Below are 137,246 nucleotides of genomic sequence, written 5' to 3' on the forward strand. Positions count from 1 at the left end.
CATTGGTTCATCGTCAATGTTGATGGAGAACACTTGTTCTCCATCCGGTCTCTCAAAGAAAATGCAGTTATTATAAAAATAAGATGCAAGTCTTTGGAGAATAAAGTTCAGACCCGTCTTACCATAAGAGGTTCCCAGCCAACATATGTGATCACCTCATGAAACCAAGCACCGTAAAGTAGTGCTTTGGAACAAATCTTCGAAAAGACTGTTCGGTATCAATATTGGAGATGTCATCTCTAAATTACGCTTTGGAATAGCTGCGAATGATTCGGATACTACACTAAAAACTGGAAAATTTCGGTCCGAGGAGCCGTGGCGGCATTAACTTAAAAGCGCTGGCCATTCTTTGTATTTTGATTTCCAGTAACTTAGCTGGTCAGCTCGACTAGAAGAAGGCTATCGATAAAATTTTTCTGACAGAATTGTAGGAGCTAACTAGGCCAAGCCGGTGGCGCCTCGAAGATCGAAAGAAATGCGAAAATGAAGTAAAGCGCGGGAATCGCGGGTTTGAAGGGTGAGTGATGGAGTTTAGGTGTAGTGTGAGTTGTGAGGATAGATTGTATCAAGTTTATATAGGCTTAAAGTTGCTCGAATGGATCGGAAAGTTGCCAAAACTAATTTCGGCAGTTTCCGGAAATCCTAAAATTTCCAAACTCGAAAACGGAAACAACTCATATCCTGGATTCTAATTCAAACCCAGTATCTTTTATTTGGATTTATGACTGAATATACCTATTTAATCTAGATTTCATCCTACAATGATTCTCAATCACAAATATGCCTAAACTACCATATTTTCACATTACTCCGCAGTAAATTCTAACACTAGGGTTTTTTTATAAAAAATACAGCTTGAAATAATCAAACCACCCCCAAACAAGTTGGGAAGGTGGGGTCAATCTGACACAAGCACACAAAATGAAAATGAACCCTTATATTAAAATTTCATTTGGAGTATCACTACAAGATTCACATTACTGAAATAAAAATTACATTACAATAAAGACAACAAAAGTAAATAAAACAACAACTACTAAAACATAAATAACTACCACTATCACTCCTCCTCCTCTCTAAACACCTCGCCACTGGTGGCGAGGGGATCTCTCGTGGTGGCTCTGAACTCGAAGGTCCGATTGCTTGATCCGCCCTTCCCGTCGACGCCATGCCTAGCAGTACTGCTTGTCCTCGAGGCAGAGATCCGTATGAGGTGGGAATCGTCTTAGCATCTACTCTTAAATCGGCTGGGCTTCCATCTCAGCCCTCGCTGCTCCCATCTCTCATCCTCCCTGCGGGTGCGGAGCTCGAAGTTGTGGTGAATGGTGGCTGTCGAGTCCGAGGTCTACGCAGAGAGAGTGTTGTTGAACGCGATGCCCCCTATGTAGCATAGTCATGCGTCAAAGATCGAACAACACCCTGGGAAGGCATCCAGGTATCAAAGCAGGTGCCATCCTCCTCATCCTCCTCCGACTCATCCTCATCTACCCTCTCGGCTTCGTCCTCCACCGGCTGTTCCCTATCCTCGGGCAATTTCCGGACTTGTTGGACACACTCCCTATAGATCGCGCGGGTTCCGTGCGGGGTAATGTAAATCCTCTCGAAGCGGAGTTGCCTTCATCTTCAACATGATCTTAGTGATAAGCACGGGAAGAGGTGCCGGCGACCGTCCGATCCTCGATTATGTTGAGCAAAACTCCGGGATACAGAAATCGACTTCCGCTCACGAGTATCCATAGGGCGTGGAGGCAGGTCGGACCGATGTCATCGACCTTGTCCTTGCCAAGGACATTCCGACCAATCCATCAACGTAGCGGTTTGGTTGGTCCTCGAGAAGCTGGCGCACACAATGGGAGTTTGGATTGTAGCTCCCATTGATGACGAATTTCGCCATCAACGGCTCAACCCTCACAAACGGGGATCCTCAGATTACGGCATCAGATTGATTCTCCCAGCGGAATGCCTAGAATCTCGACCAACAAACCCCGTAGTCAACTCCCTCCTCTTCTTCCTCACCAAAACAAAATCTTACTCCCCTCCAACTCCGGGTGTTGTAGAACCGTCGACCAAGTCTTCATGATAGAAGTCCTCGGTCGAAAGTACCGCAGACTATTCAGATCTCTTACTAGCCATTTCACACCGCGAAACGGGCGAAATGGTCGGTGTGGTGAAAATCTGCTCGGTATATCTGGCGTTGAGCCATCTAGTTTTGAAATGTCGATTGGGGTTTATATAGGATGTGGTGGTGGTGGTTTAGCTTGACCGACTTTAAGAACAATGGTGGTGGTGGTGGTGGTGGTGGCACCAAAATTTTTTAAATTTCGGTGGTTTTGATAATAGAAATCGGTGGTGGTAGTGATGGTTGGTGTTTTGAAGTCGATTTGAGGTTTGGATTTGATTTTTGGCGTGGGTTGTTTGTGTTTTCTTTTTATTTTGATTTTCTTTTAGGTTTGGAGCTTGGTAATGGCGTTAATGGAAGATGAAACGATGAACTGGTCATTGAGAATGTAAAAGCTTGGCGCGCATCTCTCCATGGGCGCGTGAGTGAAGTCAGGGCCCAAGCCCAAAATCAAAATTTTCGATTTTTTCGATTTTTTTTTTTTTTCGCGAATTTCAAATCAAAATTCCCGCTTCGTTACCGGTCCGATATTTGCGAATGAGATATGGAAATGATCAGGAGAGAATTTCCTATCCAATGATCCATAAAACACTCTATTCCGACTTCGGATGACATATGAGATAGTGGAAAACGCCTCGAAGTGCGTGCATGACGTAAGTTATGCGAACGAATGAACTCTAAATTAATAGATCATGTCAATCCGAATCGTAATACAATAAAACGGCCTAAGCAACTCTAGTGGGACATAAAACATTTAGTGCGGAAAATTACGAACCCACCCCCAAACAAATTTTTACAAGAATTTTAGAAAAATTTGTTTTAGCGATCAGGTCTTTTAAAGTCGATTCGAGACTTCCTAGATTAATATGTTTATTTTATTTTTTATTTTTTTATTTTAGTTTTTAGAAGGAAAAACAATAAGCAATAAAGACATAATTCACACCATAGAGAAACATGACTCAAAAATCCGAGAAAACATGCAAGAGTGGAAGCGTGAATTATGTGAACCGTGGACTTAGGATCCGTACTTACAGCCACACACTCCATAGGGAGGGCCGGTTACCTTAATGGTGCACTCACCAATATATTGGAACGAAAGGAAATGCACCAACACAGAAATTTGAGTCGTTTATAGTCAGATACTCAAGACTTTATCTAAAACATATGTATGAACATGCAGTTGATCATATATCAACAACCGAAATAGTTGTGGATCATTCCATAAATAAATATCAGAGGAAACATATCCAAACACAATGAAACACCAAGATTTCCTCTGACTGGCCCTAGTGGAATCCAAACGAAGTCGGATAACCCTATTGTGTAACCTATCATGCACCTTATTTTTCATTTTTGAATGAGTGGGTGTTCTAGTAAATAAGTGTGGAAAAGTGAATGGTTGTGGAGAATATGGTAGATATGGATAAGTTCTAGAAAGACAGCCTGTACACAATGAGGATTTGGTTTTAGCACTGAACTCATTCATTGTGTGTGTAGGGACTGTCTCAATTTTGAAAATGAAGGTGTCACAAAGTTTGTCCTTCTGAAGTATCTGTTTGTTAGGAGGATTTAAAAAATTATAGAGCACAGAAGAAACAACAGGATCGAGTGCAAACTTCGGGGTTCCTTTGAAAGGGTGGAAGGGGGAATCGAGGTGGATGTTGTGCTAGTTAGTTCTTGATAGGGTGAATTGTCACCTACCGAAGAAACTCATCAAATTCCTCATCTAGATTGGTCATATCCACATTACTATGGTAGTCCCTCACGTCTTTGAGAAAGTCATCTATCCCGTCCTCATCAATAACATGTGTATCCACTAGTGTAGGAATGAAAATGTTGAGTCGACTTTCCAAAGGAAAGAATATTGGGCATATGACTATCGGGGAAGCGTGTTGTTGAAATAATCTCGGGCAAAGCTCTCGATCATGCTAACCTCTCCATCCATAGGCCGAATCGAGATAAGCGTGTCCTTGTTTTAAAAACATTGACTTCAATGACAAGATGGCCAAAAGACATGGACATTGAACCATCGCGGCAATTAATGGCGCATTGGCAGTTGCCAAGAAAGGGCTAAAATGATCCGACCCAGTCGTTAGCGACTTCCCCGTATCGAGGACTACAAAATCACCCGGATAGTAGAAATCACGAACTTTTACCAACACATTTTTCGACTACACCCTTAGGATACTTAATAGACCCGATCGACTAATTGCAAGCGTCATTTTAGTGGGTTGCATTTTGTCTAGACCTATTTGTCTATACAAATAAAATGGGAGTAAAGTTAACACTAGCCCCGGGTCTAATAACGATCGTGGTATAGGAATCTCCTAAGGTGCATTATCTGATGGGGCGACCGGGTCCTTGTACTTAACAATTCCATTATGTTCAGATAAGGTTGGGAATTGTTCGTTAAAAAGTCTTTTGGTATATTTGTCTTACGCCTAGTAGTACACAATTCCTTAAGAAACTTAGCATGATGTGGTAGCTTTTTAATAGCTTCGAGGAAGGGAAGGTTTATAGTTAGATTCTTAAAACATCCCTAATCTCCTCATAATTTGTATCCTTAGTTAACATGGCTAATTTTTGGAAGCGGTGGTTTACGTCTATATTTAGCAATGGTATCACTGGATGTTTAACCGTGGCTTTTAGTTTCTTAGGTTGTGTTATGCTTTGGGACCTCTACGGTGGTAGGCTCTTGGTTTCTATTTGATATCTAGTAATATAGCGGTGTAGGGGCTCTTGGTGGGGGTAACTATAGGCATAGTTACTTTGTTATCAACCACTCTGCGGAGAGGCAGTGGTGATTGCATTATCCTTTACATTTTTCATATTCATTCTTACTAGTATTATCCGTTACCTCAAAGGCTGTGTTTGTTGTTTTAGGATTAGGTATTGCGTTACCTGGAAACACACCTTTGGTTTTGGGCTTTTATCTTGAGCCAACTGTTGGGTTAAATTAGTTACAGTTGTAGAAGGCACATTGGTTGGATTGAGCCATGTTTGATAGGTAGTAGATCTGAATAGTCTTCGGTAATTCGACCGAGGACTTCTATCATGAAGACTTGGTCGGTTCGCCTACCACCCTTTAGTCGGAGGGAGTAAGATTTTGTTTTGGCAGGAGCGAAGTTATATTGCGGAGTGAATTAATGGGTTTGTTGTCGGTGATTCTGCGATTCCGCTTAATCATCGATGTCGTAGCGACCCGCCTTACTGGTCGAGCCGCCGGATAAGGCATCGCCATCAATGGAGCTACAATCCAAACTCCCATCAGGCCGCAGCTCGAAAGACCAACCAATAACCGCTACGTTCCCTGGATTGGTCTAATGTCCTGGTGCGACAAGGTCGATATCGGTCCGACTTCCACGCCCTATGGATACCCGTGAGCTGAAGCACGATTTGTATCCCGGAGAGTTTGCTCAACATAATCGATCGATCGCCGCCAAACCTCTTCCCCGCTATCACTAAGATCATGTCAAGATGAAGGCAACTCCGGCTCGAGAGATTTACATTACCCCGCACCGAACCCGCCGATCTATAGGAGGTGTCCAACAAGTCCTGAAATTGCCCGAGGATAGGGAACAGCCGAGAGGACGAAAGGGTGAGATGAGGATTTAGTCGAAAGAGATTTGAGGATGGCACCCTTTGATACGGATGCCTTCCGTGAGGTGTTGGTTCGATGTCAATCCATTTACCGCCATCACCTTCGCGTAAATCTCCCACTGACTCACAGCCACCATTCACCACAACTCGAGTCCGCACCCGCAGGGAGGATGAGACGGGAGCAGCTTGGTAATGATGAAGCCCAATGGAGATGAAGACGATTCCCACTCATACACTTCCTGAGGACACAAATGCTAGGTACTGAGCCGCCGCCGACGTTTATGATTCCATCACACCGGACCTTCGAGTTCAGAGCCACCACTCGAGATCGACTCCGCCACCGCGCAGGTGTTTGTGAGAGGAGGAGGAGTGATAGGTAGTTATTTATGTTTTAAGAGTTGTTGTTTTATTTACTTTTGTTTTCTTTATTGTAATGTAATTTTTATTTCTAATGTGAATCTTGTAGTGATACCAAAATGAAATTTTAATATAATGGTTCATTTTCATTTTGTGCCAGGTCAACCCTTCACCTTCCCAACTTGTTTGGGGTGGTTTGATTATTTCAAGTCGTATTTTTATAAAACCCTGTTAGGAATTTCATCATGAGTAATGTGAAAATATGCGCTTGAAAGGCATATTTGTGATTGAGAATCATTGTAGGATTTAAATCTAGATTAAAATAGGTATATTCATATAAATCCAAATAAAAGATATTCGCTCAAATTAGAATCCGTGATACGAAGAGCCCGCTGAAGTTCGAAATTTTGAGGGATTTCCGAACCCAAATTAGTTTCAGCAACTTTCCGATCCATTCGAAAGCAACTTTAAGCCTTTATAAACTTGATACAATCTATCCTCACAACTCATTAATTACACCTAAACTCCATCATCACCCTTCAAAACCCGCTGACTCCCACGCTTCGACTTCATTTTCGCGATTTAGTTCCCTGGAATACGCTTCTCATGCCCTATAGCCGAACTCTACAATTCTACAATTCGGCCGTAGTGGGCTTTGGTCGAAAGATACCGCTAGTCGAGAGGTAATTCGCTTAAGTTATCGAAATCAAAATACAAAATGATCACGCTTTGCAAGTTGAGATGCTCGACTCGACCAGAAAATTTTCCAAATTTGTAGTATCCTAATCATTCGCCAAGAGCCTATTCCAAAGCCGCGAATTTAGAGATGACATCTCCAATATCGATACCGAACAGCTCTTCGAAGATTTGTTCCAAAGCACTACTTACTTGCTTGGTTTCGAGGTGATCACATATGTCTATCGGGAACCTCTATGGTAAGACCGGGTCAACCTTTATTCTCCAAAGACTTCGTGATCTTATTTTATAATAACTGCATTTTCTTTGAGAGACCGGATGGAGAACAAGTTGTTCTCCATCAACATCGACATGAACCAATGGAGATTACCAGTTCTTGCTAGCCTTTTGTTCTTGACTTGCCATGCCCAATGAAATACAAGACCCAAGGATGCTATTGGGTAGATAATATGCATGTCCTGGAGTGGAGGTAAGTTTAGTTCCGTTAGTGTCCGTATGTCTCAAGCAATTTCATTACTGCTTAACCCCATAATGGGTGGAACTCTTTATAGAGTTCTTTGTCGGTTTAATTTCTATATTAGTATGTTCTAATCTTATTTTGCAGATGTTCACAATTTAGCGTTTCCATGGTATTTTCCTACCCTCTTTATTTAAATGCTTGAGGACAAAGCACGCTTTTGTTTGGGGGCATAGAAACACGTGTAATTAAGACATCCTGCTAGGATATAAATATATAATATGCATTTGTTTTTCTAGTGAAAATTTTCAAAAATTTAAAAATATAAATAAATAAGTTATGCCATACACTTAGGAATATTGGTATTGTTTATTTCTCCATGCTTTTAACAATCTAGAAGTCTCACATAGTTTGTTGCATCGTATAATTGTTAGAAACGTGGGTTAATAATGCAGGTAATAATCTTTGCATCTATCTATAAATATATTACATGAGTATCTATGATTGTTAGCGGGTAAGTTTCTGAAATCTAGGCTAGAGTACTTATTCTACAAATCCTCGTGGAGAATATAGCCTAAAGCCTTATATGAGCTAAACATTTGAGAAATGACACAAAGGGAGAAGTAAAATCGGATAGAGAAATCACACGCCCACTTGCTTGATCACTAAACCATATCCTAAGTGAGAATTTAGGCGCTCTTTGGATCGATATAGCCGTGAATTCAAACCTATATGAATTATTTTCCTGCTAGTCGCCACTCTGAGCCTCTTCTTTAAATTTCCATACACCACAATTCCTTTACCCCGTTACCAAAACAAAACAAAATAAAAAAGAGAATAAATCAACCTACCCAATTTAAGAATAAAGTCCCAGAATAGAATGAGTGAAGAAAGAAGAAGAGAAAACCCGTGGTAAACAAAAATTGTTAGTTGCTTCCGAAAATAAAGAAAAGAAGTTTCCATCCAAAGAAAAAGAAAAATAGAAATAAAATAAAAACTCCAAAAATGTAATAATAAAGGAGTCAAAAGCCAAAGAAAAGAAAGAAAAATGAGCTAAGGGATGGAAACAAAGTATAGAAAGAAAATAACAAGGTTTTCTAAAAGTTACATAATACTAAGACTCTATTATCCTCAGGACTTGTCCCCCTGAATATCCATTTCCTTCATAACTAAACCATCTCCTAATCCCCTGTAATAATCTAATAAAGACCTCTAGCCCAATTAGGAATAGGTTAGGAATGATAGTAAGGGCGGCGATGTTTGATTGACCCCCGCTTCCTTGTCATTGAGATTGTAAGGTAAAAGTGTGCCCAACCGTACACTGGAGTAGATGTGAAACTTGAGTGCAAAAATCGAGTGTTGTTTCTTGACTATTATTGTGAGAACCCTATTTAAGGATCGCTTATTCGAAGTTCTGAAACAAACCCACTAAACATTTGATAATTACTACTAGTTTGTATATATGTTTATTGTAGATGATTGATTATTATGCATATATTAACTTAGGGTTTTGACTGGTATTCTTATGTAATTGCTAGAGAGATGTATAGATAGTTGAAAGCATGAATAAGGAAACAATAGTTTTATTTTCTTAGTGGATTTGTAGAAGATAGATGAAGTTTGTGAAGACCTTCATCGAAAAACTCTCACGAGGGGCTATAACTTCGTCACTAGGGAATTCCTAGTGGTTTAAGGCCTTGTTGCATATAGTCAATGCAATCGCACTCAAACGAACGAGTAGTTAGAACTCCATTTTTGGTCACTTATTCTAATTTTCTCATATTTGCTTGAGACAAAGCAAAATCTTTCATTTTAGGGGTTTGATAAGAGCCCAAAACTGTAGTTTTAACCCCTTTTAATAATCATCTTGTTAGACCAATTATGTGAATAATAAGTAAGAGTTAACACCGATTCATTGCTTTTTATGCATTTCGTGGGTTTCAAAGTCCATTATGTCTTAAATGTACCACTTTAGCGAGATAAAAGGAGCAAAAGTCGCCAGAACTTCCAAAGCCGTATCTTTGGACTCAGACCTCGAATTGGGCATACCTATGTCAAAAAACCAAGCCTCGAAAGAGCTTTGCAATGGTCCAAGCCTTGACCCAATCAGAGGGAGCAGAAGGACGAAAAGTCTGTGGAAGTCAACTGCAGCTGAAGAGGCCTTTTGGATCGAAGTGGGTTTTGGGCCGATTCTCCGCCCAAAACCCTCGCCCAAGCCCATGCACGAATTTTGGATCTGGATGTATAAGAACAAAAGCTTAAGTCTTTGTTAATGGTAGATTAATTAGTAGAGAATTAGGGTTCATAGCTTAAATAGAAAGTAGCCATTAAAATAGCTTCTAGATCTAGATTTAATTGTTTTTCTTTAATTAGTTTCAAATCCCTTTATTAGATTAAACCTTGAATCTTGTTCTTCATTTGATTAGATCAATAAAGTAGTATTCTTTATCCATTTCGATTTTTGTCAATTCCAATTCTAGATCTAATTTCAATTTATGTCCTTAGTTCAATTTAGTCATTAAATTAGATTTCATTATTGTTTAATTAAATAAATTTCAATGCTTTATATTATGTTTAGTTTTAATATAAATGGAAATGATTGGGGAATGATTCAAGGCTAAACCTCCATTGAGAATTGTGAGCCCTTGATGAAAGCTTGATTCACATGCTAGTTAAATGATTTTCTATTCCACTCTAGAAATGATTAGTTCACCATTTAATGGGTTTAATTGTTCACATGCTAGTTATGAATTGGTAGAAATGCCATGTATAATTGGGGATTACAGAATAACCAATTAAATGCTAAGCAAGTTCAGATTACGACGATTAAAATGCGTTAGTGGATTAAAGAAAGGCGTGGAATCAATCCCCTCTAACTCCTTATCATAGAATCAACGTAGCATTCCTTAGTATTCCGATAACCCATTAGTTGCATCTTGTGGGTAGTTAGACTTCGAGTATAATTCCGCCCGTGAAACTCTCATAGACTTAAAAATTGGAGTTAGATTAGAAAACATCCATCTTTAGAAGACTAGAGTTGAACGAACTCTATCTACTCCCCTATATCTCAATTGGTTGAGAGTAGAATAATTCTTTGATAATCAACCACATAAAAGTTTAAGTTTAGTTTACTTACGTTTTGGATTCATCGTTCATTTCAGAGGGGTAAACTATTCATTTTACACTTATCATAGGTATAAATGAGTATAACACACCTTCAAAGCTCTCATTGACTTAAAGACTGATCAATTAGACTAGAAAACAATTCCATGCTAGAGCACTAGAGTGGAACTTAACTTCTTACTCCACTATAGTGGAACGAACTTCTTACTCCACTATATCTCAAGGGATTGAGAGTAGAAACTTTGATAAATATAGACTCATAAAATTAGTTTTAGTTTACTTACGTTTTGAGATTCAACGTTCATTTCATAGGTAAACTATCAAATTTTATCTTTATCACCACCCCACGGGAGTTCTTCTGATGATACAGCTGTGAGGCACGAGCGTCGTCGCCGAAAGACGCAGGGAAATGACCCATCGGGAGCTCAGGAGCCACCTCTTGAGCATGTGCCCCCTCTACCGAAGGCGGCGTATTTTAGGGATTCTATATATTGATATTTGATGTTGTTATTTATTATTGTTGTTATTTATTTTTAATGTAAGTTTTAAATTTCGTAGATTTGAATTTTGTAGTAAAATGTACTTTGAATGAAAAAATTAATATAATGTGGTTATTTTCATTGTGTGTGGTTGTTTCATATTGATCCCACCTTCCCAAATTGTTTGGGGGTGGTATTATTTATTCCAAAGATTTTTTATATGACCCTCATTTCTAGAAGTTATTTCGAGTTAGGGTGAGAATATTGCCGATATGGGCATATCTATGAATAAATATGGGGTAGGATGAAATCTCGATAAGTTAGGTAGTTTTATCCTAAATTCAACCTAAAAGATAATACTAGGGTTGTTTTAGAATCAAGAATATGAGTTGTTTCCGTTTCGGGTTTGAAAATTTTAGGTATTTCCGAAATTACGTAAAAGCTTTTTGGCAACTTCCCATTCGTTTTAGCAAATTAAAACCAATAAAACTTCATTCATTCTACACTCACAACCCACACTACACCTAACTTCCATCTCTCACCTTTCACTCCCACGTTTCCGTTGTTCTTCACCATTTTCACAAATCAAGCACCTCGAGCACTTTCGCTTCAAAACAATCGTAGAATCCAAAACACCCGAAATTGCCTCGCCTGTCCCTCAAATAGACCATAAATTTCCAGTTTTTCTGCGGGTTGTTCCCAGATCAGTTGCAGCTGTTCCTAGGGTCGTTTTGAGATGACATCTCCTACAATAATACCGAACAGTCTTTTTCGAAGATTTGTTCTAAAGCACTACTTATGGTGCTTGGTTTCATGAGGTGATCACATAATTAGGCTGGGAACCGCTTTTGGTAAGACCGATGAACTTTATTCTCCGACTTGCATCTTATTTTTATGATAATTGTATTTTCTTTGAGAGACGGATGGAGAACAAGTGTTCTCCATCAACATTAATAATGAACCAATGGAAATTACGGGTTCTTGCTAGCATTTGTTCTTGGACTTGCTATGCCCATTGAAATACAAGACCCATGGTGTTATTGGGTAGATAATATGCATGTCTACACTTATGAGTTTTTGCATGAGTCGAATGGGGCATTTTCCGTCGATCGAGGACCAAGGGGAATATAACGTCGCCTTTGGTAGCATGTCCATGAACATAGGAACTTATTATATTTTGGATCATGTTAAACATTTTAGGGGAATGACGTTTTTCTTACGTGAATGATGCTACTTGCAGCGTCTTCCTTGCTTTTAGCCCGAGGGCGATATGTGCCATGACCTCCCGTCCCGAACCTTGATGTCTAGTTTAGCACGAGCCTATAGCATGAGGCATAAAGTACCTTCTTATGCCTTTCTAATTTCCCGTATTATGCTATATTTCTTTTCCTATTTTTGTACACGCGTTTCCAAGGATTGGATTACGGTCGACTAATCGTGCGACCCACCAATAGTATTATTCGATCTTTCGGTGCAATGACTTGGCAAGGGTGGAGGATACAACCTCATCCGGTTGCACCCTACACTCAAATCAAACCGTGGCTTAATAGGTTAGCAATAATAGATGATAAATGGCGGAAGCCTAGCAAATTATCATTGCATGGCGGGGTGACGAAAGGAACCTTACTTCTTTATAGAGGAAGAGGATGAGGAGGATGAAGAATAAAAGCGGAGATAAAGTCAGTTTTAATTCCAAATAGTGTCCGCCTTATGTCCCAAACAATTTTATTTAACCCCATAATGGGTGGAACTCTTATAGAGTTGCATCGGTTTTTTATTTTCTATATTAGTATGTTCTAACCTTGTTTTGCAGATGTTCTAAAATTTCCCACGCTTTCCATGGGTACTTTTCTTACCCTCTTTTTTATTTAAATGCTTTGAAGACAAAGCACGCTTCTTGTTTGGGGGGCATAGAAACACGGTAATTAAGGCATCCTGTTAGGATATAGATATGTATAATATGCATTTGTTTTCAAGTTAAAAATTTCAAAATATAAATAAATAAGTTTATGTTATACACTTAGGAATATTGGTATTGTTTTCTTTCTCTATGCTCTTTAACAATCTAGAAGTCTCACGTAGCTTTTCGCATCGAATAATTGTTAGAAACTTAGGTTAATATGTAGGTAATAATCTTTGCATCTATCTATAAATATATTACATGAGTATCTATGATTGTTAGCGGTAAGTTTCTGAAATCTAGGCTAGAGTACTTATTCTACAAAATCCTTAGAATATAGCCTAAAACCTTATATGAAGCGAAACATTTGAGAAAGGACACAAGGGAGAAGTAAAATCGGATAGAGAAATCACACGTCCACTTGCTTGATCACTATGCCATATCCTAAGCGAGAATTTAGGCCCTCTTTGGATTGATATAGCCGTAAATTCAAACCTATGCATTATTTTCCGCTAGCCCCTCTCGAGCCTTTCTTTAGCCTTCTATAAACCCACAATTCCTTTACCCTTACAAAACAAAACAAATAAAAATTCAACTTACCCAATCTAGAATAAGTTTGAGAATAGAATGAGTGAAGAAAGAAGAAGAGAAAAACCTGTGTAAACAAAAATTAGTTAGTTGCTTCAGAAAAAGAAAAGAAGTTTCCATCCAAGGAAAAGAAAAAGAAAAATATAAATAAATAAAAACTCCAAAAATAGAATAAAAGGGGAGTCAAAAGCCAAAAGAAAGAAAAAGAAAAATATGGCTAAGGATGGAAACAAAGTATAGAAGCAAAAGAAAATAACAAGGTTTTCTCTAAGTTACATAATATGAAGGCTCTATTATCTCAGACTTGTCCTTTTGAATATCCATTTCCTTCCTTCTTAAACCATCTCCTAATCCCCGTAACACCTAATAAAGACCTCTAGCTCAATTAGGAATAGGTTAGTGTGATAGTAAGTGGCAGATGTGTTTGATCGACTCCGGCTTCCTTGTTTGTCATTGAGATTGTAAGGTAAAGTGTGCCCACTGCGCATTGGAGTAGCGAAACTTGAGTGGAAAAATCAGAGTGTTGTATCTTGACTATTATTGTGAGAACCTACTTAAGGACGTTATTCCGATTTTCAGAAACGGACCTGTTAATGCATTTCATAGTATTACTCATTGTATATATGTTTATTAAGTATAATCGATTATTAGGCATATATTAACTTAGGTTTCGACTTGATATTTCAGTATCGTTACTAGTGAGATGTATAGATAATTGGGAGCATGAATAAGGAAACAATAGTTTTATTTCTTAGTCGCTTGTAGTATAGATGAAGTTTGTGAGTACCTTCAATCGGAAAACTCTCACAAGGCTAGAACTTCGTCCCACTAGGGAATTCCTAGTGGTTTAAGGCCTTATTGCATATGGGTAAATGCAATCGCTTTTTCCATTGAAACTAGAGTAGTTAGAACTCCATTTTTTTGGTCACTTATTCTAATTTCTCATATTTGCTTCGAGGACAAGCAAAATGCTGTTTGGGGTGGTTTGATAAGAGCTCAAATCTATAGTTTTAACCCCTTAACAATCATACTTTTAGACCATTATGTGAGTAATAATTAAGAGTTAATCACGATTCACGTGTTTTTATGCGTTTGAGGCTTCAAAGTCACTTATGTACGCAAATGTGCCACCTTGATGAGATAAAGGAGCAATGGTTGGTTGCTAAGGAGTTCCAGTGATTAAAGGCCAAGATTCGAGAAGACAAAGCCTTTGTAAAGCCTACTCGGACCTTGAAAAGTCAAAGTCCATGCGAAATAATGGCACAAAGTCAGTAAACTTCCGAATCACCGTATCTTTGGACTCGGACCTTGAATCGGGCCTACCTTATGTCAAAACGACTGGCTCGGGAAGAGCTTTCCAATGGTCAAGCTTTTGGCCCAATCAGAGGAGCTGAAGTGGACCGAATCCAGCTGAAGAGCCCTTTTTAGACTGAAGAAATTAGGTTTTGGTCCCGATTTTCCGGCCCAAAACATGGCTCCAAGCCCATGCACGATTTTTGGATCTGATTTCCTCCTTATCAAGAAGGAGGACTTAACTCTGAAGATATCTAGGAGCTTAGGATAGAAAGTAGCCATTAGAATAGCTTCTAGATCTAGTTTTAATGGTTTTTAATTAAGTTTAGTTTCATTTCATTCCTTGTTTTAGATTAAACCTTTAAAATATTGTTATTCATTTGATTAGATTAATAAAATAGTTTATTATTATTCAATTCGTTTTTTTTGTCATTACATTTATAGATCTAGTTTAAATTCTTGTTGATATCATTTCTTAATTATTAATTAGATTTCAATTATTGTTTGTTAAATTAGTAAAGTTGGAATCTTGATATTATGTTTAGTTTAGATTCATATGGAAATGATTCATGGAATGATTCTCGGCTAAACCTCCATTAGAGGGGTTGAGAAGCCTTGATGAAAGCTTGATTCGATTATCGTAGAAGTCGTCGTAATTTCTATTCCACTCTAGAAACGATTAATTCACTATGAGAATGGGTTTAATCGCTCACATGCTAGTTATGAATTGGTAGAAGTGTCATGTGTAATTAGGGATTAGGAAGAACCAATTGTTACTGTAGCAGCATTCAATTGGATTACGACGATTCATCGTTAGTAAGTTAAGTTGAGTTAAGGTGGAATCAATCCCCTAATTCCTTATCATAAAATCAACGCAAAGATTTCAGTAGTTAATTAGTCGTATTCTTGTGGTAGTTGCATCGTAGTTTATAATTAAGTAAATCTCTCATTAGACTTTAGTTAAGATTGATTAGACTTAGAAAACATTACATGTGAAAGAACTAGGAGTGGAACGAATCATCTACTCCACTATATCTCAATAGGATTGAGAGTAGAAATCTTTGATAAATCTAGTAACAAATCAGTTTTAGTTTTACTTTCGTTTAGAGTTTCATCGCTTTATTCATTAGTAAAACTATTTATTTTACGTATTATCACATATGATCTACTAACTATAAAGAACATCTCTACAAAAATGCAACTCGTTTGATATCCTCTAACTTAGATAAAATTGTTTTCCACTTTTGAATATATATATATATATATATATATATATATATATATAAAGGTCCAGAAATGTTTAGTTTTTGCATTCATCTTTTCACAGTGTTAAAAATTGTCAAACAAGTTGAATTTTTGTAGAGATGTTCTTTATAGTTAGTAGATCATATGCACAAAATATTAGGGTTTAAATCATTTTGTAGGTGGTTGTGGGTGTTTTAGATTTGGTACTTATTTAAGGTCCTTATTTAAAGTCCTTTTAGGAGCGGGCCGGATATATATATATATATATATATATATATATATATATATATATATATATATATATATATATATATATATATATATATATATATATATAATAAATTTGTTTGTCAACCACGTGCATCTTGCTAGTTTATATAAAGATCAAAGTTTCGTTACAAAAAAAACACACACACATAAAATTTTGGCTTTAAGTCAATAGATTCGGTTTTAAACCAAACCGAACTGATTTTACATTTCGGTTAGAACCTGGTTTTCTTCTAGCTACGGTTCGATTACGGTTTGGAAAATTAGAAACCAACCCTTGTGATTCGGTCTATATATTTAGACTAAACTGACCCGAACCGAACCTTGGACAGCCCTCCATAAAATTGGGCAAGCAACATTTTTGCAACTTAACATTTGAGTGATCTTTCAAAGATCTCAGCCGGGTTTTGAGGAACCCCTCCTCACTATCGAGTAGGCTAATTTAGATCTCCTTTCTTTTATTATTTAGCCTTTCCTCCTTTATGATTTTAAAATTTATAAAACAACTATAAAATATTTACATATACCCCCCTAATAATATCTTTCTAGTTCAACCGCGCCTCTCTTACTCTTTCTCAATTAGAAATTGCAAACACCTACATTTCCTTCTCTAATAATGTCTTCTAAATTGAATTAACTTTCCACATCAATTTATTTGTATATCTGACGAACAACAATCTATTTTTTTAAAGGTACTTCACTTTATCTCTTTTTATTAATCTCGATTTTAAGTAAATTGTTGTTGTTACTTGATTGATCTCAAGTAATTGATAGTCTTTGGTTTTCAATGAAAGATCTTCCCCGACCTCAAAAGCTTTTCGGCCCATTGGGCTATGAAGGCCAGGTCAGGCTTTGGGCTTATAGATCACCAGACACCAGATAAAAGAAACAAAGGGCATAAAAGTCAATCCACAACAAAAGACCAACATTTCCTCGAGTCCAACAAAACAAACAAGATGAACGGCTATAATCAAGTGGGAGCATTTTTTTCTCTCTTCTTCCCTCGCTTTGAGGTTTCCATCAAAATTCAGATTGCAGTGACTGCAAAAGAGGCCACACCAAAAAATTCATGGTTAGATGAAATGGGCATCTTCAAAAAGATTCAAACTTTACACTATAATGGTGGTAAGAAGTTACAAACATTCACTCTTTTGTATACTTTGTTCCATTTCATTCTCAAAACCCATCTTTAGATCTTTCAATACTAACTCTATCAATACAAAGTGTATTGCAAATGCCCCTTCTAATATAATTGTAAGTTTCAGCTCAAATTCACATTTTACAAGAATGAAAGAAATGAGACCAATGCTCAGTTAGTAAAACTTTTAGCAAATAGTGTGAAATCACCTTTTTTAGAATCTGTTTATAGAATAAGTAATACCCTTTTTAAGTATAAACATTGGTGTGATTCTTTGGAAATGGAGTTGGAGGGGTTGGATGTAATGTGGACTAGCTACATTGTTAATCAGGTGTTGAAGAGAGTGCCTGATTCTGTTTTGGGGTTTTGTTTTTATAATTGGGTGGAGTTGAGATTGGGTTTTGTGCACGATTACTATACGTATAAGTCTATGATATGTTTATTGATTAGAGATTGTAGGTTCGAGGATTTGTCGGAATTTTTGCGTAGGATCAAGGACGGCGGGTTTTATATTCATCGGTCTATTTATCGGATTTTGATATCGGGGTATGTTAGAGCTGGTTTGATTGATTTAGCTATTTGGACATTTGATGAAATGATTGAGTCTAATTGTAGAGTGTTTAGTGTAGATTATAATCGATTTATTGGAGTATTAATTCAAGAAGGTCGGTTTGATTTAGCTGAAAGGTATTATTGTGAAATGATCCCACAGGGTTTTTCGTTGAGCTCATTTACTTATTCAAGGCTCATTTCCGGTCTTTGTAAGGTGAGAAACCTGGGTTTGATTGAGAGACTTTTACATGACATGGATAAACTTGCGTTGGTCCCTGATATTTGGGCTTATAATATATATCTGAATGTCTTGTGCAAGGAGGAAAGATTGGATACTGCAATTGAGGTTCTGAAGACAATGTATTGTAAGGGAAGTGAGCCTGATGTTGTTACCTATACCACAATAATAGATGGTTTTTGTAAATTTGGACGATACGAGTCTGCAGTTGAGATTTGGCATGAAATGGTAGGAAGAGGGTTTAGTCCAGATGTTGTAGCTTGTGGAGCTCTGGTTTTTGGCCTTTGTGAGCGAGGGAAGGTTGATTTGGCTTATGAGCTTACCCTGGGAATGATGAAGCACCAAGTTGAGTTTAGCATTTCAGTCTATAATGCTCTTATTAGTGGGTTTTGTCAAGCCGGACGGGTAGACAAAGCCCAAGTTATAAAGGCATTCATGCGGAGAAATGGATGTGAGCCAGATTTGGTGACTTACAACATACTCTTAAATTATTGTTGTGATGAGCTTATGTTAGAGGATGCAGAGAAGTTGATGGATAAGATGGAGAGGAGTGGGTTAAAACCAGATAGTTACAGTTACAACCAACTTCTAAGGGCTGTGCAAAGCCAGGCGTTTAAAACAAAGCCTACCTTTTGATGGTGGGTAAGATGGAGATGAGAAGTCTATGCGATGTTGTATCATTTAACACTCTTATCGCAGCACTTTGCAAAAGCTAGTCACAATCTAAAAGGGCCTATGAATTATTTGAGGAGATGAGTGGAAAGGGATAGTTGCTGATACTGTGACCTACACTGTTCTCATAAATACTTTCTTTGGAGAAGGTCGCAGATTTAGCTGAGGATCTTTTTGATCAAATGCTGAGCATGAATTTGATTCCTGATCGAGTTGTATACACTACAATGGTTGATCACCTATGCAAGACTGGGAGAATAGAGCTGGCTCGGAACTTTTTTCTGGACATGATTGAGAAGGGAATTGCCCCTGACGTAGTTGCTTACAATTCCCTTATAAATGGGCTTTGCAAGGCTTTCATGGTAGACGAAGCAATGCATCTTTATGAGGATATGTGTTGTAGTAGGGCTCATCCCGATGAGGTGACCTATAAGTTGATAATTGAAGGGCTCATTCGGGAAGAAAAGCTCTCAATGGCTTGTAGATTCTGGGACCAGATGATGGAGAACGGATTTACGCTTGATAGAGCAGTTTCAGAGACACTGGTTAATGCCATCAAAGTGAAGGATGTTGCCAATGTTAGAAGAGGTAAGTCAACAGAATTTAAATAATAAGTTACTTCATTTTAGTTGCATAGAGTGGCATGCTTGCGTATTGATTTTATTCGAAGGCATTTTCAGAAGGTTAAAATAAAAATAAATCCTAAAGTTTCTTAGCATGTCTAGAATTGGTGTCCCATCTCTACATGCAACTGTCCACGACAATGGGGCTATATAATCATAACTTGATAAAGTTGCGGCCTAGAACTTGAACTAAATAAATTCACCCTATTTATCTAATATTTTTGAAAGTAAAAAATAGCTTAATAAAACAAAATAATCTTTAAAATAGGTGCTCTATCAGAACCGATCTAGATTGTTTAGCATATTTAGCAGTAGCATTTAAAGATGAGAAACTGGTGATGAGATGCTGCTTCTGCATATTTGGTGTTTTACTAAATTAAAGAAGTAAAAAAAAAATTATGGTCTCCCTTTATACTAAAGTCACTTTTATGAATGATTTTTTTTCAGGTTTGAAAAATAGGTAGAAAGGATTGATTCCTTTTTTTACCTTTTGAACTCCTACTGAGGGCAGAGCGATTGGACAAGGCCGGACAGAGTGATATTGCTTTGAGATAATATAATCTCTTTTTGTACCTTGCGGCCATTCTTGGCAGAGGACATTCCAGGTTTGAGTTTTGGACTTATCTATTGTGCTACCAAATATTTTTTTAAATTACACTGCCATCCTTAGACAAAGATCGATGTGGGTGTGGCAGGGTTGCCTCCGATGGAGTCAGTTATGGTCTAGACATCACACTTATGGGGAAACATAGTTTATTGCATCTCTATGATTTGGGGGAAAATGTTTGTGTCTTATCAATAATGAGTTTTGGGCAGTGTTCCATTTAATGATACTCCCATAAGTTAGAAAACTCTAATATATATGTGAGATTATGAGGTGAAATTTGGGCAGTGTTCTGTTACATCAGTTGCTTTCATTGTTTCTTTCTCCAGGTTGGTGAGCTCCCCTTCTAAGGGTGTGATCTGCTGTAGGCCTGGACCAAAAATACTTAGGTGTTGCTCCCCTTCTAAGGGTGTGATCTGCTGTAGGTCTGGACCAAAAATACTTAGGCGTTGCCAACAGATCAGATCCTTGATTCATTTGTGTTATTCAAAGTGAACACTCTTGCTGGAGGGTTTACAATGGTACGAGGGTCCGAGAACTTTATCAGGTTACAAACTATTGCATTTTGAAAAACAATACTTCTTGATGCATAGTGCTTCACAATCAAATGTTTTTGTCTAGTTTGTAACCTTAAATGTTTTTTGAATGTAGAGTGCTCGCTCAGAAAAGGCCCACATACTTTTTTTTAAAGAAGTAAATACATAAAAAATCCATGTCTAGTAATGGTGTTGGTGGAGAAGCACAGAAGGCTTCAAGTTCTTAATCAGCTTAATGGTTTGATGCTCAAAGAAGCGACAAAGTTCTGGTGGAGACTAACAGGTTAGTTGGCTACCCTTCATTCTACTGTTGTAGGCTTCTGAAACTCAAATGTGGCAGCTGGCACCTCCATGGCTATACCTTCTTCTATATTTATCTCTATATTTATCTTGAGTGTATTACAATCAATATTTTCCATTCTGAAGGGAGAATCTTTTAAATGGATTGGAACTCAGAGAACAAAATTAAAACTTAGAATGTAATACCGTATTTGTGCAGACTGCAGATATATACAAGATCAACCTCTTAATATGATAAACATTTTCAAAGTGTACTTGGACTTCAATCGAGATTGGTATCAAAAGTTAAGCAAAATAGTGTACTCAGACTAAATTCTTGAGGCACGAACTGAGTTATTTTTAATTAGTTTCTCGCTTATGTGCTTGTTCTGTCTCTCCAGTTTAAGTTTGAGAAGCATCATAGCTTCTAGTGTAGAGTTTTTTGTGTTTTTTTTTCCAAGTTGCTCAAATAAGTCACTGGAATAAATTCATTTGGCTAAATTCAGTTGTAACCCTCAGTAAGAAATGCATTTTTGGTGATTAAATTTAGCAGAATTAATTGCGGACAAACAATTTTCCACAGACCTGATACATTGGATGCTGCTGATACATCGTGGACGCTCAAGATTCCACAGGTGACCGAACTGTGAAGACATAATTGAGCTTCTTGCTCGCCTCTTCCCAAATTTCACCAGTAAGTTCTCGAAAGGAAAAATCCTATTGTGTCTTTAACTGACCATCATTGTATCTCATATTGGTCAGCTAAAATTAGTTATTTAATTGCTGATTAGATGAGCTGCTTTACCAAATTCTGAGCATCTATTCTCGGATGACAAATTTTAAGGCAACAACTTTACATCATTTACCTCTGCATACCTGGTGATGAAGTCACTTTCTTAATGAGCGCATACTACATACAACAAATTATGTTTGCCAATTGCAACGAGTCATTCTCTATTTTTTACAGCATGCCTGGATGATGTTTGCCCATGACTCTCATTCTAATGTTGGACTGTTGCTATTAATTTGGTTTCCCATCAAAAGCTGAGGAAGTCTTCACCTGCGTTAGCATCTTTTTTTTTAATCCAAAACAAATTCTCGCAATTGTACATGAACGTGGATTAACATGTAATTTTCCTTCATTTGGTTTACTGGTTAAACTAAAGACTACTGTGAATTATATATGCAGGAGATAAGGGGCATGTGCAATGAAGCTGGAATAATTTGCAATTGGTGTACGCACCAGGAAACTCAACTAAGAAAGTTTTTCTTGCTGGGGTAGTAAAATGCGGCCACGAAAGCTAAAGTCTGATTCTAAGTACACCGTCTGCAGCTTGTAATGTGTAGTGCGTACTGGGAGGGGGAGGGAGCGTACATTTGGCCCTTCTGTTTGTCTATTCCGTCTATACTACTACTACTATTATAAAGGAGCTGCTTTCTCTACACTTTCAAACAGAACACTTCATTCCAAATTTGTAATCTATGAGAATGGAATAAGGTCGTCTTTTTAGCAACATAAAAAGGAAATCTGATTTGTTCCCGTCTGTCTCCCCATGAAGTAAGCTTTTATCTTTCAATCCTTCTCTCCCCTTTCTCCTACCCAACCAAAAACAACATCTCCATTGAACTAGAAAAACAAAATATCAGTAATAACCAAGCGACCTTCAGCCATATAAAAAAATTGCTGCATAAACTGCAATTCATCTAGCATCAATGTTCCAAGCTTCTTCTTTCATTATAGAAGGGGATAACAGAAGGGCAGGGAGCCTCTTATTAGATCTGTTAAGTCTATGATTAGTAAGATTAGAGTAATGAGTTCTGCTCATTTTCTTTAGTTAAGTAGGAGTTTAAATGGGGAGGCCCGTGAGCTGGCAAGGTGGGCAATTAAAAGTCTAGACTTTGTATTGTTAAACTCAATTGTGGTTTGACGCAAGTTTAAGTAAGAGAAGGGGGTGATTAGCGGAAAAAAAAAAGAAAAAAAAAACTGTGACCACCAAACTTTTTGTACTGAGGCAACACGTTCACACTAGTGTAGGAAGTTTTGCTGTGTTAGGCAGCTGAATTTTCTTCCCAGTTGCCGTGTACTATGCAGTTGACTTCAAATTTCATGGACCCAACCCAATTTCCAGCCCTCGAATCAGCTGACATTTTCTTCCAAGTCTAGAAGTTCTTCCGCAACCTATTTTGTGTCATTTGTATGATCATTGGGAAATTTAACACATTCAATGAAAATAAGAGCAATCACATGTTCACACCTAAGATAACACTATGTACATAAGCCTGATAATGATTAGAAAAATGTTACACAAAATAAACTCCATAAACATCATAACAGGTTTCTCTCCAAGAAGACAAAAAACGGAAAAGAAGAAGGAAATTTAAAAATTACATTTAAGATAGCAAGTGATTAGAAATCAAAACCACCACCACCATCAAATCCACCATCATATCCACCATCATACCCACCAGCAGCAGCATCAGACACCATATCCCCAATCAACAGCCCACCAAGCGCACCTCCAAGTAGCCCAGCTCCCAAGCCCATACCAAACTTACTCTTCTTAGGCGGTTGCTGCGGTGGATACCCACCCTGCTGTGGATACCCATAACCCCCAGGTGGAGGATAGCCATACCCAGCCTGAGGCGGTGGATAACCCTGTGGAGGGTACCCACTAGAACTCTGAGGTGGTGGATATCCACCAGGTTGTGGGTAAGCAGAACTTGCCCCCGCAGCAGGTGGTGGGTATGCAGGATAAGCCGTAACAGGCTCATCCTCTTTTCCCGGCTTATAAGCCTGTGGCGGCGGATAAACTTGCTGATCTGACATTTTCGCCTCACCGAAGACCTTTTCACCAAACTTATAGGAAAAACTCAGCTCCCCTTTAGCTTTTCCATCAGGCTTTCTAACTTGATAACTAACAAACTGTGAAGATTTCCCATCACCAAGATTATCAAGAAGCTCTTTAATCGGCACATGGACTTCCCCAATATCGCGATCGCCAAGACTCCTTTCACAACGAAGTTGAAAAACAAGAATCAAACGATTCTGCTTTGCCAAATTCTCATCTATGGTAAACTTCATATTAAAGTTCCAGCTTGGGTTTTTCCCACCATCGCGATCCACGGGCGTTTTTTGTTGCGTTCTTCGATCACCAGAGATTGTAACGAGGGCATAAACGTCCATCTTGGAAAAAAGATTCACGTCTTTTATATCTTTAGCTGAAATAACTGTTATTTCTAACGGTCTATATTCCATGATGAAATTAACGGTTGATTTTTTTGTGTAGAGATTGAAAGTTCAGAGTTGGTAATGAAAGAAGAGAAACGAGGAAGGGGAAATATATATAGTGGTGGTTTGAGGAGGTTATGAAGAAAGGTGGAAGTTTCGGTTTTAAGGGAAACGGATTCCAACGCGTTCTTATCTATTTATTAATTTGTTTTTTAATCTAATAAAAATATATTTTTGTGTGAGAGAAGACTTGGGTTTCGAGGAAACTACTTAAATTGCCATTGTGTTTTTTGCTTAGGCGCGTAGAGAACGTGTGGGTTAAACGGTAATGTTCCTAGAATAATCTTATTCGGTGAGAATCTACATATATCCAGAAGAAATAGGAATTTTAGCAGAAAATGTTAATATCTTTAGGGCCCATATCTTTAACATAGCAGTTCTAGAGTACACCCTCTTCTGGGTGCGCTGGTACAACCTACCTATGATTAAAGACTTGCCATGTAATACACTCTCATTCTTTGCCTGATGGAATTTGGAAGGTCCAAATGTAACAGCGCAGGTACAATCTGCCTACTCTAGAATTAGGTTTTTAATAAATAGAAAAAAATGAGGAGTGATTGGTATGGGCTTAGGGGTATTTTGGTAATTTTATAAAAAAAATTTGTTTTTTCTATTTTTTAGGGACAAAATTATATTTTCACAATTGTCAGATATATAGGCTTGGTGGGCCCCACAGCTAGAAAAATGATTGTACATAGGGGTAAAATAGTAATTCACTTCTACCATAAATTTAAGAGTTTGGTCTTCAGTCTTGCAAGGAAATGTATCGCTTAGCCTTAGTAATGTGGGCCTTTGGATTCAGCGGTGCAATACACACGCACCCCTGGTATGAGTGGCCCAGAATTCACAGCGCACCATACGACCTGCGCAGGGTAGATTTAGCCTAAATTTAAAATTAGAAAGAAAAATAATAGTGGGACTTGAAATTGTTCCACGTGCACGAGGCTAGTGACTATATGTGAGACAGGTCAAATAGGAATAGGAATTTGTCTTAATTGGAAGTATAATGTATAATCTTTCAATTATTTCAAGACTACCAAATATATGCAACTGATTTGCTTTTGAGCCTTTGATGTACATGTAGTTCGTTGTGTATTCCTTTTCAAGTGTTGATTGCTGATTCTAGTTGCCGATCAGGAGGTTTTTGCATAAATTGTTGAGCTGTGTACGTGCTGGATCATTTTTCTCTTAATGCTGAATGAAACGAAAAAATTTCGTTCAGCACTCACATTTTTTATGTCGTTCACCCTCTCATTCAATCACTGTTTTACAAAAATTAACAAAGACAATAATAATAATGTGGACGTTTGGTTCTAAATATTATAAAAAAAATAAAGTTAGTGTGTGCAGGAAAAAGAGTAGTGTATAGAATCTGGGCCACTTTTATCAACAAATGGTACTAGTGTATTGCTCCACAAAATACTGTCCAACTGTCAGAAATCCAACTTACCTGTACACCTGCACTCTAGAATTTAGAAATTTGCATAAAATTGAATCCATATAGCTCTTGTTCTAACAATTCTTACGTCTTCACTTGCCCTACAATATCCCTCTCGTCCATTATGTTTTTCCATTTGAAAGATCAATTCTCTTTGTTCTTGTCTGTGAAGTCAATAATGACGTGCCCCCCACAAATAAAAACAAGCACGGTGCAGCACTCTTGTGCGCACATAAAAGGATGATGTACCATGGTATTCCTTTAACTTTGCAACTTGTGGAATATTCGCCCTACTTCTGCGGCCGAGGAAATTCTTCAAGCCTCCAGTGACTAATCGTGCAACATACATTACATTCAAATTGACTCGTGAATATAAGAATCGTTATATAACAAAGTATCATAGTGATGTATACAACTTTAAAAGAAAGCGACTAGTAACTTGAAAGTACCTTGAAAGAAATAACTATCAAAAAAAAAAAAACTAGTAACTTGAAAGCAGGGAAGAAAAAAAAACAGACGGTTAAAAAGCAGGGAAGAAACTTTTAACATTAATCCGGTCATCCGGATAATATGTATACGTACTCCTAACTCCTTTGAAAAACCCCTTCCAGTAAGAAATGACGCAATTGTTTTATGACCTTCCCTGAAACTCCGCATAGCGGAGTAGTTGTCCTAATGGCTCCTACTGATGTCTACATGTATTGAGAAGCATAGAATTGTTCTAACCCCTTTTTCTATATTGGTTATCAGAGATTCAGAGTACCCAGTATAATGAACTCGGTTGTTGTGTAAGAGCTGTGGATACGTTATCAAGGTTGCTAGAGCATTTTCAATGGTCACAACTCTTGAATACCAAATACCAAATTCTTGAAAATTTGGTAAAAACATCTTTAGTGGTGAGACCAAATAAAAAAAAACACCAAACCAAACACCAAATCAACTTCCATTTGGTGTTTGGTTTGATGTTATATCAAACATACGACGCGATGTTCAACAAGCCACATGGTTTTTTAGAAAGCAACGGTTGTATCAAACATACGGCGCGACGTTCAATAAGCCGCATGGTTTTTCAGAAAGCAACAGCGGCTTCAAAACAACATGGGTTTTGGGCTAAACTATACGGTGTTTTAAAAGCCGTGTGAGCTTTAGGCTAAAATGTGGGTTTGCTGGTACAGTGTTTCGAAAGCTGCTTTGGCTATTCTAGTACAGTTTATCCAAAACAGCGTAGTTTGGTGTCGAATCTTTGATGTTTGGGCTGAAGATGTTTTGTTTGATATTTTGTTTGGTCCAAAATTTTAGTGTTTTTGAAGTCTCACCATTAAAGATGCTCTTAGGGCATCAAATTTTATCAGACCAAGTATGATCCAAGTCAATTGCAAAAATTAATCTCCTTCATCCTCGACCAAAATCTGACCAATCAAATAGAGCATGACGTTGCTCAAATTGATTTGATCTAAACCAATAAAATGGATGTTCTCATTCAAATATAATAGGGGATGGTTATATGAACTCCACTTAAAGTGGCTCCAAAGTTACTCCACTGCTAAATACAATGCATTAGAAGTCGGTTTTTGGTGGAGATGTTCTCCACACAATAGAGATCATTCTCACAAAAAATAAATTCATTTAAAGATGTACAACCTTGTCAAATATTGTTTAGAAGGTTGCGAAATTATCTAACGATACAAATTTTTTTAATTTCATAACAACTTTTGGCAAGGTTACACATGTTCAATTAAGTTATTTTTTTGTGGGGGTGTTATCCATCATGTGATATATATCTTCACAAAAAATTAGCTCTCAATTCATATTGTAAGTCCACTTTTAGGAGTGGAGAACTTTGGAATCACTATAAAATGGAAATAGCCCTCAACTAGAGCCATAGATTGAATAATAACCAGCTCTTAGTTTAGTCGTTTCCCTGCGTCCAAACTCCAAAGTTCACAATTTGTTACACGAGGATATGGACGTCTCTTATTTGAGCCAAGTACAAGCGCATAACTGAAAACATAAGCAAACAAGCAGTAGTTAAGCTTCATAAAGAATTGACAGCGCACAGCAGTTGTAAATGAACTAGATTGGATTTCCACCCCTCACAAAAGCAGTCCAACACTTCCACGGTATATACGATGTTGGCAAACACCAACAACAGAGTAAATTTGGCGTTATCAAAATAGCCCATAGTTTTCGTTTACTGAAAGTCGGCTAGTGATGCGAATGTAACTACTACAGATTATCGAAAAAATAGAAAAATGTAACCACTACAGGTTCCATGGGAAGTAGGTGTTATCATACTTGCAAAATATCAAACAGTTGGTGGCCAAAAGATTTCATACTTTGGATTGCTTGCTAAATAGTTATTGAAATTGAAACTCAATCGAAGGTCGCAAAGCATCTTTAATATTAAGTTAACCACATATATTATCCTACTTAAATAAAAGTTAAAAGTAACACAACAACTATAACAAAATGTCATGTGGGTATGCACAACGTTCATTCCCACCAACAAAGGCAAAGGCAAAGCCAAATTGAGAGTAAAGACATCAAAAAAGATGCAAGTACTATCGTTACATTTCATTCTTCTTGAGATCTTGAAACTACATATGTCTACGGTCACATCTCGGTCTCGGTCCCGACTGAAAACTCATCCTCTCCTCCTTCAGCACGTACACAATAAGACCAAGGTCCCTTCAGCACGTACACAATTAGACCAAAGTCCTTGATACAGCCTCAAAGAAGCTATAAACAGTTTTTTCCCACTTTTAATCCAAATTCCATCATCATGGCACCTCAAAATCCATGGCCCATCACATTCAGATAACATGATAATTTGGCCAGCCAAGTACACGTCCCCATCAGAGAGAATGGTAAGGTAAATAGCCCAACGAAGACTTAACATCAGTTACTATGTCATTACACCTCATCAGAAGGCTCAGCAGCTGATGAGCGATGTCAATTTTCTTGTTATTGCTGCTTGTTGTGGGGGGCATAGTTGGGACAGCGGGAATGTTGGCAAAATGACTTTTGAAATTAATTGGCTCAGCTTCACTATAATATGCATGGGAGACATTAACCTGGTGACCAGTTGCACGAGTCTCATGCATATCCTGCGCACGAGGTGGAAAAGGAAGAATAGGAGGCAAAGTTTTAGGTATAACCTTTTGCAAGTTCTTACTATTAACATCCATTGCAAAAGAAGATGCACCACCATCAGCACTAGTACTATTGTTGTTTGGGCCTTTGCTACTACTAACCAACTGCTCTCCCCTATTACTATCTTCCCCAACCAACAAGAACTTTACACGCGGGACCTCTCTTGGGACACTAACAGAAGACACTACTTCATCACCTGATGGCTTTTTCAGACACGACTTTAGCTGAACATTTCGTTGCTGAGTCCGTTGCATAAGGGTCGTTGGTCTTGGCCCTAGAATAGAATCACCAGCAGCCATCGGCCTGAACTGTGGGGTCTCATCTGAAGCCATTGACTTGCCATTTCACCGGTTCAGATTCTACCGCAACTGGACCTCCTCCTACATCCCATAAAATGTAATTCACCTTCACATGACCAAAAAGAGAACCGTTTCTGATTGCATGGTTGTAAGCCGCCTGCGCATGGGCCTTGTTTCTATAGACAACCCTACAAGTATTAGTCTTCCAGAACACACGCATTAAATCATGGTCCAGAGGCCCAAAGCGCCCGAATCTCGCCTTAAGCTCATTAGAAGATGGCACACTTGTCGTCTGAGGAAATTTTAAAACCAGCATACCTGGTTCTACCACCTTCGCAGGTGAGTCTTGCTTCTTCCCCACATCATGTTTAGTCGGCTTAGGCTTAGGCTTAGGCTTAGACTGTACAGTGGTGTTTGTATCTTTCCGTTCTGGTTGAACTTCAGGAATCTTCTGCCTATCAGCCTTTCTCTGTGTTATTGACTTCAGCTGATCTAGTTTCTTAAGTCTCTTGGCAGCCTTTTTCTTCCTGGCGATCAGAGAGGCTACGCTTTTACCAGATTTTGTGGGATCATCAGGTCTAGCCACATGTTTTGGGCGTTTCGGATGTGGGCCTCTCCCATCCTCACGGGAAGAATCTCAGAAACACCAGTGCGGGATGGGGGTTTACTGTCCAAAGATTCCAAAATTTCAGCTTCACTTGCCGGGGAGAGGTCCAAACTCTTTTGATACACAAGGGACCGGAAACGGAGTAAGACCTGGCGTACAACTTCAAACCGATCCCGTTCAATTTCATAAAATGGATCAAGAGCAAGGTCCAACATGTCAGTTACTACTTGTGGAAGGTCAACCACCATACTGGCAAGGTCGACTGTTTGTTCAGACAATGAAGAATCAGTTGAGAGAAGTGTACTGCTGGAACCATCGTTTTTCTGCTGTGAATCCAACTTCGACTTCTCTGAGGTTGCTAAAGAAATCCCAATGGACTTTCCAGCAGATTTCCTCGGTATGCCTTCCTCTTTCGAAGTTTTCAGGCTTGGGGCAGGCTCAGAGCTAGTTCAGATTGTGATTCTTTTTTTCTTTTTCCTCTTTTTTTCTCAGATTTATCAGAAGTAATGTCTACTGCAGAGCTCTTAACACCTTTAACTTTCTTTACCAATCCAACATCACTAGTCTGAGGAACCACACCAGGAGATTGGGAACTGATAGGTAATTGAGGTGCAGCCTCAGGCTCCAAAATCTCTCTTTTCCAGGCTCCTTCCAACCCTTGATCTGAATCTTCAGATCTTACAGGAAGTTTCGACTGCTCAACCTTTGAGTCAACCATAGGTCTATTCTCCGGCATTAACTTCTTACTGGAATTTTCTACAACTCCAGTCATGTCAGATTTTCCACTTAATGCATCCAGACCTACACTTGTAGAGACAGCAGCTCCACCTGATACCCTTCCTCCACTGAAATCATGCAAGACCATCTCCTTGTGGGAATGCAGCCTTCCATCTTCAATAGGAACTTGTGTTACAGAAGCTCTACTAATTGCAACTGACTCAATCACTGGAGAGCCAACTGGAAGAACACTAACACGAGACAAAGTCTCCTGTGCATCTACAAAATTCGTGCCTACAGAGTCAGCTGCTTCCACAGGTACCGCTCTATTAATATTAACACCTTTGCCAGTTGTTCCAACTCTATCCTGATTTACTGCAACCTCAGTTCTTGACAAAGGAACTGGGGTTCTCTTCTGGAACACATAATCCTCAGGCGCCACTGTTGTCACTCCTTCCTTGCGAGCTGATGTACCAGGGATGCCTTCACGGCCTTGGACAACATTATTGGATCTAGGCTCACTTGCTTCTTCTCTCCGTTTGAACAGATACTTATCCTTCTTTGGTTGTTCCTTGATTTTAGACTTTGAGGTGCTCTTCTTCTTTTCACCCAATGCTTCGGCAATGACCATAGGACCACTCAAAGGAGCTGGAGAAAACGGTAACAATTGAACAAATGTAATAGAGAAAAGACGAGAAAATAAAGAAAATACAATTATTTTTTTAAGATGGGGCAAAAGATGGGAATGAAGTTTAAAGAAGGCAAGAAGTAAATAGCATTTAAGGTTATATATAATATGATCAGCATCTCTATGAAGAGGGGCATAAACTAGGACTAAAACACACCGACCTGACAACCAATGATAACATTCATTGTTGAGAATGAGATTGTTACTACTTCTAAGAAATCACACTGGTACAGGGATTATAACAAACGAGAACTGAATTAAATTGCAAAACACATATATATTGTTAATAGTATATAGTAAATCATACTAAGCTATGTGGACTGCTCTATCCCCCCTTGAATCCATCAATAAAAAAAATTTACAATACTGTCAAATACTGACAGAAAGGACAACATGTTTGACCAAGCTATTTGCTCCTATCAGATTATTAACTCACGTGGGTGATTTAATACCAAATTACAGTTAATCATGGAAAAGCAGTCCAATGTTCAACATAACACAATTACAAACTTCTAATATGAAGCTATTTAGTAGGGTGCTTGAAGTGCACATAATGACTTGAGGGTTTAGTTTAATAAAATTCCTGTCAAGAGTATTGGCAGACACCAAAAGTGGACAAACAAAGGAAAATTTGTGTTTATTAATCAACAATCATTAGAGGGAAATTATAAATTCAATTTTATCTCGTGCAGAATTCCTTGCTGTTTCAGCTATATGGTGTCGAGTCTGAAGTAATGTTAGTGGAGCCAAGCCACACAGAGCTGAAGGAAGAGTAAAAGAGTACTAACTAATAAGCAGTAAATGGGGTATGGAAGGTATGCATAATGATTTGAAAGGCATAGTCAACTAACATTTTTCAAAAAGTGACATATTTAAGTGCCAAAATATACATATATGTGTGCATAGTGTATCCTTATACCTAACAAGAGCTGGAAAATATATGTGTATAGTGTATCCATATACCTAACAAGAGCTTGAAAATAAAATATTAATACCTCGAACTGGTATTTTAGCTATCTGATCCAACATAGTTTTCTCATCATTTTTAGGCCGTTCAGGCTGCAATCCAAATGCCTCGGCATAAGTCTCATCAAACTCCTCAAACGCTGCATTCCGAAAAGCAAAAACTAAAGCTTTATTCCTGATGGAATCAACATTCTGCCGATCAAAACCCATTGGCATTAATGCCAACTGCTGTATGAAGCCAAGTACATCTCTCGGCTGAAACCTTTCCCTTGCCTTCTTAATTTGCATCACAGAGTAAACAGCCCCAGGTTCATAACCACCCACATCAACAGCAAAGTGACTACGAACATTCATAGGCCGAAAATTAAACGGATTCCTACACCGGCAAGTCAAACCCAAAGCGGCTCTCCTGCTAGCCTCATCAATAGCCTCATCACAAGCTCTCAAAAAGTTTTTATTACTCGTCTGCTTTGATTTCTCAGCATAATTTATATCAAACGGAATAAGCTCAGCCGGATCAAACCAACCATAACTACTATCCCCAAAAAACGCAACCAAAACATGCCCCACTCTCTTTGTTTTCCTAACAGACAAACTCGCAAAAGCTTCACTCAAAACATGCCCAGGCCACCAAGGATGAGACTTCACTTTCCCCCATACCATATCCCCTGGTTCAAACCCATAACTCATCGCCTTCTCCGCTTCCGATCCAAACGCATCCGACATCCTATCCGCCGCCCTTTCATCCACCATCGCATACTCCGAATCAAACTCCGATACAAATGGTCTATTAAAAATCACTTCTTTCTTCTCATCTAAACCTTCCCCTTCATTATCCTTCACACCCACTTCCTCCATATCAATTTCCCAATCAGAAACCCTAAAAACCTCTTCCATTTTCTCATCTTTCAACTCAACCTTACCTTCCTTTACTTCTCCATTCATTTTAACCTCATCAACAACAACCCCTTCATTCATATCACTAACTTCAGATGTTTTATTCATCACTGATAACATAACTACCATGAAATCAATAACGAAACATGAAAAACAGTATTAAATATTACGAATTTAAATTCGAACCTGGTTAACACAGTGCATGGAGTGAAGCATTTGTTCTGCAAAATGAAATTTTGGTTTTTGAGGGGTACGCTCTCGCGTGATAGGGTTTTTATCAGTTTTGTGAAAAAAATTGGAAAAATGAGGAAGGCGATTTTTTTTTTTTTTTTTTTTTTAAGTTTGGTTAGAATAGTCGGTACGTATGTGTGTCGTCGTGTTGTGGTATATACGTGTGGGATCGAAATAAGTGGTGAGTGGAACTGAGGTGAGTCGGGGTTAGTGGGTAAGGAAATTACTATTTGAGATACGGATTTTTTTTTTGTGATATTTATGGATTTTAAGGAAAGGGATTTATGAATATTTGGTATGGATTGAAGCTTTTTAAAATATCTGATTTTGGAATTTTGATATTTTTTTTTTTTGTTATGTGGATATTTTTTAGGGGCAACAACTTTGTGTCTCTATAAAAGGGTTGTTATTGTACGACTTTTTGTTTAGAGTTTAGTGGATACATAAACGGATGGATTGAGAAAGTATCCATATTTTGAGAGTGAATCGGTGTGTGGTGATAATTCTAAATATATAGACATTTCCAGAAGTATAACAATGCTTGGGAGAGTTGTGAACAGAGTTTGCAATTGATGTACTAGAGAAATCGAGGGGTCGACATGTTATTGGCATATTTCTTGTACTAAAGTCAAGTTGGTGATAAAAATCGAGGCGTAAACCTATTATTTGGCATAGTTCACCAAATTTGGGTTAGTCGCCTACAAAACTTCAATAATGTAAAAAGAGTGTTTGGGTCTGTACAGACACAAATCTTTTGGAATGTCCACATGTATTTTGAAGATTTAGTTAGAAAAAAATTGTATGCTCTCTGTTAGCTTATGTTATAGCATATCACCACAACTTGTTTGATACGTGAGGTGATGCTCACTGAGGGCAAGATATCTGGTGCCAATTTAAGAGCAGCATGAACATGGTAGCTTATTGTTATTTTTGAAAAAAAGCTAAATAGTAAAAATAACTTTATTTTATTATACAAATAAACATCAGACAACAAGCAAAAACTTTGTCATAACATATGTGATAATTTGTGTTATCCATGTATAATTTGTGAAATGTTTAGAAAATGAATAACCAATTATAATTTGTCATAACAGATTTTTTTGACCAAAGTTGTGTGTTGGTGGCTGTTGTAACAACCCTACCACATGTAGATACGTTTTTACTTTCCAAAACATACATATCTATGGTTTTGTGGTTTTAACTAAAACGCCCATATTATTAGCAAGCTGTGGTCGATCCAATATAACGCAGTTAAAATATCTATCTTCCTACGTGATGTGAGACTAAATCCAGTACAGAATATCACAAATATCCTCTTAGAGCAAGTCTAATGGGGAGCTGCTAAATGGAGATGCTAAAAGGGTGTCATCTAAGCTTTTTAGAAGTTTTAGCATGCAAGTCAAATTTGACTTGCCGAAAACTTTGAAAATGTTCCAATGGGGTTTCAATTTTTGATGTACTAAATTGATACGGACGACATAATTTTTGCTATTCGTCGAAATTGAACATATAGACGGTAGAAATTGTGTCATCTGTCTTTCAAAACTTAATTATGGCAGCTGCTAGCTCATGCTACAAATTTGGTTGAGTTTATCACGCCATCCAAATTTAAAACCCTCCTAACAGTCCCATTGGAAATGTTATTTGGTGTTTGTTAGCAGTCCATATAGCATTGCCCATTAGACATGCTCATGCTTTTAACTTTCCTTACTATCTGCTTGTTTATCTTTACTATTTTTTTGTTTAGGTTAATTTAACGTAGGCGTGAAGAGTTCTTTAGAGCATCATCAACGCGTTGTTATATCCCATTTTCTAATGCGACAGATGAAAATAATTTTGACAATTTCGACCCCCAACGCGCTGCCAAAACACCATTTGTATTCTAACAATTGTCAAATTCCAAACCAAATTCGTGAGAAAAATATAAATGAGCCGCACGGGACAAATTGTCCCATCCCAATGTGGGACATGACAAGTTTGTCGTCCAGAATATTTTTTCTTGTTGTAATTTAAAAATTAAAACAACTCGATTTTGGATGTGGGGCCCAAAAAATTGAAACCGGTCAAGTTTTTCTTTGTCCATAACTTTTTAATTTTAAAATAAACAAATTAAAAGGAGCCGGATTTTTTTGGCCTAACTAATATATTTAAATTGAAACGAAACAACTATTCCCGCTCCCTCGAATAGAAACCCACAAAAACAGAATTGGGCTCTAGACACTTTTTTAGTGTCTTTTTGTCTAGAGAAAGACCAATATTATCTTTTGATTCTACTCCAATTTTAACAACATGTCACTTTTTGGGTGTATTAACTGCTTTTAAAACTTCTTATTTTTCCTTTTACCCTTTCATTTGTAACTGCCAATTTCTTCCACAAATAAATATCTGAAAATCTAATGTGCGCAACCTTGTAGGTAGGTGTGTGTGTCAATCGAGGCCACTCATCGTGCAAGGGTGCGTGTATTGCTCCAAGATGTCGCAATCAAATAATACAATTGTCTTTATAAAAAAAAACCATTTGTCCTTTTCGCACAATTTCATTAATTTGAATTACATCAAACAAAGTTTTAAACATGATATTCAAAATTATCGAGATGCATTTTAAATTGTTAAAGCCGTATTGAAATTAGTTGTAATCAACATACATTTTTTCCGCTTTTGAAGTTGATGTTTTCCACATTGTTTTGGTCTCTCAGAAATTCATCTCACTTTTTATTGGAAATTTGTAGATTTTGGATGAATTTTAGTTATTTTGATTAACCGACTACTCTTTTGGAATCGATTTAGTTAAGTAGTTTTTTTTGTTGGTAGTTGGCTTCTTTAGTTGGGACTAATAAAAGAGGTCAAAATTGTAAAAGTCAAATCAATTTGAGACGGATGTCAAATTTCGCTTTTATGGAGGAAAAACAAAAAAAAAGTTTGCTATTTCCTCTGAACATAAGAAATTTGCGTCTGTGTACCTATACCCAATTTTCTGCAAAAAAAACGCTGATACGTGACAAAACTTTTTAGGGCAGCCCGCGTTGACGATGGTCTTATTATTTTCCAGTTTTCCACATAACATTACCGACGATGTCTCGATAAAAGACAAACAATATTCATCGAGACTTTCGATATACACATATATATCGCATACATTTCCCGATATATTGAAAACTTTCTCCGACCATGTCTTTTTGAGGTCTCTCCACTCCCTAAAAAAAAAGTAGTCTTGAATTCCATTGACAAAAAAAAAAAAAAAAAAAAAAAGGCCATTCTTTTATTTTTAACTCCATTACCCGCACTCACTTCCCCACCTTACCCAACACCCTTCATTCTTTGACCACTTCTCAATAGCCGCCAAAAAATATCTCTCACCAACCCATGGCGGCTTTTCTATTTCTTTCATTCTTCCTTCATGTCAGGTAACATTTTATTTTTACCAGATTTTATGGTTTGTTATAACATGATTATATGTTTTAGTAGTATTTTATACTGATTTGTGGTGTTGTGTGTCTGTCTTATATTTGGGTAATAAGGCTGTTAGATTAATTTGAGGTGATGGAAGAGCCGGGGCAGCTAAAACGCGCGTTTATGGACGCTGCTGCTGGCGCTATCGCTGGTGGGATTTCTCGTACTGTTACGTCCCCACTTGATGTTATCAAGATTAGATTTCAGGTCAGTTCTGGATTATTGTATTTGATGTTTGTTTGCATGTCATGTTGTAATACCATTGAACTTTGGTATTAACTTAGAAATGGGATTTATGTTGAGAGTATGAGGTCGTTTATGAGTTTATATATTGAGATTTAATTGTCTAATGTTTGCTGGGTACTAGTTTTAAGGAGACTTCTTTTACTCTTTCAGACTATGACCGTATGTATTTTCACTGAGGTATAGTTGCTTTTAGTGTATGAGTATCATTTGCAGTAATGTTTATATATATTAGGAATAGGTGGTTCAGCTGTTACTGCTCTTTTGTCAGCATTGGACCACGGAAGCTGACACATTTATTTTGTTTGTAAATTGATCAATGTTACATCAACACGTGAACAGAACCGATCAAATGAAAATTACAGTATCAGGAAGGACCTGATTCTATTACAGATAACTCCAAGATGGGAGTGACGGTTCCATACCAAATTGTGGATCGGCATGTCCATTGCTAATTCCTCCAACAGAAGAGATATAAGCATAGACATTATGATTTCGCAGATTAAAAGAGAAAGGGCCATTCATTTGGTTAATAATAGTCTAGTTACTTTGGTTACTTTGATGATAGTTATTTCATCTGCGTATTCTATGAGTTATGTGGACGTTTAAAGTTCTATCCTCAATAGGCATTGCATAGTCTTAGTTTTGCATTTATTGTAACAGGTTCAACTAGAGCCCACTTCTTCATGGCATTTACTTCGTAAAGATGTATATGGACCATCAAAGTATACTGGGATGGGGCAAGCAACTAAAGACATTTTCCGGGAGGAAGGTTTAAAGGTATTGAATATGTTGTTCTATAAATATAAGTGATTTGTTCTGCCTCAACATATTGTTCTATGTATGTTAGCGATTTTTTTTGCTTTGTTTCATCTACACTAGGCTCTTTTTTTCTTCTAGTATCTATTTGCTACTTTTATAGAGCATGCCATTTTATGACCTGTACTTCTACAAAAAATATAACTTTTTACAAATTTTTAATAGTAGAACATGATTGCTGCCATTATTGAGTGATAATCAGCTAACGTGTTTTATATGTAAGCAGGCTTATAAGTTTTTTGTATCTATTACATCTTCCCCTCAATAAGTGGCCATGTTTATAGTTCTCTTCTTTTATATGAGGGTGATAGTTTCTGTGTTTCGTATCTGCCTTTGAGCATGGTGGATCTGGTGTGATTTCCCTACCTGCTACAGTTTCCACGTACATCTATGTGTTGTGCTGTTTTGTATTGCTCACTTTTCTTGTTGGTGTGTGTTCTTTTCGATTGCCCACATCTAAGGGAAGTGGGGTGGGGTTCCAGAGACACTCTCATTGGTTGGAAAACGTGTGCGGAATGCCATTAGAGATACATTTGTTTGTGTGTTTGGTTTGAGAGACATAATATACTATTTTGAGGATTTGTATAATGTGATCACAACTCATTATATTTGGTTATCAAACTTTAGGGGATTTAAATGTTGTATAGTATTTTACTGGAGTTGTTCTTTGCTAGAATCTCACACTTTCTTGTACGGGATGTTCTTCCTTTAATAATATAATTTTTATTCAGTAATCAAAAAAATATCATGTCTGTAGAAGATCCTCTCTCTCCCAGACATAATTTATTTTCTTCTATTTTTAATAAAGTTCCTTCTTACAGGGTTTTTGGCGAGGCAATGTTCCAGCACTTCTCATGGTCATGCCTTATGGTGCCATACAATTTTCTGTGCTGCACAAACTGAAAGCCTTTGCATCAGGTTCATCCAAGTCAGGTATGCTCCCTTTTTAACATGAAATACTAGTATACAGAGAGGCAGTGAGGACTGATTTCTTCTGGAGGCGGCGAACAGTGAAGGGAGAAGAAAGGCTGCGTGAAGGAGGAGTGGATTGGCGGCTGCATATGGTGAAGGGCAAAGAAGAAGGTTGTGTTAAGGAGGAGGTTGGCAGAGGCGGCGAACGCTGCAGGGCCAAGACGGAGGCTGTGTCAAGGAGGAGAAAATGAAGGGAGCAGAAGAAGGGTGGAGGTTTATAGGGCCGCATACGATTACTTTGGTGAATGTTGAACTGTTGGAGTTTTATGTGACTCTAGGAATCTTGTCTAGGACCGTGCTTGATATGCCAATACATATGCAATGACTTTTACTTCCTTGATGAAAGAAAGATTGAGTCATTGAGGAAGGTGATCTCTGGGTACGTGGGGATAGATCACCACTGCGTATAACCTCCCTATTTGTTACAGAAAGAACTAGATACTCAGAGATTGTTTTTTTACTCGGTAAAGGTGTATATATTAAAATTAAAATAAAAAAGGATGAGATATCTTTATGCATACAAACAAGAATGGTGAAAAGAACCAAAGGGGAAAGAAACCAGAGAAAAAGAAACAAAATGAAAAACCTCTATGGGAGTCCTCATAGCATAATGGACTCCCATCTACAGACATAACTCTCAAAAGGTATCGTCCGGAACTCATCATAAATGCGCAGCCAGAAGCAAAGTAGAGCCTTGATGGTCAACACCACCTTCTCCCTAGGCAAAGACACCCCCTCAAAAGATACTCAGAGATTGTTAGGCAGGGCTTGATGAGTTTAATTAGGGAGTTCAGAATTTTGCATTGCAATTCATCTCAATCTATCACGGCCTAACTATGCTGTTATTATGATGCAGAGGATCATATTCACTTAAGTCCGTATCTATCTTACTTAAGTGGAGCATTAGCTGGATGTGCAGCAACTGTTGGATCATATCCATTTGATCTCCTGCGAACCTTATTAGCATCACAGGGTGAGCCCAAGGTATTCTTTTCAAATGCATAAAGTGACATCATATACTCCTCCCATAACTTTCCGTATTTATTGTTGTGATTAAAAAATAGGAAGTAAGAAACATTTGATGTTTTTTTTTTTGATAAGTGATGTTTATTATTATTATTGTATATACCACAAACACCTAGAATATACTCTTGCTAGATCATAAATAATCTGTGGTTATCGATAAAGAGAAATAATAAATATGTGGCCCGAGATAACCTGATAACTGATATTGAAGTTGATGGAAAGTATGGCTTCCAAACTTTTAATAAGATTAGTTCACAATGTGGATTGCCATATTAGGCCTCTTCTCATAGGAGATGACACTAAAGAGAGACATATTTACCTTTTGAAGAGTTGGAAGAGGATGTGCTTGTGTAAACAAGTAGGTGGTCTTGGTTGAGGGAACATGCATGAGTTTAATCTTACGATATTGGGTAAGTGGTTATCGAGGTTGGAGAGAGGAGACAGAGAGCCTGTAGCGGAAGATAGTTAGTTACCAATGAAGAAAAAGAGAGCAGAAGTACAGAATGTAGTTATTTGACTTAGTTTTAGGTTTGGCTAGCCATATGGGGTGGGTTAGAGGGTCTCATCCCTTGCCATATGGTTGTGGTGTTGGGAAAGGGATTTACAAATCTTTGGAGGCTTTGCAAAGATACTAGAATTATTATACAGCAACTATATGGCGATAAAATATTGTGATATGCAATGTAGTGGCTTATATGACATGCTTCTGGACTTTCGATAGACTTTTGTTCAATCAGATGTTGTTGTTGGCTGACAAGGGCTTAGCTTAAGTTCCCGGTCATGTACGTGTGGCATCTATTGTTATGATATATGAATTAACAATTTTTCATTAGTTTGGTCTGCTCTGATATGTGTTATCACCATTATACAACTCACAAGTTACCATCTGTATACAATTGCTTCGTATGACTGTGAGGACAATAATTAGTGTCTTAATTATTCACAGGTGTATTCTACAATGAGGGCTGCATTTCTTGATATAGTCAAAGCACGTGGCATTCCAGGATTATACGCTGGATTGACGCCCACACTGGTTGAGATAATTCCATATGCTGGTTTGCAGTTTGGGACCTATGACACATTCAAGCGTTGGACCATGGTAATGTTCTATCGTTGTATTATACTATTATTATGTACTTCGATTTTTTAATCAATTTTAGTACAATTGGTAAGAAGTGCTACTACCTCATGAATAGTTCATCTTTTTTGGCGGTGGCAGCTTAACCAACTTTATATTTCTTGAAGCATTTAACCCAACTTAATTAAAGCTATCTGAGGCACCCTTGTCTAGATCCATAAGCATGGGCATCCATTGATATAACATATTACAGGTTGAGCTACTCATACATTAGAATTTAATGTACGGCTAATTGTCAAACGTCCTGTTTAAACATTTAGTCCAGTCAATTATTATTTGATAACATTCACCGAGTATTAATGTAGACTCAAGTTCACATTCATTGGTCATGAAACAAAATAATTTGAGGAGGCATGGTTAAGTACTGCATGCTCCACAAAGTTATGTCCAACATATATGTACCTCAGCACTAAGGTTTGCCACCCATTATTCTTTTGTGCCTTTTAGAAGCAATTTGTTCATGGTGCTTGTAAGGGGGATTTCCTGTCATTGATTAGATGACACGTGGATGGGAAATGACCTAGGACTATGGATACCTGGAATAAGACGAGAACCATCGAATTAGTTCTGGGATTAAGTTATCTCGTGTTTATCATGAGTGTGTAAAGTAAGCATGTGATGGTCACGCGTGATCAGCATTACGAATATACCATTCTCAAGTCGTTAGGGCCGATAAAGATCTAATCAGAATCAGAATGACATATCTTTAAGAATTACCTTTTAGATCTAATCTTCCCATATACGATGGGATATTATGACCAATAAGAAAACCTACCTCTAATAAGATATGATCTAGATTCAGACTTCCATAAGGAGAGGATTCCTAATAGGAAGGCAGAGTCCAAAGATGGAAGGGAATTCACAAGCGGTGAGGTTAACCCTAACCCTAGGACTCTCAAGGCTCTTCCTATATAAACAATAGGAATTCGCTCTTAGGAACTACGCAAAATAGGGTTTCATTATTCTAAATAAACAAGAAGATACGTAGGTAGCCGCCAGACGATTCAACCCTGAACACTAAATCATCGCATCCCTTCTCTATCAAGAAAAAATTCTGAATCACAAGGCACAAGGAGGATCGGGGATACTCGGAAAATCCCCTACAGTGCCTATGTAGAAGTTAGTTCAAGAATGTCCCTCAAGATGACTTAAAATATATTCAACTATTTTAGGCTCTATGTATTATTAATTTCATTGTTCTTCAAGCTGATGTGGTGCCATCTGCATTTTTGGTATGATGTATTTTCCTCCTTATTTGTGTAGGGCTTGCGCCCACACCTCTCTTTATATAAGTACATAGGATAGGACCAATGAATCCATACGGAAAGCCCAAAGGGAAAGATAAAAAAGATGATACTGTTTTGCTCTCAATATTTATCACTTCACTGTCACTTTCTAATAAATTCAATATAGTGTGGTATTCTTTTGATAAATTCAATATTGTGGTATTCTTTTGAACTAGTTGAACTGGAATACAACAGAACAGATAATGGCACATGGTACAACAAAAAAACTTAGGATACATGGCGACCATGTAGTTTTTTCATGATCCAAAAGTTTCGCTTATGTATAGTCCGTCTGTTGTTTTGGGGCAGGACATTCACACTTAGACATTCTCCTTTTGCACTTAATAGGATATGTTTTGGTGCCTAATACCAGCGCGTTTAAATTCTTCTTTAAGAAACGGTGCATGTTTCAACATATTGCCAAGATATAATGCATTACTGAATGAATAATCCCTGATAGCACTATATATGTTACTTGTAGGGATGGAACAAGTTCAGACATTCTAATCTTAGTACAGATCAGTCAGATGATAGTCTCTCGAGTTTCCAGCTCTTCCTATGTGGCTTAGCTGCTGGAACATGCACAAAAGCTGTATGTCATCCACTCGATGTAGTCAAGAAGAGGTTCCAGGTAAATCTCCATTCTCCAACATATGCGTAGTGAATATTGGCCAATTAATACCCCACTAATAGTATTCTACAGCCCCAAGAAACAACATTGAAAATTTTATCCTTGTGATATTTCATGTCATGTTTTGTTGTGTGGTAAACTGCTAATCATGAACACGTGTTTGATTTTCCACGATCTGTATTTAATCGAATACTGGTGAGCTGATGTGCTTGCTAACATGGTCAATACACCATTACGAGGACCCTATCTTTTGTGTGTCTGTGTGTGTGTGGTTCAACAATTAAGTGCAGAGTTTTGTTCTTGGCGATAACATTGAAACTCCATATTTAAAAAGAAATCCGTATACCGACACACTGGCATATTAAATGTTATATGCCTCAACTTTTGGCATTTCATTGTGTTGGATGCTTTATTGAAATGTTTTTGACTGTTGCATAGGTCCCAAAAAAGAAAAACCATCCTGCTCTTTGGAATCTGCAACCTTACCAATCGGATTAGGATTGTTAGTTGTTTACGGCTGTACGCTGCACATGGCTAAACTTTCTCAAGGAACTATGAATTAGTATGTATACTTAGAAGGGACTACCCATGAACTTCTCTGGATGTACGCATTCTTATTCGATTCATTGCCACTCATTCATTTTTCTCCCCCCACTCATTCATATATGAACAGTTATTCTCGTGGTTGCCCTACATTTTGCTCTATGGAGCATGTGTCTGTGCTTTAAAACTAACATGAGTTCTTCTTTTGGATGGATAATTACTAATCTTTTGTTCTTTTGCACTCTTCTGCGGGGAGAGTATGTTTTTAAGTTATCTCGCTCTCCTTGTGGCTGCAGATTGAAGGTCTACAGAGACACCCAAAGTACGGTGCTCGAGTGGAGCACCGTGCGTACAGAGGCATGCACGATGCTTTACGTAGAATCTTGCAGGCTGAGGGTTGGGCTGGCCTTTACAAGGGCATTGTCCCTTCAATTATCAAAGCTGCACCTGCTGGTGCAGTGACATTTGTAGCATATGAATTCACATCAGATTGGTTGGAATCCATATTGACTTGAAGTTGACATGACAGAGTTACACATCCTTATTCTTTTTGTTGTACGTTCAGAGTCTATCAAAAGCATGTTCATTATTTTTGGTTTGATATAGTCTGATCACAATTGCCAGTTTTAAATCTCTTTACTGTTACATAGAAATCCGAGGAAGTATGTATACGGGAAAAGTAATTTTTTTCTTTTCTACCTGAAATGTGTGTTTACATGATTCTTTATAATGTATCAGGTTCCAATTTTAAATCTCTTTACTGTTACATCGGGAAAAATAATTTTTTTTCTTTTCTACCTGAAACGTGTGTTTACATGATTCTTTATAATGTACCAGGTTCCAATTGACTCTGACTATTTTGGTGTGAAATCAGCCGCCATGTATGGCTTGTAAATTTTTATGATTTGCTAATAGATGTGCGCATCTCTCTCACAGTGAAGGATGCAATGACTTAGCTTGAAACTTGAAACTTGAAACTTGAAACGCCTAATGTGTCTCATTCTCTCCTTAGTTTCTGATTCTTCAGGTTGGGTTTTTTCTGCAGTAAACCAGAGGTTGTTTTTGATAGCCTGAGGTTCCGATTTTGTGAAGTTTGGGTGGTGGGTTTTCTAGTATCTAGTAGAAAAATGGTGTCCTTGTTCTAACAAGAAATTTCAAAAGACGCAAAATGAAAATCTTAACGAAGGTAATGTGAGCGATATTGCTAGGAGAATTTGTCAAAATACTGACGACAATCGTGATTTGATCAAGTACATGGTTGTGCCACTAGCAGGGGCTTTGGGGATATCATCGGAAATGGGAAGATTAGGTCTTAGACTTTTTTTTGAGGGAAATACATGGAAATAACAGCAAGAAGTGTGGGATTGAGCATAATGTGGGGATTGATTTGGACACTGACTAGTCTATTAGGGGAGGATGATGAAAATGATCATGTAGACTAACTGTATTTATCCCCCCTGATCTAACGTTTGCTAGCGTATGGGTAGTCAATTGGGAGCTTGTATTTGGGTTGCCATGGGGGCCTAAGTGTTTAAACTTTAAAAGGAGGTCTTTAGAACGGGGTTTGATGTAGTGGTCTTTCACTATATACCTCGGGGCACACCACTAGTGAGATCCTCTGATTCCTCACTCACATTTGTACTCTTTTTTCTCTTTCTTATATATCCTAATCAATAAATTTTAATTATAGCATTCCCAATGCAAGTCAAGTCACTATGAGGGAAAATTGAGAGTTTTTACCTTTGTGGACCAGAAAACACTTGTCCAATGCAAGGGTGACAATGACGGTGACTTGTAACTAAGTCACAACGAGGGTAGTAGTTACTACCGAGATTGTCATTGAGTTGTCAGTTTCGGACTGAACTTTTTATTCTGTCTCGTGTTTTTTTTTTGGACAGAATGTTTTCATCCTGTCCCACGTTTTTTTTTTTTTAGGACGTGATGTTTCATTCTTACTGGCCGTTTTTTTTTTTTTACATTCAGATGGAATCAAACATTCCGTCTGAGGTTTAAAGTCACCTCTGCATTGGGCAACATTTTCTTGTTTTTCATCACAAAGGTAGCAAAGAAGGAAATAGTCCTACGTGGAGGTGAAAAAAAATGACTTGCATTGGGATTGGGAATGCTCTTACAAAAAATAAAATAAAACAAGAAATTTAAAAAAAAAACCAATTTCGGGTTAAGAACACTACACCCGGTTTCAAAATCACTAAAAAAAAACACTTTTCAAATGCAAATAACCCAAAACGGCACATACATTAAATATCCCGGATTTGAAATAGTTAAATAATTATTTATTTATGATTTTACCTTTATGTCGTTTTGGTATATGCATATTGTTTGTGCTTACCTATTACCAAATAAGTTTGGTCATTTTAGTTGAGGGGCGGCTGTTTTTTTAGGATTTAAAAAAAAAAAATAAGTGTGGGTTATGGCAGACCCTAACCTGTATTATTTAAGATAACCTTGAGTACATTTTTCCATTTTTGTCCTCTTCTATAATCTTGGACAGGCAGTCATCAAAGGGTGGAAAAAAAATACATGTATCTTTTTGGTGCAGTGCTAGGGAGGGAGTGTCATAGTGAGGCTAGGTGATCTGCTGCCCTGTTTGTCTCACGATAGACATGGTGGAAAGTTATCAGCCGAAACTTTGTCTTTAGCTCCCTTATCTCCATAGTAATGTTGAGACAGTTCCAAGGTGGTTGTACTGCCTGGTTCAATATCTGGATGGCATTGAGTGAATCGGATGCTACCATGATCTTGGTAATGGAGAGATGTAGACTCCCAAGGAGTCCATATTTTATACCTTGAAGCTCTTGAAACAGGACTGAGCGAGGCCCATTGCTTCCTGTATATGCCATTCTTACTTCTCCATTACTATCTCATAGCGTTCCTCCAAATCCAGTATTGTCATTTGTTACTGACCCATCCGAGTTTAGCTTTAGAACATCTCCATCAGGTTTCATCCAGGTGTAGTTGGTGAGGGTTCTCCCTTTCATACTTGCTGTCACTCCAATTCTTTGCAAGAATTCTCGAGTTTGCGCTGTATCGGCCACTTCCTTGAGTTCAGCTTGCAAATACAGCCTGGTAGCTCTAATGACATTTAGAGCAACTTCATGAGCTTATGTCTGAAGATGTTCAAATCTTTCCGAATTTCGGCCGCCCATTTCCACCTTTTTAGTTAATGATAAAGGCCTTCACAATTTCAGCTTTTGTGCAGTTTATGAACTCGCCACAAGATCTTGGACCATTATCTATTCGTGTTCCTTGCATCTGTTAACAACCCCATGAAGTTTTTAACATCATTCCAGACTTGTTTTGAATATGGGCATTCAAAGAAGAGGTGCTTGGAGTTTTCCTGCTTTGTTTTGCCTGGAATATGCATTGTGAAAAAGTGAGCACTTTCTTATGCATTAGTTTGTCCTGAGTTTGGATTGAGCCCGAGAAGAGGGACCATGAACAGAAGGAGTTTCTTGGATGCACGAAGTTTCCATCTTACCCTATGGCTCTCTTCTTGATTACTTCATATGCCGATTTTGTAGTGAAAGCACCTGTGTGAGAGGGGGTCCAGACTACAAGATCCTGTTGCATTGCCGTGTTAATGTCAATGGAGAGAATCTTAGTTCGCAGCTCTAGGTCTTGTATGAGATTAGCGAGGGAGTTCCGCACGCAATTAGAGATTAGAGCTTGCACTTTAGTATCAAGAGGAAATAGAGTTCCCCATCTTTGTGAGGGGCTTGCCGGTTCCAGAGGAGGAGAGGTTCACTTGTATACCACAAGTCATGCCAAAGGTATGTAGTGGTACCATCTGCTATCCTAGTTTAGATGAAGTTTCCAGCTAGTTTTCTTGTATGCAGATATGCCTCCATGCCCATGAACAGTCTTGTGGAATTGGCATTGTCCAAAAGTGCTTCTTCTTGATGTGTTGTTCATAGGTCCATTGAACCCACACAGATTCTTGCTTTGATGCAATTCTATTGACTAGTCCACAATTTGCAGCTTTATTCCATTTGTGTAGGACCATGATATTAAGGCCTCCTTCCTCCTTTGCCAGACATATAGTGTGCTAGCTTACTTGATGCATTTTCCTTGTCATTGAGGGTCCACTCCATAGGAATTTAGCACATATGCTAGTAATCTGGTTAAGAACTGCCTGAGGCATGATGAAAGTTTTGGACCAGTAGACTTGAAACGAGGTGAGGACAGACCTTATGAGCTCAACTCTACCTGCATGAGAGAGTAGCCTCGCTTTCCAGTCTGTTATTCTAGATGTGACCTTTTTAATCAAAGGCTGACAGTCCTTAATAATGCTCAAGTGAGATGATACCAATGGGATTCCAAGATAAGTGATGGGAGGTTTAATCACTTGAATTGTTAATTAGAAGATTTGCAAGACTTGAGGCCTCTTCATCATTTAGTCCTCCAACTAGAATTGTAGTTTTTGAAGTGTTCATAGATAGGCCTGTGGCTAGCTGTTGCAAAAGATTTCCAAAATGTCCCTGATAGCAATGACTGATTGAGAGTCTCCTTTGCAAAAAAATCATGACATCATCAGCAAAACGTAAGTGAGTTAGCTTGATCCTTTTACACTTAGGATGCAACTTAAAGGAGTTCAGAATTATGCCTTGAGTGAGTAGACAACCCAAGATCTCCATGACAATTACAAACAAGTAAGGTGAGAGTGGACCCCCCCTGCCTTAAACCCCGCTTTCCTTGAAAGAAACCTTCAACAAAGTCATTTATGAGAAGAGAGAAGTGGGGGTTCATGATGTATAGCTCTATCCAACTTATCATTCTTGGAGGAAAGTTAAGTTTTACCAGCATGTAATGTATAGTATCCCAATTCACCATGTCAAAAGCTTTTTGAATGTCAAGCTTGATGGTGCATCTAGGTGACAGCCTTTTCCTTTCATAGCTTCTGATAAGCTCATGAGAGAGTAATAAGTTGTCCTGAATACTCCTTCCAGGGATAAAGGCAGTTTGATTGGAAGAGACTAGATCAGAGATGACAGGCTTCAGTCTATTGGTAATGACTTTTGTGATGCATCTATAAAGAATAGTGCAACATGCTATGGGTCTGAAATGTGTCACAGAGAGTGGCTGTGCTTGCTTTCTTTGGAATGAGACATAGGAGTGTTGAGTTTACTCCTCTTGGCATCTTCCCTACATTGAAGACATTTATTATCGCATTTGTGAAGTCATGCCCAACAATACTCAAGCAAAATTTGTAGAAGAAGGAATTGAAGCCATTAGGCCCGGGAGCCTTAGTGTCATCCATCGAGAATAGTGCTTGCTTGATTTCTTCAGGACTGATGTCTACATCTAGGATGTGATCATTGATGAGTGAATCCTTGACTGTAAGATTGTGGAAGAAGTCAGGGTGTACATCTATGCTGGCATTGGTGACTATCATGTCTTTGTAGAAATCAGTGAAAGCATTTATGATTTGCGGCTGGGTGTTGACAATGTTGCCTTCCTTATCAGTTATGGACCAGATAGCTCTCTTGTGTTTCTTTTCTTTCAAGCAGTTATGAAAGTAAGAAGTTCCCTTGTCACCCTGTACGAACCAATCATGTGATGTTTTTAGTTTAATTTCCAGTTCTGCTGCTCTTGCAAGTTCCCCATAGAGTTCCATGACTTTTTTCTCCTTTCTTGCAAGATTGTGATCTAGTGGATTCAACTGTAGTAGCCTCTGTATACGGTGGATCTCTTCCTTTGTAGCTTCTACTCTGGCATGCAGGCTGGAGAAATGAAGCTTGGTCCAGCTTTTGAGCCTAAGTTTAAGAACTAGCTTTGAGCTTTTGAAGAAAAATGTACATTAGGTTTGCATCAACTCTTATTTCCCATGTTTCCTTTAAAATCTCCATAAATTCAGGATGATAGACTCAGCCATTAAAGAAATGAAAGGGACTTGGTCTTTTTCACAAAGCTATGCCATCTGACTAAGGCTAGAGTGTGATCAGAGGTTGTATGAGAGATGAAGTCTGCTTCAGTGTCAGCATGAGTACCAAGCCAATAAGAGTTTACCATGCATCAGTTAATCTTAGTCATGATTCTGTTCTCTCCTTCTTGCGTTTTTGACCAAGTGTAAAAGTGACCAACAAACTTGAGATCAGAGAGTCCAGTTGCTTGAAAAAAGTCAATGATATTCTCAGTCTCGCGAGGATCTACTAGGGCTCCCCCTATTCTCTCCTCAGACTTCGTAACGTTGTTAAAGTCACCCATCAAGCACCAAGATTGTGCATTTGGGTTTAGGCAAGTAATGTCATTCCAAAGCTCCTTCCTGTGATTACTATAATTTCTTGCATAGATAATAGTAAATTAAAAGGAAACATTTGAATGTAAAGTTACCTTGACATGAATGTACTGGTCAATTGCTTTAAGTTTTTGAACTTGAACTTCAAAAGGATTCCAAGCAACCCATATTCCGCCATTTGGGTCATGCTCACAATTGTTGATTACTTCCCAGTCAGGGCAGCAGACTTGACTGGTGGAATCAAATTTATCATTTTTCACCTTTGTTTCTATGAGACCAAGAATCGTCAAGTTATTTTAGGTTGTGCGAGGGTAAACTTACCTTTTACTATCCCGGTTCTTTTCAGTGATTTTGGAATAAGGTTGGTTTTAAACTTATTGAAGGCTAGATTTGTCCTTACAACTTTTTCTCTATTGGGCTCTTTGGAAAAGAATTTTCTTTGTCTTTGACTAGTATTTGCCCGTCAGACAAAGATATATATGTGCCCTTCCCCGGCCACGCCAAGATCCGCTCCGTAAACACATATATGCATCGCCGGCGCCCCAACGCCAGATCCAAATAGAAGCCTGATGAAAAAAACCCAACTGCCCACAAAAAATCTAGCTAATTGTGCAGTACCATGTCAAATTTGGAGGCCCAACAATTTAAAAGCCCAGCCGCAATTGTTGACTTTTGGGTGATTTTTGAATAGGTTCTTTAGTATTGATTTAGTTTAACAAATTGTACAAACCCTTACAAAACTTGGATTAGCCATGTCACAAACAGCATGAAATGTTGAGAAGGTGTTTGAACCATAAGATGGAGGCCCTACGGCCCCACACCACCCTTCTTTGTTATATAAAATTTGGAAACTTCAATATTAAGCGTCCCCTCCGTCTGTTTGCAACGTTACAAAATTAGCGTAGCTAGAATTCGGGCATACCCTTAGGACTAACCAATCACTTCCGTATTTCATCTTTAGTATGTAAGATCCTGCAAATGGAAGACTACTGAACAGTAAACACTCGTTGAAGCATATCTCCAATTCTGAATTCTCCCTAATGAAACTGCTGGAACCATCAGCACCATGTATGAGTATATTGGTGGTTGCACTACTTAACATCGCACAACTAATTAACACCTTCATGTCTCTTATCATGAAGTCTTAAACTCTTAATTAATTACTTAATTTGTCACGACGATACAGGGCCCTTCAATGACAAGTCCTCCCATCTACTAGCTTGAGCACAACTGTTTGTCTACTTAATAGGATTTGTAGCTCTTACACAGTCTTCAATGGTCAATGCTTAGTTCTCTAAAATTATGAATGGATCTGATATCTTAGGGCATCTCCAATGGGGGGTGTAAACCGTATAGAGTGTAAATTTTACACCTCAAATATCAAAAAATTCTCTCCAATGGGGGTGCTAAACCGTAGGTAATAGTCTATTAGCTAATAGAGAGGGTGAGGAATTCCCCCTCTCGCTATTAGTTAATAAAAAGTCCGGACGTCACTTAAAATAACGTCTGTTTAACTTAAAAACTCGGACGTCACTTCAACACACGTTTGAAGCTTTATTTTTTAACTCGGACGTCACTCCAAGTGACGTCCGAGTTTAAAATCTATTTTTTTTACACTCTTCCATTGGAGAGTATAGAGTGTGGATATTTATGAGTTATACAATACTATACAATTAAAGGTGTAAAATCCTAATGGCACCTACGTGGAGCCTAGGTGGAGGTGTAATTTTACACCCCCCATTGGAGATGCCCTTAGTGATGAACTATTAGGGACAATAGCACGCCAAATAGGATTGCGATTCACACATTTCGAAAGAGTATATAAAGAGTGATTGTCTGATATCATACGTACGTATTAGCCACACGTTCTCAAAACCAAAAATCAGTTTATGATTTAAAACCAAAAAGTATATCTGGAGTCATAGTACAAAATATCCCGATATATCGATATTTAAGAATATCTATCCAGATTTCAAAGAAAGATATATAAATATCACGATATGTTCAGAGATATATACGACTGCAAATATTGGCAATATTTTGACGATATTTGTGATATTTGGAGATATTTAGAGATATTTAGCGATATTTTATATATATAACAGTTTTATATAATATTTACCATTATATTTCAAATAAATATAAATAATGTATTATGATATATCAAGAAGTATCCACAATATTTACGATATTTGTTGATATTTTAGATATATCAATGATATTTGCATGTGAAACAATATCAAATATCTCCAAAGAGAAGAATATATCCACGATACATATCCAGAAATTGAATATTGATAAATACTCATATCCTGATATTTTATACTATGTATGGAGTCATGTTCTGGAGGGAGCTTTTAAAGTTTTCACATTTTCCTTCGTATTGTTTCGTAGAGTTACAAGAATGCCTGCCATAAAAATATACTCTAGCTAGGCCTCTTGCTCTAACATACCAAGCTTCACATATTTTCTAGTGAATGAACCTGGCGCGCAATGCTTTGCCTAAACGTAAATGAGGAAGCGTTGACTATATTTTCGTCGTCACAACCCAATAAACAATTGCTAAACTTTTGGCTACTATAATGCCATGGTAAATTTTTGACAACACCAATTATCTCTCAGCCTTCCAGACAAACCATTAGTGATTCAAACTGTTTTAAGTACTGATAATGTTATATGGTGAGGTTCTTCGTTAACTTTGTCACACAAGTACTCATTAGTTAATCTATATGGAAACACAGTCTAATTTAAATAAGTTATCAGAAATGTTATCTTCATAACAAATCTCAATTACGAATTTAATTAAGTCAATATTCATTGATCTCAGAACCTGCATATATATATATAGAAAGTCAACTGTCGCAATTGCGATTGTATGTCATGATCCCCCAGTTGTGGTCTTAGTGCCTCTAGACTATAGGCCGGTCACCCTTTTTATCAACAATAATGCCAACAAGTTTCTCTATAAATACTGGCCATTTGAAGCCAATATAACTCCATTTTCTCTCATACATTTTGAATTTTGCAAACTCGATCTGGTACGGAAAAGACTTCGGTCCTCAGCGGCTTAGTCCAAAGCGGATGAGAACCACACATTTGGTATTTTTTGTTTTTAAAATTTTTTTTTTTTTAAAGATCTTTTGTGTGAAAATGCTGATGTGGATACCAAATGTGTGGTCCTCAGCTGCTTTGGACACACTTCGGTCCTAAGCGATGAGGACCGAAGCGGGTACAGCCTATGCCATATATATTTGGTTCAGTTAAAATAATTGTATGTCAATTCAAATACATAACTATAATTCTATAATTTTGCTTATAGGGTTGGTACTTGTTTCTTTGTTTTTTGCTTACAGTTTTATCATGAAGTCCTTACGCCTGGCAACCATTGCATTCATGATCTTTGTAGGCTTTGCAGCTGTACAGGCAGCTGATGGAAAAACTGAGGCTACTTCCCAGTTAACTTTGAAAAAGCTAGGTTACATGACTGCACGTAAATTTCAATATCCTAGAGGTACCAATGATGTAAAGGCAAATGATCCTTCCGAAAAAATGGGTGTTGCCGGCGCAAAATTTGCAGTTGGCAATTTACCAATAGAAGTTGGAAACTTACCAGTAGAAGAAAGCAAGAGTGAAAATACTGCGAGCAGAATCAATATCAACAAAGATGATGACACCAACTTTGAGACTTCAAGTAATTATGACGATACTGATCCTTCCGTATCACATACAGATAGAACAGGTACCCATACAGTTAGGACAGGTACCCACCATGATAACTATAAACGACCAGGTGGACTCCCTTTTACTAAAGGCAATTAGGAGAAGAAGATGATGTGACATAGTGTGCTTCTTTAAAATAATGTGGAACCTGGTAGTCCATCATATAAGTCGTTGGTTTCACCCGGTCGAAGTTGTTTCTTGCTTGTGGTGTGGTGTACAGAGAGCTTTGTGTGTACTGTGTAGTGTGTACCAAGCTTTGTGTGTGAACAGAGAGCCAGTATGCTCTTCATGTTGAATGTGAAAATGAAAATAAATAACTAAACATCATATGGCATATTGGCATCTAAATTATTCTATCCTCACTAAATAACCTGGACTCTTAAATTCATTGGGCTTTTTTCCTATCATTAAATATCTACAAAATTAGGCCCAAACATAGAAATTGACTAGTAATTACGGCTCCGAGGAGTACTGGGTGAACAATAATTATGGTTTTAGAACAAAATGGGCTGACATCAGCATTAATCATTAATAATTTCGTATAAAAAGACATTTTTGAGCTGATGTAAGTAAATTATTTTTTATTAATACCAATTATGACTTTTTCTATCTACCAAAAAAAACTTCAACTAGTAAAATCTGAGATCTAATTATTTCTATCTTTGAGCTAAATGATTTGTGTATTGAGATTAGTGATTTAAGATATGAGAAAACATCTTATTCTCTCATAACAAATATTCTTCTTACTTTGTATTATACTTTTTCACTTTCTAATTATAAGTTATTGTTAATTAAAGAATAATTAGGTCAATTTCGACACCGATTCGACAAGCAAGCAATTGAACAACAATTTAATTTCCTTTTCAAAATCTCGAATCTTATGTTAATCAATCGTGTAATTTATCTCGATTTCGATATTGTTGTCGTCGATGATATTTTTTAAGTTAGGACTTGAGAGTAGCAATCCGATTGTCAGTACCCTTCACTCTCAACCACTCGTGTGGCCATACGACCTAAGGTCAGGTCGTCCAAACGACCTAGGAAATGTAACCGCTGCAAGCTAGTCAACAACATCATTAATAAGAGATCATTACTTTGTAACGGAAGGAGTAAAAATAATCATCAAGACAGTGCAAAAGGGGGATCTGTGCCTATAAAAGGAGGCGTCTTCTCCATTGTCAAGGGAGGCCAATACTCCATATTCTCGATCATCTATCTCCATCTCCCATCCAATCAACTAATCAAAAGCTTGAACTACATCCGACTTGATTTGAGTTCACTAAAGAACTCGATACGTAGGCAGCTCAACATAATCGAGTTCAGTCGAACAAATACTACATCTACACCGATATATATATAAACACTACTATGCATGTATGATATGCACTGCATGTGTATACCAATATGTACACACCATTATGTATGTGTATAATACACATGTAAACACTACTATATATGTGCATAACACATATGCAAACACTACTATGCATGTGTATACCACATATGCACACACTATTATGCATGTGTACACTCTCCACAACATTGCTCGATCGCTTATTTACTGTTTTAGATACACAAACCTGATACTTGAATGGTAAAACGTTGAATTTATTAATCCATTATATTGCTTATGTCGCCCAATACATATATAGTTCGAATTTTGTAAAATATTACACTAAAACACGTTATATATTAATTTCCAAGAATAAACAATGGTGTATTACGTATTGCAAAATTTTCCAGCATCTATTGTTTTCCTTTAGTTTTGTGAAATTGAATAACCAACACTGGGATCGATAAAATATTTTGTTGTATGTGTTAAAATCATTCGGTATATATATAATCGAAACACCATCATGTTCTTGTCTAAATAAAAGTTATACAAGAGAGAAAAAAAAAGAAGAAGAGAAAAAACCTGATGCAAAAAGCAAGACTACAATAACGAGGAGACTGGACTTGAGAAAAGACATTATATTTTCATTTAATTATGGTTTGTTGTTTGCTACAACTATAATTGTTTGTGTTGTGGAGAAGGACGATGTGAGGTTATTTATAAATAGAAAGAAGCTTGGATTGGTAGACTATTTAAAGCTTAAAGATCTTTCTACAATCTTGTCTTAATTATATTGCATTTTCTATGTTATTTCAAAATGTCTTTGTAATTTAATTTGTTTATGTCTTGGGTGTATCTATTATTCTAATTCCCTCCCTATAATAATAAAAAAAACATCTGTTATCTCTTTTATAATTTTGTTTCCCTGTGCATTTTTTTTTTCTAAGTGCCAAGATTTAGAGAGAATATATCCTCTCCCAATGCATAATGTGAGCGAAAACTATAATGTATTTTGTTGCAAAATTTTGTTTTATGTAGCCCGGGCTATATATATCAGTAATTGTGACAGTTGAAATGATCTACTTGAGTTCCGTCCTATACAAATTTGGCAAAGGAGGCTACCTTCCTTTAGCCTTCACATCAATCCTTGTGATCATAATGCATGTGTGGAATTATGTGTATTGAAAGACGTACACATATGAAAAGGAGAACAAAATTAATGTCTTCCCTACAAATCAGTATTTGCCTTGAGTTTTTGGTGGCCCAAAGCCAAATCTTACATTGTGAACCTACATATACTAATTTTTCTTTTTATTTTTGAGTTATAAACATAAAAGAAGAAAATTGAATACCCAATCAAACATGAAAGTTAAACAGCATGTTAAGAGTAATTTAGCACAGTTCTACCTGTTAATCAAATTCCAAAATAGAAAGGAAACTACCAGACGATAACACATTATGGAATGTGTGTTTGAAGGTCAAAGAATCCCACCGTAAACCGCATAACGTATTACAACAACAGTTTAAAGTTCAATCTACTTAACAACAACAAATACAATTGAAATCTAAACTCGGTAAACCCTAACAACCCTCTCAACTATTACATGGCAAAAAGGGCATGCGGTGCCATGAGTGACATCCTCGAGACACCAGAGACAACCTCCGAAATGGCCACAGGGATGATCACCGCTTTCCTTTCGTTCTCCATGCAGATCGTGCATACGTTGGAAGATGTATGCGACACTTCACTACCAACATTGGTCTCGGCCTCGAGATCTTCATCCATCAAATCTTCATGTGGGAAAACTTGAATGGCCTGCGCCCAAATACATAATTGAGGTGGTTCAATAGAAAATATAAAAGTAGCCTAACCCAAAACTACTAGTATACTACATTGCAGTGGGGGTGTAAGCGGAGGAGTGGAGAAAAGAGAGACATGGGTATTGGTGAGAAAGAAGAGAGAGGGAGAGATGGGTTTTGCCGACAATTTAAGAGAAGAAGATAATCCAAAGCATAAACAACAACACTCTATTAGACCTTCTACAAAATTGTCCATGACGAAGGAACTTCACTCAGTGCCCGTAAGAGAAGATTCCATTACGTGCAAGATTCTGTTTTCCTCAACCCCACGTAATTCTCAAGACTCAAAATGAACAAATCCTAATAAATTAGCCTTTCATTGCCACACTAGAATGAATGTTTTTATCACCTTAGAAAATTAATTAATTTTGCATTGTTTTGTTTAGTCCAACCATTTTAAGTATACTTTCAACAAAACCAAACAATGAAAGCTGACACCAACACCTCATCAAATCAAATCAATATCTTCTCAAATTCAATAACACATCATACCAATACCAATAACTTTTCGAGCTAAAAAACTATAATAAAGATATAAAGATACTTGGGCAAAATTAAACAAAATAAACTCGCCTTGCCTGCTGAGGGAGGGAAGATTTTGGCAATTGACAAGTACTAATTCCTCTAAACGAAAATCCTATACGATTAAGTGAAAAATTTAAAAAGAAATCATAATAATAAATCAGAGATATAAAGAGTTAGAGATTGACTTTGAAAGGAGGAAAGGTTATAGAGTGCCGGAACAAGATGGTTCAAGCGTTTGGTGAGTTGTGCTACTACATGAACAAGATGATGGATTCTATGCCGCTACTGATTGCATCTCTCATCTTTCTTCTCTCTATCAAACTATTTTAGTCTCTCCACAAAAATAGTTTTGTTTATGAAAGAAAATTCTGCAGCGAATTAAGCAGCTAATCGTCAACCAAGCAAATGGGTCGCTAGAATATGTTATGGTTTTGTCTTATTTTTCACACCCTCGGCGTGAACGGGGGAGTAGTGGGCGGGGGAGAGGTCGGCTTGGGAGAGAGAGAGAGAGAGGAGTTATGAAGAAGAAGAAGAAGAATAGAGGGGGGGGGGGGGGGGGTGGTGGGTGGGAGGGCACAAACAGACAGTAGACAAACAACATTTTGCCAAACTTTCCAAACCTAACTCAAAAACGTTCGCTACCGCTCACTTGAAAATTAAAATAGTGTTGAATTGTACCGAGTCCATTCCACTGAAAGAGGGAATCCTATCTGAGCCATAACACAACTTGATGTAGTCATGGTCCCCTAACTCCAAAGCTCTACCCACAATTAATTCAAAATATCAATATTATTTCAGTCAAAATATCGAAATACTCTTAATTGTTTTGTAAATTTGTACCTTTCAATGGTTGCTGGCCTTGAACGAGGATGGGCCATAAAGAAAATTGGAATCAACCTCAAGCTTGGAGTCATCTTCAAAAGTCTTATGACTGGCAACACAGCGTCGTATAAGAAATAATGATGCTGTTGAAACCTTTCCTTGCTGCTTCAGCTTTCATAAGGGTATTATAGGCTTCGTCAGCATCATGTGCGTGGACGACTGCATTTTGTAAAATTAACAATCAAACAAGTAAAAACAAAATGTGGTCATTTCATGATACTATTTCTTTTGCACAAGTGTTTTACCTGGAATCAAAGCTAGGTCAAGCCTATCTTTTATCTGTATGCCCCTAACAATATTTTTGTCAAGCAATAGAAGAGGAGTCCTGTATTGGGCGCCACTACAATTAGATTGGGCAGCCTCCAGCCCAAGCCCAAACAAACGCCCAGTACCCCCACTAAATCGCAAAACCGAGAAAACCTACCCTAACCGGTCATCTCTCTCATGGAAACCCTTCGAAACCCTAACGAAAAAACCCCAAATTTGAGTTTCAATTCGAGTTTTAATAAACCTACCAAAGATCGTTTTAATTCGAGTTTCTCTTCGAGTGCAAACCCTTCGAGTGCCCGATTGAATTACCACAAATAAAAAATCTAATTAAAACCATTCGAGTTTGTCCAAAAATTCGAGTTTCTAACCGTTTTAATTCCTGTTTGGACAAACCAATCTAACCACATTGTTGTTAAATCATCACATTCGAGCTTTAGCAAAATTGCAAGTTGGGAGAGCAGTGAAAGCTTGAAATTTGCGAGTTCTTCAATTGAAATTCAGGTTGGTTCTTCTTAATTTGCGAGTTTCTTTTATTATGTAATCATATATATGTGATATGATCATGGTTTGTTGCTTTGAAATGTTATATATGGATTATTAATATGATTCTATAACTCTGTCCAAGAAGAGGCAACAGTGTGGGTAAATTGAGTTTCCATATATCAGTGCTACTCAAGTTAATATGTGTACGCGGAAAAATGTGTACCTAGGTCTATGCAATTGATTTTAGAGTCACCACTAACTTTATTAAGGAAAAGTTGAGTAAAACCTATGTGAAGGACTAGCCCTTGAAACTAGATGATTATTGGGTTCGAGTCAAGGTACGATGTGGGAGGTGTTAGGCACTCACAATCGCCTCAGTAAAAACCAAAATACTTCTTCTATTGAGGTGTAACGTGTTAAGATAGGCAAACGAAGAAAGCTTGAAAAATAATCTACCAAGTTGGATTAAAACTAATAACTATATGCTATAATAAAACTAAAAAAAAGATAACCTAATATGCAATGCTAAAGGAAATAAAAGGAAAAGGAAAGATGTCACCTGATTTGGAATATTGCCTCATACTTGATTGTAGATTGATTGATTGATTGATGATAAACTTGATCTTGCATTGACAATTGTGATTTTTGGATTGAAACAGGTGATTTGAGGAAAAAAAAAAACTTTTGGTGAAAAGAAGTTTCTACTAAAGATCGACAAGAAGAAAAAGAAGGCTAAAATGAAGAACTAGAAAAAAAAATGAAGAACACTAAAGGAAAGAAGGCTATTAGCTCTGAATAACTAGGTCCAGATTATTAACTCCAAATTCCTAGCTCTAGCTTGCTCTAGATTGTTTTTTGTGGGTGAATGAGACCCATATTTATAGCTTTTTGGGATGGATTCAAATATGGTAATGAGTTTGATCCAATGGCTGAGTGTTGATGAAGAAAAATCCAATGGCTTGATCTCTTTCTGGTTGCACCTCCTAAATCTGGCCCTTGATTCAAGAGGTGGGATAAGGGGTGCGATCTTGGCCCTTGATCTTTGGATATTTCAGATGGATTAGGGCAAAAAAACAAGCCCTACACGTCCTCAATGAGTCCATAATCCAGGGTTTCCAAACTTGGCTCCAAAATGGCATATTCTTTAGAATATTCTTGATTTTAGGGATCACATCAAATCAAACAAAAAAGGAAGGTTCTCTAGGTTTTTGGAGGCTTGAAAATGGGCTATAAACCCTAATGAAAAGGTCCAACTCGAGCTGGATCTACAGCCCATGAGCATATGTCCAAATCCAACCAAAAAGGCCCATCTTGACCATTTTATGAACACTGCAAATTCCCTTTGACCGGGTCAAAATTAGGCAAACTCTTCTTCACAAAAATTGTTAATTAATCCATTAGGAAGGTCCATGAACTCTTAAAAATATCCTTGGGTCGAAATCTTACTCCAAAAAACGTTGCACTCAATAGTGCATAACATATTTTGAAAAACGATAGAGCAAGATTAGGGTTTCCGAAATCCAAAAATAACCTAGGCAAGCTTGTACTCATTTCGAAGGATTTTTCAAGGGGAATTCAAATATGAAATAATCTCATCCAAAGAAAGAGTGGAAAAAAAAATGATTTGGGCTCCAAAGGGTTACAGGGGCATTTTGGTCATTTTCATCTCAAAACTCAGAAAGCAACGAAACTTCAGCCATAGCTAGAACATGATGAGGAGAGTCTAAAGACGCTAAGAGAAGATGAAAAGAAAGAAGTTTGATATAGAAATGAAGACTATATAAAGCAATTCACCTTATATGATCATATTTAATTCAGGGCAAAATTGTGAATGAATTATGCCTGGAGTGCAAAAATGGGGTGTCTACAGTTGCCCCTCTTTGTCGGAGGTTACTTGCAACTGAACGGCAAAGCCATGGAGACAAACCATTTTTGTCAAGCTCCAGCCAAAAGATCTCATGCAATTTTTGAAAATTCATTTGAAAAATATTTTTGAAAGAGGGCATTTCCCTGGATATTTGAAATCCTTGATTTCTTTCAAGTTGTTTGTGAGGGCTTAAAAATGATTGAAAGTTGGTGGATGCATCGAACGGACTTATACCACGCAACATGACAACTGGATTATCTGTGGAAGCATCGGACGGACTTATACCATAAGACAAAATATCAATGCTAGCGGAAGCATCGGACGGACTTACACCGCGTAACATGATATTGGTTAATTGAAAAAAATTTCTAAAAATGATGAACAACTTTTTTTGAAATCAAGGGACAATTTTTTTTTTTGAAATCTAATATTTTCAAATTCATTTTGGAAAACTGGTGAAATTAAATGGATAGATCAATTCATTCATGATTTTGACTTAGATTAAAGATTCTCATATAGTGGTGATAACCAAACACGGACGAAATGAAAGACTCACCAGGGAGAGCAAGAAGACCCACAGGGGATGGGAGATTCTAAAGATGAAGGAAGAAGACACAGACGAACACTACTGGAGAAGATAAGAGATATGCTGGAGATGAAAGATGGATGCTGGGGATGATGATGTTCAAGTTCAATCAATCAATCAATCAATTACGTTCAAGTATACTTGGGTTGGAAAATATTGTCACTATGAGTTCAGGCTGATCCATCCGTGAGGCTGTCAGTAAAAACTGACATTGTTCTCACGAACAATTTTAATGTTGAACAAATGGAGTTACCGAAATAATATTAATGATCAAGTGGTTGCCAATAGTGCAGTGGAAAACAAAACTTGATGAATATTTTCTCATACTGGAGGGTAAGAACCCCATGGTACTAATTTCATCTTTTTTTATTTTTGAAAAGTTTTTGGATTTTTTTTTTTTTTTCAAACTTGGTCAACTGTCAAAACTGGTCAAAATCGGGTCAATTGGTGCAAACCGGGTCAAACAGTTCAAACCCGGGTCAGTCTAGACCAATCGGGTCAACCTGGGCCAACCGGATCAAACGGGTCCAAAACTGGTTGAACAGGACCGAACCTTATGCCAAAATAGGTAAGGGGTACCCGACCTTCCTTATCTGGTGCTTGCACCGAATAATTGAATTAAACAGTTTTGTTTATAGAAGGGAATCTTTGAAGAGTCAAACCGTTTTGTTTCCAAAACAAACATTACTTTTTTTGTAACCAAAAAACGAGCAGTACCTATTTTGTAAACAAAATCCGCCGCACATGCCACTTTCTAAATGACCCATCCACCATGCCTATATATACAGAGGACCCAAGGAAGAATTACAAGAAAACATACCTTCGTCCAGAGCGAAAGAGAATAGGAGAGTCGTACCTTAACCATCGTCCGGGGAGTAAATAAGCCAAAGTGCCACAGTCAGACATTCTACACCACGCCATGCCATGCCGGCGCCAGGCCAAGGTAAGCCAGCGCAATATTTTTTCTCGTGAAGCCCATACATGCGCTTGCGCTTCACTTATTTACATGTTAACTCAAATTTGCGCTTTCCTCACCAATCAATTAGGTCTGAAATCAACAAACTCACAGTACACACATACGATGAGGATGAGCCATACCTTACTCAGCCGATCAGTCCAACGGAGGAGAAGTTGGTGATGCCAAAACGTCAAGCTTACTTACCAATGACAGCTTTGCTCTCACGTACTCTTGGCATTTAGCAACTGTGAAACTTGGAGAAACTTCTTTGGCCAAGGTTAGACAATTTATTTCTCTCTACATATTACAATAGAGTGAAATATACAATGATATGCATGAACACAATGAACGCAATGCAACTATGTTAGCGTGAATTATTAGAAAGATTATGGTGTATGCATACTATGTTAGTAAAACAAGTACACGGTTTAGTTAGGAATATTGGCTTCAGAATTTTCTACGTGCTTGAAATCCTAGATTTTTCATCATAAGCCATCCAAAGCAAACCAAGTTTTTGAAAACAAATCATTTTTTTTTTTTTTTTTTTTTTTTATTTTTTGAAATTCATTTTGAAAACAATGGAAAACAAAACAATTTTTTATCCATAGAACAAGAAATACCACAAATGATTGAATAACAAATGAAGGTGGGGGAATGAATTACCGACAAGAAGATGAGCATGAAGACGACCATAGGATAGAAGTACGATCAAACTTGGCACCTATGAAGTAGATGATATTCTTGTCCCTTTGATTGCTTGACCTTCACAACGCATCGTCTTGAATCGACACCCAAAAACTTTCTTCCAAAACAGATAGAGCATAAAGCATAGGACCGATCTTCTGGAGACAACTTCCTTATATATTGCAATCACTAGTAGTGAATCCTCCAATGCTTTCCTTTTTTTTTTTTTTTTTTTTTTTTTTGAGTACTTCTTAACTAGGAGATATAGTGGACTTAGAGATCAAGAGTGGACTTTCATAGGACTATAATGTAAGCTTAGGTGATGGGCTCAGAAAGAAGGGATAGGATCAAAATATTATTTTTGGAGTAGAACTTGTCATATAAAGGGGGGAGTAATTGGAATGATAGTAGTGAGATGATGATACGGATCCCAAATCTCAAATGACGCTGCCCCTTGTTTAGGTTTTCCATTTTGGACCAGTGTCAATCATTTTGTGCAACTCTAAGCATAGCATTTTGAGCTATGATCGTTTTTTTTTTTTTTTTTTTACCCCTTGCATTAGGATTTTTTTTCAACACCTCCTTGGGATAAATAACACGGGGATAATTGTTTCGTGATCAAAGATGGATGGAATGATGCCCCGGGAATATGACAAGTTCTATAAAAATAGGTATGGGTAATCTATGGGTAGGCTAAAGATTTATTAGGCTTCCTAAAGGATATGGGCTTGTATTGTGGGAAATAAAAGAATAGGCTAAGGCTCAAATGGGCTTCTAATGGTAGCATATGACATTAGGTGGACTTATGAAGCTAAAAACAAAACGATCAAAGATGGCCTGTTCCATCGTTTCTCTACGATTTCCACTATACTCTTCGTCTTAAAATAAACAAAGTTGGGTAAAAAGTAGTACCTCTTTAATTGGTCGGCATTGGTAGGATTTTCCATGTAGAATCTTCATAGTGAATGGACATTCACTGTTAGGTTTGAACTTTCTGGTTCATTGATTCCACTCTAGTCTGGATTCGCTTGCTCAACTTTACTTCAACAATCTGTCTCCATTGGTATCTAAGTCCCTGTAGAACATCAATTCCCTCCTTCTTATATCTCAGCTCTCAAAAATTTTGATCGTAGATGAACTCCTCTTAGCATTCTGCTTGTTGATGTAGTCAGATTCGAGTCAGCTGACTTCTTTGATAGATAGCTCTCATATCTTCAATGGATGCAAATGGAGTTTGCCCTCTCCACGGTAGGGTAGTTGATCAGATGTTGTAGAGCTTTGCCCTCTCCACAAGGGTAAATGCATAATGCTGAATGCTGATGTTGGTGATCTTAGACATCTGAAAAATCTTCTCAAACATAACCGCTGAACTTTCTTCCTCCTCAATTTCTTCTTCTCGGTGAGTGATTCTCTCATCTTCGAACAATGAAAATCATGTACCACCTTAAGACAATAGATTGTCATAGGTATGATCAACACTTCTATGGATTCCTTCAATAATTTGATCAGGCTTCAACGCTCAGATGGGATTAAGGTTATACCAATCTGCACATAATGTGGTTCATCTGTGGTGCCAAGGTTGATGGTCTTTGTCTTCACAATGACTATCGTCTGCATCGATCCTCGATTTGCTCATGAGAAAAAATGGACTCAGCAGCTTCATTGTCCATTCCTTCTTCATCATCGGGGGGAGGGGATCATAATAATCTACACAAGTCATTCAATCATCTTGCACTAAGGCAAGTGGGTAAATTATATTCTGTGGGATTTTGCAAACTTTTTTATTTATTTTTTTGTATTTTTGAAAATTTTTAATTTTTTTTTTTTTTTTGAAATATCTGGATTTTTTTAGATCTTTGAAATATTTGATTTTTTTGGATTTTTTGAAATATTTGATTTTTTTGGATTTTTTGAAATATTACTATATACAAAAAGAGTTAGAAAAAGGTTTCACGGCCTTTGAGCCCTATCGGATTCATCCGGTGGCTCAACCGGAGCAATATGATGGCTGGGGATTGGATCAATAATGACTTGCGTTCCCCAATCATCATAGTCTCCATCAATGAATGGATCCTCATCAGAATCTAAGGTCTCTAAAAACCTTTCCCAAATCTCATATTGCGTTTGGGAGTCAGAAAGTGGCATGTTCCCAACATCCACTGGAGCTGGGTCAAGAATAGATTCCATATTCAACAAATCATCCAAATCAAGTATGGTCTTAGGGTCCAACTGGACATGATAAGGAGTGATAGTCTCGCTCACGGGTCGAAGATCTAACCCGGAACCGCCAAAGTAAAAGATGGAGTATAGTCCATACCGCGAGGAGGATGTCTATCCAACCTCATTTATCCAATTAAACTGTCTAGCCTCATGATCCAACCTAAGTTGGTGATATCCTGAATAGGAATTAACATTTGGCTCTGAAATAGTAATTTCTGAGTTTGGATCTGGGTCATCGCCTTCGCCCCAAAATATGTTGGAATCAATAATAGCCTCAATCTCTGCCCCTAAATCAGGTAGAGCCAATCCGAGACAATTCATCGTGGCACTAGAATTGATAAACAATTAAATGATCCTTCCACAACCTCCTCAGTATAGCCTAGCCCTTTTCGATCATCTTGACTAGGAATCTGCAGCGGTTCTAAGATGCCGTTTTGGGTTTTTCCCAATCCAAGTCTTGGAATATAGTTCTGCTCACAGAACATCTGAGTCGTCTTGGGATTTCCATTGCAAAATGGGGTAGGGAGCTTCTCCTTGTCGGGTGCTCTAAACTCCACAATCCCTAATGGTTCCTCAGTGTAGTTACACTTTCCTTCAATCATTGGTATTACCTTATGCTCTTCTGAAGAATCCAAATCATCCGAATCACCAGTAATGCAGATAATCTTCCCTTGCCATAAGAACTTAAGCTTTCTGTGAAGTGTAGAGGGAATTACGCCGGCCTGGTGTAGCCATGGTCTGCCCAAAAGGAAATTGTAATTAGCCTCGATGTCCATAGCCAAGAATGTGACTTTGAACGTGATTGGACCTATTTGGACGTCGGGTTGTAAACTTCGCCAAGGACTTCTCTTCTCGATTATCAAACCCATGAACGGCTCGGGTCAGTATCCTTAGTGAAAGTGAAGTCTTCCCATGATTCCAATGGCTTTTCGCACTTAACCGGGCGATATTTAAACCGGATCCGTTGTCAATCAATACAAATGACACCTTATAGTTGTTGCAATGCACCGTAATAGTCAATGCTTTCGTGGTGAGTTATTACGTGCAAGGGTCGGATCATCATCGAAAAATATTATGGAGTTTGTCTTCCGAGGGAAACGGCGGTGCGATGCCAAGTCGTTAAATTTGGATAGAAGCCGGAACATGAGCTTGGTTCAAGACTTGAAGAACTGCTTGCCTATGTTGGGGTGATGCCATGAGTAAACCCCATATGGAAATGTTGGACTTGGTTTTCGCAATTGTTGGATTACTTCATTACCCTCCCTCGCTTCTCGGTTCAAGATAGTCGGTAGGCGGGTCGGTCATTGGGCTAAAACCTGATCCTTCTGCAAGTGTGGTGGCTTGTATATCCTTCCTCCTCTTGTCAAACCGTGAGTCTCAACACATTCCTCTACCAAACTAGGTTCTAATTGCTTCAACTGATGTAATGAGATTGTTGAGTCATCTGTACTTTTCTCGGGCTCAATTAACTTCTTCCCTAAAACCTCCTCGGTATTGTGATTCTTGACTGGCACAAACTGGACTTTGGGGATTGTGATAGGAGTTAGGATCACCTACTGCTGAGTTAGGTTCTGGCGAATCACGGGTCCTTGAGGTTCTGACCCAACTTGTGACGCCGCGGATTGAGATGTATTCAAAGGATCTACCCATTTTGTAATGGGCCTCTGCATCATAAAGGCTTCCAGATGCTCTCTAGTCAACTTGAACGGCTTTTGAATCTGTGGAGTATGTAGAAATGGTGCTACCACCTCATTTAATTGGATACCTCTAGGCTTTGTTTGCTCCATGCATCTTCTGACTGCATCTTGAAGATTAACTGGCCTTGTGGTGCTAACATTGGACGTCTGTCTAATCGGAATGATGAATGATGCCGGATCATTCTTGACAGCTTCCAAAGTATTAACTCTTCCATTATGCATTAGTAATGGATTTGTCGATGTATTGGGAGTGCCAAGACTGGACGCATCTATCTTACCCTCATCAATTAAGTTTTGGATAAGATGTTTAAGGAGCATGCACCTCTCCGTCATGTGACCTGGAGCTTGATGGAAGTCACAATGTTTTGAAGCGTCGTACCAGAATGGCAACGGATTTGGAGGAGGCCTTGGCTGCATTAACGTAATCAAGCCCTGTTGGACTAAAGCCCTCAATACAACTTGTAATGGGAAGCCCAATTATGTGAACTGCCTCTGTTGCCTGGGAAAACCCCTGTCTTGCTGTCTTGGAGGGAAAATGACTTGATTGGCAAAATGATGAGTTGTCACCTCTGCCTGGATCTGTGTGTGTGGTTGAGGTTGTACTTGTGTGGCAACGGCATGTGTATCCTTCGGCTTATTGACAGTAACTGAAGGTGGCTTCTTCTTCTGAGCATCGTTTGAACCTAACGATACAATTGAGGTCATAGTTCCACAAGCTAAAGCATCTTCAATTTGAGTCCTTCTTGAAACCAAAGCCGGAAAAGATGGATGATAGTCGAAACTCAATCGATTTGAATATTCGAGTTCAAACTTTTTACCACCATTCGAATCTGTTCTGTCTCTGATGGCCTGTCTAGAATCTGAGCTGACTTGGTCCTCCACCTGGTTACATACTCGGTGAATGTCTCAGTTGGACCTTGCTTGAGTGCCTCCAATTGTCTTCGACCCATCTGGATGTCTGTATTGTATGAAAAATGGGTCACAAAAGCTATTGCAAGTTCAGCCCACGTTCTCATCTTCTGAGCGTCTGTGTTCATCCACCAAGTCAGTGCCGCACCCTTTAAACTCCTCTGGAATAATTGGACTAATAGTTCTGGTCCGATCCCCATAGGCTGCAAGTAGCTAGTGTACATTTTCACATGGGCTTTAGGACACCTAGTTCCGTCATATCTCTCCATCTTAGGGAATTCGAAGCCATGTGGAACCCTGATTTGTGGATATGGACAGAGACTATCCAAGTCAAACTCGTCCGCTTTGATCTTTGTCAGTGCTTCCTCAATCTTTTTCAATCTGTCTACCACTGGGCCATGGTATTGATCTTGGATGATAGGAATTTGATTTTGGGTGTTCATATAAGTGGTAGGTTGTGGTGTCTGTGTGATGTATGGAGGAGGGAACATGAATGGTGTAAAGCTCATGGGTTGGGATATATTTGGGGTGAACATGGCTGTGGATGTATATTGGTTTGGGTTGTAGCATGAATGGTGAACGGTGGGTTGTGCCATATAGGTAGGGTCGATATAAGAGATGGGTTGGCTTGGAGTCTGAGTTGGTATAGGCAGTTGTAGTTGGGTGGATTGATGTATGAAATTCCTAGTAGGCAGCTAAGCTTGTGGAGTAGGTTGGTTAAGATCAAACCTTGGTAGTGGTGGTGATGGAACAGATTGCCCTTGAGATTGTTGTCCTTGCCCCTGGTTCATAAGTTTGGATAGTACTTCTTGGACCATCCTTTCCACGGTTTGCTTTAATAAGTCTTCCGATCCGGAGGGGGTGATGTTGGACTCGACCACCTCCTTGGGTGGTTGTCCATTGCTAGACGATGATTGTTCACCTTGAGAGATAAAGCGGGGAACTAACCATTGGGTTGAGACGCTAGTAGAAAGAGACCGCTCGAGGAGAATTAACCGGTAGATTCTCCATTTCCATAAAAGCGAGTTAACGGTTGCACGAGATAATCTTAACCCTGACTTTCTATTCCAACCGGCTTCGGATAAGCCTTCTTCTTTCTATCTTAACTGAAACACCTCAAAAGAAAACGTAAAGTCCGACTCTCTAGGGATGTCCCCAAAGAGAGTCGCCAAAACCTCAGACGCAAAAATGTGTACCTAGGTCTATGCAATTGATTTTAGAGTCGCCACTAACTTTATTAAGGAAAAATTGAGTAAAACCTATGTGAAGGACTAGCCCTCGAAACTAGATGATTATTGGGTTCGAGAGTCAAGGTATGATGTGGGAAGGTGTTAGGCACCCACAATCGCTGGTAAAAACCAAATTTTACTTCTATTGAGGTGTAACGCGTGTTAAGATAGGCAAACGAAGAAAGCTTGAAAAATTAATCTACCAAGTTGGATTAAAAACTAATAACTATATGCTATAATAAAACTAAAAAAAAGATAACCTAATATGCAATGCTAAAGGAAATAAAAGGAAAAGGAAAGATGTCACCTGATTTGGAATATTGCCTCATACTTGATTGTAGATTGATTAATTGATGATAAACTTGATCTTGCATTGACAATTGTGATTTTTGGATTGAAACAGGTGATTTGAGGAAAAAACAACTTTTGGTGAAAAGAAGTTTCTACTAAAGATCGACAAGAAGAAAAAGAAGGCTAAAATGAAGAACTAGAAAAAAAAATGAAGAACACTAAAGGAAAGAAGGCTATTAGCTCTGAATAACTAGGTCCAGATTATTAACTCCGAATTCCTAGCTCTAGCTTGCTCTAGATTGTTTTTTGTGGGTGAATGAGACCCATATTTATAGCTTTTTGGGATGGATTCAAATATGGTAATGAGTTTGATCCAATGGCTGAGTGTTGATGAAGAAAAATCCAATGGCTTGATCTCTTTCTGGTTGCACCTCCTAAATCTGGCCCTTGATTCAAGAGGTGGGATAAGGGGTGCGATCTTGGCCCTTTATCTTTGGATATTTCAGATGGATTAGGGCAAAAAAACAAGCCCTACACGTCCTCAATGAGCCCATAATCCAGGGTTTCCAAACTTGGCTCCAAAATGGCATATTCTTTAGAATATTCTTGATTTTAGGGATCACATCAAATCAAACAAAAAAGGAAGGTTCTCTAGGTTTTTGGAGGCTTGAAAATGGGCTATAAACCCTAATGAAAAGGTCCAACTCGAGCTGGATCTACAGCCCATGAGCATATGTCCAAATCCAACCAAAAAGGCCCATCTTGACCATTTTATGAACACTGCAAATTCCCTTTGACCGGGTCAAAATTAGGCAAATTCTTCTTCACAAAAATTGTTAATTAATCCATTAGGAAGGTCCATGAACTCTTAAAAATATCCTTGGGTCGAAATCTTACTCCAAAAAAACGTTGCACTCAACAGTCGCATAATAACGGTCAAAAGCGGGATAGGGCAAGAAGATTAGGGTTTCAAATCCAAAAAGTAACCTAGGCAAGCTTGTACTCATTTCGAAGGATTTTTCAAGGGGAATTCAAATATGAAATAATCTCATCCAAAGAAAGAGTGGAAAAAACGAGATTTGGGCTCCAAAGGGTTATAGGGGCATTTTGGTTATTTTCATCTCAAAACTCAGAAAGCAACGAAACTTCAGCCATAGCTAGAACATGATGAGGAGAGTCTAAAGACGCTAAGAGAAGATGAAAAGAAAGAATTTTGATATAGAAATGAAGACTCTATAAAGCAAGTCACCTTATATGATCATATTTAATTCAGGGCAAAATTGTGAATGAATTATGCCTAGAGTGCAAAAATGGGGTGTCTACAATATGACAGAATTATAATAGATGATTGAAAATAGAGAATGGACAGTTGAACTTTACCTAGCTAGCAATAACAATGTCAATGGCTGAAACGATTATGCATAACATGTCCATGCTTTCCCTTGACACTCCTTATTTAATAATCATGAATCTATAACATTTGAGTACGTGCTTGATTGAAATATTAAAAGTTCTAGATGATAAAAGTTAACGAAATGAGAGGAAGGTGGAATGGTACTGAGTGTTTCAGAGTCAGTTTGTGGGACATACAATGAGTTTTACATGTTTTGCACTTTTTGGTTGTACCAATATTGGAATGCTTTTGTTATAATGCTAGGAGCACTTTTTGGTTGTTATTTTTTCTTTTTTTTTATAGGCAAGCCTTTAAAGGAGATTATACTTTTTAATGTTAATATTTAGGTCTAGCATGGTCTTTTTAATCACTATCTCATAATGAAATACTTCTTATGAAATAGGTTCAGAGGTTAGATGTTAACAAAGACATTCCTTGATATGAGTGGTTTCTTACTTTTTACTTGTATTTATGATCTTGATGGGCCAAATCTTTGAAAGGACATGATAGGAAAGGGAATGTAAGATTGGATGAGATTTGAGCACTTTCGATGTTGGTTCTTGTTGTGGTCATTTCTTTGAGAAGGAGGAACACGAATATGATAGTGTTGGCAGGGTTATTCGTTAAGGTTTTAGATTGTTTCATCTCTCGTATATTATTGACGAGTGATGCATAACTACAAATGGGAATAAATAGAATTAGAGTAAACTGAGATGGTTGTGGAGGCAACCATTGATAGGGGAAGTTTGTGTTTCAATATTTGGTGTGAACTGTAAGTATGATCAAGTAGAAAGATTTGAAAAAGAAATAAGGAGGGTGTAAGATCACTGTGAGGTCTATTGGAGCCAAACTTGAAAGATAGTTGATCAAGGTCCTGCCGTTCTAATAGCCAGACGGGGTATAAGATAGGGAGGGGTTTTTGCAAAGCCAGGAGTGCTTGATTAGACTGATAGTAGTATTGGTACCTTCTTTAAAATTTGCGGTGAAAGCTTGAAATTTGCAAGTTCTTCAATTGAAATTCAGGTTGGCTCTTTTTAATTTGCGAGTTTCTCTTATTATGTAATCATATATATGTGATATGATCATGGTTTGTTGCTTTACAAGGTCTTTGAGAGAGAAGGGGACCAAAAAACAATGTAGAGATGATGAACAGTTCATTTATTATGGTTGTTTGATTTGGCCTGTTTACATATATGTCTTCGAAACTTTTTTTTATGAAGATACACTTGATCAGTTGTTGTCGTTACCTAAGGTTGATATCATATCCACCAGAAAGTTGTATGAAGCTATTTGATTTATGTGCCAAGTGATGAATTGTTGTCTGAAGAGCTATTTGATTTTGACCAACTGGTCATGAATGTATTTATCACTTGTTTGTCTTCCTCGTTCGATTATGGTTTGAACCTTCGGATATTAATTTGTCTATTATTATTATTATGGTTTTTCTTTGTACATTGTTTCTTTAAATATGGTTTGAATGTTGGCTTCGTAATGTTGATGTTTTTTAATGTTGGTTTGTTTTGTTTGTTTGTTTGTTGGCTTGAAAACACAAAATTAGAATTCGTTTGATAAAATGCCTGGTAGAAAATTACTTGTTTGTTTGCGATTGCAGAATTGTAATAGAAGCTCTGTTTGTGATTGCAATAACTTCTATTACAATAACTAGATTACAACTCTATTACAATAACTAGATTGTAATAACTTCTATTACACTAGTATTTTACTGGAAGTGGTTGTTGGCATTCCAAAGTGTTGTTATTCTATAGGTGTAGATTTGATTAAACTTATTATAGTTACTAATACTTGTTTTATTTTTCTTTGTAGCGATGGGTCCTCGATCAAAGAATGTGAAGAATGTAGCAAAAACTACATTCAAGGGTGTGAAGAAATTGTTTGGTGGGGGTTCCTCTAGTGGTGACGCAGTTGGAAGACAAAGACAAAGGGCAGAGGGTTTAACGGCATCAGCGCGTAGAGGGGACCATTTGGAAAAAGAGATTCCTAAGGTTCCTGAGGTTCCTGAAGTTGATTCATCGAGTGAAGATAGTGTAGATATTGATAACAATATAGGTTTAGATGTAAATATGGACAAAGGGAAGAGTATAGTGGAAGAGGAGAGTGGGGAGAGTGAGGAGGATGAGGAGGAGGGTGATGAGGAGGGTGATGAGGAGGGTGAGGAGGATGAGCAGGATGATGATGTGGAAGAATATCTGGTAGAAAGCGTACCACCAGTGGAAGAAGCACCTATGGTATTGGATTTTGTGTAACGCCCGTATTTAAAATACGTATTTATTAATTAATTAATTAATTAAATTATTTATTTAAAATTCACTGGATTGGATTTGGGATATGTGGGCCTGATTTCTGGGCTCGAGTCTGTATTGGGCTTAGGTTTTGAACCCAAGTATATATTCACATTTTTCTAGAGAATAGGGTTTGGAGATAAAAATAAAATAAAAAAATGGAGGCGGAGATAAAAGCTCGTTGGCTAGAGTGTCGGAGCGCGACGATTCAGACTAAGAGGGATTCGTCGAGCTATTAATACAGGTGAGTAGTTATTTTTGCTATTTCATTGAACCTATAGTTGTTTTACGTGTATGTATACGGAGATATTTATGTCTGTTCAAGGTTCCGTTTTATTTACCTTATTCTCCCCGTTTTTAGTCGATTGTCCCTGCCCATGCGTGTTGTTAAAATTTTGTTGAAATCTGTCGTGTTGTTAAAACTCGAAACTCGGAAATCAACGTTGAACTGTCGAACCTTGTTTGGGCCCGTTAATGGCGGCTAAAGCCCCTGTGCATTATGGATTGAACTGGTATATAGTTGTGTTTATAGTTTTGAGGTTTGGTTGTTGAGGTTTGTTGGGGATGTCAAGATTGAAATAGGTGGTTGAACTGTCGGTGGTAGTGGGGAGTTTGGGTGTTGATTGAAAGCTTCAAGGACGCGACAATGGTGGTCGGATCCAGGGACGACACTGTGATACTGTACTGTGGTGGTGTTGATGTTGTAGGTTGAACGGTTATTTTGTATTGTGGGTTGATTGATGAATGGAGGTAGTGAGTGAGTGCTGGAGAGTGTTGTTGAAGCTTGGGACAAAGCTTCGATAGGTGTTAATGGCGGCGCCCAGTTTTATTTCAAACTTTGTTGTTGGTTGGTGGGTTTTGGTTGTGTATTTGAATGGATTGTTGGTGATGGGGGTCATGTAGTGTGTGTGAGGGCGGTCGAATGGGGTGCTGCTGATGTTCCGGAGGAGCGCTAATGGCGGCACGAATTCGAGATCTAGTTTGGATGAAGGGTATTGATTTAATGAGTTGGGGATTTCGCTTTTGTTGAAGTGGTTGGGGTTTTTCCCCTGATCATTTTCGAGTATGTTTGGAGGGGTGGCGATCGGAACTGATGGTGGTCGATCCGATTGTGGAGGCTGCTGGTGAGCTGATGGAGAAGACGACTTGGTTGGACTTGGGCTTGGGCTTGGGTCGGGACCAAGTGGGTCGGTTTTGTTTAGGCCCGATTCTATTTGTGTTGGTTGGGCTAGTTCTATTTTGTTTCTTTGGGCCCGGTTTTAGGTTGTTTGGTTGGGCCAAAACTCTATTTTTATGTTGGGTCGGTTCTATTTCTTGTTGGGGCCAGATCTAATTTTTGTTGTTGGGCCGGCTCACATTAGCTTTCTTTGGACTGGTTTTTCTGTTTTTGTTTTGGGCTTGGTCCATATGTTTTAAAGTGGGTCAGGTTGATTCACTAGGCCAGTTTAGACTTTTGGGGCCTGGTCCTAAGGTTTGGGTTTAGGCTTGGCTAGTTGGGTCCGAACCATTTTCTTAGTCATGAGCCCATGAGCCATGCACCTTTGCCCTTAGCCATGAACGAGGGCTATGACCCTGAACCTGTTGAACATGGAAATAACAGTTTGACTTTGACAATGACAGGTTGACTTTGACATTGACCGTTAACCGTTGACTGTTGACTGTGGAATGTTGACTTTTTTTTTCCAGATTTTCACATATTTAAGAATATGGACAAATGTAGTAATAAAATATTGTCGAAAATTATATAACTTTATTTGTCATTATCTAATTAAGATTTGACGTAAGTAGTGTGTAAAGCATATAAATATTGGCACGTAACAAGAGGGGAATTCTTATAAGGCTTAGATATATACGTTTTTATGATAATTAAACTACACATAGACTTAGATTCATGGACTTTAGTATTGATCTTTGATGGTGAATTGAGTTCACATAAATATATTGAATGAATACGTTACATGATTGATTACTATTATGAGTTGCTACTTAAATGAATTGTAGTATTTATGAAGGCTTGAGATATTTCATATGGTGTAGTGCAATATATGATTGGCACATGAAATAATAAGTTTCGAGATTTGATATAGAGATACTTGGATATCGTGCAATGAATAATATTGGCACGTGATAATGTGGATTGTATTATAACGAGAAATGTTGAGCTTCAGTACAATTAAGTATACTGGCATCAGATAGAATAAGAATTATTCTGAGATATAAATGTATTACACTTGAATAAATTACGTAACGAAAATCCTGGAACCTAGCTACCACAACTCATGTGATTGGCCCATGTGAAAGGCGTATGTGATATGATTGGCCCCTCGGGCATTTCACTGAATCTGAATGGCCCTTCTGGCGTAAGTAATGTGATTGGCCCTTATGGCGTTTCGATGAAGTTTGAATGGCCCTTCCGGCGGGCGCGAATGGTGGTGGCTTGATTATTCCGTTCACAAAATTAGAACGAGATGCGCAATATTTTATGCCGTATAATGGCAGTACTTACATAATGGCTTTCGTATGAGGGTTACCTGGTGTGCGGCATCCCGCTCAGGGTAGTTATGCACGGAGTGGTTCATTATGTGAGGGGAGGCATGTGGATGTACATGTTCGGCGTTGGGAAACGATTGTGGTAGCCAGGGAAACTAGGTAAGACATAGATACGACGTGATTTTAGGGACACGCAAAGAAAGCCTTAATTAATATAATTATGATAATATGTTGGTTAATGATATATCTTTAGATAGATATGGTATATGGTTTTGCAAAGGGGTGGGTCAACCTAATTACTTGTGTAGAGATGACTCACTCTGTAATTGAGCATGGAATGCGGTAAGTATAGAATATGTTTGGCTGGTTATTCGTTTAGTTAGAACCTAAGGTGCCTCGGGGGAGGAACTAAATGCCTTTTATTATGCGTATGGTTTGTTGTGTGGTTAGTGGGAAGTTAAGGCGCCTCAGTGGAGGAACCAACTGCCTTACATGTGGTATGTACATATCGATATGATTGTTTGTATTATTGGAAGCTAAGGCGCCTCAGTGGAGGAACTACCTGCCTTAATTATTATACTTAAGGATGTTGTATTATTCGTTGGATGTTAAGGCTCCTCGGTGGAGGAACTAATTGCCTTATTTAGTGTGTAAATATATGTATAAGTATATGTTGTATTTTAGAGCTACTCACACCACCATTTTTATAATGCTGACCCGATTTGTATGTTTGCTTATCGGGTGTGTTCATTAAATGAACATAGTTGATAAGTCTTGACAGGTTTAGTGTTGAAGAAGGTTGGTTGTTTGCTTGTGGTTTTATAAGTTAGTGTCGCATTTCAAGATAGGTTTTGTTTTCCCTTGAGGTGATATAGATTTTTAGTTGAGACAATGTTATTTGTATTTTCATTTGTAATTTTAAATAAAGAGTTATTGAAAAGAGATTTGTAACCTAATCTTATTTGTGAATTTTTGTAATGAAGATGACTTTTGTTTAATTGAAATTTTTTTATTGGTTTTTAATTATCCGCATATTTAAACTGTTTATGGGTTTTTGGGAGTTTAGAGTGCGTCACACCTTGAAGATCGAAGAGTCGGGAACAAATATTATTTTTCCGAATTCTGTTAAAATTCAGGGTGTGACATTTTGTAAGAAAATCCAATAATGATTTGGAGTTTAAAAGAGGTGAGTATGGGGGTGGCCCGTATGAGTCAGAGTTGTTGTATGACTATGCGGTGCATGTCGCTCGCGATGTTTGGGAGAGAAGGGTAATATTTTGTTTTTCTGTAGTACTTTGATTTTCTTTTACAAAATCTTTTGTTTCTGCTCATATATATCTAATGCGTGCTCGGTTGTTTTAGGAGGATCGCGGAGCGTTGAAGTGTGTTTCGCACTTAGCGAAGTTATCCCAATGGGATTTCAAGAATGAATTTCAAAGGTCTCCGAGATTTGCCCAACAATTGAGAAGGACTAGGTTGTTTGATCTCGTGGAAAGTTATCATGAGCATATGGATCCACCATTAATCTCTGCGTTTGTGGAGAGATGGCATCCGGAGACCAACACCTTCCATATGCCAGTTGGGGAGATGACTGTGACTTTGGACGATGTTGTCCAAATCTGTGAAGTCACAGTTAGAGGAAGAGCGGTGCAAGGGGACAGTGAGCTGAACTTACAAGAATCGATAAATCTCTTACATCGTGCTCTGGGTCTGGACATTGATTTAATTAAGGCGGAGATAGAAGATAGCAAGTTCACTTCAAAAGTAAGGCTAGAATTCATCCGGAAGCATTTTGCGAACAAGGTTCATGATAGCCCCATATGTGACGCTACTGGGAAGGTGGTGGAAAAGGCCTCGAGTTTCCAGGAAGTCCAACGGGCTGTCAGAGCTTTTATCCTGTTTTTCTTTGGATGTGCCGTTTTTACTAACAAGTTTGGGACTGGAGTGCCTATATGTTATCTGAGGTCGTTGTTGAAATTCAGTGAGATAGAAAAGTATGCATGGGGTGCATCAATTTTGGCGTTTTTGTATAGAGGTCTTGGAGCTGCCACATGTGCGAAGGTGAAAGGAGTTACAGGCTATATGACTCTTCTACAGGTAAAACTTGAGTATTTTAGAGTTTATTTTTTTTAATCTTAATTTTATTACTCTATCAATATGTTAACTATTTGTGTATATCTAGGCGTGGATCTATGAGTATTTTCTGGTATTCAGAGCAGTCCCAAACTTCGACTATAGCTTGTCTCAGCCGCGTGCTCATAGACACACAATAGTCGCTCCACACTATTACGATACAACGCATGCATTGCAGTATTATCGAGCGATACTTGATGATTTGAATTATTTCAATGTAAGTATTTAAGTTTGTTTATATTTTTTTTAGTAATTGATCATTGGAGTTGTTAATGACACATTTAATTTTGTTTCAGGTTGATTGACATCCCTACAAAAATGTCAGAGATACAAACCCGATCGATGACATTGCATTTTTTGAGGGATTACTATGTTTTTTCAACATTGTCGAGCTTTACGCTGTCGCAAGGGTGGTGCGTCAGCTGGGTCACATACAGCTTGTACCTGTAGATCCTCCAACACCAAATTGGAGAACAAGAACTGTGGCAGGACGTGGGTATGAGGTGAACTGGACCAATATTGGGCCACTTTCTTCGAGTCATGGCAGAATCACGTGATCCAACCCTGCAATCGAGGACCCATCTCGTCTTATCCATGGGAGTGTCATCAAAATTACATGACTTGGTATGCGAGAAATTCTCATGTAGTTTTGGTGAACCCTGAGCGTCTTCATATTCATCCCTCTCTGGAGACATTGCCTAATTGTTCACCGATTGTAAGTATTGTGATTTTTAATTGAGTTTCTTTAACTGTGATTTTTTACATTCGATTGGTAACTTATCTTGATTTCCCTTTTTTCGACATAACGACATCATCGGTGAAACTAGTCGTTTGCTAGAGCAAAGGTAGAAAGGATGGCAAAGAGGTTTTGTTTTGATGGTGGCTATTAGTGAGCGATTGTCACACTAAGTGTATTTTCGTCTTTTGACAAAAAAAAGATGGAAAAAGAAAAAACAAGAGAGAGTGAGAGCGGGAAGCCTAGAACACCAAACAGGATTCCAAATAATAATGATGATGAGGAAGCGGACAGACTACAAACTGAGTTTGAGAGGGTTAATGGGAAAGGCTCGATGGAGAGGATGTTGCAACGTAGATTAAGAAAGATACACGATGATCTTTTAGTACAGCAAGAGGAGGAGGATGAAGCAATCAGCACTGAGATACTAACAAGTGCGGGTAAGAGTCTGAGAACCACGTAACCTTAATGGTCGACCGAATAACTCAAGGAAAAGTGGAGGCACAAAACCTAAAGTCAAGAGCCGGAAATTTAGGATCTGACAAAGAGACTGCGGGAAATAATGATATCGCAAAAGGAGTTGGAACAATCCACGATACAGGAACTGCACAACAGAGAGGAGAAAGACGAAGTGCTGATGGAGATAAGATGAATAAGACAGAAAAGGAAGAACCAAAACTTGTGGAGGGGAAGATCATGGAGGCAGAAAATAAAGCAACGAAAATATCGGATCTGAAGGAAAACGATGCAGCTCTGACAGGAAGGAAAACTTTCGCAGAAGCATTAAAAACAAGCTCTTAGTCTGACATGATGGGAAGAGAGGCAGTTGGGAAAGAGAACCTGAGATACATACCACCAACAATGGTTAATGGGAAACCAGTGATACACGTCAAATCCTCTCGGTTTACGCGTATGCATAAAAATATGAGGATCTTGTGGTTGGCTACTTCATTGGAAGGAGACCTGGATATGGATGCGTTAAAGAGGTTGTGAAACGAATGTGGAGAACACAACATGGATTCGATATGAAAACTCATGGAGAGACAATGTACACGTTTAAGTTTGAGAGTCTGCAGGGATAGACGAAGCGCTGTTTTGTTTATATCGTCCATGGAAGCCGCTCATTGCATCGAAGTTGAAGAGATGAAGACACTACCAATATGGGTGGTGATGAAGAGGTTTCCAATGGAACTTTGGGATAAGGAGGGTTCAGTTTGGTAGGAAGTGCAATAGGGATTCCAATGTTCGCGGATAAACTCACGAGAAGATAAGAACGCACTACTTTACGCACGCCAGCGTATGCATAGAGATTGATGAGGACCGTAAGTATCCCGGGCATCACAAGATAGTTGTCGATGAGACGAGGGCTATTGATGTGGGGTTTGAGTACAAACCGAAACCGCCACGATGCTCGAGTGCAAAAATTTGGGCACAACGATAGCAAGCGTGTCAAAGTTCAAGCAAAAGAGAGTCACGAGAACCAATAAAGAAGGAAGTATGGCTGAAAAAAGGCGAGTAGATGAAAATCATATGGGGATTGGAAAAAGCAACAAAGATACCAAAGAGGATAAGCGTCCAAGAAGTGCATAAAGTATCGATGAAGGGGGAGTGGGAAACACCGAATAAGAAACAAACCTGCAAAACCAAGACAAGAGGAGTCAAAAAATAGAAGAAGAGATGATGTAACAGAAAAAAAGAGAGATGAGTGCTCGAGAATCGGGGAGGAAAACCACACAAAGGAAACCGAAGGAACTGAACATGGAAAGAAAGCGGCAACACGAGGCAGTAATAAGGAAGGACAAAACAGTTCAAAAAGACGGAGGGAATGAATACTGAACTTCAATACAAAGGAGCAAGCGCAACCACGGCCAGGAGGGGCAAATCACAGGATCGGGAAACTCTCAAATCCAAAGAGAGTAACACATGGTGTCATAACAAAGAAAGCTACGAGAACCCGGGAGGGTCGCGATATGGGCCATTAACAACTCAATCTAAACATTAATGGTTAGTGTAGGCTGCTGGAATATACGAGGATTGAATAAAGCTTTTAAGCAATATGAAATAAAGGAACTTATTCGGAAAAATGAGTTAGGCATTTTCGGTGTGGTAGAAACAAAGGTGAAACAGAAAAACATTCAAAGGGTGCTTAATGGGTGCTGTCAAGGCTGGAGTTTAGAGCACAATTATGAATACAATGAGAAAGGGCGGATATGGGTTTGCTGGAACCCTCAAAGCTGTACCATGAGTCTTATAACAAAAGATGAGCAGAATATAACTATGGATGTAAAGCTGGCTAATGGAAAGGAAATGGTTGTGACAATGGTGTATGGGTTGAATGACAGAGATAAAAGAAGAGAGCTATGGAGTGCAATTATCCAGTTATCATGTACAATTCAAAAACCATGGATTGTATTGGGAGATTTTAACTCAGTATTGAGTACACAAGAGAGAGTAGGAGGGACAGAAACAAAACCTCACCACTACTAGGTTTTAATGCGATTATGTAACAATGGTCGGGTAGTGGATTTGAAATACAAAGGGAATTTTCTAACGTGGAGTAACAAACAAGAAGCGAGAATGTGGAGGAAACTGGACAGAGTTATGGTTAATGCGGAATGGATAAATGATTATGGTGATACAGAGGCAATGTTTAATAACCCGGGAGCAACTTCTGACCATTCATCAATGGTGGTAAAGTCTACCACAAGTAAAGGGCGATCAAAGAAATCATTCCATTTTTTAACTATTGGATTGATGAGGAGGGGTTCGATGAGATTGTCGAGGGGGCATGGGCCATACCAAAGGGTGGGAAACCCAATGTACACGCTCATGAGGAAGCTCGAAGCGGTAAAGAATGACTTGATCAGTTGGAATAAAGACAAAGGCAGAACTATAACTAGGAAGCAAGATGCTGAGAAATAACTCGAGGAGATCCAAACATTACTACAGACAAGGCCATTGGACCAACAGCTTATCACAAAAGAAAGAATGACAACGAAAATTTATGTGAAAGCAGCAGTAGAAGAAGAGTCAGAGTGTAAACAGAAATCGAGGGAGCAAGTAGTGACACTGGGAGATAGTAACACAAAATATTTTTTTAATTCAGTAAAGATGAGAAGAATGACAAACAGAATTACATGCCTGAAAGACCAACAAGGGAGGCTGCTAGAAGAGATTTCAGAGATCGGGGAAGAGTGTGTCAAGTATTATCAAGAGTTATACAGCCCAAAGCATATGGAGGAAATAGATTTTACAATGATGAATGACATACAGGTGGAACAGCTGGATCAAAACACCCAAGATGAATTGATCAAAGAGATTACACGAGATGAAATCGTAGAGTGTTTATCCAGAATAGACAGCGACAAAGCTCCAGGGAATGATGGGTTCTCATCTTTGTTCTTCAAGGCAACTTGGAGAATTATAGGAGATGATTTTGTCGGTCGCAAAAAAAGAATTTTTTAGATCGGTATGCTTACGCAAGAGGAACTCTACATGCATAACTCTTATCCCAAAGGTACACAAGCCAAACTCTCTTGGTGATTCTGGACCCATTGCATCTTTGTAAGCGTTATATACAAGTGCATTACGAAGATTATGACATGTAGAATGAAAATGTTTATGCCCAAGGTGATATCCCTCAATCAATCTGCTTTTATCTCGGGTAGAAGCATTCATGATAATATCTTACTGTCACATGAGTTGTTGCACAATTACCACAGGGACAATGGCCCCCCCGAGATGTGCAGCAAAAATAGACCTGAGAAAGGCGTATGACTGTATCAGATAGGAGGCAGTTAAATTTGCCTTAACACGCATTGGAGTGCCCTTAGTCTTCGTGAATTGGATACAGAAATGTATAGAAACACCAAGATATAGCATCATGATCAATGGAACACCTTTTGGGTATTTTAAAGGGAAGAGAGGGATTCAACAAGGAGACCCAATGTCACCATACATGTTTGTTTTGGTCATGGAATTCTTTACCCAGATGCTGAGACAAAGAGTGGAGGAAGGAGACTATAGACTTCATTATAAATGCAGAAATCCTCCTATCATGCACTTATCTTTTGCTGATGATCTCATTGCATTTATGAATGGAGACCTAGACACAGTAAGAACTTTGAAGGATACACTCATGAAATTCAAGAGCTGCTCAGGATTGCAAGTGAATCTAGAGAAGAGTAATATGTTCTATGCGGGAATGGATGCCGCTATATGTGCAAAATGGAGAGCATAATTCAGTTTGGAAGGGCACTCTACCGTAAGATATCCGGGCCGCCACCGATAACCACAAGATTGAAAGCTACTTGATCGTATGCCTCGATAGACAAAGTTCAAACAAGATACAAGCATGGAAGGGAAGAGCATTGTCCTATGCGGGGAAGGTTACCGCTATTAAAGGCGCGTTCTAAACAATATGAGCATATCTTCGGATTTCATCATTTGTACTACCACAGCAGACAATTGATGAGATTAATCAAATGTGCCGAATTTTTATGGTCGACCGAATGCACGACTTCACATGCCCTTATCGGTTGGGAAGATTTGTGTTTCCCTTTATGACGAAGGTGGGCTCGGGATTCGAACTTAAAAACTGCTAATATAGCAGCCAATCTTAAGCACATATGGAATCGGTGAGTGGTCGAGCACTCTATGGACCAATGGATTAAAAAAATCTCATCAAGGATAGAAATTTCTGGCGGTTGAAGGTACCCAATGATTGTTCATGGGTTTGGCGGAACATTTTATGGAATAGGAAGGATGCCAAATTCATTGCACATCATCGATTGGGGATGGAAGGGACACTAAGTTCTGGTTAGACCCTTTGCATCCCATGGGTATACTCGAGAGAGTACTTCCCTATTTCACTGACTTATGATTCAACGCGGTAACTTGAACGCATCGCTGGCTTAATATGATTGAAGATGGGAGGTGGAATGCACCTTGGCGTGTGAGAGTTCATCCGCCCGACATCATAACATACATGGAAGAAGAAGTCGAGTGGGTAGGGGGTGATGACCGAAGTTGTGTGGATGTACTTTAGAAAGGAGACTTTAACCTCAAAGATACATTTCAATCGTGTTAGAGACAAAAGTTCCAATATCGTGGTATAGCATTGTTTGGTTTCAAAACAGAATACCGAGACACGCGTTTATTAAGCGTGGTTAACACTCAAAGAAGGTCTAAAGACGTTGGTGAAGTTGAAGGAGTGGAAGAAAGTGCAAGATGATACGCGGTGTTCTTTGTGGCTTTGGAAAGAAAGAGAGACGGAAGAGCATCCGTTTTATGAATGCTTGTTCTCACAGTTCATATGGCGGATTAATTCTTGTGCATCTTTGGATATAATGTACCAAGTGGAACAACTTGGCTAAGAAGAAATCTCATGGATTATTCAAACAAAGAAAAAGGCAAAGGATACAAAACGGGATGCATTGAAACTCATTTTAATGGGTTCATTTACAATATTTGTCGAGAGAAAATAGAAGAATCTTCGAACACACAAGTAAAACAAAGATAACAAAGGGTAAGCCGATCGTAAGAGATGTCGGATGCAAGCTACAATCAATTAAAGTGAAAGTGGAGGAAGGGCGAGAGAAAATAGATTCATGTAGTAACCGTGGAATATTACGGTGGATGTAAAGCACAAACAGTTGAAGCACCGCAAGTGGGTGAGTCGGGGAGCAGAAGTCCACATTTTAAACACCGATGGTACTCTTCAAGGCAACCATGGAGGTTGGGCGTGATCATCGTGGGGCGAACTTGGGACTCATCATGCGGCAGCTAATGGGAAAGCGAGCAAAAGTCGATAGACTTAATAGAACTAGAGGGGCTGGCCCATGGGCTCGAAAGTTAGCGGTTCAAAAGGCTTAAGGAGAATTAACGCACAAACGGACTCAAACACCGTGGTCGCGATACTTAAGGAGGAGAGAACATCAACCATGGCGGGCAAAGCATCTGATGGACGAAATCCTGGAGTTGATAGGGAGATTAGATGTTTTTTCAGTTTGCCATGTATATAGAGAGACAAATAGACTAGCTGATGCATTAGCAACTACTATTCCCACAGTTAGTTACATAGAGATAGTACCCAGTTCTTTTTCTGAGGATGTAAAAAAGATTATTTATGAAGATGCCACGGGCAAACAGTATGTAAGAATGTAACCAAGACATATGATTATTTCTAATAAAATAGGGGTAAGGGACCTCTCAAAAACCCTGCTTGCCTTTCAAAAAAAAAAAAAAGGTCTGCAATTGGCTGGGAATAATATTCCAGAGGAAGCAAGGTCCTCCTTCGAACGGGCGTACAACTTGACTAGGTGCAAGTACAGTGGTGGGCGTTATAGTTCATGATTTGTTTCAGTTTAGGGTTTGTAACTTTGTAATTTGTAACTTTGGAACGAATGGATGGATTATTTGATTTTGAATGAATGATGAATGTTTAGAATTTGTTGTTATTTGATTTTGAATGAATGATGGATGTTTGTGTTTGTTGTTAAATGGAATTTGTTGTTATTTGATGTTAAGTGGAATTTGATGTTAGTTTGTATGAATATGAAAGTGTTGTAAAAACGAAATGAACTTTTAAATTTTTTTTGTCCAAACGACCCAGCCACATCATTTGGTATAAAGGCCAAATGACCTCGTCAGATCATTTGTCCTTTATACCAAAAGACTGCGGTAGATCGTTTGGCTTAATGCTCAAACAACCCAGCCACATCCTTTGATATAAAGGCCATACGACCTCGTCAGATCGTTTGACTTAAAGCTTAAACGACCTAGCCACATCGTTTGGTATAAAGGTCAAATGATTTGATCATGTCGTTTCGGTCATTATTGACAACATACGAACATTATTTCCAAATCACTCGATTGCCGTCTGAATCAATTTAGTCGATCACTCGATTTCCAAATCAAATCAAATAAAAGCCCTAACATTAAAATAAAATCAAATTATACTTGTTCCAAATTACATCAAAATATCATATCGACAACATACAAACAACTTAGTCGATCACTCAATTTCCAAATCAAATCAAATAAAAGCCCTAACATTATGCGGGTATCTATTTCTTCAAATAGCAAGTCCAAACACTTGCGTGAGACAAAGCCTCTGAGTTCACAAAACAAAGGAATCTGGTGGTGGTGCTGAGTTACAATCATATTTCTCTCGAAGGTAGCTCTAATCTCAGACATCTGGATCTCTAGAATCGGGTGGATTAAGCTAAACATACTAAAAAATCATGACAATTTGCATTTCCTAGTACACGCTTCACCTGAGCATGAGACCCTTCAACTCTATTGGTCGTTGTATTCCCAAAGTGAATGTGTTGGTCAGTCCAACAACATACGAATCGATCCCTGTGAGGAAACCAAGCCTCTCGCAAATAACTAACAAAATTGGAGTACTCAACCCTGTAATATTTTTCCAAAGCATCCCATCTATGCTGGAAAATAAAATCTGTCTTCGATTTGACTACAGTGTTCCACGAGAATTGGGCTTTCTCTACAAGTTCTGTAGTTGGAAAATATCGTAACATTTTGAAAGGACGCACGTAGAGATATGCCATCTACATAGATGCTTGTGTGCGTTAGGGAAAACTTTGTCAGTGGCACTTATCAGGGCCAAGTCCCTGTCAGACACGATCACGGATGGGCTTATGTCACCAAGCAAGCCACTAAAATGACACAGGGTCCCACTCATAGTCGACTGTTGTTTCAGACTTAAGCAGCACCTGACACATGGTGAAAGACTTCCACGTTGAACTCACCTTACCAAACTGTACGAAAGGCCACCGATACCTGTTAGTTTTGTAGGTAGCGTCTAACATGAAAACTGTTGGAAAAGTCCGAGCCAACTTAACACCTTCTGGATGGGCCCATAACAACCCCGTTATCTTCTCGGTATTCTCATCCTGTCTCAACTCCTCAAAATAATGTTCTTTTGCTAACAACTCACGCAATCTCTGCAATTGTGTGAGACCGTTCATATCCAATTTCCTCACCTTCTGCCTTGCAGTGTAGACTTGGGATATACTAGATATGTTTTCATGATACCTATTCTTGATGGAATCCAAAATTTGTTTAGGCTTTATTCCACACTTACTCATCTCTGACAAGTATTTGAACTCTGGAACGGTCAGACGAGTAGCAAATGCATGTCCTTCAAGGGTCTTCGCCAATACATGGTTGTGAATACCATTTCTAACTTCTATTTTCCAACTATCGACAGTGCCGCATTGGAAAACACCTTTTAACTTAAATGGACATCCCGATTTCTTGGTTCCCGACCTTCTCTTATTAGCCCTCGCTTCGCCTTCCTTCTTGTGTGACCGATACACACCCTTGCACTCGCAAGCAAAATTTAATCTTGCTACTCGGTTTCCCTTGGCACACTCAGACTTTTCAATGACCACAACAACATTAGCTTGTTTTCCTCTAGTGGTTGCCCAACCGATTGCCTCACTACGTGTATGAAAGACCTAAACATATAAAAAAAAAAACAATTATTATTAATACACTAATAAAATTACATTTAGAAAATTTAAAAAAAAAATGAAATCAATGCCTACTTAATCATACCTCTTCCGTAGTAAAAATTTCTGTTGTATCACTTAAAATCGGTTGACAATCCACATCATGCGAGTTTGCAGAGGATTGGTTCCCGTATAGCGGCAAAGAATCCCACATATAGAAGAATAAAACAAGAGTCTCAAACAATTTGCATTTAGTTTCAAAGTCACAAAAAAAAAATGAACTTCTAACTAAATTTAGTCCAAACGACCTAGCCATGTAGTTTCATAGAGGGTTCAAACGACCCATCCATGTAGTTCTATAGTGTCCCCAAATGACCCAACCATGTAGTTCTATAGTGTCCCAAAACGACCCAGCCATGTCGTTCTATAGTGTTCCCAAACGACCAAGTCATGTCGTTCCATAGTGTCCCCAAACGACCCAGCCATGTCGTTTGTGCTCGGCTTTTGCATTTATTCAAGTGTTTTGCATTCATTCAATCAATCAAGTGTTTTGTATTCATTCTAATCAAGTGTGACCTCATTATTTAGGTTTGCACTTTGTCATCGATGATTTCTCGGCTTCTCATTTGCTCGACTAGTCGCATCTTCAAATTCTTCACCTTCACCTTCAACATTTTGTTTCACTTCTTCACTTTCAACATATCTTCTATTTTCTCCTTCTCTAATTTGTTGTTGCACCTCAAATGCTTCTTCTTCTTCTTCATCTTCATGTTCCATTTAGAAAAACTTGAGTATTCTAATATGTAGAGAAACTTGAGTATGTAGATAAACTTGAGTATTATATGTAAGGAATAAGGATTTTGATGAAAAAAAGAGAAAGGAGGAGTAAGGAGTATTCTATATATATTTGAAATTTTGATATATTTCGAATAATTGAGTGAAATACGTTTGTAAACCCTAAACCCCAAACTAGTTTATTATTCACAATTGAATAAAAAAAAAAATGGAAAATAACAAGTTTAGATATAAAACAAATTATTATTTTATATTTGGAAAATTGATTGAAATATGTTTGAAATTAAATTTTTTTTATGTCGGTACGAAATTTGTAAACCCTGAACCCTGAACCCTAAACCCAAACCCCCAAACTAGTTTATGATTCAAAATTTGAAAAAGAAAATAAAAAATAATAAGTTTAGATATAAAACAAATTATTATTTTGAATAATTAAGTAAAATATGTTGGTACGAAATTTATAAACCCTAAACCCTAAACCCCCAAACCCCCAAACTAGTTTATGTTTCACAATTTTAAAAATAAAATAAAAAATAACAAGTTTAGATATAAAACAAATTATTATTACGAATAATTAAGTTAAATATGTTGGTACGAAATTTCTAAACCCTAAACCCTGAACCCCAAACCCCAAACTAGTTTATGATTCACAATTGAAAAAATAATAATAATAACAAGTTTAGATATAAAACAAATTATTATTTTAGATTTTAACATGTTTGATTACATGTTTTAACTTGGTTATATAGATACTATGTCATAACAGATAAAGAGTACAAAGTGCATGTAATTGTGTTGTTCCTAACCCAATTTTTTAAATAGGATTTCAATTTTCCTAATTCAATTTTGCACATAATTGTTTAAATAAATTATTATACACTTATGATCGATTAATTATTTGTATTATAAGAAAAGTGTTGGTGTTTATGTATAAGAAAAGTGTAATTGGTGTTTATGTCCAAATGACTTCACCATATCGCCCCATAAAAGCCCTAAACGACCCAGCCATACCGCTTGCATGTGATACCAAATGATTAGTAAAATCTAAAATGCACACAAAAATGATGTGGTTAAGTCGTTTGAGTGTACACTCAAACGATATGTCCATGTCGTTTGAGTGAGTGTACACTCAAACGATATGTCCATGTCATTTGAGTGTACTCAAACGACGTGTCCATATCGTTTGAGTGTTACTCAAACTAACACTCAAACGACGTGACCATATCGTTTGAGTGTATACTTAAACGATATGGACAAGTCGTTTGAGTGTATACAAAAACGACGTGTCCATATCATTTTAGTGTATACTCAAACGACTTGGCCATATCGTTTGAGTGTATACCAAAATGATGTGGCCATATCGTTTGAAGTGTATAAGCAAACGACTTGGCCATATCATTTGAGTGTTACTCAAACTAACACTCAAACGACGTGACACACTCAAACGATATGGACAAGTCATTTGAGTGTATACAAAAACGACATGTCCATATCGTTTGAGTATACACTCAAACAACGTGGCCATATCGTTTGAGTGTATATAAAAACGGCCCGGAGGGTTCGTTTTGGCGAGACCGGTTGAATTGGTTGCTGGGCCTGGGCTTTGATGGCAAACTTGTAATATGGCAAACTTGTAAAATTTCTTTTTTTTAGGGGTTGCCCAATCCAGTTTGACGAGTGCCCGATGGAATCACCTAGAAGAGTTGCACCACCGTCCATGACCATGATGACCTTTCATTGACTAATTAATGCACAACGTTCATAAAATAAACAAAGTCCACGAAGTCATAATAAACAAAGTCCACAAGAGAACAAAGAATAAAAAAAAGGGTGCAAGATTAGTTACCTGAACACAGGGGCGGCTCTCAATTTCGAAGGGCCCTGTGTAGAGAAAAAATTCGCTCCTAAGCGCTTAGGAGCGAAAAGTCTCCTAAACACCAATCCACCACACATCCACTATCTTTTAAGTATTTATTAACTATAGTTAAATTAAATAATCTAACCAAATATTTATTTTACTCTCTCCAAATCATCCCATTTTGTCTTTCACATATCTCTTTCTTTCTTTGAAAAGAGAATAAAATAAATGTTTTGTTAGATTTTAATTAACCAGAGTTAATCATTATTAGTATTCTCTCTTCAAGTCATTCTTTTTTTTTCTACAAATCTTTCATTTTTTTTAGTTTTCAACAAAAAAAATCTACAGTGAAAATTTTGAAAAATTCTTGTCCGTAAAACCAAAAAAATAAAATAAAAAGAAAATACCTTGTATAATAAAATAAAAACTACTATAACATTTATGGGGAAAAAATGCTTAAATTTTATCATAATTATTAAAAAAAATGTGATTACAAATTATAACTTTATTTCAAACCAAAATACCGATGATAATAGCCAATAAAAAATAAAATTGAGAAATTCCCGTTGTAATTGAATGAAGGAGAACCCCTTGAAAAATCTACAACATAAAATTAAAAATTTATTTGTAAATATTTTTAATTTTTAATTGAAATTAATATTTTATTTTATTCTCTATTCAAATAATTCATTTTTTTTCCTCTACAAATTTTTCATTTCTTTAGTTTTCAACAAAAAAAAGTGGTTTTTTAGACATTGGTCTTACTATTACTATGGAATTAGACTTTGGTCCAGAAATGCTGAAATATTAGTTTTTGGTCCTACGAAGTTCTGCTATTTACCGTCAGTCAACTCAGTTGATTGTGGTAATTATGTTGGCTCTTTTAAAATGGCCAAAAATGCCCTTGAGCGTGCGTCACACGTGATTACAAGTAGGACTAAACTCTAATATCTAACTTACAATAAGGAATATGTCCTAACGATGACATTATTATTTGGGTCAAATACTAACTCATATCTTTAAGAGTGAGAGAGGATGATGGTTTAGACAATAATGTATCTTCCATTACTCCATTGACAAACCAAAAGCTATCATAGTCTTTCTATGCTACCAAATAGGCATTGTGAATGGAGCTTTCATGCCTATGTATAATTGGTTTTGATTATTTAAAGACACTCTATCAGCTCTCTACAAAGTACCTGATCTGAGTCGGTTTTAGAACCTTCAGTATTGTGCGTCCAAAGTCACGTATAGTAAGACTACTCTTTACTTGAGAGTTCCAATGGACCATTCAGATGTAATTTGATTCCCATATTAAGGAAAGTTTTTTTCACGTTCTATAATAAATTGCCTCAAAATTGGCTGATACGTTGCATAAACCAATTCTCTCAGTAGAAAATAAATTCAAAGCACCGCCTCTAGTGTCATCTTTTGCGACAGAAATATTAATATGTAGGATAGATAAGAAACTAAACAACATATACCCAGCATCGGACACACTGTAATTATTTTAGGATATATATGATTTTCAGTTAGAGTAAAGATTTTTCTTGTTTGTTTATTTTTAATCGTACCAAGGTTCATATTTTCACAACACAGTTTTTGATCGTTGGATGTTTTACAAGTGCATGTATTGAATCTTTATGGGTATCAAGAACGTGTATCTGACGAAAAAATTGTGGGTATAATTCCAGAAAGTAGAATTGTAATTTAATGTTCAAGTAAAAACTTAATATGTTCTATTGTTCTACCTCATAATAGACGAACATGTAAAGATTATATTAACCTTTATGTCCTTGATTTGGATAACATGTTCCAAGATCCTACTAGAAAGATGCATATTTATTTCTTTTGTGACTAGTTACTTTGTAGTGAGATAATCACGACACCATAGTGCTTCTTTTATGCATGTGTGTTCTCTAAACAATTTTTCTAGTTTTCTTCTTCTATGGATGTGTTTTCCAAATAATTTTTCTAGTTTTCTTTTGTTTTTTTGATTCTCTACAAGGCATATACTATGGAACTGGAAGAAAAACTTGCAAAATCTAGAGAGCATAATAAAGAATTGCAGAAAGATCAAAACAGAAGTATTGGAAGATACACATTGTCTAAACCATCATCCTCTCTCACTCTTAAAGATAAGTTAGTATTTGACCTAGGTAATAATGTCATCATTTAGGGCATGGTCCTTACTATAAGTTAGATATTATAGTTTAGTCCTACTTGTAAACACGTGTAACGCATGCTTAGGGGAATTTTGGCCATTTCAAAAGAGCAAACAGCTTGACCACAGTGGATGGTCAAGTAGTAGAAGTAGGACCAAAAACTAATATTTCAGTATTTCTGGACCAAAGTCTAATTACCATAGTAATAATATGACCAATGTCTAAAAACCCCTAAATAAAATAATGTACAATTACTATTATCAACAATTTTTTCATTTGATTTCGCAAAAAAGGTATGTACGTGCAAGCTAGGGTCTTATCTTTATGTAGTTGGTTTTGGTAATGCCTTTGATGGTGTGTTTGGAATCTTAAGACATCATAGGAAATATACGCCCCGCTATGTTATGAGTGGCGTAGCTAGGAAATGATGAATCATTTCTACAACATATTGAACTCCTAGAAGTGTTATTGTATACGTTACTAATAATTACTGGCTAGAAAATTACTGCAGGCCAAGGATGACGGATCTCCGTTAGAATGATTTTATGCATCACGCCTATGAAGTTTTAGTAGTGGTGGAAGTACACTTCAAAAGAGTTTAAAAGTTGAGGTTTATCCTAAATTGTTTAGAGTTTGAGTTAGGGAGATTGGAAGAAGAAAGGTAGACTCTTAAATATTAGAATGGTTCTAAGCTAATGAACTTGAAAGCTTTGATTGTTGATTAACATGACTTGAAAACTTGAAATGAAGATTGATTAAAACATTGAAATGAAACAAGCAAACAAGATGAAGATTGAAACAAAGAACAAATAACAAGTTTGATTAAAATAAAGAAAATGAAATAACAAGTTGATTGAAATAAATGAAATGAAATAACGAGAAATTAAAAACATGAATTGAAAAACAAGACAAGAAAATAAACAAACCAAATGGTTTGGATCCTAAGACAATAGATGAGTTCTCTTTCTTTTGCTTTTTGTTTATATACCCATATTTTTGCTATTTACAGATTTACCCTCATCCATTCTAAACTAGACACTTACCCTTTTCACTTTTGCTTTACTTTATGGGTGCCTTCTTAACCAAGGTAGGTTTAGGGATAAGTCTTCATAATTTGAAATAAGGGCCTCCATATTTGGTATTCTGATTTGAGTCCTTTGACTGTTGACTTTGACCGTTGACTTTGACTTTTTTTTCAAGTACTTTTCCACAGCAGCTACTGGTCTTCATAATAAGCGTGATTAAGGCTTTTTTTTTATGCTAAAATGCAGCTTTTATGATAAGTGGTCTGAAATACTCCTTAACCTGAAAAAGACAGTAAAAGCTATGAGTTGTCTTTTCGTTAAGCATAAGAGGGACTGTAATGCGGCAATATACGGGTAATAAAATGCACATTTGAGAGCTGATCAGCCTACGCCACTTATATCATGTTGGTAACTTGCCTAGAGTCTGGAGCTGCGAATGACAGGAGATATGAGGGTGTTTGAGACACAGAAGAAGAGTGGGAAACACATTGTGTGACTTTTACATGTGGCAACTCCCCACTGCTCACAACTTGTCGATATTGTCTCCACTTATGTTACCCAAGTGCCCATGTATGGCGGCAATACACGGGTGTGGGGTGTTAACTCAAAAGGCCTCAACATCAATAAGTGTGGAGCAATCTAATATATCAAGAATCCAAGAAGGCTTCCTACTAGATATGAGACTGAACTCACGCTGGGTATTTGTAGTAGCCATATTCAGGGATGTATCACATAAGTACTGGGCCAAGAGATAAGGCCCAGACCGTAGTGTGTATTGGGCCTAGAAAATGGGCCCAGGACCATACTATGCCCTATGAGTAACCCTAAAAGAGGGATATAAAAAGGGGGAGAGAGGAGAGGCATAGAAGGGTGAGGAGAGAGAGGTGAACTACGGCGGCTTGATCCCGAAATGGGTACGTAGGCAACCAAATTGGTGCAGCCGATCAAAGATAGAGCTTGAGTACTAGTAAAGTGAAAAGTCGCGGTATTAGGGTGCGACAAATGGCGCCGTCTGTGGGGAGTCGGGACTTTGGCTGAACTGATGAAAGATTTTCAAAGTCAAATACTCAGCTTGCATACATGCGTGGATGATGATGAATCCACCTGACTTTGTCTGTGAAAGCAGTGGATCCGGCTGACTTTGCTGATGAAGACAAAGAGAGAACACAGAATCAAGGATTGAACCAACCTAAAACAAATGGGTTTGGTTTCAAGTTTCAACTCTCAACAACCGATCGGTTTATGGTTTCACGCGGAAGCAGGGGAGAGCTGTTTTTTGTATAATAGCAACGGTAAAGATGGAATCTTTTGGAGTGGGAAGAACTGGTTCTGCACCATTTCGAACAAAACAGAGTCTTTTAATAAGAAATACTCATTTCAAGTATGTGTGTCTGTTTTTTGGCTTTCGCCGGTAGTTGTTCGAGCTTCTTCTTCCCCTTTCGTCTAGCACCACCAAACAGTTGGCGAGAATCACTCCATGACTTCAACCCCTAATTTTCTTTGATTTGCCTTGGTTTTGCTTCTAGTTGAAGCATTCTTCTTTCCACCTGTTGAGACAGTCGAAGAGATTATCTTGGATTTGGATTTAGATGCACCTGTCATAGAAGTTTTCGGTGATTGAACCTCTAGACCATCCGACTCTGTCAAAACACTGGAAACACCAGATTTTTCTGCTGACTCTAGGAACCTTGCATCTGATTCACAATTCCGAGCTTGGGAGGTATCCACCTCTATTGATGGGTCAATTACTTCACCAACTTCAGCTGCCTGCGCTTCTGCATCTTCTTCTCCACAGTCTTCCTTGCTCTCCATAATCCCTTCCAAGCTACTGACTTTCTGTTGGTGCACTTGAGCATTTCTAGCAGTCGCCTCTTGTTCTTTCTTCTTCTTCTTCTTAGTCCGTGGAAGCTCATAACAACAAGTTGTGTAGAGAATTGGACAGGACTGTTTATCATCATCTGATAATATCCAGAAAAGGAGGATGGTTCTGCCATCCCTGTCTCAAAAGAAACTACAGAATTCGTTACATACGGTGTGAAGCCCAACTCTTGTGGCATATTTCTCTCTCCAGTTCAGTTCAGGGTGAACAGTTGAGGCAATCAACCCTATTATATTCGATACTAATGGAACTCTTTTATAAGAGACGCTCTGTTTGGCGTCGAGGAAGATACCAAACTTCGCAGTTGGGTGTTCACTTTTCGCCTCGCATTCGCCTGCCAGAATCGTTGGGTGTGGTCGCAGTTCGACTTCGATACGGAGTCTCACCTCGGGACACCTTTTTGAGTGATGAAAGAATCAGTTCACAGATTGTCACGTAGAGGATGAAGTTTTTAACGGAGGTCTTCCTCTGGCATCCCATGAAGCAACAGCTACAACTGAAAATAATGAGCATCCTTTATCCACACCAGATGTCACGGAATGGAATTCAGAAATAGGCCTGCACACAGATATAGAAGCTGATGATGATAATGGTGAAGACTTAGTCGGTGATAGTAGACACGAAGACCTTATGACCCGGTTGAATTGTGGCACAAGATTGAGCAAGGGATCTAGTAGCAAACGGGGTGAAAATAGACAATGTTCTTTGAGGAAATAAGGGGAAGAGTCAGAAAGCTTGGTGCTACAAATGGAAGAGAAGCACAGATTTTATCCTCCTAAAAAAATAATGCACATTATCAACTTCCACCCCAAGAGCCAATCTTAATATTCTTAAGCAAATGAAAGAGAAGCCGATTTTATCCTCATGGTTGCAAATATTCTTAATCTGAGGAACACTATCTGTAGAGCCAATCTTCCTGTTTCTTAAGCCACCAGATATTACCTTAAGCTTTGGGACCACTGCAGCAGAAAAGAGTGAAAAGAGTGCCATCTTAACATGGAGTTTTCTGAATTTATTAACAGGAAAACACGATTGGGTTGGTGATGACTTAAACAATGGAGATGTGGTGATAGCCAATGAAGACGTAGTGGCCGTTGATGGTGACGTCAACGATGGAGATGTGGTGATAGCTGATGAAGACGAGGTGGTCGTTGATGACGCGGTTACCATTGATAGTGAGGACGACTCTAATAGTCCAGGAGCGCGGCAGGACAGAAAGAGAGGCACCCTGGCCTACTTTTGAGCTTCGGTTATGTCTCCATTGTTGAGTGGTCTAGTTTAAGGATTTGGATGAACAACTGATTCTCAGCTGTTGCCCTTGGTTGCTGTTACAAGGAAGCACTGCAGGAGTAGAGGTTTCGAAAAGATTATATGGTTGGCAGTAAGCTCCTGCGCCAAAGATGTGTAACATTTATGTAGATTATGATAGGACGAAAGGGACCAAGATGAAAGAGGAAGAACAGAACCTAAGCAAGAATTTCTTAACTATGGTCATGGACAATGCTTCAGAATTTCTCGTAGATGGCCGTGGTTGTTTCATGTCTCAAAGTGTGCCAGGAAATAGGATCTTACATGTTGAAGTAGGTTGCTGTGTCTGATTTGTGGAGAATTCCTATACTTATGGTTAATCGTCAAGTCTTGGACAACAGAGCTTTGATCTATCTGATCAGAAACAGCTGTCCAGTTCTGATATCCTTTTCAGCAGAAGCCTATTTTTCACGGCTTGGTGAACTAATGGATTGTTTAGATCTTCATGTGGGTATGGTCTTTACTGATGAGTGGAGTTGCCGACCCTATTTAAAAATTCTTTGCAGGTCGCACCTTGGATGCATGGTTTATGGAAGTGTCCTAAATTGCGATGATTATACATATGTTGACATGCATTGCTTGGATATAGCGCAAGAAATCCGTTCTGCGTAATTGGATTCTTTGCTTCACAAGACGATGAAGAATAATTGTGTTGGCGAATGATTGAAAATATCACTAGGTGGGAGAGAAAAATGGGGCCGCCAACACTATTTGGGGTTTGGGAAAACCAGATAAAGAGGGCACCTTTCCGTTAAGAACAGGGAAAAGAAGCCGTAACAGAGGGAGGAGGGGGTTCAAGTCGAGATCGGGTGTGTGAAAGAGAGAGCTTAGAGGCTTAAGTCGTCGTCTTAGTAAGACCTAAGTGCGTAGAGACCCAAGTGCTAACGCCATGAAGGCCTCGGTTAGCCGGTTATCAAGGGTGAAATGGCTGAGGAAACAAGGGCAGTGGAAAGAATGTCAAAGATCCGAATGGTGTTGGGCGCTAGACAATTTGAGGAATGAGAAGTCCCCCAACCGGCGACAACCCAGTCGAGCCCGCAGAGTGGGATGAGCCCTCCGCGGATCAGAGATGCTGGAGATACAAGGGGCAATGAGAGAGCCCCAACCGGCGACAACCCGGTCGAGCCTGCGGAGTGGGATGAGCCCTCCGCGGATCAGAGATGCTAGAGATATATGGGGCAATGAGAGAGCCCCAACCGGCGGCAACCCGGTCGAGCCCGCGGAGTGGGATGAGCCCTCCGCGGATCAGAGATGCTAGAGATATATGGGGCAATGAGAGAGCCCCGATCGGCGGCAACCCGGTCGAGCCCGCGGAGTGGGATGAGCCCTCCGCGGATCAGAGATGCTGGAGATACAAGGGGCAATGAGAGAGCCCCAACCGGCGACAACCCGGTCGAGCCTGCGGAGTGGGATGAGCCCTCCGCGGATCAGAGATGCTAGAGATATATGGGGCAATGAGAGAGCCCCAACCGGCGGCAACCCGGTTGAGCCCGCGGAGTGGGATGAGCCCTCCGCGGATCAGAGATGCTAGAGATATATGGGGCAATGAGAGAGCCCCGATCGGGCGGCAACCCGGTCGAGCCCGCTGTGGGATGAGCCCTCCGCCGGATCGAGATGCTAGAGATATATGGGGCAATGAGAGAGCCCGATCGGGCGGCAACCCGGTCGAGCCTGCCGAGTGGGATGAGCCCTCCGCAGATCGAGATGCTAGGGATACATGGGGCAATGAGAGAGCCCTAACCGGGCGGCAACCCGGCCGAGCTCTGGATGGATGAGCCCTCCGCAGATCGTAGATGCTAGAGATACATGGGGCAATGAGAGAGCCCCTATATGCGCGAGAAGCCCGAAGCGAGCCCGCTGGAGTGGGATGAGCCCCTTCACGGAACAGAAAGGCAAGAGACAAAGGCGTCAAAGAGAGTAGCCCCCCCGAGCACGGTTGAGGCACGGTCCGAGATACGAGAGATATGCGGACATGAGATCCGAATCAAACATGGGGGCAAGCTGAGTTGCCCCTCATCAGACTCCACTCCTTAGCAGAGACAGCGGGGGTGATGAGCCCTCTGCGGACATGAGATCCGAATCAAACGTGGGGGCAAGCTGAGTTGCCCCTCATCAGGATTCATTCAAGAACAGAGACGGTAAGGGTGATGAGCCTTCCGCGAGCCGGAGTTCCAAACTGTAATTGGAAGGGGATGAGGTCCTTTGCGGACGTGATATTGAGGTCCATGAGTAAGGGCAAAGGGGATGAGCCTTTTGGCGGATACAATGTTGAGTTCTGCGAAAGGGTGAGACACTCCGTGCACATAGTAGTAAGTTATGTGGAGGAGAGCTTATGGCCGGGACAAGACACTCTGCGGGTACGGTATTGAATTTTGTAGATGAGAGTGGATAGCTGGGTGGAGACACTTCGCTGGCATGAGAATTGAGTTTGAAGAGTGAGGCGGGGGGATGAGACCCTTTCGTGGATACGCTAATAAGTTATATGAATGAGAACCGATAAAGTGAGACACTTCACGCATACATACGGCCTATTAGCCGATGCACGGATATGAGATGTCCCGAGGAGAAAAAAGGCTACGCTGATCCACGGGACAATGTGGATATCTAGAGTTCGAAGAAAGAGACAAGGAAGTTTGAGGACTTCGGTCCGCCCGTCGTCAACGCCATGACCCGGAAGGGGCAATTGTAGTAGCCATATTCAGGGATGTATCACATAAGTACTGGGCCAAGAGATAAGGCCCAGACCGTAGTGTGTATTGGGCCCAGAAAATGGGCCCAGGACCATACTATGTCTTATGAGTAACCCTAAAAGAGGGATATAAAAAGGGGGAGAGAGGAGAGACATAGAAGAGTGAGGAGAGAGAGGTGAACTACGGCGGCTTGATCCCGAAATGGGTACGTAGGCAACCAAATTGGTGCAGCCGATCAAAGATAGAGCTTGAGTACTAGTAAAGTGAAAAGTCGCGGTATTAGGGTGCGACAGTATTAATTATGAAAAAAAACCAGAAAATAATTGAAGTCGAGAATATATTATGAAATCACCATTTTATTATGGAAAAAATTAGTATAATTATACTAAACTTATTGTCCCCTTAGCAATCACAAATACATTTATTGTGTAGACAATACACTATACACTCCTCTCCTGGACAAGTCCTGAACATACAGTCTTGCATAGTCCTACATATGGGACCTTCAGGACCTTCTATCTTATTAACACAAACTTTTTCTGTTTCAAACGTTGGACTTTGAGATTGTGTAGGTGTTATTTTAGCCTTTACTAGGTTAACCCCAAACACTGAACCTGCAAATTGAAAAATTGTTAATGTCTCAAAGTTACAATTTTAATTTTATTCCCACAATAAATTAAAAGAAGACAATTATTTAAATATGACACATCTTTTTTTGTAAAATTAACTCATTTTGCAAATTTTGTGTAGGCCAGGTGAATCATCTACATTCTTGTCATCCTGCAAAAGATAAACAAGTTTGGAGGATTCACACTACCCTGTAATCTGATGTGTTTATAAGAGAGTATAGAAATTAAAACATAAAATTGATGTGGTGAGAAGATAAGTGGGAAGTGTGCACATTACAAATAACTTTATATGGGGAGGTATGCCACAATAAATTATATATATGAGATTCATATGCATGTAGGTTTTGTTGTAAGGGGTAGAGTGGGGTTGTGATGTGGACTTAAAAATCAAGTGAGATAGTGGTGATAAACTGGACGGAACCTAAGAACGCTCAACTTTTAACTCTACCATTTCTTAATAACTAACTTGACGATGAAATTAAATATGAATTTGAACATGAATATTCTTCTTTAAAAAAAGAAAAGAAAAAGACATGCAACAGCTAGGTACTCTCCAAAACATTGCCCGATCGCTTATTTAATATTTTAGATACACAAACCTATTACTTGAATGGCAAAACGTTGAATTTATTAATCTATTATCTTGTTTGTGTCATCCAATGCTTATATAGTTCTAATTTCATAAAATAATACACTAAAACATGTTATATAATAATTTCAACGAAGAAACAATGGTGTATTACGTATTGCAAAATTTTCCAACATCAATATTTTTTCCTTTGGTGAAATTGAACAACCAGCACTGGGATTGAAAAAATATTTTGTTGTATGTATTAAAATCATTCGGTATATAATCGAAACAACATCATGTTCTTGTCCAAATAAAAATTATATAAGAGTGAGAAAAAGAAAAAGAAAAATAAGAAAAAACCTAATGCAAAAAGCAAGACTACTATAACGAGGAGACTAGACTTGAGAAAAAACATTTTCGTTTTATTAAGGTTTGTTGTTTGCTACAACTATAATTGTTTGTGTTGTGGAGAAGGATATGAGGTTATTTATAACTAGAAAGAAGCATGGATTGGTAGACAATTTAAAGCTTAAAGATCTTTCTACAATCTTGTCTTAATTATATTGCATTCTCTATGTTATTTCAAAATGTATTTTTTTTATTTAATTTGTTTCCGTTTTCGGTGTACCTATTATTCTAATTTTTTCCCCTATAATAGTAAAAAAAAAAAACATTTGTTATTTCTTTAATAATTTTGTTTCCCTGTGCATTTTTTATTTATAAGGCCCAAGATTTAGAGAGAATATATCCTCTCCCAATGCATATTGTGAGCAAAAACTATAATGTCTTTTGTTTTATGTAACACTAGCCCGGCCTATATATTAGTAATTGTGACAGTTGAAATGGTCTACTTGAGTTCCGTCCTATACAAATTTGGCAAAAGAAGCTACCTTCCTTTAAACCTTCGCATCAATCCTTGTAATCATAATGCATGTGTGGAATTATGTTTATCGAAAGACGTATGCATATGAAAAGGAGAACAAGATGTCGTCCCTACAAATCATCATCGGCTCTAAGCTTTTTGGTGGTGTAAAACCAAATCTTACATTGTAGCCCTAAATATACTAAATATTCTTTTTAATTTTGAGTTAATACTGGAGTGTACTACAATTTTGTTAGACCTTGACATTTGTTATATGTATTACATAATGAAAAAATTAGTAAATAATTTAGTCTATTCGATTTGTAATTTTGTGATTGATTAAAGAACAAAATTTATTCCACATTAATCAATCGATTAGTATTGGGTTGTTGGATCAGTCTAGGATTTAAAATTACTGTTATTAGGGGAATTGTGAAATTAATGTGAATGTAGTTATATTTAATATGGAGATTGTCTGATGAACATATTAATTTTGCTGACTAGAAAGAAGCTTGGATTGGTAGACTAATTAAGGCTTAAAGATCTTTCTACAATCTTGTCTTAATTATATTGCATTTTATATGTTATCTCAAAATGTCTTTTTATTTAATTTTTTTCGTCTCGGGTGTACCTATTATTCTAATTTTTTCCCTATAATAGTAAAAAAAAAAAACATTTGTTATCCCTTTAATTTCATAATTTTGTTTCCCTGTGCATATTTTTTTTTGTAAGTGCCAAGATTTAGAGAGAATATATCCTCTCCCAATGCATACTGTGGGCCAAAAATCTTCAATAAGAGGATGCGTTGGTCACCTCTTATTGAAGATTTTGGGGATGACTCTCTCTCTCTTGCTCTTTGGAATAGGGGATCTTTTGGGGAAAACAGAGAAAAAGAAAATGGACGCCTCACCTTTAAAACAAATTTTCTTACCTGTTACCACTTTATAGCTACAACTATCAAAATCAACACTAACTACTAAGAGAAGGGACATCCAGTAGTAATTAAAGGGTTGGTTGTTTCTTGGTTTCACATGGGTAATTAAGTGATTAAGGACAAAGGAGGGAGGACCATTCCACTACATCCTAAATTTTTCCAGCTCCTAACGTTGGGTATCATTTGACTTCCCTTATATCTATTTGATTATATTTTCATATGCAAATCATGACATCATACTATGGGCCAAAACAATATATAATGTCTTTTAATTTGTTGCAAAATTTTGTTTTATGTAACATTGGCCCGGGCTATATATCAGTAATTGTGACAGTTTAAACGGTCTACTTGAGTTCCGTCCTATACAAATTTGGCGAAGGAGACTACCTTCCTTTAGCCTTCACATCAATCCTTGTGATCATAATCTCTATTAGTAAAATACACCATAATTAACCTGGCCTTTTAAATTAGACCAGCTTTTTTTCTACCACCTAATACCCCTAATTAAATACAAAAAAATATTATTCAATGTCTTTAAAAAGGACTATTTCGTCATTTAATTTTTTATTTCTATTTATACTCTTCAATTACAACACACAGATAAAGGAGTTTTATGTAAATTCAGGGCAAAAACCAAATCCACGCTTATATTGACATGTACGCGGTGTTTCCTTGCCATTAATACCTACTTAAATACCATTAATACCCACTTAACTACCATTAATACTGAGTTCTTTCAACTTCAGGAAGGTTAGTTTCGTTCTACTGGCCTCTAATCATTATTTGAAGATTTATGATTTTTTTTTAAGAAGCATGAAATAAAGTTCTCATGTATAGTCTCTTCACTAAAGGGCTTCTGTTCGAGTTGGAGATCTAAGAAACTTAGTCTGTACTTATCAAAAAGTTATTTGTTTGATTCCCACAAAATGTGACAGTTCAAACGCTTAGCTTACTGGATCGAGGTTCTTTTGCTTCCCTTGAATAGCTATATGGAATCCATGTGGTGATAGATGGTAAAGAGTTGTATGTGTGATAGCGGTTGAATTGGATTGGATTGTATTCTTCTACTGCTTTGAATATGTGTCTATTGTACTTATATACATAAGAAAAGAAATATTTTCTGCTCTTTATCCGTTAACTCTATGCGGGTACTTGGCAGCGTGAAGAAGCTATCGAAAAGAAGTTGAGAGGCTTCAAAACCTCGCAAATGGAGGGACCTCACAAAGATTGTCATGGAGGGAAACAGAAAAAGTCCAAGGAAAAGAAAAGAAAACAATGATGATATGCAGTTGGAATATTCGAGGTAATCCCGTTAGTTTGAAGGATCTCTCCACTTGCTCTTTGAGCACGAACCACATATTCAGCAAGTTTGGGTGCAATCTAACACCGTAGTAAGGATAAGAAACCTAAACAATGACAATGTGCAATTGCATTCTTCAGAGGTACTCAAGTTGGTTTGGACAATCTCGTGACGGTTAGTTCTTGAAAGAAGCCACATCGTCGGCATGCCCAACCAGCTGATGAAGCCAATCAACTAAGTCTACCATTGTTGACAAACTCAAAACAAACCTCCCGTAGAGGCTCTCTATGTGATGATGGTCATGACCTTCACAGGTATGCTGTGTAAGATTTATACTGCTGACAACTTACTTACTTTCCCTTTCTACTTACCCTGTGATTATGAGTTAGGTTATTGAGTTTTTAGACAAATAACTGTGTGGGAAAGCCTGTAAGTTCCAATATGTACAAAGTTAACTAAGTTTCTTCCAATCGTATGTGTTCACCACTCCATATGCATGATTCTGTTTTCTGCTTACATCCTCTAGAAGACTGCATGAGTACAGCTTTAATACTTTAAATTCTTCTAGAATCCATAGTTCACTTGAAGTTTTAATTTGTGTGTGAAGCAAAAGGACTATGCATAATTGTTCGTTCTTCAAAAAGTTGATTCTCACCTGTCTTTAACTCCAACAAAGTGCACGTTTTCTCCCCTTCAACATGAGGTCCTGAATATGGGATTTTAATTCTTGAATCTTCCATCTGGTTTCTTGATTAGCCACTTACAATTTTTGCACATTAAGAGTTGTATTTTTAAGAGTACGTTATCACGCTGTACATTCTCAGTATCACACATTAGATTATTTGGTATGATGAATAGTTGTTGGTGAAATTAAAATGAGACTGTGTTGTTTTTTTTGTTATGATAGCTTCCTTTTCATAACTTTTTTTTATTACTATAGCTTTTTTTTTACTGGTACATGATTTTGATGATTTTGTTTACCATTGTTGATGCCCTTGCTTCTTTTCTCATTATTTGTATAAATAAGCGTCTTCAAATTGAGAGGTGGAGATGTCCCACCACTTATATCCCTTTCGAAGATGTCCTTTAGAACACTAACACATCTGAAGTATTTGATTTTTAGTACTGATGTACAAGGGATGGAAGAAGAGCTGGTGCCTTGCCTATAACTCCATTGAGCTGGAAGTAAGCTTTAAAGTCAGTTTAGTTCAAGTGTTGCTTGCGAATCAGGTTAGGCCGTCATGTATCAAAGGTAAAAATTCCTACCTTCTTCCATAGCTTATCCCTTAATAGGGCTTCTTATAATATTAGTTTTGAAACTGGGGGTTATCGAGTTGTTCATAATTGGAAAGAGGTTAAATATTTTTGGTGTGAAATCACGCACTAGGCCAAGACAGGGGAGAAAAGATTAATTATTTTGCCAACTGGCTGTGAAATTCGTATAAAAAATGAACCCACGGTCTAAATGGATATGGAAACTATGGTGTTTAATTAGTTGTTTAAGTATGTGATTGGCAGGAATTTCCATTCTTTTTAGTGGCTTCCAAGAATTTTAGAGTGCTTTGGATACTTAAAGTTCAAAGCATTCTACAGGTATTTTTCCACCAATTGTTTCTGGTTTACTTTCAATTATGCACGACATATAGGTTTGTGTATGGAAACAATTTTTTATATTAAAATTGTTATTGTACGGTATGAGTGTCTTAGGTGTGTTGTTGCTTTGGGCCAAGGTAAGTGTTATCTATTTTGTCAATTGTGTTTATGGACAGTCTTTTCTTCTTCGGCTATGGTTATATACTACTACTACAAATAAGAGGTTGTACCCTCCTCCAACAGTTTTTGAGGCCCTTTCATTTATCTTCTCTACTGTCTTAATAGTGTTAGTATGTAATAGACCATTTCTTCTCAGAGAGTATCAACCGTTACTATGGCCTTCACCGTCTTACAATGTATCTGATTTTACCACATATAGGCACCTATTGTTAGTGGAAGAGAGCCTACACGGCTTCAAGATGAGAGAAAGTTAAGGCTGAGCTCTAAAAGAGCTAAGTGGAAAAGCGAATCAGGTAAGTTTTTAAGAAAGATAATATTTACATATAATTTTGTTCAAGATTGTGACTCTATTAACTCAAAATTGTTATTGTTGTGAATTGCACAATATGAGTAGCTTGTAATAGGTTTACGAGGAAGAATTTTTTACCCCTTGTGACCTGTGGATATGTTTTTCAGTTTATACTTAGAAGGATCGAATTTTTCTTTGTCAAACCACCACTTACCACCGAGGTATGTGTCTTGCTTTGCTCTTAATTTGATAGTCGAACTGTTGGTTCTAAGTTTTAGACGTCATAATATTTTCTTTATGATTGTACCAAAGCAGATAGTGGAAGTTGTTTCAGAAGATTGGAGGTTAATGCTTTCTCGACATTCTTTTCCTTGCAAAATTTTTATTTTACAATTGTGCTTGAATCGTTGCTTCATATATCTATTGAACATTTTGTCTAAAATATCAGAGTGAGGTTACAAAAAGTTGGCTCTACTACAATTTAAAGGGGTCAAGCAATAAGGGTCTATTATTGATGTAATGATTTTCAACTTTTTACTATAAGTTGGAATGTTTTTTAGGACAATAGAACATCTTACAGTTTTTTTTTTTTATTTGTTTATATAATATTAGTGGATTTATAGAAGCAGAATTTTAGCTTAAACCTATGAAGTATTTAGTTCTTATCTTTAATATTTTCCTTCTAGGAAAGGTTATATGATCTTATGTCATATTTTTGATATGTTGATTCTTAATCGACTTCATTGATTGGTTTCTCCATTTTTTGTAAAGTTCTTTTCTTAGTATATTGTGTTGTATAGGGATTAGGGTTTTGAAGCTTTGAATCAAAGAGTTTTTGTGTTATGATTGATGTTTTTCACTTGGTCAAACCATGCTACTCGGTTAATAACCAAGGGAGACGACATCCGATGTCTGACAATTTAACTAACCCTTCATTTAAGTTTAATAGATCATAAACATATATATGTAACATGTTATTAATTGCTATAACACTTATCCCTGAATGCACCTTTAACCAATTCTCTACTAATGACATCCTCTAGCAGTCACTGATTCATGAGGTTTATGAGTCATTACTATCACTCAAATACATGAAGAACGAACTTAAGAAGTCAATCAAATAGAGGAAGATTAAGCTCGGGAGAAGATGTTGCAAAACCTACAGAAGAAGTGGATTGATGGGCTGAGGCTTCAGCAATTTGATACCAATCTCGAATCAACTAGCAGACCATCCAGGTTATTGAATGCTCATTCTTATTACGTCTATTTTCTTCCTATCATTTGTTGTGCTTACCAACTGATTAGACTTACAAATTGACTAGGTCGTGGTTATAATTACAAATTGACTAGGACATGGAGCGCTTATTGCCCTACAACTATGTGTAATCGGCACTACCACTAATCCCTGTCAATTTGACACACGAGCAAACTAAGAGGGAACTCAGTTGTGAGTTCATACATTCTGCTTCTGTAGAACATGCACTTATGTTTGCAACTCACTTATTAGTTGTTTAGTAGAATTGTTAGACACAAAAGGATCGAACTTGCTCCACAATTGGATGGTGATAAGGATTGAAGTCAGAAACCAATTGGATAGTACTTTAGAATTTTCACTTATTAGTTGCTTTACAAGGCATTATTCAATATTGATTGGTAAGTCTAGCTGATAATAAAGAATCTCTCATAAACGATCTAAGCCTGGTTTTGACAGAAACCAATTAACCTTTGCCTTCATTACAGCATGTTTTATTTTTGGCCATACTTTTCTTTTTTATATTATTTTTCCTTTTGCCTATGTAGAGCTTTTGTTTTAACCTAAAGGTTGATTGCTCTCAAAGAATATATACTTCGTCCCAAGTATGCATTTGTCCCTCCCTTCTCTCTACTAAACAATTTTCTTGCTTATATATAATTAAGCATATTCCACTTCAACATGTTCGTTAAATTCAGACTTAAGTTTATGTATGTGATAATGTTCACGTGGAGATAATCAATATCATTTTTTTGGGGGTAGATAAGTTGTTATAGTGATAAGCTATTAAAGTCACTTTGGCCTATGGTTCTTGGGTGGTGATAGACTGCTGAAGCTTTCCTTATGTTTCTCTTTTGTTTCCTGTAGTTGGTCACTGCAGTACTCCTGTGTAGACAAGTGAAAGGCAATGGACTTGCGTAGTGGTCTGCAACACTTATGATTGATTAGTTAAACAATCGCGGGTCTGTAGTTGGAATTTGAATGATAATTGGCATTAGGTTATCACTATTTTGATTAGACTAAAAGCCTGAAACCATCAAGGATTTCACTGTCCTCCTGCCTCTCCATCTTTTCAAGGATCTTGCTATTTCGTTTGGTGAAGAAACCCAACTTAACTCAAAGCCAACAACAATTCTCCTTTCTCCAAAATTTAATTGATGGTTGCATAAGGTACGATTTTTTTTCTCATCTTCTTTCTATGTTTGACTATGTTTATGGGCAAGTAAAATAAAAAGACAAAGATCTATATTTTGGATGCCTATCTGCTATATATGTCGGGAAAATCTATATAGATATTGATAATCAAATTTGATGAGCATGGAGTTGTTGTACTTAATTATTGTTTGTTTCCATGAGAAAATCAAAGGATGTTGAGATCTTACACCAAATGAGTTTAATTATACCAAGCTTAGAAAGTTAGAGTTTGTGATAATTTTTATGTTACTTTTGAACTTTCTTCAGATATATCTCTACTGTGGTAGCAGTTGATATTCGAGTTCGTGACGATTTTCACCCCTGGAATTACGATAGTTTACCCAACAGCTTATTTTTTAAGGTGTGGATAGAAGAGATGAAACCGGCTCTTATGTCAATTATAAGGACTGCAAAACAGTGAACCAACAGTAGCACTTTCAAATAAATTATACTAAAAAGGGAATTGGAAAAAAAAAAGTTACTAAAGTACTTGGCCTTTGCTCAAATATGGAGCAGTGCTTCCTTAAACTTTACAGTCTGCGTACTATAGAGTATAGACACAAACTATAAACGTACTCCAATCAAAAGAATCTCAAAATATAAAATGCAGCACATGAAAAATGAGAGATATTTTACTGATAATATCAGGGATGTTGAGTCCATTGGAGAAACGGCCAGTTGCACGATGAGTGGGATAGTCGATTCCATATGGATAAGCGTCAGCACGAGCAGTTGTTAACAGATAGTTGTTGAATACAAAAAATGCACGCGCCTCTGCTTGAGGAACAAAAATGCCCAACACTATAACTACACTTATTACCATGGAAGCAACAAAAGCCGAAGAGTTCTCCATAGTGTTTTCAAATGTCTAGAATAAAAAGTGTTGAACACAGAAATCTCTTGAACTATCTGTGTTTTAACACACTCAACTCTGACACGTACAGAATGATGGGTTTGTGTGCCATTATATAGTATTTTGGTTGTAAACAAACACAGTTGCAAGTTAATATTTCTTGGGGTAGGTTAATAAAAAATGGCGAAGTAAAATTATGTTTACACTTTTCGGCAATTTCTTTTTAACATCGCGTGCATAGCACGTGCATCTTGCTAGTTAATATAATGCATGTGTGTAATTATATATGTGTATCGAAACAAGTACACATATGAAAATAGGAACAAAATGTCTTCTCAACAAATCAGATATGAGACTGAACTCACACAGGTTATTAATTACGAAAAAAAAATGAAAATAATTTAAGTTAAGAATATATTATGAAATCACCATTTTATTATGGAAAAAAAAAATAGTATTACACTAATTTATTGTCCCCTTAGCAACTACACATACATTTACTCTGTAAACAATACTTTATACACTCTTCTCCTAGACAAGTCCTGGACATACAATCTTGTATAGTCCTACATATGGGACCTATGGGACCTACAAATTTATCAATACGAACTTTTTCTGTTTCAAACGTTGAATGTTGAGATTGTGTAGGTGTTATTTCAGCCTTCACTGGTCCCAAACACTGAACTTGCAAATTGAAAAATTGTTAATGTCTCAAACTTACAATTTTAATTTTATTCCCACAGTAAATTAAATGAATGCAATTATTTTAATACAACAGATTGTTTTTTGTAAAATTAACTCGTTTTGCAGAGTTTGTGTAGGCCGGGTGAATCATCCACATTCTTGTCATCCTACAAGAGATAAACAAGTTTCGAGGATTCACACTACCTTGCAATCTGATGTGTTTATAAGAAATAGTATAGAAATTAAAACATAAAATTGATGTTGTGAGAAGATAAGTGGAAAGTGTGCACATTACTAATAACTTTATATGGGGAGATAAGTCACAACACTAATTATCCATACCACAATAAATTATATATATGAGATTCATATGCATGTAGGTTTTGTTGTAAGAGGGTAGAGTGGGGTTGTGATGTGGGAATAAAAATCAAGTGAGATAGTGGTGATAAGCTGGACGGAACCTAAGAACGCTTAACTTTTAACTCTGCCATTCCTTAATAACTAACTTGACGATGAAATTAAATATGAATTTGAACACGAATATTCTTCGTTTAAAAAAGAAAAGAAAAAAGACATGCAACAACTAGGTACTCTCCACAACATTACCCGATCACTTATTTAATGTTTTAGATACACAAACCTATTACTTGAATGGGAAAACGTTGAATTTATTAATCTATTATCTTGTTTGTGTCGTCCAATGCATGTATAGTTCGAATTTCATAAAATATTACACTAAAACACGTTATATAATAATTTCAAAGAAGAAACAATGGTATATTACGTATTGCAAAATTTTCCAACATCTATTGCTTTCCTTTAATTTGGTGAAATTGAACAACCAACACTGGGATCAATAAAATATTTAGTTGTATGTGTTAAAATCATTCGGTATATAATCGAAACAGCATCATGTTCTTGTCCAAATAAAACTTATATAAGAGTGAGAAAAAAAAGAAAAGAAAAAGAGCAAAAACCTGATGCAAAAAGCAAGACTACAATAACGAGGAGACTAGACTTGAGAAAAGACATTATATTTTCGTTTAATTCTGGTTTGTTGTTTACTACAACTATAATTGTTTCTGTTGTGGATAAGGATGTGAGGTTATTTATAACTAGAAAGAAGTTTGGATTGGTAGACTATTTAAAGCTTAAAGATCTTCACAATCTTGTCTTAATTATATTGCATTTTCTATGTTATTTCAAAATGTCTTTTTATTTAATTTGTTTCTGTTTTGGGTGTACCTATTATTCTAATTTTCCCCCTATAATACATTGTGGGCCTACACAATTTTTTACGTTGTGATTTTTTTTTTACATTGTGATAAAAAACAAAATTGAAAAGTCATGTGGGAGTTTCCCCACAAGTTCAAACCATATTGGCCACAACATTAATAAGGGTATATAATATCGTCTTTCAACAGTGGTCAACCCGGTTTGGCCTTAAGCCATAATTATCTGCCGACCCAAACTAGAAGCTAAATTAAAACTTGATTATGTCCTATGGGCCTTAAATATCCTTAAATCAAGAGTTAAATCAAATTACCCATTACTATTAAGAAGGACTAGTACTTGGTCTTTTAGTCCTTCAATTCGTAAAGATTGCCTAGCGCTTTTGATTAGGACTATTTGGTCATTTCAAGATTTAGTAAATATGGAAACCAATTACATGCCATATTTTCAATTGTACGCCCTATTCTAAACAAACCAAAACAAGAAATCGGTAAAAAAACCAATTTCGGGTTAAAATCACTCAAAAAGGCACATTTCAAATGGGCAAATATATTAAGGGGCATGGGCACTCCTAAACTTTTGATAAAAGAAAAATTAGTAATGTTAGTATCCTACATTAGGCCCAACATTAGGCCCACAGTCGATAACCCAAACACAAGAAAAAAAAATATAAAAAACCTAAGAGCATCTCTAAGTGGTGGAGGCATCAAGTGTCATGTTTGAGGCTAGATTTGAAGCAAAAATCCACAAACAATAACCAACATTAGGTGGGAGGCAAACTTAGTGGGACACATTTTAGTAGTTAACAATATAATTAAAAAATCTTTTTCCTAAAAAATAGGGTGTATTTTGGTTAAGTGGATTCCATTTTAGATTTTTTTTGGGTATTAAAACACTCATTTTCCCATAAAAAGTGGCGATAGTAAACACAACAAAAACCCACACTATACTCCCAATGTCATGAGACATTTGGAGTGTCAGAAGAAATGTTGAAAAAGTAAAAAAAAAAAAAAAAAACCCCACACGTGACACTCCCACTGTTACGCGACGTTGGGAGTTTTGTGCCGCATTTGCAAACGAAACAACAAATTTGTCTCCACAGATGCAACAAAATACTTAATGCCTCCATATTTGAGTCCACCTAGAGTTGGATTTGGCCGAAATTCCGAATGGTGGAGGCAAATTGACACTTGATGCCTCCACCTAGAGATAATCTAAGTGCAACTAATATCCAGCCCACCTGTGTGTTGTTATTTTGTAAGACACATATAGCTCCCCTCCCATTCAAAATAAACATATTGGAAGTAGTTGAACAATTGAACAAAGCAAGGTATTACACTATGCAGGTGCCAACTAACAAAATTGGAAAAATCCTTGGGTGATGATACCAGAGGTCTAGGGTTCAAACCCTGCCGCATCAATGAGTTACTGATCTTGTCTAAAAACAGACTTGCCATTAAAAAAAAACATAATTACACTATTACTTCCCACCATTCTTGAAGGTTGAAATAATCGAAAAGGAATTTCCTATTAGGTTTGTATGCAAACTGATTGATGTGCATACTGTAATGGATATACACACTGAATGTGCATATCCCATTAGGTAATGCACACTAATTATTGTGCATATGCACACTGAGTGTGCATACCTAGCTAATAAGCAGGGTTGTTTTGGTCGGTGTAAAGGCTCGAATTGGTGTAGGCTTTACATGTAGATTATGGAGGAGGATGTAGATTAGGTGAGAGTTTGATTGAGTTCGCGATAGATGCGAGCTGCCTACGTATCAAGTTCTTGGGTGCAATTTGAATCAAGTCGGACATAGTTCATCTTCTCTTTATATAGGCAAGTTGCCCGCGCTTCCTCCTTTTCTGCGTCAGGTCAGGTTCAGGTCTTCAGGTCATCTCGTGCACCATGATGACGAGTAATGGGGGTTTAATGAGATGCGCCACTGAAGCTACGGTCTTGAATGTAACAGTTCAGCCATACGTTACAAGCCGTTATGGAACGTGCCTGAGTGGACTGAGCTTTATGGAGGTCGCTTCTAGAAGAGATCGTTCGACCGACTCGAGTCATTTTGAAGCGAGCTTGTAGGATGGATGCCTGAGGTCGGTTGGTGGTGACATTGCATTGGATGCGAGTCTAATATTGGCAATCTGTTCGGACATGTCGTCTTCCTCTTATGCGATCTTGTGAGTTGGTGTTACTGTGCTAGACACGTGTATAATATCTGTGTGATGATTTTTCCTAATCAAGAAACATAAATATTTTGTTGATGATCAAAGAACAACTAGAAGTATTGAATCAATAAGAAGAAGAGATTTAGAAGATGATGAATTGAACCACGTTCTTTAATGGCTGCCTACGTATCCTGTGTCTAGGAATCAAACTCAAAGTGTAGTTCAACTATTCTATTTATAAGAATAGATGAGGTTTCCCAATTAGTGTTTAACTAGGAGACCGTCTCTTGTTAAGTATCATCTTGATGAATAGATGATGTTTCCCAATTAGTGTTTAACTAGGAGACCGTCTCTTGTTAAGTCTCATCTTGACTCTTCTAGAAGCCCCATGTTTCCCAAGTCAAATAGGTCTCCTTTATTGACTTAAACAACAGAAAAACATGTTTTAGGTTCGATTGGGAGTTGGAGTTTCAAACTTAGTAGTTCCGATTTGGTGTTCCTAGTCGAGTTGGTTCTCCGAGCCTACAACTCGAACTAGATCCGAACCTCCAGTTCTCCGAGCCTACTACTCCAACCGGTTCCGAACCTCCAGTTCTCCGAGCCTATTCCAACCAATTCCGAACCTCCTCTTCTTATTTAACTTCCAACCTAGGAAGTAAGAGGATTTGGACTTGAAGTGTGTTCTCGTACTTTCTACCCACACCAAGACCATATCCGAGCCTTACGAAAGATGCTACCACGTGTTATATATCTATTTGCTAAAATATGCACACACGATGCCCCTTTTTTTCATGGGTTGTGAATCAAACCCTTAAGGAAAAAGGCCGGGTAAAATGTATCGGCAAAATTTCTCGCATTACTTTAGTGCAAGGAATCAGAATTCGACCTGCCATGACCATGCCCCGAACCTTGTATATTAGGCCGAACCTTGTGAAAACCGGTCCTACCATGCCTTGTGATGATCCGGATTTGAACATTAAGAACTTGGTGAAATCCGGACATACAATGCCTTATGATGACCCGGACTTGAACTCCTGCAAGTGCAACTTGGAACCGAGCCTTGCGAAACTTGAATTGTTGAACATGAAACTCTTTTAGGTTCGGGCACGTTCATATTATATAACCCGTAAGTGTAACTCTTTTTAGGTCCGGACATGTGACCCGGAGCTGTAACCTCTTTTTTTTTTTTTTTTTTTAGGTCCGGACATGGACCCCTGAACTTGGGCTCACATCCCATTTTCCCATAACCGGAAATGTAACTTGTCAACCCGGAACTGGAAGTGAAACCCGAACTGGGCCTTGCGAAACTTGAGCTGGGCCGTGCGAAATTGAGCTGTTTAACAAATATAACAAAAGGATACCCTTCGTGAACTTCTTCCTTCATCCTTTAAGTTTTGCCCAGCGCGAATTCTCACTAATTTTCTTGCTGCCCCCACTCAAATAATGGATGAATCAAATAATTTGAACATAACAACTGAAGAAACTCTACCAACAAGAGCAGTACGAGGCTCGCAAAGTCATTCTCAGTGGAAGATAGGTAACAAACTCAAAGTTAGTTCTGAACAAGCTAGGCAGTGCATCGGCACATGAAGCAACAACTTGCAATAACTCAGAACCACACTCATTCATCCGGAGTTGGGAATACTTGAGCAGGAGATGTGAAGCCCACCAATCATCCGAAATTGAGTCATCCTGAAGAGAGAATAAAGGAGAATCTTTATACTTGTGGAAGGAGTCGTTTCCTTGCTGAACTCCTTTTCTCTTTCAACTAGAATTCGTTTCCTCGCTGAACTCCTTTTCTCTTTCTATTTGTATAGCTATTTTATAGTTCTGAACATTATATAAACCTCCTGTGAGCCTCCATTACCACCTCAAATTTATAGTTAAACTTTTCTGTAATAATTTCTCCATTAGCAGACTGCCATACATAAGGTGTTGAACCTGTACTTTCTTTGATTGATTAAGAGATTGAGTCCAAAGTGTGCTAAGGTTTGTGTAGAAGAACTTGAAGTTTTGGGTGTCAAGGTGTCAATGTACCACGCTTTTTGTCTAAAGTTTTACTTTCAATGTCTCACCCATCGCCTTCGGTCCTTTAAATAGCAAGGCGTTTCGATTCAAGATCGGGCAATGCCGCTTCAGTTCAATTGCTATAGCAGTTCGGTTATAAAGCAATTATCTATTTGTTTCTCTTCGACCGCGCCGAAAACTAAAATCCCCACTTTTGATCGGAATATTATCCCATTCAGTGATATTTCGGATTTGGAAAAGATCCGTAACACATTTGCAATTCCAAAAGAAATCAACATTGAATATCCATGGATCGCCGACCTTGGAACCGATGAAAATCCCTTTGATATTCCTTGGATCTGAAAGTCGGACTCCGACTCCCCTTGCCTTCGTTTATGGCAGATGCCCTTGAGTACTTCCAAGTCTCGATCAACAGAGTAATGCCTTGGTTTGTTCGCAATGTCACATACATGCACATATTGGGATGAAAGCACAATATATTGGTGACTTGCGGAGTGATATCATACTTCTATAAACTGATGATCCTAAATAATGGAGACTGCACTCTTTCTGCTAAACCAGGAGTTGAACGTGTCATATTATACGAAGGTAAAAACAACGATGACTACTGGCGTAAATATGCTATCCGTGTAACTGGTGGTGAATGGGGTGATGTCACCTTTGATAATAATCGAAAGAGGATCCGGTCCGGCTTTTCTTTGTCAAAGGAGAGAGTGGATGTGGGACCCCCCTCTCTAACTACTGTGGAACGAGATGCTGTGATAGCCCTTATTGCACTCCCAAACTCCGAGAAATGCCCTGCGTCCATAGTTCCAGACCCATTATTAATCTCAGAGTATCTGACTATGTCACCAATGGAGTTGCAAGCTTTGGAGCCCGGAGTTGGGTATATGGGTGGGAACCCCGAAACTGCTACAACTTCGTACCCAAGGGAGGCCTTTATGGCAAAGAAGGTCCTTGGTCTTATTTCCAAGTCAAATTCTATCATAAAAAAGGGAGCTCCGAGCAAATCAAATAAACCTCCTCCCGAGGTTGTCAGATTTGCGAAGGTGAGTAAGCCGAAGGTGAGTAAGGCTATAAAAAAAAACATACCGAACGAGGAATTGGGCAAGCTTCCAATGCTATCATTCTCGATGAAGATGAAAATCCCATTAGAACTGAAAGTCTAGAGTGCGGTCAATCCTCAGGAATCAAGAGTACAAAGGGAAACACCGAACCTTCAACTTTCTTCGTTTATGATACAAATAAGTCAAATATTGAAGTGGGTGGTGACACTATGGGGTAGATAGTAATGTCGAGTTCCCTTTGACTGATATTGAAAATGTGGACTTCATGCAATCCGATCCGGAATTGATAATGAACCTCGAAAATGTGGAACAAACCTACTCTACTAGTATTGTATCTGACAATAACCGTGTTCCATCCATTGAAGTCGAATAAAAAGAAATCTCCTTCTCCAATTTCCCAAGATGAGGACATTCGCTTAAGGAAAAAGACTAAATCGACATCTTTGAACTCTAAACTTACTCCAAACCCATTTGTTCCAGTTCCGAGAGTGCTTGGATTACCAGAGAATCCCTTGATTACTGACCAAGATACGCTTAAGGACCCTGGAGTTGCTTTGGGATTGGTTGAATCTATGAGGCTTCCCAAAGAGAAAGCAAAACATAAAAGAGTACTTCAAGCTAACGGCAGCACAGAACGAATGTGTCGACATATGTTGAAGGTAACCATTTTGTACTTCAATTCCTTACATCAAGTTTCGGTTGTCTTTTGTTTATATACACTAGCTCCTCGATACATAAATTGTAATTCTTCCGCACTACAGGCTAGCATGGATCGTCCACAACTTATGCTCATTTCGTAAGAATCAGGATGAAGTGGATAAATTCACAAGAGAGAAAGGTGACTTGACGAAGCAAATCCTCATATCCAACCAAAAGATTAAAATATTAGAAGGTGATTATGATATAAGCAAGAGGAAGAATGAAAGACTAGCCGATGAGATTGAGCAGTCGAGCCGCTCGAGAGATCTTAGAAAGACCGCAGAAGAACAAGAATCTTGAAAGAGACCTTGAATTCACCAAACTTGAGCATCAAGAAGTTCTTAAAGTAAAAAACAACTTAGCCGAACGAGCTTCCCACTTTGACGGCTGTCGTGAGGCATGGCAAGCTGATCGAAACCGTTTGAATGGCGAGTTTGCAACGCTGAAGAATCAAAGATGTATTATGAGGATAAAGCCATGGCTTTACAAAAGAACCTGGCCCTTTAAAATCCGAGCTAACCGAAGTTAACAAAAGTGCCGCGTTGACAGAACTAGAGTTGATAGGCTCTCAGTTGATAAATAGGGAGTTGGGAGAATCACTAAGCAAAGCTAACGCAGAGCTTGAGCTACTGAGAGATCAACTTGCATCTCCTTCCAATTCCTTGCTTGCCCCAGTTCCGATTCTCGAAGTTCATGAAAGGAGCGTAAAGGAGGTGAACGAATTCTACACCGAGCTAGTTGATGTGGTCAGTTCAAGCATACAAGAATGGTATCTCCACCACTTGTCGCGTGCTTGACATTCTTGAACCAGAGTATGACAAAGCGATATGGTGAGAAACTCGATCAAGCTTGGGCATCTGGAACCCTCCCTCATGATGATGACGTCCCAGTATCCCGATCTTGAGATTGATGTTGACAAACTTCAAGAGAAGTTAGAGGATGATTTGGCCTCACAAAAGTATCAACAAGGTTCCGAGGGGAAGGTTTGGAATTAGGTTCAAGAAGACCATGATGCAGATGTGCATGAGGCGCAGGGAATTAATCGATAACTTCACCTGTAGCTCTGAAGAAACCTGATTACGTCCCGATAAGTAAATCCTTAAAATGCTATTAAGTTGCAATTTACTTATCTATTAGCAATTGACTTTTGATTAGCTATACTTGAGTATTTATTTTGAGTGAAACTTTGCTAAATTTGATTCAAAATAATCAAGTATCGCGGCAATCAAAAGTGGAGTTCCCCGACTAGCTAGGAAATGAAATTCCGAACTTGGACAAGTTCCGAACGTGGAGTTCCAGACTAGTTAGGAAGTAGAGTTTCGAACGTGGAGTTCCTGACTAGCTAGGAAGTGGAGTTTGGAACTTGGACAAGTTCCAAACGTGAAGTTCCAGGCTAGCTAGGAAGTGGTGTTCTTTTCTCCTTATTTGCATAAATATGTATACAGAATTATATTTTATACAAATTCATATTTCGAATCTTAGAAAAACAAGGTTTTGTAGGAAAATAGGGTTTGTCCCTGTGTCAATTCCTGTAAAAACCTTTAGTTTTGTTAAGAAATAAGACTTTGTAGGAACGTAGGGTGTGCCCCTGTATTATTTCCTGTAGAGTCATCTAATGCATAAAACGACACTTATAAGCATAAGGCATTAGAATTGCGCTTAGCTAGATAAAATCCAAGCTAAGTGTAAACTTTCTTAAGCACACACATGGAACAACATATGAGATCTTTCACTCATTATCCAAAGAAAGTTTTCTTAAGGTTCTGATACAAGTGTGACCAACATATGGGATCTCGCACCCAACATCCAAAAAGTATCCCAACATAAAAATAATAAATTAAAAGAAACAACACTCTGAAAAGAGAAAGATAACTTTTATTAAAAATACTTGTGGAAATTCGCAGTGTTCCATGGGTAACACTCTAACAAAGAGAAAGATAACTACTATTGAAAATACTTGCGCAAGTTTGCAGTATTCCAAGGTTTAACAAAAACTTCACCATCCATGGATTTAAGATAGTAACTACCATTGCCAACTATCCTATCAACGACATACGGACCTTCCCAATTAGCTCCTAACTTCTTAGGCGCGGGGTCCATACGGAGGACCAAATCCCCTTCCTTGAAAGATCGAGGTCGTACTCTTTTATCAAAAGACCTTTTCAGCTGGTGCTGATAAGATGCCAGTCGTAAGGCTGCAGATTCTCTTTTTTCATCCAACAAGTCCAATTCCCGACAAAGAATTTCCTCATTGTCGAGGGTGAGTACTAAATCTGACTTCTGGGTAGTGACCCTCATCTCAGTAGGAAGGACAGCTTCGGTACCATAAGTGAGAGTGAAAGGTGATTCTCCAGTCGAACGTCGAGGAGTTGTTCGGTAGGCCCAAAGTACTTTAGGCAACTCCTTAACCCATAATCCGCTTCTCTCCACGAGTTTCCGTTTTAAATTATCCAAAATAACGCGGTTAGAGGCTTCCGCCTGACCGTTACCTTGAGGATATCCAGGAGAAGAGAAAAGTTGCACAATGCCCCAATCTCGGCAAAAAGCGTGTGTTTTGGTGCCCCAAATTGTGTCCCATTATCGAAAAGAATGACTTTAGGTAATCCAACCTACAAATGATATTGTTCCGGATGAACCGTGACATCAACCTCCCCGATATTAAGCTAAAGGAACTCTCTATCCACTTAGTAAAATAATCATTTGCAACTAAAAGGAACTTCATGTTACCGGGAGCTATAGGTAGAGGACCAACAATGTCCATTCCCCATTGAGCTTAATGGCCACGAGATGCCGTAGGATGGAGTTCTTCGGCCGAACATGGATGTAGTTAGCATGTCTTTGGCAAGCATCACACTTCCGACATAAGCGCCCGTCCGCATCTTTAAGCATATAAGGCCAAAAGTACCCCTGCCGAGTATCTTGAGTACCAAAGATCTGCCCCAAAGATGATTTCCACATTCGCCCGAAAGTGTATCTCTTCAAGTAAAGTGTGAGCCTCGGCATGAGTAACACATCGCAGGTGGTCCTAAGTAAGACTTCTTATACAAGTTCTCACCAACAAGTAAATAACGCCCCACTTTGGCTAACAACTTCGTGTTTCGTCTTCTCTCGGAAGAGTGCCATCTAAAAGATAAGAACGATCACGGATCCATCCAGTCCCCACCGAGCTCGCAAAATTGGAGCCACAAGACAAACTAATTCTTTTTTCAATACTAGGTGCCGACCGATATTCGACGGGAATGGAATGAGCTTCAATATCCCCAAGCAAAGAAGCTAAGTAGGCAAGTGAATCGGCATGCCCGTTGTCGATCTAGGCAAATTAATGAAATTTAGATCTTCAAAATGAGAAGTAAGAGATCTAACCAACTCCAAGTATTGAGCCATACGAGGGTCTCGAAGCCAGAACCACCCTCAATCTGTTGCACAACTAATTGAGAGTCGCTGAATCTTGAGATGTCGTACTCTAAGTTTAATGTCATAGACAAGCCCGCTAGCATAGCTTCGTACTTTCGGTTTTAGTTGTTAGATGCCTTGAACCCCAAATACACCGATTTTTCTAACTTAGTGTTATCCGGAGTCAAGAGTACCGCACCAATACCTGCTCCTTGGTCATTGGAAGATCCATCTACTTAACAACTTCCAACCTCGATATGACTCCAAGGTCGAACCCGACTATGAGGAAGTGAGTTAGGTTCGCCTAACTCCATAAAAGCAGGAGGTGACTTTTCCGAATCTGCTACCGTTCTGTCGGTGGCCGAGGTATCTAGAGGAAAATCGATCAAGAACTTAGCCAAAGCTTGCCCCTTCTCAAAATTCTCGGCACATAAATAATGTCAAATTCCCCTACTTGAATGGACCATTTCAAGAGACGCCCAAATACTATCCGGTCTTGCCAAGACCGACTTCAAAGGATACTCGGTGATGACTCGATGGTGTGTGCTTGGAAGTATGGTCGTAGCTTCTCAAAAGACAAAAGATTAGAGCTAGAGCTATTCTCTCAATCTTCGGATATCGTGTTTCGGCATCCAGGAGGGCTCTACTAACAAAGTAGACAGGCTTTTCGATATTCCTCTCATCAATTCGTACTAATACAGCGCTGATGCCATGCTCGGAAGAGGCTAAGTATAACCCTAAAACATCTCCTTGCTTCGGGGTAGTGAGCACGGGAGGGGAGGACAAATAATTTTTTAAGTCTTTAAAAGCCATCTCACATTCGTCGGTCCAATCAAAGCGTATATTCTTCCTTAGTAACTTGTACAGAACCTGACACTTATCCGAACTTCTACTAATGAACCTGTTAAGTGCGGCAAGACGCCCAGCCAACCGCTGTACCTCTTTCGGAGACCTTGGAGAAGGCATATCAAGAATAGCTTTGATCTGGTCCGGGTTAGCTTCAATTCCACGTTTAGTAACCAGATGTCCTAAGAATTTCCCGGAGGTAACACCGAAGGTACATTTAGCTGGGTTAAGTTTCATCCGATACTTCCTCGATCCGGAAAGACGCACGAAGGTGTACAAGATGATCAGACTTCTGTTTACTTTTGATCAGGAGGTCGTCAACATAGACTTCGACAAAATCACCGATATGATCTTTGAACATCGTTGTGACCAAGCGTTGGTATGTTGCCCCTGCATTTTTTAAACCAAAAGGCATAACCCGATAACAATATGTTCCCTGTGCAGTGATGAAGGTAGTATGCTCTTGATCGGGAGGGTACATGAGTATCTGGTTGTAACCCGAAAAGCCATCACAGAAAGAAAAGATCTCATGTCCTGCAGTGGCATCGACCAATGTGTCAATACAAGGAAGAGGAAAACAATCCTTCTTACAGTGCTTGTTCACATCCGTATAATCGACACACGTTCGCCAGTTCCCATTCTTTTCTTGACAGCTACAACGTTAGAGATCCAAGTAGGGTATGTGATCTTTCGTATGTACTTAGCCTTAAGCAATTTATCCACCTCTTTGTCGATAGCCTCAGTACGTTCGGGACCCATCTTTCTGAGTTTCTGCTTAACTGGCACGACGTTTGGATCCAAATTGAGTTTATGGCAGGCGATGGAGGGATCAATTCCAGGCATATCCTCATAACTCCAAGCAAATACATCTCGGAATTCTTGTAAGAAATTTATCAACTCTTCTCTAGTCTTCGGGTCCAACATGGTGCCAATTGAGACTTGTCGAGGTTCGGAACCATCTCCTATGTCGACTTCGTCAACTGGTTCTAATGTTGGGGGAGTCCTCCTCTCATCCGGCCCTATAGAATCTAATGGAATTATATCCAAAGGTCCCAACACTATGTCTTGAGAGGGAGACTCGTTCTGTAATTGCTATTTGGCGGTTAACCGAACCTGCCCCCGGTGTTATTGGAGCGGTTCCTGAACCATTTTTAGAAGAGCTGCATAGCATCGCTTGGAAGCTTGTTGATCTCCTTTGATCACCACGATATTGCCTTGGTGAGGGAACTTCAAGGTTTGGTGATAAGTACTTGGAACCGCTTTTAAGCGATGAAGCCAACTCCTACCAAGAATAGCATTATATTGCGTAACTCCCCTGACAATCGTGAAGTTGACATTTAGAGCGACGTCAGCAGCTTTGATCGCCAATTCAATCTCTCCTCTGATCGGCCATGTCACCATTAAATCCATACAAAGAAGATTTCACGGGACGAAGTTCCGTTTCTAGAATCGGCATTTGTTTGAAAGCATGATAGTAAAGTATATCTGCGAGAACTCCTGTGGTCGATGAGGATCCTATGCATATCACACCCAAAGAACTTCTAAGGACGTAACCAACGGATCCGAAAGTGTGGAAAGAAAACCCCTTTTAGCGTCGTCATCGGTGAAAACAACCGCGAGTTAGATTCCTTGGTCGGTTTGGAAGTGACATTGTTAATGCTTCGCAAAATGCTTCACTGCCTTTTTCCCCGTACCTTTGCCCTCTACTCAACTCTTCAATTGGGCGTTTAGAATTGCCCCGGCGATCGTGTGAATCACTACCTTATCCGTTCCTATCTCTCGCATTGTGTACATTGGTGTCGAATTGCGGTAGTATTCTGAATCGAGTACCCTTATATTCATCTAGTAACCCTCGGTTTTACGAGATCCCGAATTCCATGTTTAAGAGACCTACAATTCTTAGTTCCATGACCGCCTGTTTATGGAACTTACAAGATATGTTTGTATTCCTAGCTCCAATAGCACCGGTTTCATCTTTGGAGAGTTCTTTAACATGTTCTTGTTCTTGATGGCATCGAAGATGTCCTCGTAAGGATGAGTTAAAGTGGTAAAGTCCCTATCCAAATGGGGGTAGTTGCTCACTTCGACGATGTCACTAACCTTTTGCCTCTTGGACTTATCTTGATAGGAATTCCTATCGATTGACTTGTGCTCCGACTGTGGTTCCTCGGACTTCCTATCATCATAATGACTATCAGAACTCCTACCAACATGAGCGGAGGTGACACTGGTTATCACTCTTTTATGAGAAGAGTCCCTGTCCAATAGGTCTTCTTCCAGTTCCGCATACTTATCAATCCGAGCCTGCAACTCTGTCATGTTCGTAGGCTTCTTTTTCTTCAAGGACGTGTATAGACCAGAAGCAGGATCTAATCCTTTTCTAAAGGCCACAATGGCGAGGGTCTCATCAACGTTGTCAACATGCAATTGAACCTCGTTAAATCTTTTGGTGAAATCCCTGATACGCTCGTCCTTTTGAATTTTCATATCAAACAGTGCATCAGCGGTTTTAATGTAGGGTCGGTTGCAACTGAATTTCGCAATGAAATTGATGGATAGCACCTTAAACTCGTGAATGTTGCCCCTGGGTAGCTTCGTGTACTAGATGAGTGCCGAGTCTGTCAAACTTGAAGCAAAATACCGGCACAAATAATGATCTTTCGTAGAAAGACCCACCATTGCTTGACAATAACTGAGCACATGAGAGACTGGATCTCCTTTGCCATTAAATTTAGAGAACTTCGGTGGTTTATAATCATGGGGGATGTATTCACTCATAACATGTCGTGAAAAAGGAGTTCCAATGTCACCCTCGATTCTTGACCCGAACAACTGACTCATCCATCTTGGTTGGTTTAGAACCTCGTAGTTCCTTTAGTATTTGCGCCTTGAGTTGTGCAAGAGTAGTCGGTTCATGAATTTGAGTTCTCTCGTTGTTGTACCTCAGACCTAGACTCTCATAGTTCTCATCTTGATGATAACGTGGTTCTGGTTCTCGAGATCGAGTGGAAGAGTTTGCAAAACCGGATTGGGGAACCGAGGGATTCCGGCAATGAAGGTTCCCTTGAAACTGAAAGTCTTCTTCGCGTGCGAGGTTGACCTCAATAGTTGTGGATTCCGGCAAACACATTCGACGCCCATCCCTCGTACCTTGAGAACTTGAATACCAAGAGAAGTCGGTTCGTGTGAGCTCGAGTGTTGGGTGGGATCCACCTCGGATTATAATCCGAATCGGTTGGTCGCTATGATACCCAAATGGTAAAGGTATATAAGGTGTAGGGGCGTAACCCTCACGTGGTCGAGACTTCGGTGGATCGGAAACTGCCCCCGGCGTTTCCATCGAGGGCAACACTCTTGGAGGTGAACGACCCTCCTCCTGCGTCGCGGTAGTAGTCTTGTAAGAAACGCAAACGAGCCTCCCCGTCGACCCGCGCTCGCCATCACAAAGATCCATGATGGCTTGGTTGGTTATGGCAGATTGGGGAGTATCGTTGTTAGGCTCATTTTCTTCACGACTGTCCAAAAACGAACGATCTCCTCTACGCTCGATTGTCTTTGAGAAGTAACATGTGGGTTATTGATCTCGTTATTCCCCTCGTTACTTTGATTCGCATTGGCTCTTGTAGTAACCATGATTTTGAATAAAAGTGAAGAAAATATATATATATATATATATTTTAAAGAACAACCAACCCAAAAAAAAAAAAAATGGTGGGTAGGAAAACCTAGAACTGAAAAAATTTCGACCAAGAAAAATCAAATCAATTCTCAGATAGTTTCCCACGATGGCTTAAATTGTGTGATGATTTTTTCTAATCAAGAAACACAAATATTTTGTCGATGATCAAAAAACAACTAGAAGTATTGAATCAATAAGAAGAAGAGATTTAGAAGATGATGAGTTGAACCACATTCTTTAATGGCTGCCTACGTATCCTGTGTCTAGGAATCAAACTCAAAGCGTAGTTCAACTATTCTATTTATAAGAATAGATGAGGTTTCCCAATTAGTGTTTAACTAGGAGACCGTCTCTTGTTAAGTATCATCTTGATGAATAGATGAGGTTTCCCAATTAGTGTTTAACTAGGAGACCGTCTCTTGTTAAGTCTCATCTTGACTCTTCTAGAAGCCCCATGTTTCCCAAGTCAAATAGGTCTCCTTTATTGACTTAAACAATGAAAAAAACATGTTTTAGGTTCGATTGGGAGTTGGAGTTTCAAACTTAGTAGTTCCGGATTTGGTGTTCCTAGTCAGGAGTTGGTTCTCCGAGCCTACAACTCGAACTAGATCCGAACCTCCAGTTCTCCGAGCCTACTACTCCAACCGGTTCCGAACCTCCAGTTCTCCGAGCCTATTCCAACCAATTCCGAACCTCCTCTTCTTATTTCACTTCCGAACCTAGGAAGTAAGAGGATTTGGACTTGAAGTGTGTTCTGGTACTTTCTACCCACACCAAGACCATATCCGAGCCTTACGAAGATGCTACAACGTGTTACATATCTATTTGCTAAAATATGCACACACAATATCCATTGGTTGTGCATATGCATATTGTTCCCTCACAGTCGGGCCAGGCCATTTGTTATTTTGCGTCAGGGGTAACTTGACCTCTTACCATTCCAATCCTTTTCGGTGATTTGAAATAAAATTGGTTATGGGCGAGTGATTTAAATCGGAGAATTGTCTTGCGCTTGTTCTCCCTTGTTCAAATGGTGGCATTTGACAATCACACCAAATTGGTTGCGAGCTTGCAACTTGTGACTACGTTGGATTGGTTGGCTTTTTCCTCGTTGCGTCAAATCTAGCAAACATATCACCAACAGTTACATCGCCATATATCCTTTTAAAGTCCTATATATATACACAAAACTCCAATAACTATTGTTATAATCATCGATATAATGAATACAATCATCATTATTCGACAGACATGGATCGACCAGTGAACACCCCAATATTCTGGTGTCACTTTTCCATTCTGATCCTTTGGCAACTGATTGAAACAAACTACTTGCCTACTTGGTATGCCTTTTGGGTTTGATCCCATGCAGATGTATTCATTGACATAAATGCAGGAATCCGAATATACAAATGCATTTCCTTCTTAGGTCAACAATCACAAACACATTAACCAAATAAAATTGTCCCCCCGATCATAGCTGCCAACTGAAGTGAAGGTTGAGATTGTTCAGACTTCAGAGCATGGTTGATTACATAGAAGTGAACTTGGTGTTAGCAAAAATTAGGCCATATGCCTATACAAAATTCTACAATTTCGTTATTCGCTATGAAGTACAAAAAATCCATTATTCGCTATGGACCACGTTTCTTCACAAACGAACCCCCAACTACTCATATAGGTTAGATTCTCAGTACAAAATTTTAATGGAAAGCACGGCAACACTTTATAACAACTGATGCCAGGACAACAAGTTGAAACATATGCTCTCTCTCCAAGCACGTGGAGTACTTCACTTGTCAGTCTTCAGGAGGAAGTGATACAAACTGCAAAATCTTTTGAACTTGCAGCATGTCGATTTGAAATCTTTCAGCTATCTGCTGGACATCCATGGGCCCATCATGGTCCTTTGCCTTGCCTTGATGCAGAAGGAGCATTTGCCGCAGCTGGGCCACATTTAGAGTCCCAGGAGGAGCCGGTTGCCCCTCATAGTAGTTGGATTCTGGCTTTGTGTTTCGCAGCTTTGGCATAGGCCTATCATACTTTTCAACCACAAAAGCCTGCACCAGAAAAACGCAGGAATGAACAACCAACCAGAAATGACTTTCGGGAGTGCAAGTCATTAATTAGATCGAAGTTGTTGTATTGAAATGGAATACACTGTTTACACAAATCTCAACTGGAAATATAGCAAGTAAAGATAGACCTAACAGCATGACCACAACCACCAAACTAGAGTTTTCGTTCTTTTAGTGTTGGATCTGTTAATGTTGCTCCACCATGAATACTAACAGAGCTCGTTCCTATGCTATTCCTTGGTCAAAAGGCGATTTTCCAATGCAACTGCTCAAAGGAATACCAATCAGAAAAGGCTAAATCAGCGAATGCAAAGTCAATTGCTTCCAATTAAAAGGAACCCCAATGCAAAGCTCAATAATCAAATCACCGGACGTGTGCATTCGATGAAGATTCAAACCCAAACGTCCATTCCGACCCTGGTCCTCTCGTCTCTTATTTCTGAACCTTGGTAATCTTCTTTCTAATGTATCACAATGTACTTGACATCACTTCCATATTGATCCACAACATAATTGTTACGTCTTCCTCATAGAGATGGTACAGAGCTCCAACCAAACCATCTAACGACAAGCCTATCAACAAGTACAACATTCAATTCAAAGGCAGCTGATATCTTAAACCTAATTATTACTAATGTGACCAGACCAACATAGCACAAAGCTCGAAGCAGCTACAAGAGAAGCTCCACTTCTGCGACCTCAATGCCCAAAAGTCAACAATTGAAGCTTCATTTCTCATCAACAGAGACAAAATCATAAGATGGTATGTAGAGAAAAATCAAGTTCAATCAGCTCGTGCAAATTACCACCACTAGAGGAGAAACCGAGTTAATTTAATGCCACAGATCACACAGGAAAAAAAAAACCAAAAAAACCAAAAAAAAACCCCAAAAAAATGGCATCAATTTTCATATTCTCACCTCCCCCATTTCAAGTTTTCCACCAGGTTTGGTCTTGATTCTGCCCACCATGTGGTTAAGCATGGCATCGTATCCCGGGTCTCTGTCTTCAAGAACATTGTCAGGGTTGATCCTTGAGATATCCTCTGGAAGAAAAGACATGAAAACACAACATTAATTCTTAAACATGCCATTAAGAAATGAAAAGAAAAAAAATCTTCTTCCGCACATAAGCTGCAATTTTAGTCCATATTCTAGACCTTATTACATGAATATGTTTAAGTTATGGAAGGGTACAACACTGACACTCCATGATAAGTATCTGCGCATCCTACGCAAGGACATATCGAAGGTTATATGTACCCAGATATTTGGTATTTCACTGTGATGGATACTTCTTAATCATGTCGGATAACCAATACATGTACCTATGTCATAAGTCATAAAAGCTTAAAAATTTTACTAACAAATATGACTTCTCTTTTTACAATGTTGATCAGGGAAACTCAGCTAGCAATCATAGTCTGGTTTTCTAACTGAAATGTCACAACTAATTCAGCTCAAAAGTTCGAGCATTAGATCTACAAGTGGTAAATAAATATTTTGTACTTCTCCTGTTAAACAACTTTCAGAAGGAAGTAGTAGAAACTTATCTGTATCTCGTCATTATGTCTCTCTCTCTCTAATTCGACCCCCCCTCCCTTCTTCTCTCTCTCTCTTCTTTTTGGCAAAAATGCAAGACAGGTTCTGTTTTATCATTTTTATGTCAAAAGTATATAAGAGTGACAAGAACAATGTGGCCTATTACCCTAACAAAGAGAAGCAAGGAAATCATCAGAAATAATTCTATGGCATATTACATGTGCCTTGTCTTACTCTAGAATGCTATACAGTTCAAGAGAGAGAGAGAGAGGATTGGTGAAATGCTTGAATAAGTCCCTTCACTCTTATTTTACATAAGCAGACACAAGTTCACCAATTTTACCAGACAAAGAAGAAGACGGAGCTTTTCGCCACTTCCGTGTAACCAAAAACGTGAGCAAAACAAGTGACAGAAACATAGATAACCTTTGCCTTTATAAAACTTGCTACGAGGTCAATAACCTACACATATTGCTGAAAGTAGCAATGCTAACTAGTTTTAAATCAAATTCAAAATAACATGTACGAAATAAAACATATTATAGTAGCTATGTCACAAGGCGATTGTGTTAGAACCCTAACAGGCTAATATGTATACGAGATTTCTAACAATACACCTTTTGTAATCGCAAAACACAAAAGAAGTTCATAGACATGCATTATGATATAATGATGTTCAGCAAAGCCATCTCGAAATAGTTTAACATGTAAAAAATAAAAAATAACCGGTGCATGACAAGTGTTTGATTGATTATTGATACGAAACAAATAAGATAGCAAAAAAATATCACGAAGTCTTGGGTATAATCATGTCACGAGAAAAGTAAAACGCGAAAAATGCACCAAATCACATATGGCATAAGGGAGCTTAAGTTTTTGTTTGGTCTTGAATGGAAGGCTGGTATTTTAGTTTCATTCATTAGAATCTTGCCCCTATTCTTGTTGCTAAAACAAGGAGATTGACAGAGCTGATGGAGCTAGACTTGAAAGTATTCGTTAGTCAAAAAAGGTATTGATATGTTACATCTGGTCTATTTACCCACCATCCTACAGGGTCCTCGTTCCTTGGTCCAAAACCATTCTGCATTAATCCCATTCCTCCTAGTTCTTGTGTTTGGGTCTCCAAAGTCCAACAGCTAATGGGAAAAACAGTCGTACACTTCCTTTTCTTTTAACAAATGTAGTCGTATATAGCCATAATCTCATCGCTTAGTTGTCTTGTCTTGCATTCCTCCTAAATGTTTCCACACACAACATATATATCCAACATTAAACTACTAAAATAAAACACGTTACACAGAGGGTGTATCTGATTCATAAATATATTCTATTTCACCTGAAAATAAACTTTCCAAAAAAATAGGCACCAACTACTACTAACCTTTAGCAAGATTATCAACAGCTGCAGCTTTAGTAACAACGGGTTTAATATCAACCACCTTTGGAGCCGGTTGTGTCGAAGGCGGGGGCGGTTCGAGAGATGGTGAATTAGAACGAACCTTAGCAGTGGCTCGTCTTAATGCTTGGCCCATTCCTTTTCGTGTCAAACTATGTAAGGGCTCAATGATTCTTGATTTTGTTATTAGAAATGAGGAGAGGAGTTGGTCCACGTAGCTACTTCATTTGTTAACCAAGTCAGGAGTGTGGGTGACACATACCCTAGACCCAGAAGGACTCTCGGTCTTTCGGAGCACATTTTTTTTGGGCTATTTAGATATGAAAATGGGCTCACATTTTTTGGGCTAAGTTTTGGAATTTTTTAAGTCTCTGACCTCCATGCTGTTGTTCATGTATATAACAACTAAAAAATGGTCAAACACAAATATAGTAATATACGATTCGTATATAACAACAATTGATACATACCTGATGGTGAGAACTTGAGAGAGAGATAACTAGTTAGAGATAACCAACTGTGTGTGTGAGAGAGAGAGAGAGTGCCTAATGGCGATAGTTTGAGGGTGAGAAGGGGCTACATCGTGAGAAAATAAGCAATATTTTTCCACCGGCAAATGGTTCCAGAGGCAGGGGGGTTGGATTCTATTTCCCACTTTTATTGGAAAAATTCTATGTTTTTTGCAGGGATAATAAGCAAACAGGAATAATAATGTTACGCAAGTCTACTCCAACACAGTGTCTCTCACCACCATAATGTTAGTGTCTCACACTCTCACCATAATGTGCTATGGCTCTCCAATCTCATTTAAAATGTGTGATAATATGGCAAAATGATTTTCAATGATTCATGAGCGTTTAAGTACTACTAGCAATTAGCACGTGCTTTGCACGTGAGTTACATTTTATTTATTTATTTTTTTTTTTTTCTATTCACTTTTTTGAGGTAGGGCGGTAATAAAAAGCAAACAGTGAAAAACAGACATAATTCATAGACAGAATTGAACAAACAGTTTTGTCCCATAAAACAAATAGAAAAAAAAAATTATAACTGATTTTTTTTTGTTTGACCGGTTTAGATGGCTATATGGGACACGTGTCCATAAAACAGCAGTTGGGAGAATAGAGTTATAGCTTAAACAGCTCACTCGCCCAGGCCACTTATAAGTAGTAGAGATGTAGGCCTAGTACATGGTGTCAGTGGATCCTTCCACCTGAAGATGTTATTGTGTTGAATACTGATGGTTCGGTTGGTGGGTTCCAAGGTTTTGGTGGTGCTTTCAAGAATTATCAGGGTAATGTCTTGCTGGCGTACTTCGGTTCTTCATCGCAAAACTCTGTTATAGGACCATTTTAGAAGGTCTTAAAGCTGCTCGAGACAATGACTTTAGAAGATTAGATGTCGCGATCAGACTCTCTAAGAGTAGTGAATATCGTGAATGTAGTTGAGAAGCCACCGTGTTACTGTTGCAATTTAGTTGCAGCCGTCTTGTTGTTCAAGAGATCCTTTGTTGAGGTGAAGGTTTGTCATGTTTATAGAGAAAGTAATCAAGTTGCTGACTATCTTTCTAAACTGTGCAAGTCACGAGATGACTATATCTCCTTCCTGTTGTGCTCCAAAAACTATGGAGCACACTAATTCTATGCAACGGAAGCGTCAACCAAAACCAAATATCAAACGTGATAGAAACAACAACCCACAACTACGGTGTATGAAATCAACTAAATAACTCATAAAACAAATATTAAACAATGTAAAATATACTCACCAAAATAGCAAACCAATCAACTAAATAAGAGAGACGAAGATTTACGTGGTTTGGTTTGCGCCTAATCCATAACCAAAGAGAAGCTCCAATTGAAAGAAAATCAAATAGTGTTACACATTCACATTGGTTCAATAGAGCCCCCAAATTCCTCTTTCTTATGGTCTCACAAATCTCTCATACAATAAACAACCAATTGTGTAGACAACTACCAATGAGTTTGGGCATGGACAAAACTCTCAATAGAGGCACCAAATCCCAAACCCTAGCAACCAATTTTGTCTCACTTACCAATTTCTAAACCCTAACTTTGTTTTTACGGTGTAGCTAAAATTTCGATGAGATACGAAATTTCGATCCATTTCAGTATATGGATGCCAAAATGTCATATTTCATTCAGTACTGGGATACCAAAAAATCTAATTAGTTAGGTTGTTTTCTTAAATTTGGTAACAAGATACTGAATGAGCTTCACTTGCTCGGTAACTAGATGCCATCTCCAACTCACTTTCTCGGTAACAAGATACCATCTCCAACAATTCTCTACCTCAGTGAGAATTTCTCAAATTCGAGCCGACCAACCAATGCGCTACACCCAACTAACCAACCAACATCAAAGAGAGAACAAACCAATCCAACCATCAATGTCCCAAAAGTCCCAACAATGATTGCACTATGAAGTATTTGCAGACGTACCCGGTCAAGAGATCAAACCTTCATAGTAGTTCTTTCATACCCCAAAAAAGTGGTTAATCAACAACTATACCCATACCAATGCCCAGAAGGGTGTGATCCCCTCAAAGGATCACCAACAAACTTCAACACAAATATCATCTCCACTGAGTATACTGGAGATGTTCCAACACCCCAAAACTCATATGGCTTCTAATAACAAATGGCTTCACAACTTCACTAGAGCTTCTACAACTTCAACTGTAGCTTCACTTTCATTATCAGTTGTGTACCCATCTACATCATAAGAAGCGGCATCAATCTCCACCTTTTGAGATATCTCTCCAACATCCGAACATACATTCAAATCAAAATGCCTAAAAGAAACGAATTTTTGTTTTTTCCCAAAACCATTTTCTTTCTGCATGTTAGAGTTTTCGATAACTACACAAGTAGAATGATCTCCACCTACACTAACCAAACTTCCATTAAGGAAGTACAAATTCTTTCGTCTTGTCCCTTTCATCACCACATGTGCACCTATAACAACTTTTAGAGCCCCATTTTCAAATATAACTTTCATACCATCCGACTCTAAAGAAACCAAAGAGATGAGGTTAGATTACAAATCCAGCACATACCGAACATCAACCAATTCTCTAACTGCTCTATCAAACATCTTCAAATAAATAGTTCCCTTTCCATGTGTTATGTAGATATATATGGCCATTACCTAATAGAACATCTCCACACACATATGCTGAGAACATCCAGAATCAAGAATTAATCCTCTCTCTCGTGGAGCAACCAACCATTGAAGTAGTAAAAGAAAATCTGAATCGTCATCACTATCTCCATCTTGTGCAACATTCACACTTCAGTATTCGAAGAATCTTGGTCATTCGATTTCAACTTTGGACATTCAAACTTCCAATGTCCTTTCTTGTGGCAAAAAGCACATTGGTCTTTATCTAATCGATCACGTCTCACTCTTGATTTAGAGCGAGATCCACCACCTCTGCCATTATTCCTTTCATAGTGTCTTCCCCTTACAACCAAAGCTTTAGGCATTGACTCTATGTGGACTACAATGTCCTTCTTCCTATACTCATGATTCACCAATGGTGTAGCCACCACTTCATAATTCAAGCTTATTTCCTTTCCCGCCATCAAATTAGATGCGAGATACTCGAGATCATCCAGAAGAGAATTCAAAAGGCATACCGCCTTGTAGTACTCATGCACTTTTTCATCCAAATTCAATAAGTCGGCAACGAGCTTATTGAATTCATCCAAGTGCTCAGACAAGGTAACACTTGGCCTCAAATTCATCCGGAGAAGCTTCCTCGTCAAGAACACTTTATTATGAATGATCTTCGTCATATACTTGTCTTCAAGCTTCTTCCAGAGCTCCTTAGCGGAGTTTTCCATCATGACAAAATATTTTTGCTCCTTTGCCAAGCATAGTCGAATAGACCCACAAACTTGTTTATTTAACCTTTTCCATTCTACTTCTGACATCGTTGCTGGTTTATCTTCCAGAGCTTCATCCAAACTTTCTTTCGTAAGAATATCCAAAACCTCACACTACCACATGTCAAAATTGTTCTTGCCATTTAACTTTTTAACATCAAATTTTCCCATACTAACCATCTTCATTTTCGAATTAGAAGAAGTTCCAACATTAGGAGCCTCATCATCACTAGGATTTGTCATGCTCACAAATTTCATACACCAACAACCAAAGAAACACCCTCTTGGGAATTTCTTCAAACATTACCAATGCATAAACATCCAATGAAACCAAAAAATATGATTTCAAAACAAACTTCTACCACAATCAATTACCAACTAAGCCAAGGTAGAATCTTTAGGTCTGATACCAATTTGTTGTACCCCAAAAACTATGGAGCACACCAATTCTATACAACATAAGTGTCAACCAAATATCATACGTGGTAGAAGCAACAACCCACAACTATGGTATATGAAATCAACTAAATAACTCCTAAACAAGTAGTAAACAATGTAAACTACTCACCAAAATAACAAACCATTCAACCAAATAAAAGAAACGAAAATTTACATGATTTGGTTTGTGCCTAATCCACAGCTAAAGAGAAGCTCCAATATAATTGAAAGAGAATCAAATAGTGTTACACACTCTGATGGGAAACAATGGTTTAGATTTGGAAGAAAGGATATGAAAATCCTTGATAGAAGAAAAGAATGAATGAGATTAAGAAATTAGACGAATAAAGAAATAAGCAAAATTGAAGAAGATGAAGAATAATTTGAGAAGGAAAATATTCGGTTTGAAATAATTGATATTTATTTTGATTGAATAACTGAATACCTGAAACAACTAACATTGGCCTCTTTATATAGATAAGCCAAACTTGATAACCAAGAAACTGGCCTAGACGTCTAAATCTAATTAAACTCAATAAAAGAAACTACTAGATCAACTTAATAATGCTAATAATAAAATACCTAAAAGTGGACCTTCTCATCCTACATCACACTCACATTAGTTCAACAGAACCCCCAGATTCCCCTTTCTTATGACCTCACAAATCTCTCATACAATAAACAACCAATTGTGTAGAACTACCAATGAGTTTAGACATGAACAAAACTCTCAACAGATGCACCAAATCCTAGCAACCAATTTTGTCTTACTTACCAATTAATTTCTAAACCCTAACTTTGTTTATATATACTAGTAAATGGGATGCACGTGTAAGTCATATATAATTGATTTATTCATATAGAATTTAATATGACAAAATAATAAGATAATTGTAAGTACAATAATTCGCAGCATTATTGTTTTGGATTTGAATTTGGAGACACTAATTGTTTTTCTCAACAACAACAACTTCATCTTTAGTCATCCGCATTTTTGCCTTTTCACGTGCTGAACAAAAATATTTGAAAAGGTAATCTAGCTACCTGTTTTTAATTAGCAAGTTTTTAGTACTTGTGCAAGGAACTATATATATATATATATATATATATATATATATAAGGGGAAAAAATGAGAATAAATTACTCGAATTGACCTTGATGTTGGTGCTGTTATAACTTGGTTATTGAAGTTGCGCATTAAACTGAGCAAATTCATTAGATTATAGTGAATCAAAGTCTTGAAAAAACATTAATAGTTGTTTGTTTGTAATAAACTCCTTTTTTTTCGATGTACATTGTAAAAGATGTATATGATGAACCATAAGCACCACTTTTACCTTATTGTATTTGAAATGATCAATCGAATCCATTGGTTTCATGATTAAGAATGCCAAACAAATCTCAGTTAACCAGCAGAAGCGCTGCAAGATGTTAGAAAGAGTTTGGGAGAAAAAAAAATTGTGATTAGAGATGGTGAAGATGCAAAAAGAAAATACATTTGTTAGGACAAATTATTAATAGATTGTTCCTTGTGGTATATAGGGTTTTTGATGTTTTGTTTGGTGGAGCTGCAAAAGTGGACATAATTTATCAGATCAATTTTTTTAGTGTTAATGATTTGGACCAGCAAAGGGAGTAGCACATTACCCAATCGCTTGCCTTCCTGTTACAGACACGTTCAATTAGAGTTTCGCATGATTCATCTACCACGTACAATCAGTATAATCATCATAGTAGGAAGACATTGTTGGCAATTAGTACTTCATCTTGGCTTCAACCTGGATTCATCAGTTTTAACTCAACAAATGATAATCCTATTAGCTCATCCAATATGCATGACCCTTATGACTTCTGAACCTCCTTCCTAACATGAAGTAACACCAATAAGTTGTGAAAAATTAAAATGTGCAACCAATGAAGTTATTGTGAACAGGAAAAGAAAATGGAGCAAGCAAATTCTAACCTTTTGATTCATTTGAAATAAATCGTACCGTCTTGACAGGGATTGAAAGAACCTTTTCGGCTTGATTGCCAAAAAGAAAAATTGTTGGTTTGATCCTCTACTTTAATATGGAGGACATACCATATCATTAAAACATGAGTACATAAAAGTATAAGTTTGTATGTAGATAATATTAAATAGACCTCTATACCAAATAACCAAAATACACGATAATGAATAAAAATACCTTGGAGTAGTGTGCGCTAGAAACCAGATCATTGCATCTCTCACACCATTTGTTATCAACTTTTTGACCGCTGTTTACACATGCCCAACAGAGAGGACCAAAGTTATATATAACTTTTGAAACTTTTGCTTCGAAACTATAAATTGCACCCTGCATTTCCCTATGGCTAACAATTGACTTTTTCCCCCTTAACATATCCATAATTTCCTTTAAGGATTTTCTGGAAGTGTTGTCGTTGGTCTCCATCAATTGAAAAGTGAGTAACAACTATCGAATTATGCATTCTTGTTTTTTGACAATGGAGATACATTTTATAAACTAACTGTAGAGATACATTTTATGCAAAATTTTTCTCTGTACACGACCGACTGGCGCGACATAGTTCCAATACCACCAATCTTGTAAACATCCTGAAGTGGGAGACATAGAGGCTTGTCTGTAGGTCTCTTGGGTTCTGAGATCAAGTCGAGTGCCTCAAGGAGGATTGGGCCCTTGTACCAATCAAGGTTGGTAGACCTTTCAATCATGTTGTCACCCTCAAAACCAGAGATGGGAACAAAGGGTATTTCATCAGGGTTGTGCCCAACCTTCTTCAAGTAAGAAGAGACTTCCTTGAGAAATTCCTCATACCTAGCCTTAGAATACTTTGGAGTAGTGACATCCATCTACACACAAAAAATTTGATTAGAAATCTGTTGAATATACCAAGCTTCCTAAAGATATTTACATAAACATAAACACTTTAATAAAGCTGTTATACCTTGTAACAACAGCAAATCATCTACTTCACTCCCAGAGTTAAGGCAAGTAGAGCGTGCTCACGGGTCTGACCATCCTTGGATATACCAGCTTCAAAACCTCCAGTGGTTAAGTCAATAATGAGGACATCACAATCAGCTTGTGAAGTACCAGTAATCATGTTCTTGATGAAATCACGATGGCTTGGAGCATCAATAACAGTGCAGTAGTACTTAGTGGTCTCAAACTTCCATAGTGCGATATCAATAGTGATGCCACGTTCTCTCTTGGCCTTGAGCTTGTCCAGAACCCAGGCATACATGAATGACCTTTTGTTCATCTCAGCAGCTTCTTTCTGAACCACTGAAACACATGCTTGTCAATACCTCCAACCTTATAGATCAAAGATGACAGAACAGATACTCTAAAACCATTAATAATAGATACATCCATCACTACATGTTAAAAAAAACATAAATTCCAAACTATGAAGATCACATGCTGCTTGCCACACCGGTATTTCTTTCTCCAAATTTCTAACACTTTCATCAGTTAATCATATCTTGTACCATGTCTTATTCCACTATTTGAAATCAACATATAATTCTCCGCTCATCATAAATTGGTTTCTGTAAGTAAAAGAAATTCAGTTTTGAATCAAGGTCCCAAGATGAGTAGCAACTAATACATTTGGCGAGTTAAATCATAACAGGATATTCTAAAAAGATGAAGCTTAACTATAAGTTGCAAAAGCGAATTTTATACCTTTGATATTATGTCAGTCCAAATATAAGAAGAGAAGTTGGATTGTATTCACAAATGTGAGGGTTATGACTGATCATCGTCGGCACTACATCCAAAATCTGTAAAAAAGAAAACCCCTTAATGCAGCACTACTATATTAGGCTGTCAAGCTTGTAACAGCAACATTTAAAAATTTCACTGTTTCTAAAGCGTTACCTGTAGGCAAATTATTGGAAACCTCTCTATAAATTTTTTGATAATTAGCCAACAATTTTGTAAATCATTTCTCTGTCCAAGTTGTCTAAAAACGCTAACAAAGGGATTATTACAATTATCTAGTATATTTTTCAATGTAGATATAACATCCGCTCATAATTTAAGGTTTTCAGCATTCCGATTCTCAATCTCATTGTCAATGTCATAGATGTACATTTGTAAATATCTAGGTTTCCTATGAGGTCCCGATAACAAACTTCCAATCCTATTATAAATAGAAACTCTTGCACGAAATAAGAAGACGCCATCTTTACCATTTACAAGATCTTGATCAAATTCAACACCCATTGAAGT

The 137,246-nt window shown here is 38.1% G+C and overlaps 4 protein-coding genes, 3 long non-coding RNA genes and 2 pseudogenes across 9 annotated transcripts; 4 read left to right on the plus strand and 5 right to left on the minus strand.

Annotated features, from left to right (window-relative positions):
• Nucleotides 1–17,258: 17,258 nt before the first annotated feature.
• Nucleotides 17,259–24,078, plus strand: LOC147508034 (uncharacterized; annotated as a pseudogene). Its single transcript, XR_015217879.1, has 6 exons — nt 17,259–19,312; nt 19,795–19,952; nt 20,281–20,498; nt 20,603–20,770; nt 21,320–21,460; nt 21,956–24,078. The product of XR_015217879.1 is annotated as an uncharacterized LOC147508034 (transcript).
• LOC147508035 (protein SRC2-like) lies at nt 22,993–24,185 on the minus strand. Its single transcript, XM_086600654.1, has one exon. The coding sequence runs from the start codon at nt 24,020–24,022 to the stop codon at nt 23,174–23,176; it is 849 nt and encodes a 282-aa protein (XP_086456780.1). The 5' UTR covers nt 24,023–24,185; the 3' UTR covers nt 22,993–23,173.
• Nucleotides 24,186–27,875: 3,690 nt separating this feature from the next.
• Nucleotides 27,876–33,200, minus strand: LOC147508036 (PWWP domain-containing protein 1-like). Its single transcript, XM_086596670.1, is given in 5 exon segments — nt 27,876–28,973; nt 28,975–29,497; nt 29,500–29,978; nt 30,020–30,917; nt 31,953–33,200. Coding segments are annotated over 5 exon segments (3,501 nt in total). The 5' UTR covers nt 32,929–33,200; the 3' UTR covers nt 27,876–28,348.
• A 3,010-nt stretch (nt 33,201–36,210) lies between these two features.
• LOC147508037 (mitochondrial thiamine diphosphate carrier 2-like) lies at nt 36,211–43,913 on the plus strand. The gene is made up of 8 exons (XM_086600655.1): nt 36,211–36,455; nt 36,570–36,708; nt 37,408–37,524; nt 38,385–38,496; nt 39,392–39,519; nt 40,508–40,660; nt 42,467–42,616; nt 43,456–43,913. The coding sequence occupies exons 2-8, from the start codon at nt 36,592–36,594 to the stop codon at nt 43,672–43,674; spliced, it is 996 nt and encodes a 331-aa protein (XP_086456781.1). The 5' UTR covers nt 36,211–36,455; nt 36,570–36,591; the 3' UTR covers nt 43,675–43,913.
• Nucleotides 43,914–52,433: 8,520 nt separating this feature from the next.
• On the plus strand, nt 52,434–53,483 carry LOC147508038 (uncharacterized). Its single transcript, XR_015216285.1, has 2 exons — nt 52,434–52,644; nt 52,769–53,483. It is a non-coding gene; the product is annotated as an uncharacterized LOC147508038 (long non-coding RNA).
• Nucleotides 53,484–55,935: 2,452 nt separating this feature from the next.
• On the minus strand, nt 55,936–57,390 carry LOC147508039 (uncharacterized). The gene is made up of 2 exons (XR_015216286.1): nt 57,039–57,390; nt 55,936–56,284 (listed from the first exon to the last, which is right to left on the minus strand). It is a non-coding gene; the product is annotated as an uncharacterized LOC147508039 (long non-coding RNA).
• Nucleotides 57,391–104,760: 47,370 nt separating this feature from the next.
• LOC147508040 (uncharacterized) lies at nt 104,761–107,394 on the plus strand. 2 transcript variants are annotated; one of them, XR_015216289.1, is made up of 4 exons: nt 104,761–104,880; nt 105,583–105,983; nt 106,656–106,958; nt 107,250–107,394. It is a non-coding gene; the product is annotated as an uncharacterized LOC147508040 (long non-coding RNA). The 2 variants fall into 2 exon arrangements; XR_015216288.1 differs by lacking the exon at nt 104,761–104,880 and having other exon boundaries at nt 105,160–105,983.
• Nucleotides 107,395–125,037: 17,643 nt separating this feature from the next.
• LOC147508041 (dynein beta chain, ciliary protein) lies at nt 125,038–128,893 on the minus strand. The gene is made up of 3 exons (XM_086600656.1): nt 128,643–128,893; nt 126,641–126,765; nt 125,038–125,702 (listed from the first exon to the last, which is right to left on the minus strand). Exons 1-3 carry the CDS (start codon nt 128,791–128,793, stop codon nt 125,442–125,444), a joined length of 537 nt encoding a protein of 178 aa, XP_086456782.1. The 5' UTR covers nt 128,794–128,893; the 3' UTR covers nt 125,038–125,441.
• Nucleotides 128,894–135,512: 6,619 nt separating this feature from the next.
• Nucleotides 135,513–136,385, minus strand: LOC147508042 (elongation factor 1-alpha-like; annotated as a pseudogene).
• Between the last annotated feature and the right edge of the window lie 861 nt (nt 136,386–137,246).

The sequence above is a fragment of the Coptis chinensis genome, chromosome 3 (genome assembly GCF_015680905.1).
Source record: "Coptis chinensis isolate HL-2020 chromosome 3, ASM1568090v1, whole genome shotgun sequence".
Classification (NCBI taxonomy): Eukaryota; Viridiplantae; Streptophyta; class Magnoliopsida; order Ranunculales; family Ranunculaceae; genus Coptis; species Coptis chinensis.

What these genes read in the sequence shown, in the direction of transcription:
- LOC147508041 (XM_086600656.1), bottom strand. Translation starts at nt 128,793, where the DNA reads ATGGGCCAAGCATTAAGACGAGCCACTGCTAAGGTTCGTTCTAATTCA. An exon ending in TGTTGATAATCTTGCTAAAG is followed by an intron (nt 126,766 to 128,642) that starts GTTAGTAGTAGT and finishes CTTTTCTTCCAG; the next exon opens with AGGATATCTCAAGGATCAAC. An exon ending in GAAAACTTGAAATGGGGGAG is followed by an intron (nt 125,703 to 126,640) that starts GTGAGAATATGA and finishes TTTCTGGTGCAG; the next exon opens with GCTTTTGTGGTTGAAAAGTA.
- LOC147508035 (XM_086600654.1), bottom strand. Translation starts at nt 24,022, where the DNA reads ATGGAATATAGACCGTTAGAAATAACAGTTATTTCAGCTAAAGATATA.
- LOC147508037 (XM_086600655.1), top strand. Translation starts at nt 36,592, where the DNA reads ATGGAAGAGCCGGGGCAGCTAAAACGCGCGTTTATGGACGCTGCTGCT. An exon ending in TTATCAAGATTAGATTTCAG is followed by an intron (nt 36,709 to 37,407) that starts GTCAGTTCTGGA and finishes TTATTGTAACAG; the next exon opens with GTTCAACTAGAGCCCACTTC. An exon ending in TCCGGGAGGAAGGTTTAAAG is followed by an intron (nt 37,525 to 38,384) that starts GTATTGAATATG and finishes TCCTTCTTACAG; the next exon opens with GGTTTTTGGCGAGGCAATGT.